The sequence below is a fragment of the Manacus candei genome, unplaced genomic scaffold, assembly GCF_025592945.1.
Source record: "Manacus candei isolate 608988 ecotype Guabito, Panama unplaced genomic scaffold, ASM2559294v1 h1tg000005l, whole genome shotgun sequence".
NCBI lineage: Eukaryota > Metazoa > Chordata > Aves > Passeriformes > Pipridae > Manacus > Manacus candei.
In genome coordinates this window covers 26,286,680-26,410,570 of record NW_026138053.1, presented here as the reverse complement: position 1 = coordinate 26,410,570, position 123,891 = coordinate 26,286,680, and the positions used below count along the sequence as shown (strand labels likewise).

Sequence of the window (123,891 nt, the reverse complement as noted above, 5' to 3'; positions counted from 1 at the left end):
GTAACACTGAAAGCTCAGAGCAGTTTTATGGAGGTTGCATAGTGCTCCATTGAGCTGAAATGGAACTACTGCCTTCCATCCCATAAAAGCCAAAGGCTTTCAATCTGCCCTTTATACTTGGATGAATAATTCATTGCAGGCTTGGCCAGCCCCAACCGCTCCCTCCCCTCCACCCAAGGCAGGGCTGCAGAGTCAACACAAGTTGGTCTCTGTGCCACTAGCAGAGATCATTACTCGGTGCACTGGAGCATGCCACTGTACCACACTGGGTCAGCACCAAGCAGGGAAACCTCCCAGGAAGCACAATTCCTTGAATTTAGCCAGCACAGCTCCCCATCAGGAACGCTGCTCCAGGCCCAGCTGCAGGGCAGGCAGCAAGATTAACCCAGTGCCTTGAAAGATGTGAGAAGGAGCACATGGTGGTGGGAGAAGGTGTAAAAGGACACCACTATTCCTTGGGGTTTGTTTCCAGATACAGGAATGGGGAATGCTAGAAGAAACTCAGCTTTTTGTAATTGGAAAAAAAACCCTACAAAGCAAAGCAAACACCATATTCCACACTGGTCAGGAAAAGGAGTTGAAACCCTGAGGAATATAAAGACTTTTTCTCCACGGAAGTTGAAGACAAACCACGCAAAATGGAGGAATCAGAATTCAGCAAAGTCCTACAAGACACACCAACTACAGCACATTCACTCACAACACTGTATAACCAACTCTGCTGTAGGAGGCACATCGATCCCAAATAAAATACTAATAAAGAGTCTGCATTTAGGAGCCTTTAATTATATTTTCAATGTGTGATTTACTGTATCAGTAAACTCAAATGATGCTTATAGCAGGAGAGTTACTGACAAAACCATCAAGAGGATGCAAGATGAGAAGCACATCATATTTCCAGTGCATTTAAAATAACAGGACTTCTTCAGATTAGATATTTATTTCACAATCTATGAATTTTGAATAGAGTAAATCACTTCCAGTCCTCAGATTTTTTTCTCAGGATGCTTATCAGCTTTAAAATGAAACATTTAAATTAAGTTAGCATTTTAACAATAGAAGTCTTTCCCTCAGCCTAAATCAAACTTTGCAGGTCTCCATGACCTCAGGCAACCAACTACATCCTTCATTTCCAACACTTGCACACAGAAGACAAACAGGGCAGGGATATATCATTTAATCTGACAGTTTATCAGTAACATTTTGTGTAGAGAGTGTTATTTGTCTAGGACAGGCAGTGCCTAATTCTATTAGATCTGGAAACTGAACTCCCTGGTCCTCGAAGGACCAAGGCTTTCAAGGCTATCTGAAAAATCCAGCTGTCAACACTGTGAGCCCTCCTACCTTTGCTAAGCTTGGTTTATGCAAGTCATTCCTACCAGCTCTGAAGCAGCACTCCCGGTATTTGACTGCTTCCTCCCCTTTGGGGAGCCATAACTCTGGAAAGCACTGACAATTGGTGTGCACTAAGGCGTCCTAGTGAGCAGCAAACACATCCCAGCCAATGGACCTACAAATTCCTCCTGCAAGTCTGAATCCCTGCAGAATTCAGAGGTGTACAAACACACGGCTCTCCAAACCTCAGCCAGCTGTGCGGGGCTGAGAGTGGGCCAAGGCAGACAAGCTGCACCGTGTTCCCCAGGTCTCTGCTCGCAGAAGGTTCAGCAATCTTCATTTTGAGAGCAAGCACACACAGCACGAAGCAGATTGCAAGAGACTATTTACATTGGTGGTCTCTTTGCTTCAGAGCCCATAATTTTGTGATTCAGCACGTTCCTGTGCAGCCCTACGCTGCCAGGGCAGGATGATCAGCTTCCATCGAGCTGTTTTACAAGTGGGCAGTGAGCTCAGTAAGCAGAACAGCTTCTGCCTTCAGCAGTTAACTGTCATGCACAAACTGGACACTATGAAATCTCATCACGGGTTAAATACATTGTGCAGGTTATTTTTCTTGTAGGGCACTCGTATTTGTAATTTGCTTAGGTGTCTTGCTGGTAATTTCCACAGCAACTTTACTGTGGCCTTTTAAGGACACACTTCCCAGTGGCAGCAAAGTAGGAATCTTCGTGAGACACCTGGGAAGACAGAGCTTGGCTGACGTGGCTTTGAAGAGGAAAACCACCCTTTATGTCTCTGGAAGACCAAGCCCACAAGAGTGATTGACTCCTATTTGCAAATGTGAGACTGTTTCAGCACATACATAGTAATAAAATCCATCAATACCTAATAAATTATTGTCTTCCCCCTCACCAATAAGCTCTTAGAAAAACACAGAGAAGAATGAAGATGGAAGTCTGATTGCAAGGGACTGATTTGTCACATTCAAACCTACCCAGGCCTTACTGTTAAGCAAGGAAATGCTGCTCATAAATGCTGCCATTTACTGGCTGCTTTTGCTTTTTTGCAGTTCCAGGCCCAGAAACGGGGATAGAATGTTTTCACTTTCCCAAGTGTCTCCAAGGGCTTATTTTCAACATTAAGTGAGGTGTATTCACTTGTACTCATACCTCCTCTACTTCTAGCAGGTAACACCAAAACCCAAGGCACTGCTTTGAACAAAATGCAGATGCACATTCAACAACACAAACACAAGTGCACACAATCTTCCAGCCTGACAACACCCACGGATATTGAGCACATACAGGCTTTTACAGACTCACCTGGCATTACAGCCTGGGATTCAGCTCATTTTAGTGACAGCATGCCCTATGTAGTTGCTCTGTAGCAAAACCTAGTCACAAACTGTACTTTTAATCAATGTGATGCATTCACTCTTTGCCTCCCTAACACACATCCTTCCAGTAAAGGATTCCAGACACTCCGGTGCCAGAGGCAGAGCAAACAGTATCACCACAGAACAAACAAGGTCAGAGGCTCCCAATGAAAAGCTCCAATGACACAGTGAAAGATAGGACATACATGCAGTGGAATATCTGTCATTAAAAGTCAATCAGAACACACTTCTGGCCTTGACCCAATGCCAGGAATGGAAGTTTCCAGCCTAGGGGGAAATGTACTACGTTAAACAAGCACAACGACTCGGCACGTAGGTGGAATTCCTCAAAGATCCCACATCCTAATTTGCTGCCTTCTTTTCCCACTTAAAATCTCGTTTGAGATGAGAACTGCACACTCAGATCACTGAGTGTGATCTGCTTCTGGATGACACCCAGCATTTCATCCTGCAAGACCTCTCAACAGCCTTCCTCTGGTGTGGAGATCACACCATATTTCTCTTGCAAGACCAAGCCCACAAAAGTGATTGAACAATACTTGCAAATATAAGATTTTTTTCGGTACATAGATAGTACTAAACCCCATTTACTCTAGTAAATCATTTTCTTCCCCCTCACCCAACGCACAGCAAAGTGAAGATAGAAGTCTGTTGGCAAGACAGCAAACTGTCACTTCTAAACCCTAAAAGTAAAAAAGCAAAACCATCATTCCTAGAGTGCACACACACATCTACTAAGTGTAATTAATTAGCTACCTACTACTGTGTCAGGCTGCTGCCCAGAGAGCAAGAGGGAACAGCAAAAGCCTGCAAGATCTGTAAAACCAGCCCTGAGCCACCTCCAGAAGAAATTGAAAAATGTACAACCATATTATGCTGCTGAAATAGTCCAGGTCTTCAGAGACATCACAGGGCAGACTGGCAAATACCAGCAAAAGAAAGAAGTCTTTATCAAGGTGTAAATCCCATTATGTGTCTGAGCTGCTCTAAGGGCCAGTTAAAATACACTGTAAAATTACTGAAGTGGAAGTTCTCTAGCCTGCAAATATCTGCAATATCACACATTCAGAGCTGTCTTGAGAATTGCTCTGCCATGTGTAAGGACAGTAAGTCAAAAATAACACACATTAAACTCTAGATAAGTAAGAGGAATTTCCTGTTGAAAGTAGCCTAAGTATAGTTTCAAAACAAAAGCAAACCAAATCACATAAGGTTTATCCACAGACTTGACAATAAAACAAACTTATTCTTAGACAGGTCCAAGTGGATTTCTTTCCTCTTAGGTACTTTTAAGTCCAGCAACTCAAAAAGTATCACTAGATTTCCCAGAGTATAAAATCAGCACAAGAATGTCCAAAACATAAGCTCTGAAGGTCTTTTACTCTAACCTTGTCTCTCAAACACATACTTTGGTATCCATTGTTATCTCCTAGAGCACATGCAGCTCTAAACAATAACAAGTGTTTAGCAGCAGGCCTCAGTTGCTGTGGAAAGCTGACATCCAAGCACCACTTCCAGAGCGGGAGAGGCAGAAACTGATGCAAAGTTGAGATTTCTTTAGTGTTCCAAGCTGCCTGTATGTTTGCAGCACCCAAATTAACTCTGCTCACAGGCTGAGATGTTGCTTTCCTACAACACTCCTTTATTTCCCCCGTCCCTTCCGCTCTTGACAAACCCATCAGCAGCCTGTAAAATACATCTGTGCTTCATTTTATGTCACTGGTAACACGAGACAAGCGCTGACCACATCCTCACCTCTCATGGCTTATCAAGATGTGGGCAGGCACCGGCACCATCACCTGGAGACCCTCCTGCTCTCTTGCACGTGCATGTAAACACACCAGTTGCAGTTCTGCTACTCCAACGGGCTTCACCTCGTGCCAGTTTCTCCCTAGAAAGGTTCGTCAGTGATGAGAAGGACCAGGACACAAAACACAACTTTTAATCATTCAAATATAATATTCAAGTTAACATCTAAGGTTCTGTTTTCCCTCCCTCTCCTCACAGGAAAACTGCCCCGTTCATCTGCCAAATTCCCCTTCTGAGGCAATCCTGTTAAAGAAACCCACAGAGCAGTACCAGCCTGCTGACTCCAGAGCTCCGCTGAGAGATGGTGAACAGGGATCTGTCTGACAAAGCTTCTCTTCCAAAAAGGCAAAAAGAAGATAAAACCACACAGCTTTTGTCATCTGCAGCACTGTAATCCAAATCTGGACTTTATCAGTATCCTGAACTGAGAAAGAACAGGTGCTAAAAACATGATTCATGGTAATACACGGCCCTTCCCTTCTGCTTGAAGGGGTAAGGCTGAAACTTTTGCTGCACAATTACAGAAACCTTGTCTTAAAGCCTATTAAGGTGTTTTCTTCAGAGGTGTAACAATAACAGACACAGCACTTTCTGGCCTGTAAAATCCCTCCCTTCCCTGACCTTGAGAACCACCAGGCTCCAAGCAAAACTGAAATACTTTTATTAGGCTGGCTGGCTGCCTACTCGCAGTCCCTTTTCAATAAAGCCAACTTGGAAGGATCCAGGCAGAAGTTTATGTATCACATAACTCTGTTCCACTCTTAGCAGACACCAGAAGACTACATTGGATTTCACAGACTCATTTAGGCTGGAAAAGCCCTTTAAGATCAAGTCCAGCCTGACACTGCCAGGTCCCCCACTAAATTGCATCCCTAAGCACAACATCTACAGTTTGTTATAAATCACTACATTATTACATAACATTACCACAGTTGTTATAAATTACTGCCACCACACTTGCAAACGATCTCCTGTCCTAGAGGAATCCTTGCCCTTTCCAGAAAACAGACCAGCACACATCAGCCATTTGCTAAATGGTACCCTCAGTGAAACACTATGATTTAGTAACTTCACATTAATTGACAAATGAGGACTCTATGCCCAACTACTGAACCTGTAACTTTACCTTTCTATGTTCCTTTTCCTTCCCCTACTCCTCTTTTGCTTTTTTTTTTTCCATGCTGCCTGTCTTTGCCCTGGAACCCTGCATCTCTAAGTGCTGGATAAGATCTTTGTAAAGTCTCCAGGTAGGCACAGGATAAAAACCTTCAGCAACAGAAGTTTCAGAAAGAGCACCAAGGCCTTCCTAGGAAAGGTCCTGCCAGTGCATAAACAATTAATTTAACAGCTCCTACAGGCAAAGACATTTGTTGAGATGTCCACCCAATCAATTCCATGATTTACCTTCTAGGAGGTCCAGGTACACCAGAAATGCAGCATAGACTTGAGTACTGTCAGATATATCAAGTGACATCATTTCTGTGAACTGAGACCCAAAAAGTAATGTTGGTGAAGGAAAACACAAGCTATATTAAGCATGCACAGACCAAACCCAGAATCTGTACAGCCCTAGGAGCCACTGAAGCCTGAAAACAGTTTTAAGGCAATCAAAAGCAGAACTTGTTTTCTGACAGTATCTTAAAAGATCCTTTTTCCGCATTCCCCGTGTCTTGGCACTTAAAAAAGCAAGCAAAATAAACGAATAAATGAGGAATCACATCTATTCCTGGAACAGCTCTAGCTTTGTGCAATTTTACCTATTTTTGGGTAAATCGTTTTACCTATTTTTGCTATAGCACATCAACATAGAGTGATGGCCAAAATTAAACCCCTCCGTGTTTTTGGTGCGCTAAAAATTAAGATGGAGTTAACATTTAAAGGCATTTACGTTTCCTGACTGCGTTTCCATGATTTACAACCCCCTCCCCTGCTGATCGGGGGCATTCCCCGACCACCCCACGAAGGCCGGAGACTCCCTCGGGACGCCCAATATGTGTTATACTGACATCTCCCCGCGCAGCACACCTCCGGGGGGGGGCCGAGATGTCCCTCAGAGCCATGACGGAGGAATCCTGTCTGGATCCAGGAGGCAAACCGGGCCCCCCGAGTGATCGAGCGCCCCCCGCTCCGGCCTACCGTGGGGTGAGCCGTCATCCAGTTGCCTCCAGCCGCCCCCGCCCAGCCGCCCTGGGTCCGCCCGCCCGCGGAGGTGCCCTGGCCCGGGTCGGTGCCCCCCTGGCCCGGGTCGGTGCCCCCCTGGCCCGGGTCGGTGCCCCCCTCGCCCCCCTGGGCCGGGCAAACGCCGCCCGTGCCCGCCCTGGCCAGGGGCTCCATGCGCTGCCCGGGCTGTGCAACGCGGCTTCGCTCCGGGCGGCGCCGCGCGGCCCAGCGCTCCCCGGAAACGGCGGCGCCGCCCCGATGGTTCCGCCCCAACTTCGTTCCGCGCCCCCTCCTCCTCCCCAGCCAAGGCCAAAGGCGCTGCTTTAAGCCCGATAAATTTTATATATATATATATATATATATATATATATATATATATATAGATGTATATTCCTTATCACAAAGGGTCCTTTCCCGATACCATTTTCTAATGGTTAATTTTTTCTTATTTATTTATTTGTTTATCTATCTCTCTGTTTGTTTGATTATTTTGTGTCCAGGGAATGGAAGTGCTGGCTAAAATAGAGATTTTTTTTAAAAATTTTTTTTTAAACAGGCCAACATCCTCGGAATTGCTTAAGGTCATCTCCAATGTGACTTCCTGCGGTTACAACCCACATACCGATTAATGTATTAAATACATATATGGATTAATTTTCAATGATGCTTTATTATAAGATTATCATCAAGCCTAAGAAGAAGGGTTAAAGGGTTAAAGCAAAGAATATTTAATTAATATACGGTGGCTGAAGCTTTCATAGACTGCTTAAGGGATATAGATTCAAGGTATTGTTATTAAAAGCATCTCATACCGCTTTACTAGAAATATCTCCGACTTCCAACAAGAATCTGCTTTGCCTAATGCAAAGTGTCCCAGGTCTGGTTTACCGGCTCCATCTGCCTTAGTGCCTCTTTGGATGAACTTCAAACAGTGGTTTGAATGAAGTCAGGCCTGTCTCTGTCTCTGAACAGCCTCAAGCTGGTGTCCACGCAAAAAAAAAAGCTGTGTGCTGTTTGTAACATCAGGTGAGAGACTGCAAAGGCATCACTTGTACACTGGGGTTGTACTTGGCCAGGCTACACCAAGAAAAATCTGGCTGAGGTTGGAAAATGTCAACCATCTGCACTGACTCGAGGAAACACCAAGTATGATCTTGAGAAGATCAGTTTGACGCAGGGCCTACTGAAAAGTGAACTGTCCTGTCTTTAACCCTTCTTCTTTATAGGCTTAATGATTATTCTGTAATAAAGGATCAATGAAAATTAATCTATACATATTTAATACATAAATTGGTGTGTGTGGTAACTGCAGAAAATCATATTGGACACAAACTTAAGCAATTCTGAGGAGGTTGGCCTGATTAAAAACCACTATTGTAGCTAGCCCTTCAACTCCCTGGGTACAAAATAAATAAATAATAGACAGGAAAAGTAATCCAGTCTCTGAGACTTTCATGGAAGAGTTGGCAACAGTCATTTACTCAACTGCTGGGAAAATAATTGGATGGATTTGAGTCCTCAGAGACGAAGAAGTAAATGAAAGGAAATAGACTTGTCTATAAATATCAGCAGGATAGATCCTCTGTTTTCCACTGTGTGAGAAACAAGTCTAAATTAGAAGAAAGCTGCCTCAGAGAAAATTTGTCACCTGTCAAACTGAGGGAGTACGCCACTGCCAGAGACAGTTCTCTCAGCTGGAATCTTCGTGTTTGGTGTGGATGTTTAGAGGAGGCTGAAACAAATGGCTTAAATTAATTTCTGTGGGACTTAGGTCTGCAAAAAGCTGCTTCTTCCTCAAAGCTGAAATATTTCACCACACAGTGGCTCATTGTCCTGTCACAGCAGGATTGAGTATGGGCTTTAAAAAAAAAAACAGGATAGAATTTTGGCCACTAATAAAGAGGTCAGAATGTGCACAGATTTCTTTGTATATGCACATAAAGTAACATGCATTTATAGATGTTGGAATGACATGAATTGTCAGGGTAACTGTTTACCTGAACTCTCCAATCTTTCCCCCGTGCTGTGTGGCTGGGAGTGAGAGACTAAGCTGAGTTGACTCCTTTCTCTTATGCATGGAAGAACATCTCATGTTTCAGGCATCTGCTGCTCTCTCTCTTTTGTGTGCCACAGGAGCCAGCAAGCACCATGAGTGGTGTGAGTGAGGGGAATGTCACCCTGAGGAGCAAATTACTGGTTTTAGGACGCTGCTGGAGGCATTGCATTTGCCCTCAGCAAATTGTTATGGCTCTGATGCTGTTCTCAAAAAAGAAAATAAAGGAGAAGTGCGAAGAGAACTAAAAGCACTTTAGATTTCACTGAAGACATTGAGAGCTGCACAGGATAAAAAGCCCAGTCAGCCTTCTGCAAACACTGACTGCAACACCACCAAACTGGATTGCACCTTTACACTTTGCAGGTAGAACAAAGGCTTTGCAGTTGCTTCCTTCCAGATCTTCCTTTCTTTCTGGGGGGAAATAATCTCTGCTTGGCCCTGATCCTGACCCTGCATTCCCTCCCATGAGAAGCGCCTGTGTCGTCATGACACATCCACAGGGGAGGCCTGGCCAAGGGGAGTCACAGGAGATGCATATTTCTCCTGAAGTCTCCTAAAATCGGGATTGTGACCCAGCTTGAATATGCAGTGGATGGAAAATGCCAGGTTACATCCCTCCACATCAAGTATAATTCAGTAGCATTAGTCCCCATCCTCCAAACTGGAGCAGTCCTGTGCGCAACAGCAGAATTCTGTGTGTGTGGATTCAGCTGGCTCCTGTGAAACCCTAATCACTTCACACAGGCTACAAAGCTGCTCCTTCTATTTGGTTAATGAATCCAAGCATAAAAGCAACATGTGGCAAACTAACCATGAAAGAAAAGCCTCATTAATGTATCATTCTAGAAGGACAATTATAAAGGTGTCATGAAGGGCAAACAGGAGGAATATATTTGCAGTAATTGTTCAGGAAGATGCTTACAAATTGAGGGAGTTTCTCAAATTTTAGTGCAGATGATTCCATGACCTTTGGAGATTCTTTATTGAAGTTTTCTAGGATGTTTTTGTGTTAGTTTTTTGGAGAGTCATCTGATCAGGAAACTGAGACTATAATTTGGTGTGGATGATAAATTAAGTTCTATAAACAAAGAATAGCAGATATGAATTCGCTCTCCTTATATTTGAGTTTTGCAAGCACACAGCCAAGAGTGCTGCCTACTTAAAGTGGATCTGTCTGCATTGGAGAAACCACCTACCTACAGTAAAACCCAAATATGCCATGGTGGGGCCCTTAGAGTTAATTAGAGATTTCATCTTGAAAAGGGTTTAGCATGCCCAAATCCTATTAACTTCTAAGAGAGCTGTGATTACTATGCCCCTTTTAAGATCATGACCCAATAATTTTAATTGTTGAAACATGCTTTATTTATTTTTATGGTAAATTGTCGTTGGTCCATTCATACAAATGTTTCCATGGCAGAAAAGTCAATGAAATACAGGGAATATTCTCCTTGTATTCCCTTTCTTTGGAGGAGAGGTGCTGAGATCTGGGGTTGTTTAGCCTGGAGAGGAGAAAGCTCCAGGTAGACCTTAAAGACCCTTCCAGTACTTGAGCAGGGCTTATAAAAAAAGACAGAGTGACTTTTTAAGTGGGCAGATAGTGACAGGACAAGGGAAACATCTTTAAACTGAACCAGGGTAGGTTTAGATGGGATATTGGGAAGCAATTCTTCCCTGTGAGTGTGGGGAGGCCCTGGCACAGGTTGCCCAGAGAAGCTGTGGCTGTCCCATCCCTGGAAGTGCCCAAGGCCAGGTAGGAGCAACCTGGGCTAGTGGAAGGTGTCCCTGCCCATGGCAGGGCGGTGGAACTGCACGAGCTTTAAGGTTCCTTTCAACCCAAGCCATTCTATGACTCCATGATATTAATTTTCCAGCCGCACTCCAGCTGGGACAACAGCACTATGCACATCCCTCCTGCAGTGTGGGATGGGCGTGGGGTGTGCAGTTGCTTCACACAGACATCTCGGGGATGTTTGAGAGAACCTCTTTGATATAAAAGCACAACTAACCTTCATTCTCTACCTGCGTGGGAATGATGAGGGTTAGATCTTCACAGAAGCAGCAAACTAAGGGATGTCTTCGCGTTCGCACCCGCGCTGGGAGGGAACTGCCGAACGCCTCCTTCAAACCCAAAACTCGGGTGAGAAGCGTGGGGGTTGCGACTTTCGCCGGGCCCAAAGGCGAGCGCTGACCGGAGCCTCCCGGGGGACGCGGGGATCCCACCTGCGCTCCCACCTGCGCTCCCACCTGCGCTGGGGCGGCCCCGCGGGGCCGGGGCGGGGCCGGGGGAGGTGCGGAGAGCCGGGCTCGGGGCTCGGGCCGGCCGGGCAGGCGGCGCTGCTCCGCTCCTCCTTCTCCTCCTCAACCTCCTCCCTCTCCCGCCTCCTCCCTTGTCCTGTCTCCCTCCTCCCCGTCCCGCTCCCCCCCGCGGCGCGGCCGCCCCGCACAGCCGGCGCGGCTCCCGCGGCCGCCCCGCGCCCATCATGGCTGCGAGCGCCGGGCGCCCCCCGCTCCTCCTCCTCCTCCTCCTCCTCCTCCCGCCGCTGCTGGGCGGCTGCGGGGCCAGCCCGTCCCCCCCGGAGCCGCCGGAGCCGCCGAGCCCCGAGCCCCCGGCGCTGCCCGAGTCGGCTCTGCAGCAGCCCACGGTGCTGCTCGCCATCCTCGCCCGCAACGCCGCGCACACGCTGCCGCACGTCCTGGGCTGCATCGAGAGGCTCAGCTACCCCAAGAGCCGCATCGCGCTCTGGTAAGGGCCGGGGGGGCGGTGTGCGGGGCCCTCCCCGCGGTCCCACCCCGGCGGGGAGAGGAGGCTGTGCGGGGAGCGCAGGTAGCGGGGCCGGGGCACCTCAGCTCGGAGGGGCAGCCGCAGCTCCCGCCGCGGGAGCCGGGCTTTGGCACCTGAGCAGAGCTCGCCCGCCCGTCCCGGGATCCCCCGGCTCCTGCGGGGCAGCCGGGAGGGCTTCGCCGTGAGCCCGGAGGGAGATGAGTTATCCCAGCAAAGCTGGCCTGGAGCCTGGGAACATTCGCCGCCCGAGCATGTGTCCAAATCCACAGGCAGGGAGAACTCCGTCTGGGAGCGTGGGGCTGGTAAATCCCGGGCTTTGTGGGGGCTGCGTGGGTTGTGCCAGGGCTGGAGAGCAGGCAGGCTGGGTAGGTGCCGGTGGGCATTGAAAGGAGCATTGTTGCCAGGCTGTAGGCTGGAAGATGGATTCAAAGATGTATTCAGAAATCGCAGCATGGGGGCAGCTGTGGTGGTCAAATGGGGGTCGGGAAGGGGGAATTAGAGCAATCTGGGAACTGGTCAATCTGCCTTTGCAAGGGGACAAAGAAAAAAGTAATCTTTTAACCTGAGATAAGTGTTGGGAGGAACGGGAGTTGCTTGGAAGGCCCCAAAACAGGTTTTCTTTTGAAGTGTGGTAATGGTGTAAAATAAGAAATGGTGCTATAGGGCCTGACCCAAAGTTCACTGAAGTCTGTTGGGAGGCTCCTGTTAACTTAAAAAGTCAATAAGATTTAATTTTACTTTGTATAAAGGGGTGTGGGGAGGACTTCCCCCCCCCCCCCCAGTCACTGAAGTGTCATTAAACAGATGCTTCTGTGTGTGCTTCAGGAACGTGGCTGGGATTGTGTTCAGGTACAGGGCTCTGCAGAACATCAGTGCCTGGTATTATCAGTGCACGGCTCTCTTTTACCTTTTTTTTTTTATCCTTTTGGATTGAAGATGCACAAAGAAAACAGTGCTGTCAGCCCAGATTTGGGGTGCCACGCTTGTGAATTACAAGTAGAATTACTGTGGAATTACAAGCTGGTGTAGGGTGGTGGGTAAATTCACACTCAGATGAGTGTAGATCCATGACTCTGCATTCGTTTGTATCAGTAGGAATTTTACCAGTTTGGATTTCATTGTAGCACATGTGTATAAGAACAGATATTACCAGACGCCATGTGGCCTGTGATTCAGCTAAGCCCAGTGTTTATAAAACCTTGTGGGAGTCGTAAGTGCATTCCTGATCACCAAAGCAGAGTGGATTCTGACGTCCCTTTCTCACTGTACAAGTGTAAAATAAGTTTTGGGCTTTTTCTTTTTTAGGTCCTGTAGATAATTGGTTGGCCCTACAACTTTTTTTGTAAATTACTTCATCATTCTTGCTAAACTTAAGGACTCTGCAGTGTTGTGTGAAAGTATTCATGGGAACTTATTTTAAGGTAACTTAAAATATGCTAAGATTCTTATAAGAACATCACTCTCTTTTTAAGGGGATTGCACACAGAAACAAGGCATGGTTAAACTGGAAAATCTGTGGTTGAAAATGTCAGGCTTTATAAAATGAGAATGACTAAAATGCCACAGCCACTGGAAGGGAAGTTCTGAGGATGCTCTGAGTTGCTACAGAGAGTGAGAGGTACCTATAGGGTGGCAGTGATTCCTTGGAGAGGTTTAGTCCAGTTCACTTCAGCTCCCCTATAAGACTTTTCAGAGCCGAAGATGTTGAGGACACAAAGTACCCACCCAGAAGAAGATCACATATGGTATCTGTCAAGTCTCCTGAGAACAAACAAAACCATACAGTCCATTTCTGGAAGCATCTTGTGTTTCAGACAGAGTCCTTTCAACAGATGAATTCCAGGATTTACCTGTGTCCCTGTGTTACTGGGATAGCTTGGTGAGAAGGGCAGGGAAGTGGTGTTTGTCAAGGACTCCCATTTCTCCATTGCCACTTATATGCTACTTCAAAATTCTCTTGAGTTAAGTCAGCATTTTAAAATGCCCAAATGTAGGTCTTAAGAATGAAAATTAAAAGCATGTATCATCTCTCAAGCTCCCATATGCTCTCTTTGCATAGCTTGAGGGCTGAAATTCAACAGTGGATTCCTCAGATGGATTTCCAGAGGGAAGCTTTATGAGTGACAGTAAAGATGGGTTAAGAGATAATGAGTTTGAAGCAGGCATTGAATTTTCTTTGTGCAGTCTGTATCAATTAATCTCAACCTTTGTTATCCTGATACTGAGCAAAATATGTACGCTGGGCAGCCTTGTGCTCCCTTCTTCCCTTTGGTCTTAATTATGACTTAATTCTGAAGACAGTAGCTGTCGTGGTGAGCAACCTCGGAAGAACTTGCTGGCTACTAATGAGTTGAGCAGGACATCTGGCCTGGGGCCAGCTGGCACGTAGTGACCCGTGGCCTTTCAGTTAAACCCTTCCTTCCTTTCTTACTTCCCTCTACAGGAATCAGGAAGTTGCATCTGAACTGCCTCCTAGGCTGGTCCCTGGCGTGTCTTAACCCCAGCTGTCCTTGTCTTGGAGGATTGTAGGTCATTCCAGGTCATCCCAGGATTGTACTGATGACTTAGTGGTGGGAATTTCTGTGCAAAGTGCTCCGGTCTCTGTCCTGGCCCCGCTGAGCTTGTTGGGATGGGCTTGACTGTAGGCATTCTGTGAGCCTTTGGAGCTGCCCATCCAGGTGGGAACAGCAACGGCTCCCAGCTTTAGCCACAGAACCCAGCTTCCCTCTGTGCTCCCCGAGCTGGTTCTGGTGTTGCCATGGAGGAGTAATGCTGGAGGTGACAGTCACCTTTTCTTGTGAAGGAGGAAAGGTCCCAGCTCTCCCCTGGGACTGGTCAGCTCAAAAATACGCAATGCTGTGAGAAACACACTGGTGCCCAGCAATGGGAGAGAACCTTAAGAAGGCATGGCTCTTGGACTCAAGACAATCTAATTTGTAACCAGGGAGGGTTCTTCTAATGGGCTCCTTGTGTGGCTGGGTGTGATCAGCAGGGTGGGCTGAGCCCAGCCCAGCCAAGCTGGGAAACGTGGGCTTGTGGGGAAGGTGGACAGCATTGTTTGTGCTGGGGTTGGAGAGCTGTTAAGGGAGGGAAAATGATCTCTATCTTGGACAAAAATGACCCAGAAGTTACCTAGTCAGCATGTCCCAACCCTCTTGTGGGTGGGTTGAGGTTGGGTTTTTTTGTTCTGTACTTTATCAGTGCTGAGTGTGTTTGAGATCCGTTTGATTATAGGTGCAGAGTATTTGCTTGTTGGACAGGTTCACCTTGGCTGTAGTGGACAACCTAAAAGTCTGTTTGTTCAGCAGTTTATCACATTGCTTTACACTTTCCTTAGTCTTGGATTAAGTGGTGGTATAGCAAAGAAAGTTGTCTGTAATTTCATCTTTAAATACCTGCTATTTCATCATTGTGGGCCATCTGCTCCCATCTTTTACTAACCTGAGGATTGAATGCCTGCATAAATTGAATTGGTGCTTGAGAGCAGTAATTAGGTTCTTTTGTGCTTGAAAAAATCTGTGCTTGCTTTGGGGATCACAGTGTGCTTAGATTTCAGAAATGATAATGTAAAGGATAGTGAGATGGGTGGAAAGCTGGAATAAATCCCTGCTGAGAGATCAGTGGATATACTGTACCACAGCTCCAGGGAGTGAATGGTTTCAACTTAAAAGAGCTGGTTGTAGCTGAAAATAGAAGCTGATGAGATCAGTATAACAATTATACTTCATAATTACATATTATTAGTCTGGCTGATAATACTCTACCTGAGCATTTTCTTATTCTTCAACAGTTTATTTTTCTAATGTGAAAAATTCCACATAGAGGACAAACTTTAATGAGATGCAGGGATCATTTAAATCTTTAATGGCTGCAATTGCTCACAGGGAGGTGTTGGCTTTCAAATGCCCTGTGTTTTCTGTCCTTGTTTCCATTTGAGCAAGGAGGTCACTTTAATCTTCATGGTCACTATTAATCACTTAGGAATGCTGAAGTTCCAGTCTGCTGGCTTTGCCTCTCCTGATTCTGTCCACTGGTGTTTTGCATCTATTTCAGATGTGCTCACCTACGCTGTGACTTCCACATGGCAATATTAAAACATAGGGTTTAGAAATTGAATTGACTTTTCATTTGGCTTGTTGTTTAAACCTGTGGGATTTAGTTTCTCATTAGTATTTGTAGGTATTTTAAATGTATTTATTATATAGTTTTAATAACAGTCATAGACTAAGTTGTGCTAAGAGAGGTTAGACTTGCACAGCCTTGGATTAAGCCTTATGATTAAGGTGATGTTCCCATTGTCCAAGATGTTGCAGAGAGTCTTTCTACCAGAGAACTTACATTTAGATGACTACATCAAAAGAAAGAATGGGAGTAAATACTTCCAATTTCTACCTGGGGAAATTGGGGAAGAAAGGTTAAGTAACCTGTGCAAAATTCTTGAGTTTATCAAGACCAGAGATAGTATTCATAACTCGCATTGCTTGCTGCTTCTTACTTGTTGAGGCCACTTTTGCACTCAAGTGCAGTAAATTTGTGTAAGAAATGGAAAACCAGAGAATGCTAAAGAACTGTTCCCATCCCAACATCCACAATCACAGGGTTTTTTTGTCCTTTGGGTCTCCCTCCCTCTTCTAACTCTTGGCAAACTGAAGCAAGTGATATCATGAAATGGTTCAGTAGAAACATTTGAAGGGAAACCAAAAATTACTGCCATGCCTTGCTGAGGTCTGCGTGGCAAGACATAACCTACACTTCAGCTAAAAACCTTGCAGTTCTGCAGAGAAATGTTAAAAGAGGCATCAGCTCTGTGATGGCAACTGCTGAGTAGCAAGAGCTTCTTTGGTTTTTCCTGCTGTGCTCACACATTGATGCCTTTTTGATGCCATTAAAAAGCATCTTGTTGCATACTTTGTATTAGGGTCTACCAGACATCAAGGTGAATATTGGAATATTTCATGAAATGAATAAAAAGCCCCCCAGAGGTGCAGGGATTATACTGAAAAACTGATGTCTTGAAGTGTTTTTTAACCTGAGATAAGTGTTGAGAGGAACAGGAGTTGCTTAGAAGGCCTGTGAGATTATTGACCCTAATACATTGTGTGTGTTGGATCTATTTTTTTAATATCTGCATCCTGCATGCTCTGTATCTCTGAAAATACAACCATTTATTTGGTCTGGTGTCTTTTGGCAACCACATTTTGAGATAAGTCTGTCTGTCATTGTTTTCCTGGTGCCTTGTAGTGCAGTTGGTGTGTTTGGAGTTTGGAATCCCGTAAAATAATATGTTGCCGCGAAGAAACAGCAGGACAGAGTTTGATAGCAGAATGATATGATAAACTTTTGCATGCTTTCAAAGGTCAAGGAGAACTAGTTTTCAAGATTTTTTGATGTGTACAAAGTAGGGATGAAAAGACCTCAAGGGGTCACCTAGTTTATTCCTGCCCAGGGCAGGATCCCACTTCATCCCCTGTTTGTCTATTGCCTGGATTTGGGATTCCTCATCCAGTTCAGGCTGCAGACTGTCCAGGCTGTGTGCTGGCATGTCCTCTGAAGAATCTTCAGGTGTGGGGGACGTGGAGGCAGCTGTGGGAACGTGTCAAAGGACCAGCTGCAACCAGTATTGGCTGTTAAGCACTGGTGTTAATTTGTCCTTTAAAAAAAAAAAAGGCAATTTCACTTGTATGTTCCTGGCATACAAGCTATTTCAGCTTCTTATTTCTGGAAGCAGGGATCAGTTAGGTCTGATCCAGGGGAAGCAATTCCTGCTGTTGTTCTCTTATTAGAGAGGGAAAAAGAACCTCTCCCCTTCCTCAGTGTTTCTCCAACTGGACTAATGCACGGATCTCCTAAGGACAGTTAACACTGGAAGGCACTTCCAAAGATTATCTGGTCCCTGCTCAAAGCAGGCTCAGGTGAAGGCTGCCCAGAACCATTTCAGTTCAAGTTTTTAATATCTCAGGGATGGAGACTCCACAATCCTTGGGCAGCCTGCTCCAGTGAGACTGTTGCTGTCAAGGAGTGTCTTGGAAATTTGTATTGGCTGAGGGTGGCAGACATTTGGGATGAGCTGTTGTTCCAACAGCTTTTTTCCCCTTCTCTTTTGCATCTTTCTGTTAAATGGAGCATGTCTTCTTTTCAAAAAACTGCCTGATCACAGCTTATCAAATTCCTGAGGAATTCCAGGTGTCTGAGTGCAGCTGGAGAGGGGTCAGTCCCTGGGAGGTGTGGCAGGGGCCTTCCTGAGGAGAGAAGAACAGGGGTTCGCACTGAAACAGAGACCGAAGGGCTTTTTTGATCCTCTGTGTAAATTATCACACACCTGCAGTTATTTATTGGAGTCCCCTGGGACTGAAAGTCTTCACGTACTGGGTCAGAATTCTCTAAAAATGGGTCTGTGATACACGTGGTGTGCAGAACATCACCCACCACCAGCACTCGCTGGCGGTCCTGGGAGACGCCCTGAAAGACCATATGGACTGCAGGACAGAGAGGACTGAGGTGATGTGGGGTGCTGTCTGTGAGAACCTGGAATTTCCTTCCTGTGGGATGATGTCTCAGGCTTGATATTATTTCAGTCTCTTTCTGTGCATCTCATTTCCTTTATTCTAGTGAAGCACAGTGTACACTGATGGTGCTCCTCGCCAGGGATGGATTACAGCTAAATGGGGCCCACATGCACCAAAGTTTCAGGGTAAAGAAAGATAGGAATAAAAAAAATCTTGGTGTTCTCTACAAGGTGGATTTTTGGCCCTCTTCTGCCAAAATGCCCAGCTCCTTCATACAAGCATGTGGCACTGCTGATGGGCTCATCAGTAAAGAAAAAAGGGATTTTTTTTCCTTTTTTTGTGTACAATTTGCTTCACTCAGTGCCTGAATCCACTTTTCGAACATGAAATAATTGGTTTCGGTTATGTGTGCAAGCACGTGCATTTGTCTATATATCTGTATCTGGTGTCCTTGGATCAGAGCACTTTTATTACCATAAAATGACTCCAGTTTTCTTTCTGGAGAATTAACAGGGAACCTAACAACTACATGGTGATTTTAAACCTTTTCCAGCTGACTAGGAATCTGGTATATGCTTTCAAATGGAGTTTAGTCACCAGAGTTTTCTGCAAACTGCTTTGGTTGTGACACTGTTTTGTAATGTAATGTGTTGATCCTCTTCTTCACAGATGTGGCACTGCTGAAAAATGGCCTAATTTTGTACCAGAGACTGAATTCACTACACAAGATTGGAATTATGTTCATACTCCTGCATATCTTTCTTGTTTTTCTTTGGGAGAGGTGATCACTTATTTGAGGTAGCCATAGAACATGCTACAAAATGAAATCTTATTCAGAAGTGAAGCCTGGTGTCTCTTCTGCTTTTATTCTGACCAACTGTTTACATGGTCAATATGTTTTTCCCCCTTACTGGCATGCAACCATCAGGTAAAACAGTGTGAATTTTTTGGATTGGGAATATGTTTTTGCCAAAGTCTGTCCTTGCTCCTTTTCCGGGGACTGTTAAAACATGGGCACTGCTGGGGATCCCTGCATCAGTGTCATCCCTGATGCCTAAGTGGTTGTAATACATGGAATTAATAGGTTTCCAGCTGTTTGCCTTTTGTTCTGTCTGGGTGCACTGATAGGAGTCATACACCTCTTCTAAAGAGAAGCAGATCTTGATCTGGACCAGAACATGGATTAGGTTTGAGCCTGTCATCCCTGGAGCTCATGAGGATCTAAATTCATGCTGAAGCAGAAGATAGTGGGTGGCCATGTAAGCTACAGTGCCATGGTAGGGCTCATTTAAGCTCTTTCACATTAGTGTTGTAAAACTTAAGCTCCAATAGGGAATTGTTTATTTTTACTTTTCTTTTAAGCTTTTTTTTCCTGTAAGGAGGAGAAAAAATATTTTTATTTATGTTTTTTCCCCCCTTTCCCCAGGCAGGGTACAGGCTTCCCTTTTTTTCTAAAAGGATTGTTTGCTTAGTGTTTTGCTCTTTGATCTCTCTGCAGGGGAAAGGTTATGTGTGGCTGCAGCCTGGTTTGAATTTCACCCAGTGGCAAAATGAGGTTGCATTAACTGTGAAGTGTTAGTTTACATCCTGAAGCTGATAGCAGGTGCTTATCTCTTCAGTTAGCAGGTCAGAATCTTGGGTTTGCTACTGCCTCAACAGCGCTCTTAAAGCAGATGCTGCATTGTACCTTTGGGGGTTGAATGAGAATTGAAGGCTGTTTGAGTTATTTCCTCGGTATTTTCAATCGTGCTTGTCCTTACAAGGTACTTGGGAAAATTCAAGGTCAGGTTGGATGGGGTGCTGAGCAACCTGGTCTGGTTGAAGATGTCCCTGCTCATTGCAGGGGTGTTGGACTGGGTGACCTTCAAAGGTCCCTTCTCACCCAAACCATTCTAGGTTTGGAGGAAAAGGCTGTTTTCCAGCAGTCCCACTTTAAACTGCTAATCATGATGTGGAAGTTGAATATTAAACTCTGACAAATGCTTTTTTTTTTTTTCTTTTCCCTTCTGCCTGTTAGCTTGAATCCATGAATTATTCCCCACCAGACTTCAGCCAAGTAAACTTAAGCAAGTTCCTTTAGTAGGACTACTGTGTCATTAGATAATCAAAAGCCTGCTTGTGGCAAATCCTACAAAGATGTTAACTAGGAAGCCTGAGCTTTAGACAGCCAGGAAAAGCTGTGAGAAACCTGTTCTGTTCCTACAGTTTATTTCTAGGAGGCAAAGAGGAACATGACCTATAAAGCTTTGCAGCGAGGCTCTTTCCACCAGTCATCAGCACTTCCCAGTTTATGTGAGGATGCAGGAATGTTATGTTGATATTGTGTCAAAAAAAACCCCAGAGTGTTTAAGAGAGATTAAAACCTCGTTGGAGAGGAGCCAGCGTGGTTTGATGTTTGCTGCAGAGAGGGGAGCAGGTGCACAGCACTGACCTTGGCTGTTCTCCCTTATCCCTGATGTGTGTGCAGTGTGGTCCTTGGCTGCTTCATCCTGCTGCCTGCCAACAGGGAAGGGACGTTTGGGGGTAGTTCTGTCTCCCAGCTGCAGCTCTGTGTGAGAATATAAACAAATGGTGCATCAGTGACCCAGCCCATGGAGAGGAGAGATGGAGGGCAGGCTGGGATGCTGATTTTGTCATGTCCCAGGGTGTTTATTTGCAGTGCTGGCTTAGGTGTGAAATCCCAGGATCCTGAGATTTAGCTGCAGATTTTCTACTCAGTGGAGTCGCAGCACTGGGATACTTATTAATGCTCTGAACTCCCCTTGAAGTTTATTGAGGGTGTGTTTTCACTCTTGAAAATTCTTCTTCTTAAATGAAGTCAACAACTACATTCCTGTAATCTAACCAGAACTTGTAATTAACACCATAACCCGTAAAGACAATGACAAAAGTATTTAGAGCTCAGTGAAAAGCACAGCAGTTACATGCACAAGTCGCTACATTAGACTAGCAAAAATCCTAAAAAAAGGACTCAATGAAAGATGTGTCAACACAGGAACTGTATGATTAGGATAAAGACTTCTGGTTTTATTTTGGAAAACAGCAAAAACCATGCTATTTCTCTTTTCTGCAAACTGAGGGATTAAAGGAGTTCTGGTGTCCTGAGGAACTGCTGGCCTGCATTTTATTTCTCCTTAATTCTTGGCTAGAATTGGCTAGAGTTACCAGTGGGAGGAATAGCTTGGAGGTTAACTTTCGGGCTTTGAAATATGAATGTTCAAGGCCCTGTTTTACTGACAGGCATAAAAAGGTAGGAGAAGGAGTGGTGTGAGTGGGGGGGATCAAGATCGAATAATCCCTTGTATTATGGAAATGATCCCTTGCCTGCACAAGGGATTGAAGTGAAGTTGGGTTTTGGGAATGGTAAGACTTTGACAACTCCAGTTACTTCTGACCTTTGCAGATCCTACAGGTAGAGAAAAGGGGCTGATAATGGTAGAGGGTGTGTATTATGACCTTCTGTTTTTAGTGTGATGCCCCTGCATTAAACTGGTGTTCCTTAGTGGTTTGGGATTAGGAGTAAGATTTGGAAATCTGATTTTGTTGCTGGATTCTACATGGCTGGCAGAGTTGGGAAGAAGTTGATGTTTACTTGGGGGAATGGCATTTTTTTTCTCTGTTAGTGTGCATAGGGAGTTTCTGGTAGTACTTTTACAGAGCACTATACTTTTAGTGCCTGGAACTCTATACTGTCTCTATTTTGGCTTGGTTTCAACCTCCTCAGCGCCTTCAGACGGAGGTGGGGTGTTGGTAGAGTTTAATTCCATCTGTTCTATCTTGCTGTATGGAGCAGCTTAGTTCAGAGTTGGGGTTTGGGAGTTTCAAGCTGCACAGACTCAGAGATGAGATGGTTATTTGGGTCCTGGAGGTTTAGAAAAGCCAGTTGCTGATAGGGACCAAGCACTGCATGTGCTCTGTGCCTTTGGTGTCTGCTTTAACATAACCAGTTCTTGTAAACAAGTGAGGAACAGCAGAGTAGTAGCCCAGCACTGTGCTCATTTTTCCTAGTCTTGTGCCATTAGATTTCCTTGACTCACTCACATAAATCAGTTCCTGGATGCTGCTGGTGTTTGCTCCCAATGATACGTGCTGCTTCAGTAGGAAGCTCTGGATGGAGTTTCCATTTAGTTGTCCCTTAAGATGGGCTCCAGGGTTCTGGAGGAGCCTACCCAACCTCTTCTAAATAGGTTAGCAGAGAATAATAATTGCTTTTGGGTCTTTTGCCTCTTCAAATATTTTCTTCCTCCAGTTCTGGCTGTCAGAGACTTTGGTTAGACTCATTTTTCAAAACACTACTCTGAAATAAGTTCAATGTGTGTGACTGGAATATGAAAATGTCACTGCTGCTAAATACTTTCTCTTAATTTATGATTTATTTTAAAATTTGTTTTTTTCTACTTGAAGCAGGGTTTAAATGCAAATTATCATTGTTAAGTCACTGAGTGGGCTTATGATAACATGTTTTATCACTCCTAACACACACTCACTTCCCCCTTCCCCGCTTTATTTCTCACACAAACAAGTTGTTGCTTCCACAAAAACTCTTGTCAATGAAATATTATTTCAGACTAGTGAGCTCATGCCTGTCTGCTGGCAGAGCTCTGCTCTGACTTCATACAAACGAAGGCTGCTGCCAGGATTTTTTGCCTAATACCTGAGCCTCCAAAGAAGCTCTGTTTCACAGAGCAAGAATCCAGCTGCTATCAGGGGTGCTTCCAGCAGCTTTGCCTACAGCATCACATCTGGCTTTTTGGACAAGTCTCTCTTTATGTAAGTGCTGCAGATATAAGGGGGAGGAATACATGTTCAGGGCTAGGCTGGGGCTAAGCAGGGGTTTCTTTTCTGCTCTGAACAAATCACAGTGCAATGATGTCAGTTGATTCTACCTGTGGAGAGCTTCAATCACCTTCAGGTTTACTCTCTTGCTCTATTGCAAGGTGCACCCTTTGTTGCTGCATGTGGAGCATGTAGAAGATTACACTCGGCATACCACAGAGATTTGCTAAGGAGAAACGTGGTTCAGGTCTCTCAATTATTTTTACCTCTCCAATAGAGTGAGATCTCGAAGGAAAAATAATTGTGTATTACATCTACAAGCAGTAATCTCCTGCCTGACAAACCTGTGACAGTCCAGAGATTAACAGAAACATCTGGTTCTAACAGTTTGGGCACGTAGCTGGACCAAACCTCCAGCCTTTCCTGCTCAGGAGGATGTATTTCTTCCAGGTCTACTGAACCAATAAAGGTATATTTCTTCCAGGTCTCTTGAACCAACAGTGCAGATAGAGCTATAGAGCTGCTGTCATAAAAGTTAAGAATATACTTGGGAAGAACCAAATAAAGAGGCAAACCCTCTAGATTTCAACTCATTAGATCTCTTACTGGGTTACGTGACCTGAAGAGGTTAATGAAACTCCTTAAAACAAAAGTTCTACCCAGCTACATCCACTGAGAAACTGGCAGATGTTTAAGAGCAGAATGATTTCTCAAAGGAGACAGAACTAGTCTCTGAGTTTTCCATGAACTGTCTTTATTTCATGTATTTAAGAAATCCCTCTAGTGGCCTGGTACTTCCATGACATATCAGCTGTTTGCTTGCAGTTGATCTTGCTCATCAGTTGCTGCTGTTGTGTGGATTTCAATGGAGCTCTTGAGGGATTATTTGAAAGGCTGCACGAGAAGAGTCTGAGACAGTTTCAGTTGAAAATCAGAAAAAAAAAAAAAAGAGAGGTAGTGGGGTTTTTGGGTTTATTTATGAGTGGCAAGCAGGTGATGCTAAAAATCTTTGAATTTGATACGGACACATTAAGTGATGCTTTAGATCAGATTAAATGATCTATTGGAATATAACTCCTAAGAAACCTAATATCTTCAGCAAATAAATTAAAATAAGCAATTAGATTTTAATTTGTCTGTGATACATCACATCTCTCTGTAAAACCCAAAGTCTCCAAAGACAACCTGTGTTATGTTATGTGGAGTGGCTGCATATTTTGTAATAATATATAAGCAGTTACTGCAAATTATCTGATATTCCCTGTGTAGTGCTAGGATTGTGGTTAGGCCAACATTTATCCCTGGCAGAGGGAGAGCCTGAGATTGGATTCCTGCACACTCAGCTGAGGGTTCATTGAAACTGGACTGTCACTTTTCTTCTCTGCTCCTTCACCCTTACCCCAGCAATGCCTTGTGGTGAGGTATTCCAAAAATTCAGTTCTGCAGCCTTTGAAATTGCCTTAAAGCCCCAGGGAGCTGAGCTGTCCAGGCGTGGGAATGCTGCTGGACAAGTGCTGTGATGCGTGAGGGCTGTTGGGGTCAGAGCATGTCCCCGAGGGGACAGACAAGTCTAGCACCTGCAGATTTGTTTGGGTTGGAAAGCCCTTTATCTCAGGCACTTCATCCACTGGCAATGGAGATAGCTAAGCTGGGACTCTTTCCCAATGGAAAATTACATAGTTAGGAACCACCAAATAAAGGCACACATGTATTTTGTGGGGCTTCCAATTACCCAATTTACTACTGAAAGACCTTAATGCCTGTTTCCTCTATTTACATCCAGGCAGTGATGGGGAAAAAACTACCTATCCTCAAACTGTGCATTTGTGGTAGGATTAAACTTAAAAGAGTTAAAATAGATTGTGCCTTTGCATTCCTCTCCACACCACACTTGCTGATGCAGCCTTCAGTGCTTGACTCTCCCTGAGATTTGCAACTTCCCAGTGATGCTCCCTGGAGTTTGCACCTCTCCAGTGATGCTCCCTGAGATTTATCCCTCTGCATTGATGCTCCCTGAAACCTGCGCAGACAGGACAGACCAGGAGAAGGGAGGATTGTGGTGATGTGTCCTGCAGTGGAAGCAATTCCATGCTTTGTTTTGTCCCTTCGTTTCCATGATCTCATTTCCGTATTTGGGGATGAGAAATACACAGCATACTTACAGAAGACTGCAGAGCCTTTAGCATACAAGATTAGAGGAATGTTAAGAACTCACTGTTTTTCTTTCTCTTCCCTTTAGAATTAAGTCAGCCATCAGCAGAGCACCAGTTTTCCATGACTTTTGAATCCAGATTCAGTCTTTTCCAAGAGAAAATGTGTTCCAACTCTGGCATTCATAGTATGTCTCGTGTGCACACAGTAGCCATGTGTGCAGCACATGTGTCTATGCCTTCCTTCACAGCAGAAGCCAAGTGTATTCCTGTATCTGTGAGTGAAACATGAGATCACAAATGGGAGAGATTCAGCTCCAGAAGTTTTCGCTAGCCCAAAGTATTTGTAATTTAAAGTAGAAACACTTCGCCTTTAATTTTTTTCCTTCTCTCTAGTACTAGTGCTTCACTGCTTTGAGACCCTAAACACTTGAAATCTATAACCCCATCTCCAAAAACCCAGTGCTTTTTTTTTTAGTGCTGAAGACAAAGTGCTTGGATGGGAAGAGAGACTTCACAAGCCTGTGAGCTTGTGAGAGTTTCTGAATAGCAATACAGAGGAAAAGTTGTTCTTGAGATTGCCACGGCCACAAATTTACCACTAGTCTGACAAATACGCTGTGAATGTGCTAAGTAAACTCATCTACAAAAGCTGAATATCTGTAGTTTATTTCAGTATGTATTTTGGAAGGAGTGTTGACTTGTTTTATCATTCCCAACCCTGACACCCACTCTTTTTTGGGGACTTGTGGAAATCCAATAATCTCTTTGCTTTTGTTTCCCTTTCTGTAAAATGAAGTTATAATGCTGTCTCAGTGCAAGTTGAGACCTTTGCCATTTGGGTTTTGGGGGCCTCTGGCCATGCCCTCTAACCTCTCTGATTCATATCACCTAATTCACAGAGGTACATTGAAGACAAGTACACTTTGCAATTCAAAGCAAGAACACTAAAATCTGGTAGAAATTCAGAAGATGTTAATTCATAAATTGATTATTTCATGCTAGCAAAGTGGTGTTTGTTGTGTTTTCCCCCCCACACTCAGAATCCTCTCAGCATATGAGGTGGTGTCACCTTTTCAACTGTTTCTTCATTGGAAATATGATGGACAAAATTACATCCAGGAAAACTCTCTACTTATATCTCTAAAGGTTGAATTTTTTTTTTCCCTATTTGGCTGCGGTGGTTGTTTTTCTATTCTCTTAATTATGTATAAAACATTTTCAGTCTTTTACCAGCAACTATGACATAATCCATTTATTTTGGGACACTGTACCATTCCATGCAATTCAGAGAACCTCTGTTTTCCAAGGCTACTAGCTACTTGAGGAAAATTGGGCCAAAATTATGAAGTCTCAAGTTCCATGCTGGCTTCAGCAAAATCTACTCTAAAATAACTCACTGATGACTGTAAGATTTAGTGTCAGTAAAAGCAAAGTTTGGCATAAACGCCTTTATGCCAAGTGAAACCTGTGCCAGTGAGAGGGTAATGGAACCTGCTGTGTTTGTGTGCTGTGAATTTGCTGTAGATGAGGAGAAATGCATGGTCTGATGTTGTTAAATGCTGTGTGTTGTAGGTGTATATTGTAGATTCACAGGGATTATGCATTGTTTGGGTTATTAAACTGCATATTCTGAGAGGGAAGGGCTGGTTGTATCTTCAGCATTAACACTTTGGTTTTGCTTTTTTTGTTGCTGATTTCTTCATCCCACAATATGGGAGGTGAAATGACTGAGGAAGAGGTGCTGTGACAGCAGGAGGAAGGCCAGCTTGCCTGCGGGTTTGCTTGTGACCTAGTGCAGTGTCTGGATCCCTTGAGAAGTACGAGATGAAAAGTGTGGCAGCTCTCCTCCTTGTGAGGAATTTGTTACAGGTTGACTTTTCTTGCTGTACCTCCTGGCTGTATTTTAAAAGCAGATTCTATGTTACCACTTTTCATCCCAAAAGTCACTGACTTGGTCATATAGAGGCTGTAGAAGAAGCAGTCAAGAAATTTACTTCTGTTTCTACTCCTCAGTGTCTGTACTAAATGTTATAAACACCTGGGATTTTATCGTTCCTATGCTTGCCCAGTTTTCCCGTAAGCACCCAGTAATTCACAGGCTGCCCAGGAGAGTAGGAGTGTTTATGATGTGCCTGTGCCAGCCTTGACTCTGTTATCTTGCACTGTAAGAGTAAACTGCAGATATTTTTAGTGTCCAAAGTTCTACGGGTTTCTAGGTACACAGATGGCTTATTGTGCTGCCTGCTGAGACTGTGCTGGGGATCCCGCAGTGAGGTTTTAGCTGGGGGTGTTGATTCTGGGGAGGGTGTTGGTACTGACCTTTCGAGCATGAGTGAAAGGGCAATGATGTTCTGTCAGCTGAGCATAAACCCATGTTTTTCCTGTGCTGCATAGCAAACTTTGACTTAGGTATGATAGTGTTGGGTTGTTTTAAGTTACCCTTCACAAGCAAACTCAAAATAACCCACAAACATTTGCTGGTCACAATTTGAAATCTGCTGTTCTCAAGTCACTCTGAAGTTGAATTCCTTTGAAAAAGACTTGCTGACTTTGTCTGCTTCTGTAATCATAAAATCTCAGAATGGTTTGGGATGGAAGGGACCTTAAAAATCGTCTCATTCCACCCCCTGCCATGGGCAGGGACACCTTCCACTAGCCCAGGTTGCTCCAAGTCCCATCCAACCTGGCCTTGGATATTTCCAGGGGTGGGGCAGCCACAGCTTCTCTGGGCAACACTGGTAAGTCTGGTACTGGGTACAACTCACCCATCTACCTGAGGGTGATCTTCTCTAGAAACAGGGATGCCCTTCCTGTCTGGGCTTAGATTTGTCTGTGTTCTGTATCATCCGCTCCTGGTGGGAGCACTGAGGATCATCGGGGTGGTAAGTTTCACATGCATAAGTAATGAGGAAAAACTTAATTAAATTACTGGAACTGCTTTTGCCTGTGCAAGGCAAGCCTGGAGCTCTCTCTCAGGGTCTAAACCTTTAAACTTGGCAAAAGCTCCTGCGTGAACTGTTGGTTTGACAGCGATGCTCTGCGCTTTGACGATGGCGCTGGGATTTCTCCGTGTGTCTGTGATGATCCATTCATCTGGTACATTATCCTGCCACAGCCCTCTCCGTGCCCAGACAGTGAGCCCTTTCACGGAGGATAAGTGCAGAGTCATATTTCTGAGTGCAAATTAGCCGGGGGATTTATTTGTAGTGTGGGCTCGGCCGAGCTAATTTCCCTCAGCAGCTCTGCCGTGAGTGAGCCGCACGGAGCTGGAGCAGGGAAGGTGTGAGGGGACACCCGTGTGTCCCCTGCCAGCAGACAGACGAGCAGAGGGCTGGCCCTCCTCTCCTGGGGGACAGGTTACACAGGGGGCCAAGAATCCTTCAGCCGAGTGCTGAGCGTCTTCCTTTTCTCTGTGGCTTTCATGATTACACACTTCCATAGGGTGGTGCAGCACAAATATAACACTTTGCACCAGGCTCATCATCCTACATGCCTCAGGAGTTTAGGGAAACGTCCCAGCCCTCTGGGAGTTGTTGGGATGCTCCTCAGTGTTGATGGTATTGCACTGGAAGACTCTGTGGTGGGGCTGCTGCAGTTGGGCAGTCCCAAGCTTGGGATGGTGGGCAAGTCCAGACTTTCTGCCTGCCTCTAACTCCCCTTTTCCAAGCCTCTGCGGGCAAGGACAGATTGCTTCTTCTGCTGGAATGAACATCTACCCACAGGGCAAACGTATGTCTGAGCTTTTCTCTAACTCTGTACAGCTCATGAGGGGCAGCACTGATCTCTGCTCTCTGTGACCAGGGACAGGACCCAGGGAAGGGCTGGAGCTGTGTCAGGGCAGGTTTAGGTTGGATCTCAGGAAAAGGTTGCTCCCCCAGAGGGTGGTTGGGCACTGACCAGGCTTCCCAGGGCAGTGGGCACAGCCCCAAGGCTGCCAAAGCTCCAGGAGTGTTTGGATAAGGCTCTCAGGGACAGGGTGGGGTTGCTGGGGTGTCAGTGCAGGGGTTGGATTGGACTCGATGGTCCTGATGAATCCCTTCCAACTCAGCATATTGTATGAGTTTAGGTGTTGATCAAAGGAACCTTCTTGGAGGTGGGCACAGAAAAGCACGAGGTCCTGCAGTCGGTGTACAGGTTTAGTGTGGAACACTGCAACATGCCTGCTGTCCAAAAACCTACAGAGGTGGAATTTTTCAAGCTTTAATTCAGTGAATGTGTACCTGGACCCTCAAAGGTCCAGACCTGCTGAGCTGGAAGATCTCTCCCACCATTGGTGCCACATTTTTACAGAAATCGCCACGCATACACCAAATGTTTTACTACTGGGGTTTTCTTAGTGATGTCTCTGTGCACCTGAGTATGTAGGCAGGTAGCAGCCTGCTGGAGACAGGTCTGGAGGGTTTGCTGCTGTTGACAATCCTATTCAGCCTGCAGCAACAACTAAGGAATTCCTGGTCCATTGGAGAGGTGCAGGGTCTGGATGGAAATCAGCCCTAGATGTAGAGCTGACCTCAAACAGATGTGTTGGGCTGGCAGTCCTGTTGCAGGGTCTGCATAGCGGCTTGTTGAAAGCCTTCTAACAAAAACTGTGAACTGTTGAACAGAATGAAGGGCTTTCCTCAACCACCAGGAGGTTGAACTGTGATCTGAAGGTCTCTGCAAGTGAAAGAAATCTGCATGTTTTGGTCATCTTTGCATCAGGGTGTGTATAAAGATTGGAACTTCCAGGGAGTCTGATGTGAAAATGTGAAATACTCTTGATTTTCAGTGACTATTTAACTTTGTGCATGTCCTGCCCTCTGAACAGATCCGTTTTTCTCTATCCAGAGGCAAAATCTTTCTGGCTAGCCAAGCATCCTTTGCCACTTTGCTTGTAGGAAGAATAGTTTATGGCTTGTTCTTACATTTCTTTTGCAATTCTGTCTTATTTTGAAGCAGAACTCTCCTCCAAATGCTAAATTTGAGTTTCACCTCAGAAAACACTGGTACTGGCACACTCATTGAGTTGTTCTTCTGGCGTATTCTGGTTTGAGATGCAAATTATTTTTGATTTCTGATGACCTCAAAGAAAAACTGGCTGAAAACCTTTGGGAAGAATGGCTTTATTGTTGCATATCAGCAAAGTTTTCACATGAAAGGGTCAATTGTTGTGTAAAACTCACTCTGGGATCACACAAAACTTCCTGCTTGTTTCCAGATCACAGAGCAGATTCTCGATGGGTAAAAAAAAACGTTCTCCTTTGCTCCAGAATTAGCTTGGTGTGTTTCTTACTGCTGCTTGAACTCTTCCACATTAATGACATTAATTAAAATATTCTGGTTTCGTTCTCTAATTTTTTATGTTGTTTCTGTCAGCCAACACTGGACAAGAGATGACAAATCACTTTTATTTGTAGCAATTTAATTATACAGTATTTGGATTCCAACAAGAAGTGTTTCTATGTGTGTTGAAATGACTTTGATTAAGTTTTGTAAGATGTGTTTAGAATGCAAATCAATTCATAATGAAAAGGAAGTCATATTTCATATTTTAAGTCAAGTTCCTAGAAATGTCTTGCCTGGGAGAGTACACTTTGGAAGAATGGAGCATACCAGTCTCAACCACATAACTTGGTTATGTTCAGCTAATCCTGTTCTCTCCAGTTTACTGTAATCTAAAATAAGCATTCCTTTATTTTTTGCCTGCTTCAGAGGAAAAGAAGTCTGTCAACCCTGTAGCAGAACTACAGTTCATCAGCAAAAGACAGGAAAGGAAGTGAGGTTCAGGGGAAAGTGGGGAGGTAAAGAAAGATGTAGAGAGGTATTTGTTTTTCTTTCCTGGTATGTTGCAAAACCTACTTTTACATTCTGAAAATCTCAATATTATGTATGTATAGAAAAGGGAGAATGGCTTCAAACTGACAGAGGGCAGGTTAGATTGGATGTACAGATGAAATTCTTGGCTGTGAGGGTGGGGAGGCCCTGGCACAGGTTGCCCAGAGAAGCTGTGGCTGCCCCTGGATCCCTGGAAGTGTCCAAGGCCAGGTTGGACGGGGCTTGGAGCAACCTGGGCTAGTGGAAGGTGTCCCTGCCCATGGCAGGGGGTGTATGAGATGAGTTTAAGGTCCCTTCCAACCCAAACCTTTCAGTGGTTCTGTCATTTCATGATTCTGTGTAGAACTGGTGAAAGCTCTTGTTGGGTGGTGTGGGGCAGGGAGGCAAGCACTGGATGCTTATTGGTACTTGTAAGGCATAGTTCTAACTTTTTTGGGAAAAAAATAAATCATAAATAAAAAAAGAAAGCTAATGAGTGGAAGGACTGGGTTCTGTCTCGCCCTTCCTACTGGGTGTCTGGTGGATCAATCATCTGAGTCTTCTTCCCAGGTGAAGCAGGCTGTGAAGGCTTGCACTCTTCTTGCTGCAGGTTTGGTACAGAGACTGAGAGCTTTTCAGATATTTCTATTTTGGGGGACCTCTGGTAAGGTGGTGTGGGCCCATATGCAATGTACCCATTCAAAAATCAGTGGTCGTGAGCACCTAAATGTAAGCAGATTCTGCCCTTTAAAACTTATCCATTTTTTGTTACCACAGCCAAGAATATTTCTAAATGCCAGTGTTCCTTCCCAATGGCTTACACACTTCCATTAATCTGGAACAGCTGCATCAGCTGGTGTCTGATTTAGCACTGGTGGGAAGAAGCTAGCCCTTCAGAAATTACAGAACTGTTACAGTTAATTCCTTGTTTGAACAAATGGATTTCAGAGGCTCGTCACAACCCTGATCCTGCACGTATGGGATTTCCTGAGCTTTCCTTGGGGGACTTGTTCCTTTGAACCAAAGTCTGTGTGGAAATACTCACAAGATGCAGATTTCTTTTTTTGTTAAAGCTTTGCAGCAGGGTGACCATGGGGTAAACTAAAACAAGGCAAAAAGAACTTGGGATTGAAGCAGCAGGCACCTCTTTTACGTTGCAAGAGACTTCCCCTTGCACAAATGCCAGAGAAGCTGTTACACAGGTTTTTGACTGTTAGCAGGAGGGAACCATAAGGGTCAATTTAGATTAGATACAAGGAAGAAGTTTTTTACAAGGAGGGTGTTAAAACACTGGTGCAGGTTGCCCAGAGAAACTGTGGCTGCCCCTGGATCCCTGGAAGTGTCCAAGGCCAGGTTGGACGGGGCTTGGAGCAACCTGGGCTAGTGGAAGGTGTCCCTGCCCATGGCAGGGGGTTGGAATAAGATGAGCTTTAAGGTCCCTTCCAACTCAAACCATTGTAGGATTCCATGATTCTGTCTGGGGGAGTGAGGGACGAGAAAGTGAGGGATTTCTTGTGGTGTAGGGAAAGAGCAAAGATCCTGACGTGTACAAAAGTATGTACACACATCTGTGAATCATTCTCTCTCTCTTGGATGTGGAACATCATTGGAAGTTTTAGAATCAGTGCTGCTGCCAGCAAAATCCATTATCCACAGCTGCTGAAGGGTAGGGAGAAGGAGTTAGAGGGGAGCCCTATGTGTTGCATTTCTGTGCTGTGAGATCCTGTTCTTGTACAACTGCCCAGCCCAGAGAGTATCTCTGCTCGTGTTACTGGTTCCATGCTCCCACGCAGCTCCCTGCCACTGGTCTGGGCTCAGATGTCTTGGGGACCCAGTTCAAATAATTAAAAACCAAATGAAGGTACTTCCAAAAGTCTGTCTTTAATTAAGGAAACCCTAGAAAAAAATGCCAAGTCCCTACGAAGCCAAAAAGTCTTATACATATGTTAGGATTTTGGCAACTTGTTTAAATGCTTAAACAGTTCTTTGAACTTGGGCTGAATGTTCAGGCTCTATTAATGAAGTGTGCAAGCAAAATTGTGATATTTTGACATTGTGTGATTTAGAGGCTTTAGGTCTATCCAGAGTCTCTGGACTACATTGTTGGGAGCTGGCTCAGTGGTGTCTCATGACGTGGTATCCCTGATGCTGTTGATACTTGAGAGATTTGAGGTATCAAGTCATGGATTAATAGACACAAGATAGGGCTGGCAGAGCAGGAAAAGAAAATTGTTTATTGGCTGGGTCTCCTCGGTGCTGGATGAGGAAGAGCCATATCTGCCTGTTGGTGGGGAATGCTTGGAAAGATACAGGGAACTCTGCTTGGTTTGCTGCTTTTTTGGAAAGATCCTGAGCAAGAGAATATGAAGTAGTTGACAGCAACAACTCCATTTAGAGTCATATAATAGACTCCTCAAATGGTTTGGGTTGGAAGAGACCTTAAAGATCAACCTGTTCCAACCCCTTGCCATGGGCAGGGACACTGTCCACTAGACCAGGTTGCTCCAAGTCCTGTCCAGCCTGGCCTTGAACACTTCCAGGGACTTCATCACTTGCTCCTCTGTGGTAAAGACAGACGTTTTCACAGCTGAAATGAAATCCCTCTTGCTGGGCTTCAGAAGTGTTTAGCCTCTGTCTTGTTTTAAGTTTTTTCCCTCCCCTTTAGGATCCATCCCTTCTCCTGGCTGCACTGTTTTCTAGTCGAGGTAGTTAGTCTCTGGTTCACAGTGGAAACTGCCACTTCAGTGAGTTTTATATTTTGAATTGGTTTTCTAAGCCTGGCAGCATTCAGACAAAAAAGTCAGGGAGAAATTACTCCCTGTTACTTTATTTACCGCTTGTTTTGGGAAATCTAAATCCAAATTTGTGTTTGACTCATATTAGGACTCCATCACTGGACTCTGCTTTTTCAGTTGTTTTTGGCAGGGCTGAGCTCACACCCAGAATGAGCACAGTCATCGGTCAGGGCAGCCTGGGTGACACACCTCAGCTCTCCTCAGGCCATGGAGCTCTCAGGGCTGCCTGAAGGAACTGGAAGCTGAAGGCTATTGCTGCAGGATCTGAACAATTCTGAGGTTAAAATTCACATCCTGTGCTCCATTCATCAAATGTCATTAGTGCTGTGGTAAAAACCATGCTAGTTATGGTTAGGGCTGCATGAAGTGGTGTGGATTTTCTAATGCTGGGGGGTTTGAAATCCTTGGTGTTTTCCCTGAGCATCAGGGAACCCCCCATTTAGTGCCTGGTTGCTGCTGGCTCAAGGCTGAAAATGGTCAGGAAGATACCGAGTCCTGCTCTGAGGGCTGAACTTTGTTCTTGAATATTTGGGCACCTCTGTTAGCACAAGTTCTGGAACACAGCACACAGAAATGTGCTTCCTCCATCACTGTGTTTTGAGCCTCTCTGTGAATGCTTTATTGTTGCTCAGCTCGGTGGAAAATGGCCAAGGGGACCTACTGGTGCTTTTGTCACCAGTTTCTGTGTTACAGTTGTTAGGAGTGATCTACTAATAGGCTTTCCATTGACTTTGGGCTTTGCTTTGGATGAGACCCTGTGGGTTTAGGGCATGTGGCCAACCTATGGCTCTTGCTTCAATGAAACTCAGTATTGGACTACATCCCATAGCAAACCTTGTGGGTGAATTGGATCCCTGGTTGCAGGCAGAGAGGAACCAAGGGAGACGGCTAAAACGAATATCCCTGGGGTTCCCTGGGACTTGGTTACATGCTCAACTCAGTTCTACAGTATGTGGAAGCAGCAGGAGCCCTGGAAAGCCACAGGCAGCCTCTTCATGTGAGCCATTTTCAATGCAACCCCAACCACCGGCAGCATCCTGAGCATTGTCATCCTTCCTGTGTTCTCAGCGGGGTGATGGGAAGGACCCTCTTGAACCTGGGTGTCTGAGTTCCTCAACACCTTTCTCAAGCCCAGCAGTCTTCAAAACACTGTCAGAAAGGGAAAGGATCCTCCTTAGAGCTTTTGTTTTTGAAAGCTGGCTGCCTCCACTCCTAACTTTGCAGCACACACATCTTGAAGGTGGACTACTGATCCCTGTTTGAAGCTGTCCCTCCCACCCCATTTGCTCAAGAGAAGAGGTGGTAAATGTTGAATTTGGTAGGAAAATTACTGCAGGGCCCTCTGGCTGTGGAGTTTCCCACAATTTGTGTCACAGAATGACCCATATTCTGACAAGCCGGCAGCACACAGGGTGGGTTTTGTCCTCTAGTATTTTTCCTAAACAGAGGTGAAGGTAAAAATTTTCTTCTCTGACCCAGTGCCTGAGGTAAATAAACTGCAAATAGCTTGGGAGAGCAGGCTGGAGTGTGAAGAAGTGAGAAAGGAGCATTGTTACTTTTATTTGTATTTTTAGTTCCTTTTTTGGAGAGGAAAAGAGAACAACCATCAAAGTTTAAATTAGCTCCTCCTTGCAAACATAGGTTGAGGAGACATTATCAAGCTAAAATTAGGAGCAGTTTGTAAAAGGACCTGTTTTCCTCATGTGCTGCTACTCACATTACTTAGTTAAAACAGTAGGTGCTTAATGTCGTGTTTTACTTTTCCTCTATTCGTGATCCGTGAGTTTTTTGGGAGGGGGTGCTTTTGCTGAGTGTGGACAATGAGGGCTTGTGTCCATGATATGACTACTGGTTAAAGCCAAAGTAAATACTGCAGTGGTGATAGTTATGCTGACAAAAGCCCCTATATGAACATTCCCCCTCAAACTTTTCAAAAATTTAACTTGTGTTTATGGTAAATGGGTTTAAATCCAAGTGGAAAAAGCTGCCATGTTATAGGAACAGGAGTGTCCATATGGAGATGTGTTCCGGTTTATTTATTAAACTTTCTTTTCAGAAAAACTTGGCAGGAATTTGAATTTTTTTTTCCTTGTCACTCCATTTTTTCCAGGTTGTATTGCACAGGCTTTAGATTGTAAATCTTGCAGGGGACCTTTTTTCTCTAATTAAATTCTGGATGTTGTTAGTCGGCTCTTGAAAATGAAGTTGCCTCCTTTTTAGTGCAACCATCATGGATGTAATCTGTCTCTTTTGAGAGAAACCAACTGTTTCAGTCTTCTTCCCCAGTCACTGGTTGCAGGCAGAGTGTGTTGGCTTTGAGAGGTGCCTGCAGGGAAACTCTTGTGCTTCAGCACATCTTGCACCTAGGAAGGAAAGAACCTTTGGCAGTGATTCAGGGTATGTTTAATCACATCTGAAACACCACGTCCGGTTCTGAGCCCCCTTGGTGAAGAAGGATGTTAACAAGCATGAGCAAATCCAGCAGAGAGCCATGAAGATGGTGAAACGTTTGGGAATGATGGGAAATACTTGTGCTCCTCCAGCCACCTCACCTCTCCTCTTCCTGTGCCCTTCTCGAAGCTCCTGCTGCTTCTTGTCTGCACAAATGTTTCCAACTGATGCACTCAAAAACCATGATTTGAACCTGATGCCAGGTAGATATCAGTAGTGCTGATAGGCTCTCACTCAAATAATAGTGCTGTGCTCACCAACCTGCTTCCAAAAAATGCACCAAAAAATCTAGGCACTGCCTTAGCCTAAGGGCCATGCTGGTGTCTGAGCTGTGTCTGAGTGAGCTGAGCCGAGCTGGGTTGCAGGGATCCACTCTCCTTTCCCTATCAAGTGCAGATCATGGACCAGTAAGGATCAGAGGATGTAGTAAAAACAGTTTTCCAGGACAGGCAAGAGAGGAGAGGTGATAACATCTCTTACAAATGTACTCTCACCATCAAACTGACTCGCGGGACGTACAGAGGAGACACATTGAGGTCCCACAAAGTGTCTGTTATAGAAGTGTTTATAATGTGGAGTGTCCTGATGTGCCTCTCATGGCTCGAGGAGCTCTGGCTGCCAGTGAGAAGTCCTGCTTGCATTTTTATATGCCTGTTTTTCTTGTGCAGGGGTTGTCATTAAACAAAAAAAGAGGAAAATAAGTATGTGCCTGTTTTTCCATACAGTGCTATTGCAAACACCAAAGGTGCCTGGTTTTTTTCCTGAGAGGAAAGGTGGGCTGGTTCAGATACTACGATAGGAGTCAGTGCTGATTTTGTTTGACCTTAAATTAATTATTCTGGAATTAATAGTGGTAATTGCTTTGGGAATGGCTAGGGTTATTTTTTTGGGTTTGGTTTTTGTTATTTTTTTGGTTGGGTTGGTTTTTGAGGCTTAAAGCTGGGAAAAACAAAGGTTTGCCAAATTGCTAGTCATAGGGCTTGTTTCATCCAGGGCAGAACAAACTTTATTGCCTTTGAGAACTTTTGGGCTTAGAATTGCTGCTGGGTGGATATTACTGGAGAAAGCAGTCTGTCCTTTGTGCCAGAGCCTTGTCTCACCAATGTCTTCGAAAGGTCTGCTGAAATGTGAATTTACCTTCTGTGTATCACCATTGCAGCCTGGGTAGTAAAATCATGGACTCATGGAACAGTTTGGGTTGGAAAATGCCATTTTTCTTCTAGCAGATTCCTTGTGAGTAGATCTGGAGGTTGCTTTAGCCTCCCATTCACGTGTTTCACTTCTGGCTGGAGGACGTTAACTGTTGGGGTCTTCCAGGGGGAATTTTGTCAAGGGCCTGTTGTCTTACCAGGAGCAGGATGGAGAACTCCAGGTGTGATGGGAAGAGCAACCTTCAGTCTCCTTGTTGTGCCTCGGGAAGCAAAGAAGGTCTTGTTGTAACTTTGCCAACCACTTTAAAGCTTCTTCTGCCAGTCAGAGTTTTGGGCTTCATGAAGCAACTCTGAGCGATTGAGGAACTGCCTTCCATCACGTTAATAATTTTCTCTGAGGTTGAATGGCTCAACGTTTTTACATTGTCAAGGAAGTTTGTGTTTCGTTTGTGAGCTCTGGATTTGGATTTCCTGTGCACATCCCTGCAAACAGCTCCCCATCTAATACATTTTGGGCTTGTGTGTGCATAAAGTTGTAGAGGGATCTCCTGGCTGAGATGGGACCAACCAACATAAAACTGGGATTAATTTGACATGAAGGCAGCTGAAGCTTCCCCTTTCCCTCCCCAGACTGTAGCAAATCCCTTCATGTGTCCCCAGTGAGCTTAGAAGGACTGGGATGAGGTTTGCTGAGGGGGAAGAGGCATGTGGACCCGAGTCTATGGGAGCTGTGTGCTTACTTTAAGGTTTTGCAGGATCCTTAAGGTTAGTCTGGACCTGGCAAAGAGTATGTTGTGGGATGAGCTATGATGTTCATCAGGGTGGCCACCATCATCTTTGCTTTGTTTGTGTGCGGCCTAATTGCAGTGTGGTCCTACTGTATAGCAAGACCTTCTTGGTGCCACTGCAGCTCCAGTGATGACCATGAACATAAAGCCATTTTCACAATTCTCTGGTATTTTAGGAATTCTGGAGCTGTTGTTTGCTGACTGTGCAGCTGGAGCGTGGGAGGAGAGCAGAACACCGTGGTGGGTGTGGGAGGCCAAGGAAGTATGTGAAAAGGGGCTCAAGGGGATGAACTTCATCCCGAAAATATATGGAGCAAGTTGGACTTATACCAAGTCAGCACTACGACTAGTTTAGTCCAGTTTGAACATCATTGCAGACTAGATCTACAGTGCAGTCTGACCCAGGGTCTTGATCAAAAGCAATGACTAAGCCCGGCTTTGCTCTGTCACAGGAGAGCAGTTAATGACACAGGAACCAGCCTCTCTTCATTTGCTGAACTCTCATTATTTATTGTTTCAATAGACAGGAATAAATAAATATTCAACAAATAGTCTTCCTGACCTTAAGTGATTATGGTGTTCTGATTATAAATAAACTGAAAATCTGAATTCTTGATTCTTTTTTAATTTAAAGCAGGCTAAACCTCATGGGAATTATATCTTCCAGTGGTTTGAACTAAAAAGGGTTCATGCCCTGGTTTTCATCTATAGGATAATACACTGACTTGGAGTGGAGGTATTTTCCTGATAAGGCTTTGGAATAGCTCTGGGGTTTAGGATGAACTCCCTTTGTCCCTTCCGTGTGCCCTCACCTGACTGTAGGTAGCTCTGGATTGAAGCAGGGTGGAGGATGCTCTTGGAAGTGCCTTTGTGTCTTTGGAGCTGGAGGATGCAACAGGAAATCTATAGCACTTGAGGGGGCTTCCAGCACCCTCCCCTGAGGGATGTCTTCCACACTATCTTTAAAGTCTCTGTGGGATCTCTTAGGAGTATTTATGCTCCCAGAGGAATATGAAGGGATTACAAATTCCCAGTGGAGCCTACTGAGCTGTGCTCTGCTGTGGGGCTGTGCTGTCCTGCCTTCCGCCCAGGAAAAACGAGCAGCCCTTTCACTGATGGGAATTTGTTGTGGAATCTGCCATGGCCGTGTGAGTGACCAGGGGTTGGGTGTGCAAAGCCCTGGTCCCAGGGAAAGGCGTGCTGGGGAGGAGCAGCTGGGATGTGACTTGGCCTGCTCACCCTGGGACCTGAAGCCTTGAGGATCCCAGGCAGAGAGGAGCCTGTGGCTCCTTTGGGAACGTTTCCACGTGGTTGCTGTCAGAGTTGTGGATCTGTGCCTCCTGTTCCAGTCTGTGCAGCTCTGCTGCTCAACCCTGAGGAAAAAACATTCCCTCCTCTATCAGCACGTTTCAGTTATTAACCTGTTCTTATCTCAACCCACAGGTTTTTTGCCTTCCCCGATTCTCCTCCCCATCTCACAGGGCAAGTGGGACTGAGAGCTTAGTTGTCAGCTGGGCTTGAACCACAACATCCTGTCTTGTTTTTTCCAGTGATAAAACAGGGATTTAGGCGAAGGACTTAAGTCTTGTGTTAACATGCTTCCTTTGCCCCTGCTTTCCCAGGGCAGCCACTGACCACAATGTTGACAACACCACAGCAATCCTCAGGGAGTGGCTGAAGAACGTGCAGCACCTCTACCACGATGTGGAGTGGAGACCAATGGAGGAACCCCAGTGAGTACCACAGCGAGGAACTCACCTGGTTTGCTGTTTCCAAAGCAGGAGTTGTACTAGATGTCCAAGCATTAAAATGTGGATTATTTATTTTGTGAGGTCTGTCCCATTAAAATTGTGTTCTTATGAAGAAAAGGTAAGGTAAGGTCTCTGTGAAGAGGTCTCTGACTTCAGTAAAGCAGCTCATGCAAATCTTCGAAGAAAGCATTTTCCATTCAGTTATTTAGCATCTGCAGCTGCTCTCTTTGCGTGGTAAACAAACCACATCAAGAGCTACAGGGAATTTAAACTATCATGCTTTATTTGCAAGGAAGCAGAGAAATCATAGCCTGTTCCTGTAATATGTATGAAAGCTCTGAGACATCAACTATTCAGTAAGTGCTGAGCCAGAGAACTAGATTTAATTCGGTATATTATGCCTTTGCATGATTTGCAGGAGCATTGCTTTGAAATATGATGTGTTGGGGTTTTATTGCTTTAATTTTTATTTATTTTTAAGATCAGCTGTTCCTGGTTTTATTCTGTTTTCTATTTCTTCCATCAAGGAAAATTACATCAGTTTCCCCTTCCTTTAGGCTTGCTTTTATTTTCAAGGTCCTCGGTGCAGTGGTTGGGTATTTGTGGTATAAATCCACAGGGAATACTGGGTTTATTGACATTTTTAATCCTTTCATTGGAATTGAGTTCTCTTCCTGTGAAACTTGGCTTTTTTAATTTCTGCCAAAAGCTTTTGAAATTCTTAGCTCCTTCCCTGGCTTATAGAGGCGCTGTTTCAAAGTCCTGCATTTTTATTCCACGTAGGGATCTATTCCCAAGTTTCCCTACATCTTTGTTACAAAGCCTTTGTTTTTGGACCTGACCCTGGGAACAGAGCCACGCACACAACTGTGGTGATGCGATGGGGCTCCTGGGGCTGGGTGTTGGGTGTTTGGAGACTTGAGAGCTGTTCCTGGGATGTGTTAACAGTTCCTAATAATGCCCAGACCCCGATGGAATCCGGATTGCCTTCCTCTTCACATCTCAGCTTTGTTGACTCTGCAGGGCTGAAGGGAGCTGGATTTGCAGCCCAGAGGGCAGATGAGTTTCTACCAGAGAGTCAGACAGGGTAAATCAGCTGCAGTTCATTTTGGGGGGTACCCTCTGCCGAAGGAGTTTCTGGATTGGATGGTGCTGCTTTGCTGGGTTGTCAGGAAACACTGTGGCACTGCTTGTTCCCTGGTGCCCTCTGTGCTCATGCCAACACAGAACTTGGAATCATTCTCCCTCAAAACCTCTCCTGGGTTGCCTGAGGTGACTCAACGCTGTTTTCCTTTCGGCATGAAGGCATCAAGGGAACTCTCTCTCTCTCTCTCTCTCTCTCTCTCTCTTTTTTTTTTTGACTGGTGTAATAAGGCCCAGACATGTTTTGCAGTCAATTTTTTTTCCTTTTCTAGATCTTACCCAGAAGAAATTGGTCCAAAACATTGGCCAAGCTCCCGATTCACTCACGTGATGAAGCTGCGCCAGGCTGCCCTGCGTGCTGCACGGGAGAAGTGGTCAGACTACATCCTGGTAAATACAGGCTTTGACTTATTAACTGCCTTCAGGCAAAAGCTTTTCAGGTGGTCACTTGGATACTGGGGACTGTCAAAAAGTTTTCTCTGCATCTAAAGACAAGTGGAGATGCTGTGGGTCATTTCTTGATCTGGTGAGCCAGAGACTTTGCAGCTGTGGAGGTGAGTCCTGGGGTAAGCTCAGGGCTTTCTCCATGGGCATCAGAATTGAACATAGTCCTGGTGGTGGGAGGTACCTGCAAGGGTCCCCCAGATTGAAACCCACCTGATGAAATGTAAGGGAATAGTTTTGCAGAGCAACTGTGGGAAGATGCTGCCCTTGGTCTCTGCAGTAGCAGTTAATGGGGATGTTCCCACAGCCCCTGAGCAAGGTGAGGGTGTGAGGCCAGTTTGAGTCGTTCTTGATCCTTTTCACAGAATAAACTTGTCCTGAATTTTCAGCTATGCTGTTTTCCCTTTCAGCTCCCTTGTCCCTGTGCTGGTGTAATGTGTGGAGTCAGGGAAGCTCCACATCTTCTCTCATCTCCGTGCGTGTCCCAGGGGCAGCTGCCCCTGGGCTTGCTGGTACCAGCAGTGTGCCCTATGAAGCCAAACCCACCAGCTCACTGTTAGGGTGGTTTTTTTTGCCAGCTATTGACTCATAGAATCGTATAGGTTGGAAAAGATGTCTAAGGTCATTGAATCCAACCATTAAACCAGCACTGCCAAGGCCACATCCACATGGCTTTTAAATTCCTCCAGGGATGGTGACTCTGCTGTTCCCCTGGGCAGCCTGTGCCAATGCTGGACAACTCTTTATGGGAAGAAATTTTCTCCAGTATCAAACCTAAACCTCCCCTGGTGCAACTTGAGGCTGTTCCCTCTCCTCCCGTCCCTTGTTCCCTGGGAGCAGAGCCTGAATCCCCCCCCGGCTCCCCCCTCCTGTCAGGGGGTTGCAGAGCCAGAAGGTCCCCCTGAGCCTCCTTTTCTCCAGGCTGAGCCCCCCCAGCTCCCTCAGCCACTCCTGCTGCTCCAACCCCTTCCCAGCTCTGTTCCCCTCCCTGCACACACTCCAGCCCCTCAAAGTCTTTCTTGTCATGAGGGGCCCAAAACTGATCTCAGGATTTGAGGTGCCACACCACTGCCCAGCTCAGGGGGTCAGTCACTGCCCTGGACCACACTGTTGCTGATCACGTGCCTCTGGCTGCCTCCTTCCCAAGGAAGTGTCAGGGGAAGCATATCATTTCATCTGTTAACGAATGTCTTCTTCTCTTCCTCCTCTAGTTTGTTGATGCAGATAATTTACTGACCAACCCACAAACCCTGAACCTGTTGATAGCAGAAAACAAGACACTGGTGGCACCAATGCTCGAATCTCGCTCCCTCTACTCCAACTTCTGGTGTGGCATCACCCCCCAGGCAAGTGACCTCATGAAGGGTGTCAGGTGACTGTGTGAGCTGTGTTCTCAAAGGCTTCCTGCCCTGTATCTGTGGAGCAATGGGCATTTTTTTTTTCTGTTCTGTGGACTTTCCCATCTGCTTCTGTAGTGTCCTCCTGATCAGAAGCTACTGCAGCTCTGAGGTGTACAAGGATGGTATTGACATGTGATGCAATCCCACTAACTACACAAAAAATACTGATATGCAGACCAGAATTTTTTTTAAGGTGGTTCCATGTGTTTCTGTAATGGCCTTAAAAACTCTTGGTGCATAATTTTGGGCTAGTTTTCCTGTATAGTGATGCTAATCCGAGAGGAGTTTACTTTTCTTTCCACAGCTCTCTTGTGTATGTTATTTTTCTCACTTATAAACAGATATAGTTTAAAAACACCCTTTACCTTGTTGGGAGTGTGTGTGCTGAGGTGTGTATGTGAAACTGGTACTGGTGCTGAGCCTAAAAAATCAGTTTCATGTTACCTTTTCAAACCACAGAAAGTATCAGACACAAAAATATTGTATGGTAGAAACAGCATTATTTTAAAGCCGGCATGAGGTTGAGCTGTCACTTTACAAGCTGACCTACATCATTGTGGTGTGTACCTGGCTAGTGGGTAAGTCCCCACCCAGTCACTTGCTGGATCCTGCCCAGTGGGATGAAGGAGCAAATTGGAAAGGCAAAAGCAGGAAAAAAACCCAAACGAACCCAAAAGCAACCCTCATGGGTGGAGATAAAGATAATTTAATAAGTAAAGAGAAAAAAAACCCCAAACAAATGATACAAAATCAGCACTATCCAGGCAGCTTTAAAGAAAATCAACTGCATACAACCAAACCCAGTACAGTCACCTTGTCCATAAAAGGGTTTTGCTAAGAGAATCAAATGTATAGAAGGCAGATCTGTTGTCACAGTGTTTCTTTGCCTTTTTTTCCTTTGAAATATTCTTGATAAAGCTCTGGATGGGCTTTACAAAACATTCAGCCTGAAATGGGGACCGTAGTTAATGCCTTTTCTCCCAGGTAAGCCTCAGTAATGAGATCAGCTTTTTGACCTGTTCTCCAGTCTGCTGCTGACCTGTGTATTGTCATCCTTTGAGGAGTCAAGATCCTAAGCTGTGTGTCTTTGGAATAGCAAAAGAGTGTGTATTCTCTTGAAAATTTTTCATGTTTGCCCTGGAAAGCTTAAGGATTTCCTTCTTAATTCCATGCCTTAGTCTTGCTTCCTTATTCATAAAGCTACTGCATAGACAAATGTGTTTAATCCTGAGCTGCATATGCATCCCTGAGCTTCCCTGGGGCAAGTTCCACATTCCTGCCCTTCCCTACCCTCTTGCTTTATTCCAGAGACCTAATCTGACTCTAATTGTTATTATTGCTGGAGTGAAATAAAGAGCAAACTCAATTTTCCCATTTCCTCTATTTATCTGGCACAAAACATCATTATTACTTCCCAGTGTTACCAGGGACACAAGTAGGGATCAGAAGCAGGATGAAAACATAACAACTGTACTGGGTCAGAGGAAAGGTCCATCTGATAGTGACAGTTCCCTGCAGATGCAAAAAAAGTGAGTGATACTTGCCCGAATTACTTCTGTATCCTCTGGCAATCCCCTTCTGTTTTTTTGAGGAATATACTTGTCTTTAAATCTCTCAGAGATTTTTTTCTTCTCCAAAAATCACTCTCTGAATCTATTTTTTGGCACCTACACTATCTTATAGCAGGGAGTTCCACAGTTCAGACTAAGTATTTGAATAAAAATAGCAGAGAAAGGTCCTGAACTATCCAAATCCTTGGGAAGTAAATATGGAGATAAGAAAAGGGGAGTGGGGAGGTGTGTTTCCTTGTTTCAGTTTTTGTTTTAAAAGGAAGATATAAATTTCCTAGCAAAGGTATTGAGTGTCCTTAAGGTTTTTAAGGCTAAGTCCTGGGTCAGCCGTGTTTTCCACTGGTGTAAGTCAGCACTGCTCCACAGGCTGCAGTGGATCTCTACCCGTGTGCACCAGCCTCAGCCCTACCTCCCCAGTGGGGAGTTTCCATCATTAGCTGAGAAAAGTAGAGGGAAAAACCTTGCAGCAAGTGCGTCCTGTAGAATTTGGTGGAGAAAAAAAAGCTGCTTAAGTGAACAGCAAAGTTGCTCTTTTATTTTTCATTTTCTCTCAGTTGCTGCTTTTTGTTTTTGTGCACAGTCCCAGGGCTTCGTGTGCTCAGCCTTGCTCTCCCAGGGGACTCGGGGAGGGAATAACAGCTGGAGCATGCCCTGAAACACAGCCTCCCTCCAGCACTGAGCCACGGCAGGCCAAACCCAGCTCCAGACAGCCTGACGTTGAGCTGTCACGGAGCAAACCTTGGGAGAGAGAGCACGGCAGCAGCACGGATGAGTTGGAGTCTTTCTTGACTACCCCTGATTTATGAGCAGTGAACAGCCCCAACACTCCAGGGCAACTGACTGGAGGAGGCAAGTTTAGTTTCCACAGTCTGTCACCTGTGGGCATTCTTGGATGTCTGGTAAAGGTTGGATGTGTTAACCCTTCCTTTGGCTGCTCAGGTCTCTACCCGCACGCTCCTTTCCATGGCAGTCGGGATTGCTGTGTTTGGGATTTCTGGTCCTCACAGTGTGGTCAGAAGGTGTCTGAAGGGCAGAGGGGAGGGTGACAGATGCATAAACAGGCAGATGCACCACACGTGCTTCTGCACAGCTCAGAGTAGAGTGGTTCTGCCATGATTTGCTCAGCCATTGCCTGGATGCTTATGGAAAATATAATATAAATGGAGCTTTAACTTCTTTTAGTGACTCATCATTTCTGTAAGGCCCGGAATCTGCTCTGGATTCAGCCATCCAGATGTCAAATTGGTGTTTCAGGATTTTCTTTCTGGAGGAATTTAGTGCATTTATTTCCAAATCTGATGGCTTTAGCCATATGAGTTGCAGACTGTGGGTGTTGCACCCCACAGTGCTGGAAGGCTGGCAGAACTCCTGGGTACAGGGAATTACCCATGAGCTGACTGAAGTGCCTCCCCCAGACAGGCTCAGGAGTGAATATTAAACCTACTTGCCCCGGGATGGGGGAAGCAGGGATTCTTACACTGCAGTGACACAAACCATTTTTTTAAGGTCATAGTCAGAATTAGTTTGCAGCTCCTGTTCTGTGAGACATATCTGTGCCTGATAAACGTGGAGGACATCATGGATGCTCAGGCTCAGCAACTTCAAGGATCAGGCTGGAGAGTCTATGAACAAAAAAGAGGTTTTTGGAGAGCCAGGAGAATATAGTCTGAGGTTTGAAGGTCCATTGCAGGGGAATTTTGCAGTGGAAAGTTTTGGGTCTCCAAGAACTGCTAAAAAGGAAAGAGAAGGTCAGTCTTTAACTTTTGGGATAGAGACTGTTTCTAAATACTTGACTGAACCCTTTTCCAATGGGAGATGCTGAAAAAGCTGAGAGTTGAGCCCTGATGCACCTCTGCTGGGAAGAGCTCAGGGTGAGAACTTTTGCAAAGGAGCATCTCTGAAACAGGAATCTCTCAAGCAACTCCCTCTTTGTGATTTCAGGGCTATTACAAAAGGACCTTGGAATATCCCCTGATTCGGGAATGGAAGAGGATGGGCTGTTTTGCTGTCCCCATGATTCATTCCACGTTCCTCATTGACCTGAGGAAGGAGGCCTCCACCAAGCTGATGTTCTACCCCCCCCACCAGGATTACACCTGGAGCTTTGATGATATCATGGTCTTTGCCTTCTCCAGTCGCCAAGCAGGTATGTCTGGAGCTTTGGCTGGGGAGGATTCACTCGTAGAGACACAGAGACCTCTACTGTGAGTTCACAGGCCAAAAGTCCTGTGTTAACTTCACTGGGGGGTTCAGACACTGTTCCCTTTCCTCTTTGGGATCTGGTCAGGGATAACCAGCAGCAAGTGACTGGAAAGGCAGTTTTGGATTACAGCTGGCTTCAGAGGATGTGGGAGCTGTTCTTGGCCTGGGGGCAATATTTCAGAGACAAAATGTGTGGCTTCCACCCATGGTTTGTGTCACAGCAGGGAAACAGAGAAGGTGTTGTGAAGTCTGTAGGTGAAGTATCTAAAGTTGCCACTTCCAGAAGATCCATGAGGAAAGGGGTGAGGGCAAGAGACTCTTCTTAAAGAACAGAGTCACAGAATGTTTTGTGTTGGAAGGGACCTTAAAGCTCATCTTGTTCCAAACCCCTGCCATGGGCAGGGACACCTTCCACTAGCCCAGGTTGCTCCAAGCCCCGTCCAACCTGGATTGGACACTTCCAGGGAGAAGAAATCTTTTGCAGGCAAGAGCCAGTTAGAGCTGGTATGAGAGCAGTAAAATCTCTGTTGTGCTTCATGTTGTGTCAGGGGTACTTTGGGAGAACACAGAGCACTGAGGTCCCTGGGGCACAGCAAGGACACCACTCTGGCCAATACTGGAATCAGGTTCTCCTGGACAGTGGGAGGATTTCAGTTAGCCCTGAAATACAGGGGTCTTTTCAGCCAAGTCACAACCTCCATGTCCTCTTCCTGTGCCTGGAATGGCTGTTGGTGTTTGCAGAGAGCTCCAGGTGTCTCTGAGACATCACTGTCCCTTGAGTGCCTGATGCTGCTGCTGTTCGTCCTTGTGGTGAGGATGTTTAGTCCCATTTATTTTCAGAGAGTGGATCTTTGTCTCCAACAAAGTCCAGGCTGGCAGACACAGTGTTGCAGCTGAAAGGAACTCCCAAGAAGGACATTAATGTGATGGCCAACTGTGTTCTTTGCCTGCTGTGTTGAAAAGGGCACAGTTTGGGGCATTATAAGGAAAAAGTGACTGGTGGAAGCTCAGCGACACCCATAAATGCCTTCTGTTCAGAGATCATGATGGGGTTGCTGACTTTGCTGAGGTGAATTAGCAGGAAAAAGTTGTGTATGAGTCCCCTGAGTGATGTGCAGTTGGTTCTACCTGTCCTCTGTGAAAGAGAAGTTAAGGTAAGCAGGAAAAGCTGCTCTTTGGGGGACAGCCAGGCAGAGAGAAAGCCAAGGGAAGAAGGATTGTTGTTGTTGGCAGTTGTTCTGCAGAGAAGGCGGGCTGTGACTGCCTTCCCACCGTTCCCAGACAGCACAGCAGCCACCAGCTGTCTGTACCTTCCCTTTTAGGGGTGTTTCTGGTTGGAAGGTCTTGACAGCACCAAAAAAGATGGTGTTTTCTTGGCAGACTGAGCAGGGCATTTTTAAAATCAGCTTTGAGAGGATGAGGAGCATCAAATAAGACAAATTATGGAGGAGAGGCAGCAAGAGCTGCAATCGGAGTCCTTGGGAGGCAGAGGTGAGATGTGCAGAGCAATTCTGTGGTCCTGACGTTCGGAGTCAGAACGTCGGTATAAAATCACAGCATCAAGACCTCCCAGATCATCAGGTCCAACCATTCCCTCAGTGCTGCCAAGCCCACCACTAACCCAGGTCCCCAAGTGCCACATCTTGGCTCCAGATGAGAATTGAGGTTTAAGGTTGGATAGCAGAGCAGACTGTCCCCCCACTTCTTCCCTGTGCCAGCTCTCCCAGAAAGGCTTTGCTTCAGCTGCCTGACCCATTGATCTGCTCAGATTGTTGGCTCGTGTCCTGGGCTGAGTTTTGTCACCCAGGATAACAGGATGACAAAATGTTTCAGAAATGTGAAAAATGTGTGGGCTTTGAGGTAAACTTCTCTTTGGAGTAATTTCAGTTCCCTGAAGTCATAAATAATCTTGGCTTTTGTTGATGGCAAGTACTGGGCTTAATGCCTCAGATCAAGCCATTGATTTTCAGCAGGGAATCTACTACTGGAAGCAACTGTTTTGTGATGCTTCAGAGAGATGGTCCCACTTCTGCTGAGAGGATGTGGCCCGTGGTGGAAGTCCTGACTCAGTGAAACTCAGTGTGGGTGTGTTTTTGCCAGCACTGTACTCTGTAGAGCCCCTTGTGCTCACAGGAGTGTTGAGCCAGGCTGATCAGCCTTCCAGTGCCCAAAGGGGCTTCAAGAGAGCTGGAGAAGGATTTTGAACAGGGACCCGGAGTAAGAGGGCAAGGGGGAATGGCTTCCCACTGTCAGAGGGCAGGGTTAGATGGGATATTGGGAAAAAATTCTTGTGTCTGAGGGAGGTGAGGCCCTGGCACAGGTTGCCCAGAGAAGCTGTGGCTGCCCCATCCTTGGAAGTGTCCAAGGCCAGGTTGGACAGGGCTTGGAGCACCCTGGGCTAGTGGGAGGTGTCCCTGCCCATGGCAGGGGGTGGAATGAGGTGAGCTTTAAGGTGCCTTCCAACCCAAACCGTTCTGTGATCTCCTGAGCTGCCTTTCAGCAGCCTGAGGCTCTGAAGCCCTTGAGCAGCCAGCAGGAAGGTCCAGTCACAGGGATGTGGAGGAAATTTAGGTTCCTTAATTATGGGTTTAGGGCATGGCTGCGAATCCTGGGCACTGCTTATAAAATGTAATAATAATAATAATGCAAAAACCTGTCGTTTTTCTGTAGCAATCATCCAATTTTATTATAAAAAGAGAGCTGGAGAGTCCCCCTCCCCATTTTATGGGAACTTTACCTATATGGTAACTTTTATCCCAGAAAGAACAGGAATACTGGCATGAATCTGCACAGATTAAGTGTGTTTAAGCCAGCGGAAGGTAAGAACAGAGATCAGTGAGCCAGATAAGATTAGTTGATTAGATCAGTGCCAAACCCATTAATGTCAGCAGGTAGTATTTTTTTATTCTACCATTTACCTAAATTGCAGCTGACAGCTGAATGTGTTTTGGCAAGTAGCATAGCCAGCAATTTACTCGCAGAACTTAAAATGAGAGAAACACTGGGGTCATTAGTGCCGACAATTCCGCTCTGCTAAAAATACCAGGGATTAGGGAAACTAATAGATGAAAGCATCAGCACACCAGGTAGTGTCTGCTTTTCATTTATTTCCTAGAGGGAGGGGGGTGGTTGTCCTTGTTCCATTAAAAAAAAAAAAATGAAAAGGAAAGGCATTTTTTTTGCCAGTTGTGTGGGTTCTAGCAGCTCTGATTGGGGTTAGATAATAAAGGACCTTACCAGAACTCGATGAGGAACAACAGAAATACTTTCCTTGGCTTCTCTCTCTGTGGCTTTTGAGTGTGTTGCCGGATGTGACATCAGGCCCAGTAGCTGCCACAGTTACAGCCAGTGGTGAGCAAATCCTTGTCATCCCAGAGGGAACAGCCTTTTGCTGATGCTGGGATGCTCCCAGTGAACAGGCAGTGGGTGGGTCTCTTCCTTGCAAAGGAACCTGCTGCTAGGAGAGGCTTTGCAGCTTCCCTTTGTTTCCCCCCTCCAAAAAGCAGTTGCAAAAGCTTTTGAGTAGAAGAATGTTCTGTTATCACCTCTATTTGAAAGCATCTGTTCTTCTTGCTGGAGTCTCTCTCTTGGATTTTCCTCTAACCTTCAGGGCACAGTAAAAAGTAGTCTTGGAGAGGAAAGGACCATGTTTGGTGTAGACTTAGCAGTTCTAAGATGGTTGTCGTACATATTCATCAAAGTCCTTTGCCAGCACAGATGAAAATGTGTTGTCTTTATTTTCTAGCCAAAGCAAAAGGAAGCAGTGATAAAGAATAGAACGGGTTGGGTTGGAAGGGACCTTAAAGCTCATCTCATTCTACCCCCAGCCACAGGCAGGGACACCTTCCACTAGCCCAGGTTGCTCCAAGCCCCGTCCAACCTGGCCTTGGACACTTCCAGGGATCCAGGGGCAGCCACAGCTTCTCTGGGCAACCTATGCCAGGACCTCCCCACCCTCACAGAGAAGTTTCCTCCTAATCCCTAATCTAACCCTGCCCTCTGACAGTGGGAAGCCATTCCTCCTCGCCCAGTCAGTTCATATCTTTGCAGGGTTAGTTAGGGAGCAAGCTGGGATTGGTTTCATGGGAGAGGCTGCTTGCTGCCACCCAGGAGCCAGGTGGAACAGCAAATGGCACTGAAATGGTTTTGAGTTGTTTGCTTAGGAAGCAGAACGTTTTGGGATTGAGGTCCTGGCACAAGTTTGATTGTGGCTACGTAGCCACAGAGCAATGAAATCTGCTGGTAACAGACCTGATTCTAGTTTCTGCTTTTCTGTGATCCTCAGGAATACAGATGTTCATCTGCAACCGTGAACACTACGGGTTCCTTCCCATGCCCCTGAAACCACACCAGTCGCTGCCGGAAGAAGCTGAGAACTTTGTGCACACACTGATCGAGGCCATGAGTAAGTTGCTGTGCCCTTGCCATGATGGATCCCTCCACATCTGCAGAGCTCTCCTGCCACTGGCCCAGCTCTCATTCCCTTGGCGGTCTGCATCCTGATCTGACTGCTCTCATGCTGTTTTGATATGCAGTTTTCCATTTTCCACCTCTTTTCTACATAGGAATGTAAGCTCTTCTTGATCAGGTCAACCCCATACACAAAATCCCTCAACTTCCCCATATCAAATGCATCTTTCATGTGGAAGAGGTGCTGCAGGACCGTGTTGTCTGTCTGGCACATGGCTGCTGGCTCTGGCTTTGCAATGTGGCTGCTCCCTGCTGTACCCATCCTGCACTGACTCCTCATCCCAACTCCCTGGGGTCTGTGATGGAAACGATGCAGGCTGTACATGGGGGTGATGTTTGGGATCTCTGCTCTCTTTCAGTCGATCGCCCTCCCGTCGAACCCTCTCAGTACATCTCTGTTCCTCCGAAGCACCCTGACAAGATGGGATTTGATGAAGTAAGGACCCCGTTTGCTGTTTATTGTCTTGTCTTCCCACTCATCACCTGGAGGACCTGGGTTCTCCCTGTAGCTGAGCTCCCAGCTGTTCCCTTGGAGTATATTATCTTTTTGCATAGTTACCTGTTTACTCATCTTTTGGATTGAAACCTTTTGCAAGGAAAAAATAGCCATCTGTATATGGGAAGAACTGCTGAGCTCAGGGCAGCAGAAGGGGAAGGGCTCAGGGAGTGGTCTGATGTTTGCTGTGGAGAAAGGAGGCTATCTGTGGGCACTTGGTACCTGCTACAAGACCCCTGTTTGGGAGTGCAGATTTGGGTGCAGGGGCAGTGCCCAGTGAACCTTTGGTCTTCCTCTCTTGGTAGTATGGATGTGGGGCTTGGAGCAACCTGGTCTAGTAGAAGATGTTCCTGCCTATGGCAGGGGGTTGGAACTAGATGGTCATCAAGGTCCCTCCCAACCCAAACCATTCTGTGATTCTGTGTTTTAATCCAGCCAGGAGGAGATGGCAGAAGTGAGGCTGAAAAACAGGTTATTTAATTCCCCAGTTCTTGTGCTGTCTCCTCTACATCTGACTCCGCAGAGCAGCTTGGTCGTCCTTCCAGCTGTGACAGAAACTGGTCTTTTGGGAAAGCTCTCCTGCTTTCCAGTGGCAGGAGGGAAGGATTTCTCTCAGCTGAGAGAGACACTGGAGAGCCCGGGGCAGCTGGGGGCTGCAGGCTCACCCTGGGGGCTGCAGGCTCACCCTGGGGGCTGCAGGCTCACCCTGGGGGCTGCAGGCTCACCCTGGGGGCTGCAGGCTCACCCTGGGGGCTGCAGGCTCACCCTGGGTACCCTCAGGAGGGGAGCAAACCATGCAGGGGGAGAAGGGGGGAGAGGGATCTGCCATGCTTTAATGAACTGCTGTCTGTGTTATTCCCAGAGCCAGCAGCCCCTGTGTGTGCAGCTGCCAGGGAGGCCCTGGCTCCGTGGCCGAGGGAACCGTGGGGATCAGGGGAGCCTTTGTCTTCTTGCTGTGTTCTGCTCCATCTGTTTATGTGACTCGTGAAGCCAAACCCGACCCGGCTGTGTGTCTTTGAGCATCTGTGTTTAGGGCACAGCTGGTCCAGGTTTTTTCCATGTTTTCTTTTGTGGCTGCACTTTATTTATCCAATTTATTATTTTTGCATTTGTCCTGAGCTGGAATTTGTTCCGCTTCTTACTGGGATGAGGTTTTGCTCCTCGGGCTACAACACTGCACTTGTACTTGTCTTTCTGGGACTGAAAAGTATCCTTGAGCCTCTGAGGTTTACCTGCAACGAGGGCTTCAGTCCTCAGCCCTCTAGAGTCTTTTTGAGGCTTGGATGGAGCCCTGCCCAGACATCTCTGTTCCCAGCCTTGGCTCTCAGCAGCAGCTTCTCAGTGCCTGAAGTAATTACAAAAATCCTCTCTTTACCGTGACCTCGTACTGGGATGGTGACCCTGCTGATAGTCCTCAATCCAGGCAGTGGCAGCACTGTGGGTCAGTGTTCCTGTGGGACTGAGGCTGCAGGTGGCTCCGTTACTCTGTGTTTAATATAAACCTAAACATCCTGCATCTTTGGAAATTATAGACTTGGCTGTAACTGGTCTTCCCTCCCTTCTATTCACCCTCAAAGAGCAAGTTTCCCCTGTGAACATCCATCAAAAGTAGTTGTTTAGGAAGAGAACGAACCTCTAGGCTTTCAACTCAAAACCAACTCCCAATTTTTTGACAAATTCTAAGCAACCTGCAATGAAAAAACACCTGTTATTTTCACAAGACCTGCTTTTCCAGAGGGGCTGCTGGAGAAGAGTGGATCAAGACTTCTCTTCTCCCTCCCTCCCCAGCAGGGAGGCTGATGTCTTTCTCTTCTTACCCAGATTTTCATGATCAATCTGAAGCGCCGGAAGGACAGGCGGGATCGGATGCTGCGGACTCTCTACGAGCAGGAGATTGCAGTCAAGATAGTGGAGGCTGTGGATGGAAAGTGAGTTTTGATTGGGGTTGATGACATTTTCAATGAGTGGGATGTGCTTAACTGCTTCATAGCATCTCCTTGGATGCCCTGACCTCCTTCTGGTGGGGCAGTGTGGGCTGAGGGGGAGGTGAACACCCCTTTTATCCCCCTGACAGCTGTTTGGGGCAGTTTTGCTCTGTTTCTTTCTTCTTTTGCAATTAGTCAGTCTCTGTGAGAGAACCAGGGCAGTGGGGTTCAGACTAAGGTGAAAATCAGGTTAAAATTGTGCTGATTTCTGTGAATTGTGCAGTTATCTCCTGAGAACATTGTCCATCCCAGGGCTACAGAGCTGCTGTGCTACCACTAGCCCTGACCCAGCCCTTCCCAAGCTTACTCTAAGGTTTGGAGCACAACTCTGCTGAGGAGCAGCTGGAGAGGCTCAGCCTGGAGAAAAGGAGGCTCAGGGGGGACCTTCTGGCTCTGCAACTCCCTGACAGGAGGGGGGAGCTGGAGGGGTCAGGCTCTGCTCCCAGGGAACAAGGGACAGGAGAAGAGGGAATGACCTCAAGTTGTACCAGGGAAGGTTTAGGTTTGATACTGGGAAAAATTTCTTCCCAGAAAGGCTTGTTGAGCCCTGACACAGGCTGCCCAGGACAGTGGTGGAGTCCCCATCCCTGAAGTGTTCAAAAAATCTGTAGATGTGGCAGTTGGGGACATGGTTTATGGTGGGGTTGGCAGTGCTGGGTTAATGGTTGGACTTGATCTTAGAGGGTTTTTCCAACCTAAATGATTCATGATTCTAAGGTATGTTAAGATCATTTTATAATGAAAAATCAAGGTCTGCCAAAATTTTGGGTCTATGAGTTGCAAAAAGGCCTCAGAGAGACAGGAACCCACATGCCATCTAGTGGTCTTGGAGACTTGGGATCCCTTCAAGGATGGGAAAATAATCTTAGCCAAGGAAAATAAACTTAGGCTAAATAATCGAAGGAAAATAATTGAAACCAAGCACCTGACGTGCTGATGGTCCCACAAGAAGTACTTGGTGTAGTTAAGGAAAATTGGTGGTCTCACGAGAAGTCTTTGGCAGAGTTAAGGATATGATTTATCAGCTTGATTTAGAAGTTATTTTCCTCCGTGTTTTTGAGCAAAACAAGTGGAGGAATTTCTTGAGGTGTGGCTTTTTCCTGAACATGAGCAGCATTCCCTGTGTTGTGCCTGTGTCTGGCTTGAATTGGCTTGTGTTTCTGAAATGGTGATAGATACTGTGTCTTTCCCAGAGCACTGAACACGAGTCAGCTCAAAGCTCTCAGCATCGAAATGCTCCCGGGATACCGGGACCCGTATTCCTCCAGGCCGCTGACCAGAGGAGAGATCGGCTGCTTCCTCAGCCACTATTACATCTGGAAGGAGGTATGGAGTTTGGGTGCCTTGGCATTCCTGCAGGAAGGTGCCGTGAGTGCACAGCCAGTCCTGGGGCAGAGCATGAAACCCAGTACAGTTTTCTGGAAGTGTAGGATGGAACTGATTTCCTTGGGTTACAGGGGTTTTCTTCAACACAGCATTCAGCTTTCACATCTCCCTTTTCCCTTTCTGCTACCTAGAGGGGCTCCAAGGGAGCTAGAGAGGGACCTGGAGTGACAGTTCAAGGGGGAATGGCTTCCCACTGCCAGAGAGCAGGGTTAGATGGGATACTGGGAAGGAATTCTTGGCTGTGAGGGTGGTGAGGCCCTGGCACAGGTTGCCCAGAGAAACCGTAGCTGCCCCTGGATCCCTGGAAGTGTCCAAGGCCAGGTTGGACGGGGCTTGGAGCACCCTGGGCTAGTGGAAGGTGTCCATACCAGGTCAGGGTGACCCCGTCAACTTCAGGCTGCCCACGTGGGCCACCGTGCTCATTTGTGAACCCCCCTGTCTCAGGTGGTGAACAGAGGCCTGGAGAAGACACTCGTCATTGAGGATGATGTGCGCTTTGAGCACCAGTTTAAGAGGAAGCTCATGAAGCTGATGGATGACATTGAACAAGCCCAGCTAGACTGGGAGCTTATGTAAGTTCCTGGTCCTCAGCCATCTGGGAGCTCCTGGGCATGTGGGGGGGTTGGCAGCACTGCTGGGTCATGGCAGGGGGGAGCTGCAGGTTGATGCTGGAGTGCAGGGGACAGTGGCAGACACTTCAGTGGCTCTTCCCATCGGGGCAGATCTGCCTTCTGGGGCAGGCTGGTGCTGGATGCCCAGTGGGCACCATCACTGCCCTTTGTGGGCAGCATTGGCTGATCTCAGCAGCGTAGGAGATGCTGCTGTGACAGAGGAACTGGTACAGCTCAGTCCTGAGCCTTGGACCGTGTTGTCTTAGTTCCTTATGGAGCCTTTCACAGCAGTACCACCCATGGGGTTAAGACTTGGATGTCTGGGAGAGGTGCAGGACAGAAATCTGTGAGCCAAGTCAGGGATTGCTTCTTGGATTGACCCTTTGCCCTGCCCTGGCTGACACAGTCTTGTGATCCTGGTTGCTGCGAACTCACTTTGATCACAATCTCTTCAATCTTTTCACCCCTTAAGCTACATTGGCCGGAAAAGGATGCAGGTGCAGGAGCCTGAGAAAGCTGTTCCCAATGTCAGGAACCTGGTGGAAGCTGATTACTCCTACTGGACCCTGGGCTATGCAATCTCTTTCCATGGGGCTCAGAAGCTCATCGGAGCTGAGCCCTTCGGCAAGATGCTGCCCGTGGATGAATTTCTGCCAGTCATGTACAACAAGCACCCTGTGTAAGTCAGACGCCTCCATGGCTCAGGGGGACACGAGCTGGGACCTGCTGGCTGGTCTTGAGCTGGATCATGTTGGTGGCCTACTTAGTGGGGACTCCTTGTGCTTGTTGGTTGCACCCTCCCCACGTAGATCGACGAAGGTGACAGTGACAGTGGGGGGTGTCCCTGCCTGGGGCGGGGGTTATGGGCTGGTTCTGAGGGGCTTGGCTGTCTGTGGGAACAGGGTTTGGTTGTACAGCTGTGTGGTTGTGAGGCATGTGGTTCTGGCTGTAGAGAGCCAGGCTGTACCCCAGCAGCTACCCCCACTCCCTGGGACCCCCTGCTCAGTGGATTGACCTGTCTCCCAAGCCTAGTGCCAGTGAAGATCTACTCTGTTTCTGATGGCATTTCTCCCCTCTGCAGCACTAAGTACATGGAGTACTACGAGTCCAGAGACTTGAAAGCCTTTTCAGCAGAACCCCTGCTTGTTTACCCCACCCACTACACGGGGCAGCCAGGCTACCTCAGCGACACAGAGACCTCCACCATCTGGGACAACGAGACCGTGTCAACGGACTGGGACAGAACACACTCCTGGAAATCCCGGCAGCAGGGCCAGATCCACAGTGATGCCCAGAACAAGGATGCCCTGCCTTCCCAGTCGTCTCTCAACGCGCCGTCATCCCGGGATGAGCTATGACTGCCCGCTTCCCAGGAACTCTGTGACAGCTGAACCTGCCTCACACTTTTGCTTTTCACCCTTGAAAGTTGTAGAGCAGCTCTTCATGTGGTCTCCTTTCCCACTGCTTCCAATGGCCGAGTGCAGCAGTCGGACCAGATGCCTGCCCGGGCCATTGAGGACAGGGTGGAGGATGAAGGAGGAAAAAGAACAAGTGTTCCAGACTGGCAGAGAGCTGAACAAAAGCCCCTGGAAAGCTTTTGCTAAAAAACAAAACAAAATACCAGCCTGGAATGACATCTTTCTTCAGTTCCTCGTGTAGAACACTGTATTTATAAAGATTAATATATAGAGGTGTACAAGTGTTAATGCCTTTTGGGATGGCTGTACCTGGGCTGCTGCCTCACTCCCTGTAGGTCTGTAGGCTTTTACCACCCTCTCTGCTGAGCGTTTGGGGGATTTGGATTTGTTTTCCAAAGGGATTTCTGTCAGAATCGAGGTGTTTCCCAAAAATGTTCAGTGCAGGGGAGCAGCGCTCCTCTGTCGTCCTCCCCCATCACAGTCAGTGCTGGCTTCCCCCAGCTCATTTCTAGTCTTGCTACATCCCATCTAAAAAGGCCTCCCAGTCCAGAAGGGATGTCTTGGCATGTCTAAAATCATGGAGTGCAGGTGGTTGGTTTTATTTGTCTCCCTGAAGGGAACACAGGGGGAGTTAGTCGGTGTCATGTCCTGCTTTACCCCCTGCCTCAGTTTATTCCTTCAGGAAAGCAAATCCCCACAACCTCTTTGCAGGCCTGTTTAATTAGGCCATAAAAGCAAGTGTTGGAGTTTTGGGAACTTAAAACCTAAAAAGATAGGTTACAAACTCTCCTTATTAAACTGAAACAACCTACAGCAATGTTACTGTCTCGACAGCCCAATAGAATTGTGTGTTACAGGACAGAAAGGCAACTTGCCTGGATACTTTTTCATGTGAGGAGCAAACTTGTCTGTTTTTCGGGTGAGTTCTGATGTACTTGCTGTTGGCTCACATGCCAGCAGGGTACGGTGTTTATTTTTTTAAAAAAAAACCTTTCTCAGAGGCCAGGTGATCACGGACTACCCTGCTTAGAGCAGCTGGCACAGACCCCGAGCTGCTGGGCAGTGGGAGGGTTCCCTCCTGGAATTGCCATCTAGGGACTCACCTGCTGGCAGATCTGTGCATTGAGTATGTGTGGCTGGGGTTTTGTTTTTAATTTGTGTTTGTTTTTAATAATTACTGATCAGTGTTGTGCTTTCTGCTAAAGAAGACATGTTATTACCTGTCAGCCGGTCTGATAATACATAGAACCTGGTGCAAGATGAGCAGCTGTGTGTGTTCTTCATTGAGTGAGAGAATCATGGAGTGGTTTGGGATGGAAGGGACCTTTAAGAGTCACCCAGTCCAACCCCTTGCCATGGGCAGGGACACCTTCCACTAGACCAGGTTGCTCAGAGCCTTGTCCAACCTGGCCTTGAGTATTAAATGTTAAGGTTAATTGAAGGCCCTCAAAGGGATTCTAAGCTGTGTCACTCTCCCCTGGAGTCAGTGGGGGTATAAATGTGCCTGTTCTGCAGCTCCCACCTGGAAGCTGTGTTCCTTCTGCTGTCCAGCTGGGAGCAGGTGTCCACAGGACTGGTGAGTATGGAGGTGCCCTGAGGGCCACGTGCACAGCCTGGGTGGGGTTCCTTCTTCACAATCCCTGTTGATTCCTCCGCAGGTCTCACTGTCCCAGCTCAAGTCTGGCCTGTTTCAAGGACACTGGAAACCCCAGAGGTGTTGGCTGGATGCTTGGTGTGGCCTGCAGCAGGATTTCCATGACCAGGTGAGCATCCAGCATGTGGGCAGGTGTTGCTGTGGATACAAGAGCCACCTCTCTTCCACCCTCATGTGCTTGTTGTTCTGTGATAGACCCACCTCTGTGTCTATGAGTGGCCTCCTTCCTTCCTTCCCCCTGCCCTGGGATTTCCCTGTGTCAGCACAAGGTGCTCCCCACTAGGAAACAAAGCATAGATTTTTTTTAAAAATACAAGCAATTGGAGCCCTCTTGTGCGCCCCCCCCTTTTTTTTTAACCTCATTTAAATAATAAAAGATAGAAAAGGTCTGATTTCCTTAAGCAGAGCAGTAGCAGTTTATGAAGAACAACTTTACAACAGGGCTGGTTTTTTTAGCTTGGGTTTTTTGCGGTTTTTTTTCCTTTTAGTTGACTCAGGAAGCGGGTGGTTCAGGGGGTTGATGGTGCTTTCAGGGAAGGGAACAAATGAAGAATACATGAATTAAATGACTATGCCTGTTTCAGAGCAGACAAGACCTCAGTCTTGTTGATCATTCCTTTACCTTGTGTGTTTATACATAGAAAAATTATTTATTGACATATGCAAGGCCTGGGGGATGCCGGTGGTTCTACCCTTGTGACAAGTGCTGTTCCCTGTCTGTGTTTTCAGTTCCTTGGCAGGTGCTGGCCAGGCTTTGCCCTACTCAGAAATAACCGTGTTTTGGAAAAGTAGGAGCCAGTTGAAACACTTGTGGATTGTTCTGGTATTTTTCCAGTTTCCATGTACTTACTTAACTTTGTGGTTTTTTGACTCATCTAAAGGGCTTCAAAGCTGATGAGCAGCACCAGCTTTGAACCAGCCTTCTGGCAGCTTCTTCACATGAAAGGTTGTGGTGACAGGCCCTAAAAATTATTAATTGCAATAAGACTGCTTGGACCCAACAGCTCTGTCTTTGCTTTGGCTTAAGGATGTGTAGTGGGTTGGTTTTTTGGATTTTTTAGGCCTTCCTTAGCAACAGGGTCAGGAATGTAAGGAAGTATTCAATATCATCCCTTTCCATAACAGATAAGAGAGTTTGCTCTTCTCTCTTTCCGTGGCTGAAGGTGACAGGTCTCTGTAGAGGGGCTTTGCTTGTACAGGCCAGGGCCTGCTGCTCAGCCCTGCCCTTATCTCGGGTCCCTCCGGGAGGCCTGGAGGAGTTGGCTGCTGCCTCACACAGTTCTGCTGCCCCCTTCAGGGAACTATTTAATCCGGGTTTTTTTGTACTTATCCGCTAGCTCTCTGTTAACGGGTATATTTGGAGGGTATTTGGTTTTAGTTTTTATCCCTGTTTCCCCTTCCCTTTTCCCTTTTTTGCCCCTCGGGAGCTCCCTATCGTGTGTACAATATATTCAAACTGTATATATAATTGTAAATATATATATATTTTATATAATCTAGTTGATTTTGGTTTCTCTCAGTTTCTATAGTTTTTTTTCCTTTGCCTAAAGGGGGAAGCAGGGGAAAGGCTTTCACTGAGCGTTGGAGATTTTGGCAGGAAGCCAGCTCAAACTTGCTCAGGATGGAAGAGTGCTGTTGTGCTCTCAATGGATTTGGCTTTGCTGTTTAGAAGTTAAAACAGAAAAAGCGAAGAAGCTGAAGAGAATGACAGTGAGGGAAGTGCTATGAGGTGTAAAAGCCCCACAACTGACATGCAATAATATAAAAGAAAATCAAATGACTCCAGGCAAATATTAATGAAAAACAATTTATATACTTATCATATAAAGATTACAGGTAAGCAATTAAAAACCTCTTATATATAAACATTTGGAGAGTATAATTTTAAAATCCAGAACATTCACTTTTCAGCTTAACACAGACATACAACCTCTGAGTGAACAGTACTATATACATTAGGAACTATGCTGTATGTACATGGGAAACTGCTCTGTACAGACACTGACACTGAACCAAAATGCAGAGAAAACTTAACTTCTAGTCTTGCCCTAAATTTGGGCGAAGGTTAAGGCTCAGTAACAACCCCCTCCCTCTACCACCCTCTAAACCAAGATACAACTGGAATTCATAAACTGTTCAGACTAGGACCTACAATAGGTCTCTTGGATGTACAACAGGCCTGTTGGACCTACAATAGATCTGTTTTACCTACTTGTAAACAGAAGTGATAAATCCAAATGTAGTGTAAAACTTATGGAACCTGAGCCCAGTTTTGAAAATTAGTGCGACAGAACTGGGGGGGAAAGGCCCAGGCATGGATAAAACTCTTATTTTAACTAATGATCCTTAACAGTCCTAAGTTATCTATTTGGATAATAACTAACTCCTAAATTTGCACAATGCTATCTACAGAAACAGAAACACTGTATCTATTTAATGTATCTCAAATAAGGGCTGTTTACAATCCAGCTTCTCACTTATGGCTTTTGAAAAAATTTAAAAGTTCTGCTCGTGAAGAGTAATTGCACATGAGGAGGAGGTACATCCATCACACAAGAAAGGCATCAAGTTCTGTTCCCTGGGTTAAAGTCCAAGGCAAACCAGCCTGTCATGGCATTAAGACCCCAGTCCAACACAAGTAGTGTGTGTTTGTCCCGTTCACGAACAATTCATGACGATCATCCAAAGGCAAGTGCAGTTCATTCATTTTAAAGTTCTTTGGAAACCAGATCCAAAACAGGTAATTCTCTGGCGCAGAACAAGTGCAAAAAGCCTTCAGCTGGTTCAGGCAGACGTGCACTCAGAACTTTCTTCAGCTGTGTAAAAATAAATTCAGATGATCTTCTGTGTAATACTGGCACGAAGGAGACTGTTTTCTCACAAAGAGAGTTGGCTCGTGGGGTGTCCCTTAAGACAAAGGTGGCAGCCTCTTGCCCCGGGGCTGCCCAGTCCTCCAATTGCACGTTTTCAACAGGTAATACTGACACATCCACCCCTAACACTGGACGGCAGCGAAGGCGAAGTCTCAGCCAACCAGCTCTGCTTTCTTCCGCAGGATGAAGTCGAAGTTCACGTGGCTGTTCATGCCGTAGAACACGTTGGCATCCCGTGGGAACACCAGCTCTGCAAAACGGGGCCCAGAGCAGCGTCAGCACGAAGGTAAGCTGGGAAAGGACAGGGAGCAGGGAACAACGGAGCGTGGGGGGCTTTCCCTGTTTGGCCAGAGTGGCATTGGGAGCTGCCCCCAGCAGCTCTCCCAAAGGGAAGGGGGAACAGGGCAGGAGATGGAGGCCAAGCCCGGGCTGTGTCAAGGCTGGCGGAGGCCCTGGCAGCCTCTCCCAGAGGAGGCTGTGTGGGAAGCCAGTGATTCAAGGGATCTGCATGCTCTGGTCCCAAGGAGGCAGAACCCCACCACCCAGGCCCCACGCTTGCCCTGCAGCCGCAGTGCCCACGGGAAGGTTGGCCTGGCAGCCCAGGAGCTGGCTCTGCCCGTGGGAAGTGGGATGTACTGACAGGCCATGAGAAGCCATCCCTGAGCATCCAGGGGGTTGTTCTCATTGCCAGCTGGGACCTGTTCATGGCATTTCTAGTGCTTCACATTTTACTCTTTCCTTTGAAATCCAACAGAACTTTTCAGGCAGCAGCAGAGTTTGGCTTCCCTACCTTTGTCCTCAGAGATGACCTGCACAAGTTCGTAATCTTCCACTGCATCAGGCTCCAGGTTGTGCTTCAGCAGGGCTCTCTGAGTGACATCAGGAATTCTGTCTTGGTTAGTTATCTGGAAAGGTAAGAGTTGCAATGAGAGATTCTGCTTACTCACGAGAGTAATGATTTAGGAATTAACAAAAACCTGTTTGGTTTTGGAAAAGATGTCACAGAACTGAAAAAACCATAATGGGTCAGTAACAGAGTGATAGGTGCTGACAGATATTAAAATCTGGTGTTTATGACACTGGGAAGTGGTGGCTTTTTAGCTCAAGATGACAGATACAGCACTAGATGAGACAGCAGTAAATCAGAGTGTCTGCTCTCCTGAGCAAAGCTTGGAGAGGTGGGACATCATTCTCACAAGCTACAAAAGCCCACGGAAACAGCTGCCCCATCTGCTGTTTGCAGACTCCTGTGCTAAGCACTCCCATTGACATCCTGCAGAGATTTTTGGCCTGGTGGTGGGTTTGCTGTCTGCTGTGGAAGTGCTGTGCATCCGGAGCAGACACAGGGCTCCCTCCAGAGCCTTCTGCCGTCTCACCAGAAGCCAAATTTGTCAGGCCCTCAGGAAACAGCTTGTAACATTTGGGGAGGTCCCACCATTAAAATCAGAAGGTAGCTAAAGGTGCTAAGCACTACCCTGCTGTGTGTGTGTGTTCTCCCAGGCAGGCCCTGAGGGTGTTCACAGCCCAGTACTGGCCTGACACTGCCAGGATCCCTCCATGGAACCAGCAGAGAGGGAAATGAATGCTGGGGCTGCTGCTCTGGCAACCACCACCACACAGAGAGGCTGCAGAATTAAAGGGTTGTCAGCTTTCTCCCCTACAGCTCCCTGTTGCCAGAAACCAGCCCTTTGGGAAAGCTCCTCCAGGGAAAACTTGGCATGTGGCATCTTATGTCAAAATCTGCACACCAATTTTGAGCTGGAGGAAAAGCAGCTGGTGCAGCAGGAGGGCAGAAGCAGCAAGGCTTGCACATGATCACAGTGCTTCCCTTGGAGCCTTTGGATAAAACACAAACTTTGATTTCCAGACTGGCTGCTGTTTTTTTTCAAACCTCTCATTCCTACCCTGCTCCACATATTCTGAATGGTAACATTTGTCATTTTCCCTTTCCAGCCAGGTTTGATGAGTCGGCTCAGTGAAGTGGTCTCAAAAGAAGGGTGCATTAGATGCTACGTCAGCAAGCAGTTAATGATTTAATGCAGTTTAGAGAGATGTCACTCACTGCTTTTCTACAGTATTCATTTGCAAAACACTTCAGAGTGCAGATATTTTGACTTCGGTCTTTGAGCTCTGCTTTATTCCATGCAGCTCTCCCTGAATTCCTGCTAGTCTCTCGTTTCCCATGTCTAGCTGCATGTCCCTGTTCTCTACCTGCCTCCTGTTTGAATCTTTGTGGTATTCCACCAAATTGGGCCACATCCCATGATGTTTTTTCCTTCTCCAGCATGAAGGAAGATTTCTTCCACTATCAAATGCCTTTTTGCTAACCTGAATTTTCATATTAAAATCCTGCAAGGAATTTTTGCATGTCTATAACAATTTAGACTAATAACAGTCCAGACTTTCTCCTCATTTCCTCTGTTTTGCTTCTGCATTCAGGGAAGTCATTACACAATAGATACTTAATTTATAATCCAGCACTAAAACTGTTCCTTTTCCCGACACCTGGGAAAGGGTTGTTTGTTTCTAATATCTTTTGTCATTAATAACCCTCATGACTGCAGTGATTGTTTCAGTCACCCTGGATGAGAAGGTCAGTCACTGCCAGCTCTGTGCCCCTCACCAGGATGCTCTTGTAGACGCTGTCGTTGATGCCATCCATGCTGACTCGGATGATGCAGGCGCCTCCGTTCTGCCGGTTGTAAACAGGGAGCACTTTGGAAGTGCTGCATGTCATGGAGCCAGAGCTCTTGTCAGAGACAGGGCCACTGTCAGAGCCAGAAGCCTTGTCGAAGATGGAGCACTTGTCAGAGCCTGAGCCCTTGTCAAAGATGGAGCATTTGTTGGAGCCAGAGCCCTTGTCGGAGCCGATGGAGCCCTTGTCGGAGTCATAGCCCTTGTCGGAGCCAACAGAGCTCTTGTCATCACTGGAGGGCAGCAAAGTAGGGAATGAGGGTAAAGGTGACAACCCCGAGGAAGGTGTGCTCGTGGAAGAGTCAGGAGAACAGGAGGATAAGGGGTATCCAGGGATCTACATGACAAAGAAAAGCACTGTCACAAATGAGGTGTTTTGTCTGTCTGCCTGTGTCGTTCTGCAGGAAGAACAGGAGAAAGCAGCAGGCACAGACATAACCTCAGTCACACACATTCTGCCCAGCAGGCTGGCAGTGGGATTCCTTGCCTCCAGAAAAGCTGAACTTGATTGATTCCACCATTTTAATGACAATTTATGTCCCACTGGGCACTGGGCACTGCTCTGGGCTCGCAGTAAGAGCAGCCCAGGAGGTGGCAGCAGATCCAAGGAACAGCATCAGGCTGTGGGCAAGCAGCCAGGAACTGGGACGGAACAGAGGGAGTCACAGGCACCCCTGCTCCAGCTGGGAGCCTTCACACGAGTGGAAATAACACACCCTTCCCTCTTTGCCATTCTTCTTGAAACTGCCCCCTTCCTTCCCCTGCTGCTCAGGGTTTGCCTTTCTCTCCATCTGCTTTGCTCAAAAGCTTCCTGGTAGGATCAAAACCACTGGAAGAGGCAACACAGAAGGGATTGTGCAAGAACCTGACTGGATCACTTCCATTTTTACACATTTATCTCTAGTCTCTCCATTCACGCTGAAAGCAACGCTCTAGTCAAGACCAAGAGCCTTGGGCAAGGGTCTCGGGGCTGCAGCATGCAGAGCCTCTCCCAGCTGCTCATGGTGGCACCGAGGCCCCAGCTGTACCTTTTTCAGAGGGTCCTCAGGACTGGAGATGGGAGTCACGCAGACATCCTCACTTTCAGAGTGATTAAACTCACACGATGAAACACTGGCCGAATCCGTGCTTTCCCCAGAGCTCCCTCCTAGGGGAGAGCTCTTTGGGGGTTGCTCTTTGGGTGGGGTGATCACATCAGTGCCCAGAAAAAGTCTGGTATGGGGGGAAGAAAAAAAAAGGGCATAAAAGCCAGTAAGTGAGAGCAGAAGAGAGCAAAGCTTGTCACTTGCTTCAGAACTCTTACATGTTGTTTTGTTTTCCTATCTGGAGTGGCCTATTGTTTTCATTTCCTCCCTGTTGTTTATACAGTTTGTCCAGAGAGTTTGTTAACACACCAACACAATACCTTCCTGACCCAGTGTGCCCACCAGCTGCAACGCCAAAATTGGAGCTCATGCCCCACTATCATGAGATTCCCCTTTGGTCTGTTAAAATTTTCAGGCTCACCTGCTCGGAAAAATGGCTTCAAAAAGGGCAAATTCACCCTGCTGCCAATTCCTGCCCTCAGTCAAGGTGCCACAGATACCAGTTTCCCTCTTAAGAGGCTGGAGGTGTACACAAGAAAGGGTAAATTAAAGGCTCTCCCTCTCCGAAACTCAGTCCTAAATGCAGGTCAAGTGAATTGAAAGGAGTGTCAAAGAAAACAAACTGCTACAATACACAAAGTGGAGAAGCAGGGTGCATTAGATGCCACGTCAGGATGCAATTAGTGATTTAATACAGTTTAGAGAGGTGTCACTCACTGCTTTTCTACAGTATTCATTTGCAAAGCACAGAGTGCCAATATTTTGAGCTCTGCTTTATTCCTGTTAGTCTCTTGTTTCCTGTCTGCTTACCTTCATGTCCCTGTTCTCTACCCACCTCCTGTTTAAATCTTTGTGGTATTCCATCAAATTGGACCACATCCCCATGATTTTTTCCTTCTCCAGCATCAAGGCAGATTGTTTCTACTATCAAATGCCTTTTTGCTAACCTGAATTTTCATATTAAAATCCTGCAAGGAATCTTTGCATGTCTATAGCAATTTAGACTAATAATAGTCCAGACTTTATCCTCATTTCCTCTGTTTTGCTGCTGCATTCAGGGAAGTTATTACACAATAGGTACTGGATTTAATCCAGCACTGAAACTGTTCCTTTTCCCGACACCTTAGGAAGGGTTCTTTGTTTCTAAACTCTTTTATCATTAATAACCCCCATGGCTGCTTCTAACAGCAGAAAGGGACAGCTTCAGACACAAGGATGCATTTCTCCTTAAAGCAACACAGGGATCTGGATCCACAGGCAGGTTCTGCAGCTGATGAAATGAGCACCGCTTGTTTTGAGTTATTAGGGTCCATATTCCCACCCCAAACCTCCTCTGCCCCATCGTACTCACGTGCTGATCCTCTTCACCATGCTTTTCTGGGATTTTGGAGATAAGATGTTAGTATCAGCAGCTGCTTCCACCTCCCGTGACAGTTTGTAACTGCAGGACAGAGGCCACTGGGTTAATTTTTTACAGACAATACTATGAGTTATACATCTCAAAGTAGCAATAGGCAAGAAATTCAGAAACCCTTCACAGAATGTTGCAGCCCCACAAAGAGGAATGTTGCTCTGCCTACATTTTACCAGGGTGAAAGGGATATTTCACCGCTGTATAATAGTTTTTAAAACCAGTGCTCTTTAGTACGTGTGAGTTCCTGTTAAGAGGAGAGCTGAGGGCTGCAATAACCTGCCTGTAGGTGTGTGTGAGGTAAGAACATCTGCTTTGCCAGCTGGAATGAGAACCTACCTCTCCTCCTCGGTTAAATGCCGCTGGCTCCTGAACCACTGGATGAATTTTTGGTCTGGTATCAAGCAATAGCTGTTGCATGAAGATTGTAAGAGCTTAATTTGGGCAATGACTTCAAATTCCTAAGAAAAGAAATAATCAAATAAAAATTTAGAATTAGAAAACAAGATAAAACCAAACAAACTCATTCATACACTAAACATATGCAACAACAGATCCAGGACAGAGTTTGACCTGAAGTTCAGTTTCAGTTGAGTGACTATTTCAAGAACCAGTTTTTCCAAATAACAGAGGTGGGTTTTTTCCTCAGCATCCATAATGTGCACTCACACTTGTTCGAGAGGAACATAAAATGCTACCCTTAATATGCGTGACCAGAGCGTGCTGCTCTTCTGTAACTCCACTTGTATACACACTTTGCCAAAATAACTCCTAATTGTTTAGAGCAGGTTATAGAGCAGGTTAGGGCAGGAAATGGCTCCATCACAGCCAAATCCAAGTCTGCTTTCAGGCCCCAGGATTTGGCACAACTTCATTTAGACCCAAGTAACCTTTACTCCTACAGAGCATTACTTATCTCTGACCAACAAGGATCTGGCTGAATGGAAAGAGTGACAGCATTTATTTCTCAGTCCTGTGGTTTGTGCTCTGCAGCCTTTTACCTACAAATAGTTTATTGCAGCAGAAGGAAGATGTTTACTATCTTCTGGAAAGCAAAGGTCTCCTGCCCCCAGGTCATAGGACAGACGAAGTCAGGCGAAGGCTCAGAGCATGAGCATTGCAGGGATCTGTTCTTCCCTCATGGACTTGCATTAAAATTGCTCAGGCACATAAAACAGCTGCTAAAGACAAATGGCCTTGCCAAGAGAATGCTCTAAAAGAGGGTATCAATAAACCAAAAATCACAGAGCATTCCACTTACCCTTCGTCTCTTCTCAAAGTTGATCAGGCCACCCTGTTGGAAGGAAAGAGAAGGGATCAGAGAAGAGCTAAGCCTGTCCCTTGAGACAACTGCATTCAAAGTCACACAGGATTCTTGTTAGTAACATTGCATATTGCTTCCTTTTTGATTTGAAAACAGATTTGTAAGAGCTGCACAAGAACCCAGCAGAAGATACCAAAATAGATACAGTGCTGGGAAGGCAGGCAGGATATTTAGGATTCAAAGAAAGTGCCCCAAATTACCTCGACATAGTCCTGAAGGGCTGTGTCAAGCATGATGAGATCAGTGAGGAAGGTGCCAAGGTAAGGGACTGTGCCTTGCATCACTCCCTGCAAGTGATCAGAGCAATGTTGGATTAATTAACTGACAAAATGATAATAATTAGAATTCTAGAACACCCCTGTGTAAAAAAATGAAATAAAAGTAATCTGCATAACCAAACAGCACTCTTGTAATTATGTTTTCTTTCATTACATCATTCTCATTATCTAATCTAGAATTTAAATCAAATTCCATTGAGAGCAGGATTCTCTCACAGATATTGCCAGGTGGGTTTGTATTGCAGTATTGCTACCATTGATTTCCAGCAGTGGGTCCCCAGGAAACCCTGCTTGTGGAAGAAGCACTGAGGACCAGGGACAGAGTCCCTCAGTCACCTACTCCAAGAGGAAGAGCTGGGGAATGGTCCTGGCCAGCCTGTGTGAGCCATTTCTGCTTCATTCCGGTAGGTTTTTAATTCATGTGTTACACTATGTAACAGTCAAGTCAAGGCACAGACTTTTCCCTCTAAGAAGTGAACATCTTCCCCAGCCATCCACTGCACTTTAATGGTAATTATTCACATTTTAAACTTCTAGACTGCCAGCACTTGTAGAGTTCAGGCTGGCTCTACACTTGTGAAGGAAACACTTGTTTCTACCATCCAGAAGGAGCTGTATTTTTTCCAGTCAAACAAACAGATAGACAAAAATCATATTCAGCACTTTGGCCTCCCTATCCCAGATTTCTCTCCCCCTGTCCTTTTAAATCTTTGCCAACTTTGAGACAAAAGCCATTTTCACCAGCAGACTGGAACCCAGACACATTTTACAAAGCAATCTCTGTAAAAGCCCCGTGCAATTTTCAAGCTGGTATGTCAGAAGTTTCATGACCTTGTTTAGAAGTAAATGAGTCTTCTGCTCTGGCCAGAGCTAATTTTCCTTATCACAAGTACTACAGCATTTACAGCATGTGTTTTACTACATGGAAATTGTATGGCTTTCCCATGTTTCTCTCTAAAGTAGTAGATAATGGAATTCTTTCTTGTAGGACACATACAAGACTGCTGAAAATGACTGACACAAGTTCGTGTCCATCAATCACCTGCACACTCACTCTGGTAAAGACCTTTTTAGCTTTTGCTTCTTACAGAATTAAGAATTAATTACACCAGTTAGGGTTAATCATGTTACCAAAAAGGGGAGGAAAAACCCCAAACACACCTTATTTTTTTGAAGTTGCAGTCGCTTCTGTGACTTTTTCTGATTTTCTTTCTCGCTGCTGTCCAGATTTGCAAATTTGGATGTTGCTTCCTGTGAAGTAAAAAGGGATTAAAGGCAATTAATGGAGGATCCAAGTGGTAAGCTGGAAACTACACCTGTGTAAAATAACTGCAGATATGTTTAACCAGACAAGCTGGGCTAGCAAAATTATTTGCTTTTCAGGTACATATGTGTAAAATCATGTTGATTTTCTGGGACTTGGACACTAATTGGGAATTTTGGATAAAATCCCACAAGAGGACTATATGGGAATTTTTCTGTAAAACAGCTCTACTCTGGTCAAAGCTAAGTGCTGCTGCAAATCTCCTGAGAGTTTAAATCAGAGAAGCTTAGACATACTTCAGGTGTCCAGATGCTTCCCTGAACTCTATCCCAACACTCTTGACCCTCAGGATTTGTGTTTAATTCCCTAATCAGGCCTGCTGCAAGTAAACATCTCCATCTTATGTAATGCTTTGCTGTTTTTCTTCTGCTGGAACACCAACACAGAGAACCAGCGACTGCAGCTTATTGACTAATCCAAAACCGCGCAGGAAATGAAAGGAATAGGTTTCCATCCCCACAGCTCCAGCTTTCCTGTGAATGGATGAGCTATTTCACAATAGATCTTTAACCTTTATTTCCCTGGATGTGCGGGGGATGTTGGAGTCACTGCTGGTTTTCTCCAATGGTTGGATAGATGGGACACGAGTCATTATGAATGTCTGTTCAGAAGGAGAGAACACTGCTCCCTCTCTGTGCCAGCCAACCTGCTTCCTTTTGTCTGCTCTACACTTGGATTCGCAGGCTGGATAGGCAAGGTCAAACACAGCTTCCCTAGAGAGGCTATTTATAGTGAAATAAAACGAAGACTTTGAGGATTCAGTGGATAATAATCCTCCAAACGGCCCAAAATGAAAAGCAGGGGAGAGGTTCTAGCTATTCTGTGGAATTTTTCTCTCACTGCTTTCAAAATGTTTTGCAAATCTACTTAGGGAAGCTGGAGATAGTGATTTGCTGGGAGCCAGAGGTCTGGGCTCAGATTGAGTTGTTTTGTCTTCTAATATTTAGTTAAATAGGTTGTTTTGAACACACATTTTCCCCTTTATGCTTATTATTGTCTCACCTGCTTTAAAAACTACCTACAGATATTGATAAATGGATGATAAACAAAACAGACTGACAGGTTTGAAGGTGTTCACCCACCATTCCTGAGCAAAACACAGTGTTCCAGATCCCAAGGCAAGAGGGGTGAGGGAGAAATGCCAGACTGACTGGACAGAACTGTCAAGGAGTAAACTGGTTACCCAGTTTATAGGAACTTTTTTTATGTAAACAGAAAAAACCCTGCCACAAACATTCCTTAGTTCCTGCAGAATATAACCTTTCCCTGCTTTCTTCCTCACCCCTTTCAGGCTCTTGAGTTTGTTGGGGTTCGCCCAGGGGAGTGCACAAGTCAAACTCTTCCAGACAGAGCCTGCTTTGTTGTCCATCTGGCCACACACAGAGCAGGAAGCCTGTTCCTTCAGAATTCCCAGCCCTGTCCTTCTAGTTCTAAGAAAGGTATGGGATAGTCAGATAAACATCTAGGATTAATTCCTCAGCTGAAGCTGAGTGGAATTGTTCCCATGAACTCAAAAGCACTACAGTGGTGCAACCCAGTGGGCTGAAGGCCTGCAAGACCTGCTGTCCCCTCGGATCCATGCTGCTGCAGCCTGCTCTTTGTGGGCATCCAAGTGCCACGGGCTAATACTAGAGCAAGTTCTTCCAGGAACACAGAAATCAGCTCTCAGCCCAGCAAAAAGCCCGGGTTTTACCTCCCTGAAGCACCACATTTGGTCACTGAGGGAGACATGAGCTTTGGCAGCTGGTTACAAAAAGGGTTAACCTCGGATTTAATTGAGATCACAAGCCCCAGACTAATTCTCACCTTCATTAGCAGCTCTCTACTTGTCAGATAATTGTCATGGTCTGAGAAGATCTCAGACAGCTCTTCATACATCAGCAGGATGTCCCTGAACAGGAAAAGATTAAATCATTTAGGTCATTAGTAAGCACTCAAAATCAGATCAGGTTTCCATTGTTTTCTCATGAATCATTAACAGTTGGGCTTATAAAAGGTGATGCCATCAGAATGCATCCAGTGAGATGCTGCACATCTACTGGGAGCCTTCCTGGGATCTTCTGCTGCTCCCAGTCAAGTCAGGCCACACAGAGCAGGGTTTTCAACTAAACTGCAAAGTGTGAGACTGGTGTAAGAACAGGTTAAAGGGATAAAAAGGAACAGAGGAATTGCTGAGAGGTGACCCAAGTACTTAATTTTTGCCCTGTTCCATGCTCTCTGGAAAGCTGGAAGCATTTAAGTGTGGGAAGAGTTTTCTCTTGCCCAATACTAGATGGTATGGGGAAGCAGAAGGCACATCCCACCTCTATGTAGGGAAAATACAGAAGGATACTGCCTGGTAGAACGATCTTTAAATTTATCAAAGGCAAAGAGATCTGTTTTTCCCAAACTGAATGAGCAGAACACCATCTTTTCTACACAGAGACTTCTGGTGTCTGTGAGGTAATCAGTAAATATGCCAGGTAAAGAATTATTAATACAAAAAGGTGTTCCCCTGGAAGAAATATTATCTTCAATACTAGATTTTGTAGTTTGAGGATATATTTTATGGAAATATCAGGACTAGATTAGTGAGGGCCTGTAGCAAGCTGGACCTCCTCAAACTTCATGGGAAACAGGACAACATGGAAAGATCATGGTGACCTGGGAATGGTGTGCACGAGCTGGGGGAGTAGCCAGTGCCACAGTTTTTCAGAAGAGGTTGTGGAAGATCCAGTATGCTAAAAAGGACAGAATCCAGTAGGGATTGCCCTTGGGGATGAAAGAGGAGCTCACAGCAGGGGTCTGAGCCTCCCAGGAACGGGAGGTTCTTCCAACAGGAGTGATGTCCCTGAAGAAGCAGAACAGCAAGAGGATGAGAAGAAGGAGCACTGAGCTTTGCACCCTCAGGAGCTGAGGGGGAGCCTTACTTTGAAACACACATCCAGGTCGTCTTCAGCCGATAGATGGAGTTGGACTGCAGTGCTGAAATGATGGCCCTCAAGGAGGAAAAGTTCTTCAGGATCCTACATTCCTGTGAAAGGAGCAGTTAGAGACACAGGAGCATTAAAGGGCAGCATTACAGAGACCTTAGAGCTCTTCTCTGACCAGTGTCATGCCTGTGACAGGTTCTCACTGCTGAGCAGGCAGCTGTGCAAATACTGAGCATCAAAAATATCACTCCTCTCTCTACCTACCAAACACTTTATAAGCTTTGGCATTTATATCTTATTTTCCTCACTGCCCTGTATTTGTGCTTTCAGCTTCCAGTTCTCCCAGTGAAAACAAAAGTGGAACCAAGTCCATAAAGCCAAAAAGGCTAAAAGGCACAAAGGTTGCACTTCTTAAAAAGCTCTTTATAAGTACCAATCCCTTTTACCCTTTAGGGGAAAAACAAGGCTTTGCCTCTTTGTATATGGTATTTAAAATATAAACCCTCAATCATCTAAGTGTCAATTAAAGACATGCAAAGGAATAACCTGTTATTCAAGTGTGTCTACACTCTTTAAAGAGAAAAACCTTCCCAGCTTTTCCACAATTGGGATCACAAACATTTCTTATCCAGCTTCTCTGTAGTAAAAGCTTTGATGGAAAAGGATAAGGAAAAACTTAATTCTCAAAAAGAGTAGCACAGATTCCTGTTAAAGCAGATAGAAGCCAGAAGGAGGGGGCAAGTCTGGTCTGTGACTCTTCAAGAAACTTCCTGGAAATCTGTTGGTGGTTCATGAACAAAAGCACGGGCACCACAAACTTCAGAACAGGTGTCTGTACATGCAAATTCAGCAGACAAAACACCTGCCAATTTGACTGCAGCACGGAGATGAGAATGTATTCAAACTCCAATTCTGCTTCTGAACATTTTTATGGGGCTGATTATTACCCTAGTAATGCTGATTACCTAAAGGATCCTTACAGTGAAAAACAGACATGGATTTATTTCCTTTGTAGGACCGAACAAATGTAAAGCAACCTCAGCATAAGCAGAAGTCAGACCTTAATAAAGCAGCAACTCTGTTCAGGAGTTGCATTAAAAATGATTTAACAACTAAGGCAAGTACATACTCACCCAGTTATTTAGCTAAAAAAAAAAAGGTCTTTGTGTGAATTAGGAGGCTACATTTAAGCAGACAGGCTGGGCAGACAGCACCTGAAGCAGGTGGACAGTTATGTAAGACAAAGACCAAGTTCAAGATCAGGTGGTAGGACATGCCAGACCTGAAAGCTATTTTTGCATGGTCTGGGGCCAAAAAAAGCCACATAACAGCTCTTCTTCAGGGACTGGCACGTTTAAGAATGAGACCTTTCTTTATGTTCAACTTGAAATTCAGGTTGGGCAGAAAACAAATTCAGAGGCACAAATTATCAGCTTTTCCTTTTTTTTCCCCAGTACCACAGGAGTTTGGACTGGAAGATCCAATTTGGAACCATCTTGACTTAACTGCATATTATATAATTTAAAGGACATTAGGAATTCAATACTGGATTTAGTGTTCTCAGTGATTTAACTGACTGCAGACTAAACTTGAGCAAGCTTTCATTTGTATGTAAGAAGAATTTTTAAGACTGGTTTGAATAACTTTGTTTCATGCTGTGTCCTTCACAGGGAGAAAACCAGAAAGAATCCTGTGCAGAAACAGCGTTGATTTAAAAAATGTAAGCATAACAGGATATTAGTGATTTAATTTTTAGTTCTTATTTTTAAAGAAAATATTGTTTGAGTGAAATTGGCTGCGCCTGCTCAGGAACCTCAGACCGAGGTGGAGCAGAGAGGACTGGCAGTTGGAAAAAGCATTCACTTTATCTTTTAAACCAAGAAAATGGATCCAAAAGTCACAGAGATAACAAACATGGAACTCCATGCTGCTATATTACAGGCTTAGTTGTCAGTGAATAACTGCACTTTAATGAGTGGATTATTTTCTAATTCAGGCACCTAACTATTCAAAACACTCATTTGCATGCACAAAGCAAGCAACTTTCCTCAGAAGTGGGCAACTAAGTATATATGCACCCAGCTGCTGTACATGTGCAATTATTTTGTAGAGCGTGCACATGCATTTTTCTGATGTTTAGCTACGACTGGAGCATTTAATTATGTGTAGGAACTAAGTACAGGGAGAAGCACTGGATCAACAGAGGTGGAGAACAAAGTTCTCCATCCACAGAGCAGGTCTGATGAGAGCAGTGCCTGTCCTGGCTTCCCTTCTGCCTTGTGACGATGAGGGAGCTCTTCATCCTTGCCAGCCCAGGCTGCCCCACGAAGGCCCTTTGAGCTGGTGCCCTCTGCAACCTAAAGATCTGCATGTAGAAAATAAGGAATCAAACTTCCCAATGCCTTCACACGGGCTATAAAGCATCCATTAGATGATAACAAAAGCAAGCAGACGTCAGTGCCACAGGAGAGGTGAAAGACCTTCCCCATACCAGTTTCCTGAACCATGCAGTTGCCAGAGCTCAGGTCCCAGGACTAAATGCTGCTTCTGGAAGCACAGAAGTGCATTGTCAAGGCTCTGTCTTGAGGTTTTCCTGACTGCTTGTTATGTACAGCTCAGAAAGAATCCATGTGATTCTTAGAAGTCAACACACATCCCTATGGAAGTGCTTGAAATGTTCTCTTACAAGAGAGAGACCTTGGTTACTGCCAGCTGCCCAGCGCTCTGAGGGGAGTTAAAAAGGTGACAGTAAAATATTAAAGACAAAAATCTAAGAAACTATCAAACTAGAGTTATGTAAAGAAGGCATGGAAAAAACCCTTTCCTGCAAAGATTAAGAAACATGGAATCTGCTATAAGAACCACCTAGAAGCTCTGCTGAGGCACATGGAGAACAGGAACGTGATTCCAGACATCCAGCATGGCTTCACCAAGGGCAAGTCCTGCCTGACCAATCTAGTGGCCTTCCAGGATGGAGCAATTCCATCAGTGGACAAGGGAAGAGCTACAGATATTGTCTGTCTGGACTTCTCTAAACCCTTGACATGGCCAAGTAGCAATTCCATTTCCATGGTGGGGAAGAACTAAGGAGAGGAAGGGCAATATTCCTTTGGTATCACAAAGCAAATCAGGTTAAAATAGAAAGAACTAGAGCTAAGATGGCCTGGGACCAATGTGTACAACCCCCTTCTCCCCTCCCAACTCCCTCACTCCAAGGCACCTGCCCAAAAAAAACATTAAACAGAAGAAATGCTTTACATGTGCAATATGAATCCACTTCTCAATGATCTTGGCTCTCTGCTGGATTTTGAGCTCCTTGGTCCCCAGGATAGTGCTGACAACACATTTGGTAACTGTGTTGAACTGAGTAATGGTGGCTCTGACAGTAGGAGCCAGGTTCTTGTTTTCTTTCTTATCCCTTTGAGACCAGATGGATCCCAAACAGTGGTAGGGCACAACTTTCTTGAAGAGCATCTAGAGGGAAACAGAGGTGTGGTAAGCCAGCAGGATTCTCCTAAATCTCTTTTATCCATGAGGAGAAATGCAGGTTTACAGTACAAACTGGATTTAAATCTAATACAGTATTCAAAGATAAATATTTGGGTTTTTTTAATTTAAAATATACATTTTGGCATAATCTTTACAGGCTTGGTGCCCTAAAAGAACTGTCAGTTAAACAAGACTGGGAAAAAAAGGGACACCTTTATATTAGTAGCATAACCAAGGTGAAATTTTTTTATATAATGATATTTTGAAGGAGATTGATACAGACAAAGCAAATTAGAGCACTACAGTTCAGAGAACCTAGACATCTTCAGGCCAGGTAGCAATATAGTCAAAACATGCTATTTCTCAGGTGTCAAGTCTTAAATTTTGCAAAAAAGGCGACGAATATATATTCCCACTTTTTTTTAAAAACGAAATAAAACACACCTTCAGTATGACTGAAGGCAAAAGCCCAGTGACTGAAGCAGTTGGAATAATGACAGAGCTGTGTTCTGTGTCCCAACAGCAGACCTGTTCTAGAACACTATACTTATATTACTATAACTTTAAATAATATATACTATATATTATATAATGTTATATAGACACTTATATATAATTATATGTAATACTCTACATACCACATCCATGTATGTCAACTGTTCTGCCACAATATGGTCTTGAAAAGAGGAGAATTCTTCTGGATTGCTGATCTCCAGTTCCTCTCCATCAACCAGGTCACTGGAGGAAGTGCTACAGAACCCATCTGGACAGGATGGAAACCAACACTCAGTAAACTTACACAGCAAACAATGAATCAAAGCAGGTGCTTGTTTATTTTGAAACATCCCTGTATTACAGTAGAACACCCCAAGGGTCCTGCCTGATGTAATGGCCCCACTGTGCTGCATACGTGACAAAAATGACCAGAAGATTAAATTGGCAAAGAAAAGGTGGAAGAAAAAGGAATAGAGAGAACTGAGATGTTCAGGTTCTCTTAGCAGAGAAGTGGCTTAACCCATTTGCTATTTTTTTCTGAAAGAAAAAACATCACCATCACTCCAGCAAAGATTCCTTGTTAACATTGCAGAATTTTGTTAATTTACTTTCCAGTGTTTATAGTTTTAAAAAAATTATCAAACTACAAAGGGATGAGGCTGCAGTAATATCCCCAAAATATTGCATGAGGAGTGCTCTTATATCCAGAAATAAAAGGAGAAATGATGTTTCTCAGCACCATTTATGGCTACACGGACTATATTGAGGAGGGTTGATTCCACCATTCTTCACCTTTCCCTTTCAGGGAATTTTTCCCAGGAAAGGGAATAGAGTGAGCACCTACAGCATTCTGCTGAATGCTTCTAAATTTGCACTGGGCAGCAGAGAAAAGGTGAGAGAGCAGAGCTTTCCCCTCCGAGGAACCCGACACAGTGTAGCAGGGAAAAGGTTTCACAGCCATGTCACCTTTTGGCTCCCAGAAGTTGGGAATAAAAAATTAAACACCAAGAAATATGCCCTTGTTTCCCAAACAGAAAACCCCTCAAAATAAATCTTAATCCTTTTCACTGTAAGGCAACAGTAACTCCATAAGGAGGGAGGAAAAATTATGGACTTGTTGAAGACTAACAATGAAAGTACTGAGTTTACTACTAGTGAGATTTCATTAACAAAAACAAAGTATGTTATGCAAGACTTCATACCCAGTTAAAGCAGAACATTCAAGCAACAACAGCAGATAAAGTGATACAGAATCATTGTTTTTCAAAATACTTCATTTTCCCTTCCTTCATTCATTACCAAACGATCATCACTGTAAATTGCTATGGTTTTGATGTAACAAATTATATCTACAGGCTGATTTCCATCTGTACATTCGAATTGCACAATTTACTGACAGAGCTCAATGTGATAAATGGAGATCTCTGTTCCAGAGTTACTTTCCTGTGGCTGTTTTATAACAATATGCATAACTAAATGGACTTCGACTGAACTATTACAAGAATCTCTCTCTTTTTGACTTTGTAACTCCTCCTTTCCCTTTCGGCTCTTGAAATTCAACTCAAAATCCTCATCACTGAGTTGCAGCCCTACCCAAAACCTCACAGCTCCCTTAAAGCTGCGTCCTGGAATGCAATGCAAGTTTTCCTTTTCTTTTTCCATGCCTTTTTTTCTCCTTCATAAATGTGTAACCAGTGTTTTCCCTGCTCTACAACAAGCTGGAATCCTCTTGTACTCAAGTATCTCATCATCTCCAAAGCCCTCTGATCCATTCAGCCCTCTCAAAGCCTGACTGCTCTCTTGACTGCACTGAGAACAACCACGTGCCCCTTCTGAATTTGCAATCTCTGCCTGTCCTTGCCTTGATTTGCTCAAGCTGCAGGAACTGGGGCCAGGAACAGCTTTTATCTACCTGTCTGGCACTGCAATCTAATCTACTGGCATGGCTGATGGAAGCACGGGGCAGAGGTTTGAATACCCAAGTCAAGTGGCAGCACTGGGATGCAAATTTGTAAATTCAGAGCACAATGAATGCTTGGGAACAATAATTATCATCAAGGATTGCAGACAACATACTAAGAATTTTGAAAGAAATCTCTGAAATGTACAAAGATGGAGCTCTGATCAAGTTAGGCAATCCTAAATCTCTTCTCTGAAGACTCCACAGATTAATTTTGTTATCCTACTCTTATGATACCCTAATTACCAGGCTCTATTCTGCCACAATTTGGGAAATGTTATCATTCAAATTGACTCATCTGTATGATTCAAAAAAAAATATTTTCAGCTGTTACTTGAGGAAACAAATGCAGAACAGAAGCAGGCTGCTGGAATCTTCTGTTCACTCTGAAGAACAAAGGACCCAAATAGAGCTCTCTATAGCTTTCTTTGTTTGACCTGGGGGAACCCAACCCAGGAAAGGTCATCAATGGGCACATATTAGCCATCCTGTACCTGTGTTCAATAAGGAAGAGGACTGGGCTCTGTGCATTACTCCTTTTTATGTTAGTGACTGAGTTCATTTGGCATTTCACAGTATTATGCACTGACATGGTATTTCTGGAACATCCGGCAGACATGATTTTTATGGGATGAAAGGGTTTTTTTCTGCCATTTCCTTTATGACATGAATTATTCCCTCTCATCCCTCTACCAAAGCTGGAAGTTGATTCCAGTTCTCATTCACATACTACGTGAGCTCCTATGACTTTCCAGCTCATGCCACAGGAAGCTTTCTGAGCAGGATAAGGGGATGTGTCATGCTTGATGGTGCACACAGATTTGTGTTACTACAGTTCACTATTGTTCCAGTGGACTGTGACCCCCAATAACGTAAGTTTTTCCTCTGTCCTTGGATTCCAGCAGCCAGCCACTCCAATAGGAAAAAACAGTCACAGACACTTCCTTTGACAAGATGGTAACTAGGAAGAAAAGCTGCAGGACAACAAACCTGTGACTCAAGCTGTATTTTGTCACAGCTCTGTTTTTTGTTGGTCAGGGGTTTCCTTGTGTGTGTGGGGGGGGAATTTGAAGTGAGGAGCCCAGCTAGAGAGCAGCTGTGTTTTAATCAATGGCATGGGAAGTGTGCTGACAATTAACCACTTGGCTGCTGCAGCAATCTCAAAGCTTTGGCTAAATATTAGAGAAGTGCTGGATTTCCCAATCCACCCCAGAACAGACAGATATGGGCACCTATACTGAAAGAGTATTTCCTCCCTCACAGAGCCCCACACAGAGATTTAAAAAAAAAAAAAAAAGAAATGAGAAACAAGCCACTGGTGAGCCTCACATTATTATTGATAAGCATGAGAGGTGTTGAAACATGGTCCACACAAATCCCTTACAGTCTGAGAACAGAAAGACAGAAGCGAAAGGTAACTCACCAACAGTTTCCGCTTCTTGGTTCTGGAACTGCTTCAAGAGGTTCTGCACCTTACTCTCCATGTCAGAATTGGGCATATTGTTCTTCAGGTAATCCAGCAACTTCAGCAAACATGTGTGGTCAGGTGGCTCTCTGAAATCCTCAGAGCACTGATCGAGCCAGGCCCGTAAGACTGATGCTATTTCACTGGAAGCAAACACAGAGAGAACACAAGGTTTGCATACAGCATGTGCTGATGGAATTGGAATTGTATGTACCTACAACTGATGTACCTGTATCTAACAGAACAAAAAACACACCCAGCTGAAGTATCTTTGCTGAGCTGTGCCATGGCCACTTTGAATAACTACCACACATTACAAACATAATCAACAGCAGAATGTAATTTCTTCATTCCCTCCTGTGCCAGTGGGAAAAGCTCAGTGTTTGTTCCATGGCATATTGTGGGAAAATAGCAGAGAGGAAACAAGGTATTCATGGCTCCTTCCAGTGGAAGTGCTAAATCAAACACTTCCTGTGGGGCCTTTCACCAGTCACTGCTGCAGTCTGGGGACCAAGCTGAAGCTGCATATCCACACCATATGACTTGTTGTCTGCAGTCTTTGTACTAAGCTTCCCTGTCCATGAAATCTTGGGTTTCATGGAGGAAAAAGGTGTCTAATCCTGAAACTAACCCCCAGGAGCACACACAGTTGGTGGGATTGCCTCATTTGTGAGGATAAAACCCTCACTGGCACATGTGCAGCATGACGCTGTCCATGCCAAGGATCAAACTTGAAGCACCAAGAGAACTGAACCCAGATGACACACTGTTCCCTAACCCTAACCCTGCTAATCTTGGGGTGAAATGTTTAGCTAAAATATATCAGCAGAACCTTGGTTTCATTTTTAGCCCAGATACAAGGAGGGGCTGTCAAATTACACTGTGCAAAAAAGCATCTCGCTCATGCTAGCAGTGCAGGAAAAGGATGCTTAGGGAGTTACAGGACCATTGGATTTTGTTCAGGAAACTTACCCCAGACTTTCTTACATGCATGCAGCTAAAAGGACACTAACTGCCCATGGACAATCCTACAGACTGGGGGGGATGAGGGGAAACAAAGCTGATGAATCAGCGTGGTTTCCACCTGTCCTGAACGGAGGGAAGTGATCTGTTGATCTGCTTTTCCTGATTTATGTAGGTTTTCATCCACACCCACTTATGCAGATACTGCACAAACGTATGCTTGTGGGAGTGCCCTTAAATCCTGCATTTGCAAGGAATTTTCATCATTTCAACTTGATTTTGATAAATAAGACCAAGCTATGTTTTCCAGGAATAACTTAGACAGTTGTTGACAAATTTCAACTAAGTGTGGAAAAACCAGAAGACAACTAGAAAATAACCAAATATCTTAATGTTTTAAGCTCCTTTTTTTCAGAATAAAAGGTACAATAAACATCTAAACTTCCTGAGAAAAGGGTCCTGAAGATTTCTTCTGTGTCACTGAAACCATCAAATTTCTTCCAGCCTGGAGAGCTCTCCTATCAGAGCTGTGTACAAATACTGGCACATTGCTGCTGCTGCAAGTTGGGAAACCACAGCAGTCTCTGGTTAATTCAGCTGCTCACTGGCATCCACAATAAACCAACAGTTAAATAAGAGTAAAGAGAATTTCTCCCACTCTCCGTATCTCATCTGAACTGTATTGGTTTTTCCTCAAAACTCAATTAACCTTTAATCCCATATAGATTTCATTTTACAAGTCCCATTCCATTTAAGTCTGTTGTTTCTTCTGTTTCTTGCCCTGATATTGTGGCAACTTTGAATTTTCAATTAGAGTATTTGGATATCTGTCAGTAATATTGTTTGGTTAGGCTTGCTGACAGGAGAAATGCTGGAATTACAATTTCAGAGCAACAAAAAAGTATTTACAACCAAAAATTAACATGCAAACACGTTCTGGATTTCAGGTTTCACTGCAAACATGAAACACACTGTGCAGTTTGGAAGACTCTACATTTCAAAACCATTTGGACGGAATTTTCATGAGTCAGCTCAGGCAAACTACCACCATACGTGCAACAAGTACAGCCTTCATGGCTTAGGCCAGTGGTGGCCAAACTTTTTATCTGGAGCTTCAGGACTGTTTTATTCCCTCAGAACAGGTATCACATAACAGCCAGTGCTCCATGACCACCATGGCAAAGCCAACAGTGCCAGCCCAGCTCCACATCCCAGTGCCAGGAAAGGCCACAACAGACAGATGTGCCTTGCTCCATGACCAAATTGTGCATTTCCTCCTCCTCCTCTGTGCTCCTTTTCCCCACCCACATCACAAACTCAGCATCATCCCCACTGGTTCCACCATCAAAACTAGGTTGGGTATCCTATTCTTACGAGCATTTATCAGCTTAGCAATGATCTGGAAGGAGGAGCCTCTCCACAGAGCAAGTTCTTGTACTAACTAATATTGTTCACACACCCTTTACACTAAGCACAGTTTCCAGAGGCTTGGTTGGTGGCCACTTTCATAAGCTGAAGAATAAACAGAGTTTAAGACAGACACAGTCTTCCAGAGCAGGGTGAAGAGTTCACTGCTGTTACAGACACTGATTTTTGCCAGCAAAATCATTTCAGTCAAGAGGGGAAATAGGAAAGAGAGAAGAGGTACACTGTGCCCTACTGACCTCCTATTGCCCAATTGCTTCACTGGTGTGTCAGGGAATGCAGCTTTCCAACAACGGGCTGGAGACTTGCCCATATCTTGCAGTAGCTTTACATTTACTGCCCTTGTGAAGAAACTCCGTGTACTCGACAGCCCCAGATAGGAATGGGAGCCTTCCGAGAGCTCAGGCAGGAAAGAAACATCACAGACTACATTTTTCATGGGTTGATTATAAGCTATAAATTTTTCCTTTCTTGCCTATAAGAAAAAAAAAAAAACCTCAATGTTTAACTCCTGTCCTGCCAACCACAGGCTCCAGGTTCTGCTCAGCAACGCTTCCAAGTTTCACACTTATCAAAAAACCTTCTGAATTCCACATGTGCTTTGCTTGAAGCCCATCTCTGAAGGTTCCAGTCTCCAAAACCTACCTAGTGTTAGGTGGAAGAAGTGTATCTGAGTCTGTCATTCACAAACTGGGAACAAAAACTACTCACCCACTCCCCTTTGCCCAGGAGCTACCACAAAAGCTGGGTGGTGGGGCAGCTCCAAGTCTGGCAGCTCTGTTAGCTTAGAGGGCACAGAGAAGGTGGAAAATGAGACCTTCCCACCCCATGGCCACATGGGAATTCTGTATGCTCTTGTCTCAAAAGTGAAGACAGCTATAACAGTCCTGAAGAGATCTGACAGGAATTAGAGATCATTTCTTCCTGACAAAAAAGGCAAAAGCAGCATTTTCTTCCCGCCACAATTACTTCTAAAGAACGGGTAGAAGGGAATCTCAACAATTAAGGAGAACCTCAGTTGCAAAAGGAAAATAATGATTGATTTCTTATGAAATTATACAGCAATGTGCATAAAATTATCTGTAATTTGCCAAATGCATACTTAAGGCATCAACCTCTTTATAGAGGGCTATTCTCTGTCTTCCACTGTCCATGCAATAATGCTCAGGCTTGCTCACACAGACTAAATTAAGACAGCTGCCTTTTCTCAGTTTTCCTTGTTAAACCAGGGATAAAATCAGGGGTAAAACGGATGTAAACCGCAAGCAAAGGTTGCTGCAAGGGTGGCTTCTCACACCCAGTCTGTTTATAAATACTGTCCTGATGACTTCCAGCAAATGTCTGCTCCTTCTGATTTGGGAAAAACTCATTGAATAACATATAGGAGGCTTCTGCTGGGACACGAAAGCCACTAAAGGAAGAGCTCTGCTAGCTGTTCTTTGTTTTAATTGAGATGCCAATCACTATTTTTCTTTCTAATTATTCTTGTCTGCTTGGTTCTGGTTGTTTTCATAACTCTCCCACTCTTCCACTGCTTACCCTGCCCCAAGTTTGACTCTGCTTCTCATGTAACCACACTGGTTTCTGCTGTTGTTTTAGCTTAATTGGCTTTACTGGAATGAATGCTGATTGTTGCTCTCCCAAATGCATCTTAACTGCTCCCCACCATGGATTTCCCAAGCATCAGAAGCTTCCAACTAATTTTCTTCCATTTGTCTCACATTCCTTTGGTGTCTGTTGTCCTGGAATACAATGTTTCAGGACCGGTTTTATTTCTACAGTGCTGTAACTATGCACATTGTTTTCCAGTGGGACTGTTTGGTTCAGGAGGAATTAAAAGACAAGTTTTTGGTCAGGAAGGTCTAAATGCAAAAAAAGCCATGGGAGAATGTTTGTTTTTCACTGTGAGAAACTCCAAATGCTGTGGTATTACACTGAAGGTTTTGGTATTTACTATTTTAGTGCAAAAGAGGAGAGGTAAACATGCAAGACATGCCATGTGGTTAAGTGATTAATTCCCTAATTTTCTCTATTTGAACTGTTTCCCCCAGTTGCTATGGTATGAAACAAGGAGAATTCAGTTTAGCTTCGAGTTGCTTTGTCTATGGTTTTCATTGTGCCACATTCCAAGTTTTAATAACAAATAAATCCCACACTTTGATAATAAAGAAGATGCAACTATGAGCTGACATTCAAGACAAGCAAAGAAGCCCCAAGTATTTTGATTCATTTCTGTGGCCTGTCATTCATCTGAGGGAGAGAACCACCAATGCACTCCAAACCAGCAAACCAAAGCCAGTAGCAGAAGGAAACCACAACCTCATAGTCCAAGAGGAGGCTTGAAAGGACTTTTGCTGTGACTCAGAGATTCAAAAGCCTCAGGACTCAGCCATGGCAGTGCTAATGTTAGACCTCTGGAAAGCAAACAAACAAAAAATCATGGTCCAAGTCCACAAACCAACACGGCAACATTGTCTGCCCCTTGAAAAACCCTTCCTGTGGGTAATCTCAGGTTCCTACTACTGTTTTTTTGAGCAAGGTCTTCAAGTAACTCAATTCAGGTAACGCTGACCTCAGCTTCCCCGAATGCAAACATTGCAGGCCAGCCTGGACTGCCAGCCCGGCCTTTTCTCTGTGTGTCTGGGCAGGAATGAATCACTTCTGGGAACTCCACCGACAGAAATCTTTAAACCTGATGGTAGCAAACTCAGCACCTTTTGTGGATGCAGCATGATGTGCTGCCTCAGCTCTCCAGGCACAGCAAGTCACCTCAATGCCACGTGCTCAGCACGGTTTGGGACCCTCACCTTACTCAGAGGCACCTCAGCATCCAGGGAAGCCATGACTTCCAAGAGGTACAAGCAGATATGCATGATATTCTAGACTTTGAGGGCTTTATGGTTCTTTCTCTGTCCTCAGCCAGGTCCTCAATGCCCACCTTCTGGGAAAGCAGTGTCTGCAGGTTTAATAAATCACCTCTTTAAATTCACAGAGCCTGTGGGTTTGGGTGTAGTTGTCTGCCAGCAATGGATTGGTTACCTAGAGATCAAAATTAACCCCATCTTTCGCTAGGGGAGGGAAATAGGGCACAGATCATCCTGCATACAAGCCCCAACCTTTTAACAGCGAGTTAAAAGCTCATTGAGGAACTCTCCTCCTCTGAAGAGAGATCAGGGTGATCAGGTCCTATCACCAGAAGCATTGTTTCTAACTATCTTGTGGGCAATACACAAGCATTTTGGGAGGACTGAAGGTCCCAAACAGCACTAGTTGTTTGGCTTGCTGATCCCCTTCCCAGAACCCGTAAAGGTGCTTAAGATCTCCAGGAAGTGACTGTCTCATTCAAGCTTCCCATGACTCCTGGCTAGTAAGGTGCAAAGAGTCTTTACATTAGATATGAGCAAGAGAAAGAACTACTTTTTGCTCTAATTTCTTTCCTCATTTGCTTTTTGTCAGATGCTGTGTACCAAACAACACATTTGAACTGTATAACCTCATTTAAAAAAAACCCTAAAACAATAGCTGAATTATAGTACAAATTCTATGGGCCTCTCTCTAATTCTTAATGCTACTTGTCATACTGATAATTTTTGTTTGTGTTTAATGTATATATGGTTGTATTCTGAATTGTCACATATTGTGGTGTTATTTCTAGTCTCTTCTTTTTTAAAGTCAACAGAAGTCCTACGTTAAAAAACATGCAGTGAACAGAGAACTCCAAAGACAACAACAACCCAAGATGAGGAGGGGACTCTGTCACACCTTGACACAAAAACATGCAGAACTCAGACAGAGCACCAGGCAATCTTGTTTATACGATGCAAGGAAGAGCAAAAAAAATTGCTTATAGGAGGTAGAGGGTCAAGTAAGTTACTCCTTACAACTCTTATCAGACAACTAAGAGAGACATATTTCTGAAATACAGGCTGAAGTCCATCTTATTCAGACATTTGACTGGAATATATGACCTTTGCTGGACTTAATTCTTCTGTTACTTGTGACCCTGAACCTTCTGACTGACTGAAAATAACATGAAATGTGGAAAGCAAGCTAGTGAATGTGAAAAGGTAAGGTGGGTCCTGATAGGAAAAAAAAGGCAGGTTGTTTCAAGCTTACAAAACTTTTGATGGTGTTCATAGTCTATTCATAACTGTAAGATCCAAGGCATTTTGAAAGTTACAGCACCTTTGTTTAAACTATATATTAGATGAAATTTAGATCTAACAGGGATCTAACAGATCCCTGTTGAAAAATACAAATTTTTGACCACTCCAGCAGCCCAAAAATGATAGGAATGTTGTTTAAGTGAACAGGAGAAAATCCCCTTGGCACAAGGGATCCTTAGAAGGCATGTTTCTGAACATAGCTGAAGTGACCTTGGGTCAGTAACAACTATATGTCACTGCAGCAAGTGTGAAAAGTGTGTGCTGGCTCAGCCCCAGAATTTGGAAACACAAGGGCAGGTTTATAGCTCCCAAAAGCTTCTCAAGCAAGGCTGTGCCACAAGTGTGCTCAAGACCTAGTGCAGACCTGAAGGTTCTGCACTATATGAACATTGGGTAGAATACTGACATAATTTAAAAAAAGAAAAAAAATCAGATAATTTACACACATCAGACATTCTCCTCAAAATACATCACAGCTCTATACTACAAGTGCAAAAGCACAGAGAACTTCAGTGTAGAAATCGGTAAGCTGTGAGCTCACAGTTCTTCCCACAGGTACCCCTAAGATTTTGCAAAACTTCACCCTTTCTTTAAAGCTCCATGAGGTATTTAAACAGCCATACATTCATCTGCAGTTGCTTTTAACTTCTGCTGCAGTTTTTTATGTCAAACCACTGGAAATGCTTTAAATTGCATCCCTATTTCTAATGCCCTAACTGGATTTTTAAAGCCTCTGAACTGTCACAACAGGAGTCTGACAAATCCAGAAGGTCTCTAGCCACAGACCACAGGCTTCCCCATGAGATATTTTTCCTCTGAGAAATACAGAGTTAATGGCAAGAAATAACATGGCTCTACTGCTTCTTCCTCCTATTTCTCCAAGTCATAAAAAACCAAGAACACAATTATATCATGTTTCTGTTCTATGAGAAAAGAGGGTAAATGCAATTACATTGGAATTATCCCAGACAAGAGAAAACCTGAACTACTAGAACTACATGTTTCACAACAGGACTACAAAGCCAACCACTTTTCCAGATACCATTTATCATACCTAAGAGACAAGTAGCCAGAGCAGCTGAGAGCCATGGAAACTTTTAAAGGAGGAAAGTGAACTAACATTTATATGGGATCTGCTAAAACACGTACACCTGACAAATTTCTTTGTTGACAACTTCATTGTTGAGCTTTCTACAGACATGTAGTTGGGTAAAGGTATCAAACTCACACATAACAGGTATCTTATGAAGGCCAAAGGAGCAAAATCAGCTGTGCTGACTATACTAATGAAAATTCTGTCAGAAAAACTCATCAGAAGTTGAGCTACCACAGGGACAGGACACAGGCTCCATCTGTTTGTCAGTCCCTGGCTGAGCAAAGGGGTTACATGATGATCCCATGCCAAGAGGGAGGAAACCATTGATGCAGCAGGAAGCAACTTGACAGGGTTGGTAAACTTTGCATATGTCAGTAGGAAAACAATTTCAGTTAAAACCAAACCAAAACAAACATGTTTCTCCTAAATGTAATTCCCCTTGCACGCTCACCTCCAGGCATAACAAAAACTTGATGCAGTTTGCCCAAAGCCTTGGTGACACAAGTAGCATCAACATTATTTTCACCCCTTTTCTCTCTCCACTTCATGGACTGCTCTGGGTCCATAAAAAGGCAGTTGGGGGATCCATCCCAACATGATTTATACCGGTGAAATGATCTTCCACATCCCCAATATAAATCCCTAAAGTATTTTGCAAGAGGGTACTGCTTTAGCTCATGTTTTATGACTGAGATAGGGCGAGGTTCAAATGGTTTGCCCAACATTGGAAGGGACCCTAGAGCTCAGTTTGGATGGAAGAGAACCACTGGCTGTGTATTATTGCCTCTACTCACTCCATAATGCTGCTTTCTTGGTGCTTGTGACCAAATTTTAACTACCAGCTGTTCTTTGATAAGTTCTCATGGCAAATTAGGAGGAAAATATTACAGCAGCCAGGAAAGAATTGGAAAGTCGAGCTCCTATGTCCGAGTCTCATGGGGCAAGGGGAACAGAAAACCAGTAACACTGACAAAAATCAAGCATCTTCACACTGTAATCAAATATAATGACACATGCCACAGTGCGTGCAAACCACAGACATCAGAGTACAAATGCTGATGACCTAAGGCACATTTTACACCCAATGTCTAAAGATAAAATGCTAGGAGGATAGCCAAACCACCTTTTTCTCATTTAAAATGCAGTTCAAAACAGCTTTGCTATTTCTCTTGCAAATTAGGATGACCTCAGAATTTAAATTTCACTCTAAAAGCAGCACTGTAAATCACAGGGGCACTAATGGAAAAGATACATGCACACACACGTTGTCTGGAACACGCTCAGCTTTGGTGTGCAGGCACTGCTGTAATGCGCAATAAAATCAGTCATAGGCAATAACCACTTACTGCCATAGATAAGGCAGAGGAAACAAACACTCCTCGTTTTTTTAATCAACAAAATGTTGGCTCAGATGTGTTCATCTCATGTTTAATTCCGGGACAATTTCCCTGCAAAAGATCCCTGGATTATATTATTGTATATGTTACAAGTCAACTGTTATTTGGCCTTTCCACAAGCTTGTTTAAGCATGCAAACAGTGCTGTGAATTTTCAATGGAAACAACAGCTCTGCTGCCCACATCCTTCTCCAGTACCAAAATCCTGCCTTGGTCTTGCTCTGCAGTGCAAATCCATACTTACGCCCTGAGTGCGACCTCAGATTCGAAGGAATTCAGGTTTGCCACTTCTCCATGGCTCAAGGTTTCCAGGTTTCCAAACCTGAAAAAGCAGAGGGGTGTTTAGAAGAAACTCTACCAAATAAAAGCAATATCCCAAATAGCATCACTCATATACAATTATCATACACAACTACCAAGTGCTTCTAGCTCAAACTACAAATATGGAATCTAACAGGTGAGCAAAATTAAGGAGCTTGAAGATTATTTCATCTAGGAGGGAAAAAAAATCCCAAAGAAGCAGCCAGGATCTTCCAAGGTAATTTATTAATTTATATGAAGCAGCCTTCACACAGGAGGGATCAACCAAAACAGCTCCACAACCCTCTGCCTGCTTCCACTCCATCCTTTCCCAGAGCAATACTGCAGTGTGCAAGGAGACTGTAACACAACCCCTTTCTCCAATTCAGCTTCTGTTTCTCTAGCACCTGACATTCCTTTGGAGTGTTATTCCACACCAAGTTTTCTAGGGGGCAAATGCTCACTTTGTGCCAAAACTCCCACACATTTGTCACGGGTGGGAATGGCCCATGACGACGCTGTGAAACCACCACTGGGAAAGAGGAAACCATGGGAACAACTCCAACAGCAGCAAAGGAAAATCTCCTACCTACAAGGCTGTGCCTTGCAGGCAGCATTATGCACTTCATTTTCAATGGGAGTGCCCATTGTTTCAGATATACAGCTCCATAATTATCCAGAAAGAATTCCATGGCTCCTTACAGGCAGCTTTAATGAAGGCAGACGATTGCTCACTGTTCAGAATAAGACAAGGTGATTTTACACAGTCAGGTTTATACACCTGAAATTAGGCTGAAGGGTTAGAACTAGAGCATTCTTAAATGTTTGTGATACAACAACCTAGTGTCAGATAGAGAAACACAGTGGGTTGTTGTGTCAGAGTTGTCACAAACTATTCAAAAAATGTGTCAAAAAATGATAGTAGTGGTAGTGTTAAGCTCCTCTAAAGTATCGTTTTAAGGCTTCATGTGTAAGAATCCCAGATCTGTTGCTAAAGGGAGAGGATTTCACTCTCCACTGCCATCCACTCTGTAAGATGCCTAAAATACATCTCAGCCAGTAGACAAAAGACACTCTTCCCCCAGGTGGGAGAAATTTTTTGATTAAAAATTCAATTTTTATATTCAGTTTTCAAAACTTGCCATTAACTCTTTGAGCAAAATTTATTGAGATGATTCCCAACGTCATTGTCCTACTATTGCAAGAAATATTAAATACGTCTTTGCAGAACATTAGGTACTTATGTTCAAATCCCATTGGAGACACATGCTGATTTTTATAAGATAAATCCATAAGACAGCAATAAAGAGCAGGCAGTTTTCTATGCAGAACTGGAGAAGAATATAACACTTTGTTATGTTGCCAGATGTAAACCTCTGTCCATCTCTCATCTCTACCTGAACAACAGTCATTAAATATGGGTTAGGAGGAGTTAATGAGACAGCTGATGTAAAGAACAGCCTTTCTGCAGCCTTCCAGGGCTCTGTTCTCACCAGCTCCTGCACAAAGAGCCATTCACTGCCCAGCCTTGTATGAATGCTTTGCATACAAAAAGAGACACAAGAAACAAAAGGATCCTGTAGCCCACAGAACTTTTCAGCCTTGCTTGGCATTTGGAAAGTTACAGACTCCACTCAAAAGGGACTGACTAAGCAAATGAGACTAGAATGTGATGGGTAGGACTGAATGTTTAAATACTGAAAAACAGAGTGGAAAATGCACCCCTGGGTCTCTGTTAAGAAGAGGGAGGAAAATACTCTGAATAAATCAGAACTAATAAAGGAAAGGTGGTTCTCTGCAACAGCCCCAAACAAAGCCCTAAATAAGTTTGTGAGCATTGAAGCAAGCAATTTGGAAGCCCAGACTCTCAGCAAGAATAAGGTGGTGTGAATCCTACACATAAGGAATCATGGGAATGAAGTCACTTCTCCAGCTGAGTAGGCAAACCACTTGGTATAGAGGGGAAAGAGAGGGAATAATAGATGCTATAGGGCCAGCAGTGAGCCAAACACCACATAAAGCTGCTGCCCCAAAACATGTGGCTCTGCTACCACGGGACACATCCCTTCAGCATCTCCCCCTCTGCCTTCCTTGTCCTCTCTATTGACCCTCTAGCAGACCATCCTCCAGCAAAAGGAATGAACAGAAAACATAAAACTAACTTGTTCTTTGCTGTCATTACCCAGTTCCAGGTCTCCCATAGTTTCCTCCTCTGCACACTCCTCCAGATAGAGACTGGTTGCTACTTTATCTGTGCCCGAGCCAAGCACAGCACGGCCCTGCTTTTAAGGAGCATGATTATCAGGGAAAAATAAAATATGTAAGAGAGGAATCTGGCCTGCTTCAACCCTCATCTGGACAGCTAGCTAAACACCTTTGGCTTCCATCACACTTGTGAGAATACCACTCTGGAATATCCCACTGGGGATACCAAAGCACCCCCACACCCCAGGACCAGAGGAGCCGCTCTCCTTTCCTTCCCTCCAGAAACTTGCCTCGAGTGCTTTCACATAAAAATACAAACAAGATCTTTTTCTTTTAACTCTCCCTAGCCACTCGTATCAAAGAACTAGAAAATATCAGCACATACAGTGTTAAAAGCTTGGCAGGTTTTCAAAGCTGCCTGCTGCACTCAGTTGCCAAACTTCCATGAATACTAAAGGGATTCGGATGTCCAATTACTCTTAAATAGCTTTGAAAACACAAGTCATCCCCCTCACTTCTCAACATACCAGCTAATGCTCAAAATATTGCTCAGTGACTTCTATCTGTGGTTAAAAGAAAACCTTTATAGACTGAATCTGGCCAAAAAAATTTAACAGGGCTCCGGTCTGAAATTTAATCAAAAGCAAAAGCCTAGTGTGAAGTCCTGGAGTGATAATAATAATAATAGGTTTCTAAAACTGAAGTTTCTCTTCAGTACAGCATCTGCTTTTTTTATTTGCCTCTGACACACAGGGAAGAGCACTCCACCTGCTTTTGGACAAATTCAGTGAATATTGCACTGCTTGGACAAGATACTCTGCAGACAGCATCGAATGACCAGCAAATATCCCCACGCACTTAGGGTACAGCATATCCAGATTTCCCAGGACACTATTTTAACAGTTCCAGGACTCTGCTTAACCTGGATTTCTGTATGTCTAATTCATACATCAGAAACGGATAACAAATGCCAAAATTGTACTTTTTTTTTTAAAGAGATTGCCCTTTTCATTACTTCACTGGAACACAAAACAAAATGTATGTACTTATAAAACACAGATTATTTGACACTTTGACACCCACTTTAGTCTCTGTGCTGTGATTATTAATAAGTATCATTAAAAAGAAACTTGGAAAAATACAGACTCTTTGCTACTTATCCTGAACCAAGGCAGAGATGAAAACCAAGCTGCTTAAAATCAATTACCATCCATCTTTTTTTTATAATTTTTCTTTGTAACATCTGCTTTTCTTCACTGGTCCATATATCTCAGCTGCATGTAAATCATTCCAACTTTTATAGCTTAAGTTTAATCTATATTTTGTCCCAAGCCATAAAATTCTAGATTATCCATGATATTCAAAAAGCCAAGAGAAACATCCACGGATTCTTAACCACTACACTCCTAAGATTTGTGAGAGGGGAAGGAAGCGGTGACCTCCTAGGATTTCCTGTGGATTCTATCATTTATTATAAAAGGCTGGGCATAATGTTGACAAGGTCAGGCACCCCATTCCTCTGAAGGGGATGTTGTAGCTTGCTCAGAGCACAAAAGGCAGTAAGATCAGAACTGGGCTCAGAAAAGAAAGTTCTGTTCCATGGACACTTTTCTCCTGGGCCTCCTTGCCCCCTCCTGACATTTTAAAGCAGCATCAGAGGAGGAGGGCAGGGTCAACTTCCTTGGAGCCTCAACATTTTTATATTCTTTTATATATCCACCATCAATTTTTAGCATTCCCCACGTTCTGTGTCAGAATTGGGATGAGCTGAGAGGTAAAGCTCAGAGTAGTAAATCCTAAGTTTGCACTCCAGGATGGCTGCTCTTTTCTCAGCAGGCTTCTTACCTGACTGTCAAGTTATTATTGTTAATATCATACTAATTAAGCCACAATATTCCTACAAAGCAACTAGTATTATCCTTTTCAGATACAAAAGAAAAGCAGAGGTAATTTATCCATGCCTTGTTCCTTATCTACCTAGTGGGACAGTCAAAATTAAATCCTAGGAGTTCTTATGCCACTTCTACGTCCTAATCACTAATTCTATGTTCTAATTACTATCTGCCAAAGTAGCCACTTCTGTACATCATTTGATTTTGAAAATGCAGTAAATACGACACTCCGAAAATAAGACCACCTCTGACCCAGCTGTGTCTCAGTTAGAATTTAGGGTGAGAAAGCAATGCTGCATGTTCCAAGCATTTATACAGACACAGCAGCCATGATTTAACAGTCTTGCCATAAATGCTATTCTTATAACATTTAGCAGCTCTTGTGCTGTCTGCAAAAATTTAAGGCTGCATATTCATGTGAAGTAATAGAAGGGGGAGGCAAATTCTTTGTTGTGTTTGTACAATCCCCGTTTCAAATCTCCCCAAATAGGAGAGTTAGGTCTGAAAATATCAGCATCCAGCAAAACATTGGAATCTATGCTAGGTATGACTTTGCAGCCCCAGCATTCTGTTGAGGTTTTTTTGGGGGGAAAGTTGTATTAATTTTCCTGTGTTGGCCCAGTTTGGGTCTTTAGCAGCCAGACATGGCACACTTTCCCTACTTGGTGACTTTAATAAGAGTTGGGATGTAGGCAGCAATGCATTTATACACTGGATGTTTATGCTGAAGTTCTGGATTTTGCAGCATTCTTGACATGAGTTATTAAATCCATGTCCACTAAAAGCAATGGAAAAAACTCCTGATAACATCCTACTGTCATGTAAATGATGGCTCCATTTCCATTAAATACTGGCTCTTACCTGTCCAGGAGAAGTTCCAGCACTGCCTTGGTAGAAGCAAAGGCCCTGTATGTTGAGAGGAAGATGCTGATGTAGGAAAAATCTGCATCCCCAAAAGCTGTGAGAAGGTTCTCCACCAGTTTCTCCAAAGTTCCAGCTTTTATAGCCCTGATCTTGGATGTTTCATATTGTCTGACAGTATGCTCTGGAGGTAACTGGTCTCCTTCACCCTACAAAGGGAAACAAAAACAAAGCACAAAAATCAGACAGGACTCAGATGCCTGACACAGCTTTCAATGGATTACATTCCATCTTATCACCAGAACTGCCCATCATCAGTTCCAAACGATTTTGTCAGTTTTGGCTCTCTAAGCCAAAGATCAAGTGCTGTATCAAATAATGGAGTTTTTAAGTAACTTTAAGATATTTCTCAGACGTGTTCCTCAAAATATTTTAGAGTGTGACCACTATCAAGTTAACTCATGATTCTATCACATATTATCTAAAAGAAAATCCATTATCCCACAAAGAATAATATTTCTGAAGGGGAAAAAAGTGATAATTCAGTGTTTCACTGAACTTCTGAATAAACATGAAAACTGACCACAACTTTAGCACTGGCCCTTGTGATTCCCTTGCTGAAAATACCAGCTTTGGGGTGCCACACAAAAACAAAGGTCAGGAACGCATTTGGATGCAAAACATTTCATGACACTTTTGCAAGAGGGTGTCGAAGTCATCTTGCAAACATTCCATTATAGCATTTCAATTTTCTCCTACAGTTTCCATTTGGCACAATATTTGTCCACAAATCAAGGGTTTGGGGTTGGGTGTGTTTTTTAAACAGCATTTGTTTTTAATGCTTACAGCCTGATTAAAGTCTGAAAGAACTAGAAACATTCCCTTAAATTCTGTCATTATTTAGAGGACAGTTCAGAAAAGTATTTTTGCGACTGGTTTAAATCTTATTTTGTAAAGTATGTGGGATAAAAAGCCTTAAAAATGGGATTATAAATATAAAATATCCAACTGAGGGCATGAAGGCAGCATGTTAATGACTTGTAGTCACTACCAATCCTGGCTTGGTATACTGAAAAAAGCAATCTATTAATAAAATAATTAGGAACAGATATCCAACCCACTTCCTATTTACATTGCTACCTGCCACTGCTTTGGAATTGCTTCTAATAGATATCCCCCTTTGTTTTAAACAGTATGTATGTCTTTAACATTATTCTAAAGCCTATCTTTAACACTATTATAAAATTCTACCTTTAGCATTATTGCAAAGCTCTGCTATCTCATTTCCCAGCTTGCTGGGAATTAAAACACAACATGCTGTCTCCACTACAAAAAAACCCAAAAAACCCCACAAAAAAACCCAAAACCAAAACTGACTAAACAGGGAAAAATTTTGCAAACTTTTGTTCCGTGGATCTTATGGTTTTTTTAAAGGTGTATCATGTGTAATATATCTGATTTAAAGGCAGATCTGGAAATACATATTAATGATATACTTGAATTAAAAGTGTATCTGGAATTACATGGGCTACTGTCACTACAGAAACCCTAACAGGATATGTTGTTACCACTATATGTCTCTTACATTCAAATTTTCCCTAACCAAAACTTGGTTGGAAAAAAAAAATTTCCAATTTTCTTGCTGACTTTTCATCTTACAATTAAAATGTACTTTTGAAAATAACTAGTTACAGAATGCAACCACTTTCAAACTTGGAAGAAAGTCTGCACCACTGCATTTAACTCAATTTTCTATCCAGCAAGATTGCCCCACTCACAGTATAATGGTTTATGATCATATTTACTCAGTGCATGCAAAAAACCTCTTGTTCACTGATGTGGCTGTGTTCAAGAGGAGGTCAGAATCTGCTTCCAAGGCTGATACATGCACAAAATTTTCCATTAATTGCAACACTGCAACTTCCCCAAGACATCATGTTGTGAGAATGTTAAAAAGAAACAACCCCCCCACCAAAAAAAAAAACCACCAAAGCAAAAAAAGAACAATCCCAAACTCTGAAAAATATAAAACTGAATTTGTCAGCAAAACACTAAACTGTTAGAAATCATTGTGAGAGTTTGGGGATTGCTTGTATTTGTATTATTTTAGCAATTCGGCCTGTAAGTTTAAAAGGAAAAGGGACTTGGCAGACGAGCTCAATAACAGGCTTGGAGAATAAGACCTTGTGGGCTGAGTTTCATGCTAACAGGAAACTGCTCAGTCTGGATTTAATCAAGAGGCCATCTCTTCACTGACACAACCAGGCTACCCAAAGGCAAAGGAGTTTTTATGGGGTTTTGTGCTCTCTGCTCAGAGGAACAATTTATCTACTGCCATTAAAAGATGCTCCTGGAGTTCTTTGCAGTTTTTGACAGTGGCACACGGTGACCACTGTTAGTCATACCAATAAATGCCACCAGCTTGGCATTGTTTTGTGTATCAAAACAACAAAAAAAGGCTCTCCAGCTCCTATTTGTCTCCTTCAGCACCGTGTCCAGCAGTCTAACAGAGATGCTGAACCCCGCATCTCAGGGCTTCAGCAACATTTCCTTGGTCCTTTACCATAAACAGATATGGCATTTTATAGTCTGATTTACACTTTTTAACAGCTCACTTTGATTTTTCAGGCAACAGATCAGAGCTTTGATAATCTGCAAGTGTAAGTGATGAGCAAGTAGCTTCCTACAAGACTGACAGTCTTTCAGAAGCAAATGTAAAAAGATTGAATGGAGGGATATCCCTGCACATCCTTATTTTTTGCTGTTGTGCATGTACTGATCTAGTGTAATTCCAACATCTTTACTAACCCTTGGCAATGCTGCACCTTCAGAGGGGCCCACTCTCTTTTAAGGTGATCATCTTACAGCTATACAGCACAAAACATTACCTACATACACAGTTCTTGTTGAAACAGGAGAGCTCCACGCAGACTGAAACACATCCAGGCTGAAAAAACTTCCTGCAAACACTACCTGTTAACCTTCAATGGGATTATAAATTAATTATAAACTCCATCATCTCCTAAAATAATGTTACGCCCTAGTAAGAGGGATTAGAGACTCAAGGTAAAAAGGAAAGTTAAAACTCCGACCAGCACAAAAACAGAGACTGCCCAAATAAAGACATACAGAACTGTAGTCATTATTTCAGAAATGTCACTGGAAACAATCATTTTTACCCAGAAAACCACTGCTCTGTAAGTTTTCTCCAGTGCAAATATTATCTGTTGAGATTCTGAAAATGTGAACCATGGAATGAAATCAAGGTAATTGTTTTTTATTAGGCAGACTGGAAAAAAAATACTAAAACAACTGGGGTGAACAATAAATGAGATATCACATCTTCTTCATACTCAGTCATTTGAAACATTACCACTCGACCAAAGACTTGTTTTATTCAGATATTCTGCAGTTATTTTCAAGAAAACCTAGCTAACTCTTAAACTCCATTTTTACTGATTTTGACAGACTTTAAATGCTTTTCACTTTCCTTGAAACTTACAGCTTTTCCAGATGGAGAGTTTTCCACTCGGGTTTTAGTAACTTACTGGACAGGCACCCCATGCTGGAATAAAAGTGCCTAAAGTACACTTTACCTTTTAAGTTAACTCAAAATAAGGCACTCTAATCAAGAATTTAACTCTTTGTCTAAATGTGATTCTGCGTTAACCTTCTGAAAGTAGAAATAAGATACTCTTATTTTTTCATGTTGCTTCCTCACACACAGGTTCACCAACAAATACCCTTAATATCTATACACTCATCCTTGGGGGAAGTAAAAAAAAAAAAAAAAAAAAAAAGGAAAAAGAAATCAAATCATGGAATGACTGAGCTTGAAATATTAACAACTTATTTGAGATAGTGTTTCCTTCCAACAAAGCCCTTAATGAACTTTATAACTGAGCCTGCTCCCTTTTAAGGGGAAGAAAGCAGGATTGTCCCGTAGGTGTATTGACAGATAAAACCCACAGCAGCTGACAATCATGCTGGACTGACTCAAACTCACACCACGTGACCACTAAATAAAAAAAAACAAACTGTGAAAAGTGGTAATTTTGCCCTAACAATTCCACACAGCAGTGACCAGACTAATCTTATCAAACAGTCACAAGAATTTCAAGTGGTTTTGGGGCAGGCCACGGCTGTACACACCCCTCCTGCCACCAGTTCTGCAATCCTGGATGTATTTAAGAGCCCTGCATCCCACCACTGTCCTCTCTGTCCTTGTCCCCTGCTCTACTGAACTTCTAGCCTAGAAAACAGCTTGTATGAGATAAGACTGACTTTGAAGCAGAATTTCCAGCCTTGGGAAGTGTGGCTCGCAGTGCAGGGCCTGCAGTGCAGACCTGCCTTCCCAAGGGCAGCTGCTTTTATCCTGCAGTGCACTTGGAATTAAAATGAAATAAAATTACTCCAGAACTCTCTCCATTTCACTAACTCCCATTTCCCCATTTTGGATACTGATGAAACAAAGAAAAATCAGAATTCTGCATGTTGACTGCACCAAACTCAGAAGCCAAAATAACATCATGAGCTCTTTCCTATGCTCCAACAACAAGGGGTATTCCCGGATTTCCAAAGCTCCACCCTTTTCCTTTCCTTCCTTACCACATAAATAACCATTCTTGGCAGCAACCCAGAGTTTCCAGGACCAATTAATTCCATGATCATCACACAAAAGGCATTCTCATTTTCTCCTCAGAGCTCACAGCCTGGCTGGTATCTGTCTGAAGCGCTGGCAAACAGTAATAAAAGCTGGGGGGCAGATTTAGGGGAAAAAAGGAAAAGGAAAAAGAAAAAAGCCTCTTATAGAAATGCTGTTGCTCAGTTAGAACCCTTTCACTCCGGCACATTGCAGCTCCTTGAAGCCACTCTGAGGAAAATAGGAAACATTCCATAGTGCTGAGCTATGCATTCTCACACCTTCTGAAGGGATGCAAATTTAGACTCATTTGGGTATCAGTGAATTATGTGGGACTAGTTCTAAATGAGTCAAAGCAAAAGTAAAGAAGCCTAATTTACACATCGCCTCTCCCTGCATGCATCTAAAGGAGTTTGAGCAAGTGCACTAAGAAATTGAATCTTCAAAGAGATCTAGGTTAAAATGGCATTGTGCAGCTCTTACAAATGGTGGAGCTTATCCAGCCATGGGAACACAGAAATTCCTGCTCTGAATTTACCCACTTAGAAGCATCTGTGCAGGAAAGGAATGTAGCCGTATTATTCAGTGAGAATTCAAGTCCTCCAAGAGGTTCACTGTGCAGCACACAAGTTTTTTAGAGACCAAAAATCCCCCCAACAGCTCCAAATCCCCACCTCTACCTCATATGATTTATGCACTTACCTTCTCCTTGCTTCCTACCTACAGAAAGCTCCTTCTCATCCTGACTCTCACCCCTCTTCCACAAGGCTTTTAACAAAACCAAGACAACCCCTCCAACCCTCTCCCCTTTTTTAAGTGTCCTCAGTGAGTTAACTGAACCTGAAAAATCAGATTACTGAAACCCTTTTCATTTTTGTTTGTTGTGTCTCACAGCTCTACAGTTTACCACAACCCTTAAGCATGCCAGAGCTGTATTATTTTCATTGCATGTCAGTATTACGAAATATTGCTTGTCCTGGTTTTGATTGGACATTGAAGCTTAGCAAGTTCCTAAAACAAAAGCAAGAAGAAGAAACCAGTAAGTCAGGTAATACTCTTAATCATGTGCATCTTATGCCGTTGGGGGAAGATCAGCCATCAAATGACTAGAAATACTCTTCTAGTCCAGCAAATGAAATGTGTCCCATATTAAGTATCTTCCCAAAGCCCTTTCGTATTAGAGCAAAATCTTTTGTAAAACTCCTCTCTTCAGTGGACAGGAACACCAAAATATCCGATCACCAAACGGAGCAGTAAATAAATACACAAAATAATAAACAGCTAAGGGAGAAGGGCACCAGGATGAAGGCAAGGAAATAGGTTTTAGTGCCCACTTCGGCAGTAAATTCAGTTCATTTTATAATATATTTTGACTGCTACACAGTGTCTCCATGAGGGAAGAGCTCTACAAAGTCTCTTTGGACTTGCATAAAACAGTCTGTGATTAACTGTCAAAACTAATAAAAGCTTTTACAGGTATGGATGACAGAGGGTCCCTAAGGAGGGCAACAGGCAGCTGGGGCAGCTCCCCTGTGCCCCAGAAACAGTAAATAGTAATTACTGTTTCTGCTAACAGCCCTATCTTAACTCCTCTTCCTCCTTCTCCACACTCTCACTGCTTCCAGTCTGTCCTGGAAATTCATAGGTGCCAAAGCACCTAGGAACCATAAGGGAAAAAGGAAGGGGTGCCGAGCAGGGAAAAACAGAGTATAAAAGGTGGCAGACAGCTCGAACATTCCACTGGACTCTAAAACAGCTTTTAATGATTACAGGGATGGGTACAGTGCACCTTCCATCTGAGGAATACTGAGAGGTTCAAGTTCACAGCATAGCAAATTCTGTATTTATATACAATATTTCTAAGCTGCCTAGATGCTAAAAATTATAACTCTATGCCTACCCTAAGAAATACCAGAGGAAAGCTATTATGGAAATTTTGTTTGTGAAACACTGCTCTGTAAACCATTTGCCATGTTTCTTTCATGAAAAATGCTAAAATATGCTGTCATTTTTTTAATAAACACCAAGTGGGGCAAAGAGAAGGGATGATTGATATTACCACTAACATAGACAGATTTCATATGGTATCATGACTTTTGACTACCAATAGAATATTCGCCCTGTGAAAAGTAACACTATTTTTTCCTCCTTCCAGAAATGCAATTTAAATTAATTGTGAAGCTCATCATCAGCTTCTGCTCAGTCAGTAGAAACAAAGAAGGTCCTGTATGAGACAGCAAGCAACAGTGCTAAACTCAAAATGGATTAAAGGGTGCCACAAGTAATAATTCTGTTGCATAATGGTAGCATGAATGCATATTACATAACCCAAAATGCTTTTATTCATCCTGATTATATTGTTGGCTCTCCTTTCACACTGTAAAGCTTGCTCAAGCAGTACACAGAAATCAAATGTATACGAGTCAGGAAATCAGTGTAAACTGCTACTGCACTCAGTGAAAACACTAAGGGCAGGAGTGATAGATTTTTAACAGTATGAAGAGCTGGAAATTAAAACTGTAGGTATAGGGAAATTAAATGCATCCAGACAGAGAAAACAGCAGGAGACTGATTCGGATTTTAAAATAAACTGAACCGGAAACAAGGCATTTTTGTGGAGCAACAAATATCTAAGAAATGCTGTTATATGTTTCATAATAATTACTGTGAGCAATCTCTAATGGCAAGCTTTTTAAGTATTTTATAAAAGAAAGAGGTTAGCAGCAAGTAACCACTTTCATGACCACAGCATGAATATGTACCTAAACTGAGTTATAAACTTCATTTCCATGGTTGTGCTTTTTACTACCCTTTGTTTCAAAACTGAGAGACCTCTAAAGGTTGGGACTGAGTAGAAAAAGCAGTAATAGTAAGCTAATGTTTCCTAATATTAAGTGTTACCAGCTTATTTACGTGCTGAAAGAGTCCAAAAATATTAAGGCAATTTTTAGTCCAGGCCAAACTGCATTTTTACTGTACTATCTAGACATCCCAGGGAATCTCTTCGGGTTCTTCTCTTGTACACACACCCCTACAGAGACAGGGAGTGACTCTGTGTGACTACACGTGTGTGTGTGTGTATGTACCACACCTGAATGGCAGCATCCTTGACCAAATTCTACAGGTATTTTCTCTATGATAAATTCTGTATGACAAACAAACAGCTAAACACACTGCATGCCTCCACAAATTACTGGATTCTTCTAACCATAGCATCAGCCCTTACCCCTTCTCTTTTGACATAGCAGAAACAGCATGAGCTGGCCCTGAACCCACTGTAGAGATCTGTATTTTGGCTTAAAAATGCTGCACTTGGACTTAAATCCCTAGGCAATGGACACAAATCAAAACACATAATTATGTGGAAGTATTGAGTCAGAATGCAAATAAGTATAGCTTACAAGTAAAGGGGAAAGAAAGAATGAAAAAAAAAGATAAAACAGAAATTGTCCATGTTTGCTGTCTGTTCTTTTGATTTTTCTTCTTTTCTGGGGGGTTGTTGTTTAATTACCCATCAGGAGTTAACAGCATACTTCTGCTCTTCTCAGTCCTAACTTTATGACCACCTGATGTTTTCCTGAACAAAGCGCCTGTTTTTGCAGGAAGAATGCAAGCCTCGTGCTTTAAGTAAGTGTGCAAGAGTTCATTCACATTTTGTCTGCTACAGGGAGCCAGCAGCCCGGAGCACAGCCAGAATCAATCCCAAGCACTCCAGGGGAGGAATGCAAAGGCCTAAGATCTGCCTTCCAAATGAAACACGTTGGTGTTACTTATTGGACATTTCCAACAGCAGCACAATGGCATCTCCAAACAGAAGACACTGTCCCTGCCCTAAAGGATTTCTACTCTAAAAATACAAAATGCACCACAGGTAGAGACAGTTTACTACAAACCAAACAAACAGAAGTATAAGGATATCTTCATAATAATTTTCTTATTTGCATGGAATATTTCAACCAGGTTCCAAACGCACCTCAGGAGCATTTGGTTAATTCATCTCTTTTGCACTGAACAGAACAGTTAACCATAAGGGGGGACTGACCTGTTTGCATCCCAACACCAACAAAGCTTTGAAATGTTATGAACCTCATTTGACAAGTTGAGAAACACTCTGAACAACTGAAGGACATTCTGCGCTTGATTCAAGTCAAAACAAAAGCTCAATATATTCAGTGTATGAAAGCTTATGTGGGGCATCAACTATATGTAGGAAGGAATAAAACCTGAGATAGCTCTAATGTGAGGGTTTGTTTCTGCTTTAGGATATATAGACACAAGTTTAGATCACTGATTTTTAAGAGTCAGAAAGAGCCACTGAGATCTGGAAATCTGACGAGTCTCCAGTTTGAAGCCCAAGAGCTCTGAACACATCTCAAAGCTTTCAGTCACTCCATATTGTTCAATCATTCTGAGACCTTTCAATACAAAATGCTAATCTGTAATAAAAACATGTTGTTTTACTCACACAAAGAGCCCATGGAGTGCCCAAAAAGGAAGAAACAGCCACTGACTGGGAGAAAGGTTGAGCCTTGGTAAGGAGAAAGGCAACTGTACCAAGCAGCTGAGGGGGGTGGGAAAGGAGAAGAAAATAACCCCTTAAACTCCTTTCAGACCAAAAAGGTGGGAAGAATATAAGAGAAAAATAGATGAAATAATAGAATGTAATAACAGGATCACTCCACAAAAGCATTTCAAATGCCTACACCTCATTAGTGCCACCCACCATGGCCCAGCAGCAGCATTGGTGGCTGTTGCCCACAGCCATGTGTGGGAGATCCACGCAGGTGGCAGAGAGGAACAAGTCACAGCTCCATCAGGCTGTAACCCAGTAACCTGCAGAGCAAAAGCTTCATGAGTACTGCTACCACGTGAAGCGGCACAAAGCTTCACACTTCAGGTGGAGGCTGCCAAAATCTCCTTTTGATTGACAAAGCTGCTAAAGGGGAGATACATTGGGCAACAGATGGCCGATGCAACAAAATGTAGGTAAATGTAAAAAGCCAGCACAAAACGTCTGTTGAATGTCCCACCCTCAAAGGTCACACACTGGCACACAGATCAGAGAAAAGACCTGAAGGGTTGGAATAGGCAGAACATTAAATCTTTCAGCACAATGCTTGGAAGTGGTAACAAAAAGCAAACAATTCTGCAAAGCATAAATAAAGGGTACCAAAGCAAGTCAAAGGACATTATTCTTCCACTGCATGATGAGACCACATGTAGAGTATCATGCTCTGCTCGAGTTGCCTTATTTTTAAAGTAGCTATTTCAAAGCTGAATGGAGTAAAGCAAAGGGCAACCCACACAACTCCTATATTTGCAGAGCCTAAAACAGCAAGGATGCAAAGTTTTGCTTTACACACACCAAAAAAAAGGATCTGAGCACCCAGAGTTCTCCCTGACCAGGAGGAGGTTGCTGGGCTGCTGGAAAACTAGCCCCCACCAAACTCCTGTAGGGTGTCACAATATGGCCCTGACATCTCCTCGCCATTAAAGTTCTTGTGATTCTTTTGGTAAGTGACTGTGTTCAACCTTATTCTGCCTCATTAAATCTTTGCTGCAAACAAATTGTAACCTGAACTTTAGAAACAGCCACACACAATAACTGGGGGGTTTTCCCCCCTCTGACAATGGCCAGATGCTATGGAGGAAGATGAAGGAATAACACCTGTAACATTCAGAACAACCAACCCAGAGGAAAAGACTCTTCTCAGCTGCAGGACATGTTTGTTTTGTAGCTAAATCACAAAAATTAATGTCTTGTGTTTTCAATCTCATATAGTATTCATGCATTTGTTCTCATTATTTATATAAATGTCCAGTCCTTTCTGTATCCTCTTAGACTCGGCTGGACTCAGCTACTTTTCCAGTGGCATGTCCCTTCAGGTTCATTTCATGCAAAGCAAAATCACTAATTTCTTTCACCCCCTTGCTTTCAAAACCACCAAACAGTCTCCAGAGGTAAAGTGTCCCTTCTCCACTCGCTGTTTTAAATGTTTTTAGTATATCCTCCTATTCACTGCCAGAATAGAGCCTCAATCCTGTGAGGATTTAATGTTAAACCAGCCCATCAACTCTACTTGCAACAAGACACAGATTAAACAGTCCTCACCTTTTCAGCGTCACAAAATCCTTTCCCATCTGTGGACTCCTTTTGCTAGGTCTCTGATCTTTGAGATGAGGAAACAAGCACCAGGAATGAGTGATGTGCTACTGTCATCCCCTTTTCTCAGCTTCACTTCATCCCCCCCTTCCCTGACACAGCTTCATATTCGAGCTTGCTTTCACAACAGCATCATGGTGGGCAAATGCTTCCACAGAACTCTGGACTGTCAGAAGTCCAGGTCTTCTTCCCAGGTGGTTTTAATTAATTCACTTCTGGTCCTAAATTGTTTCCATGTGCTGCTGTGCCTTGTTAAGCAGCTGCTCCTTGCAGCATATATGTCACATGTGGGGAAGATATCCATGTGATAACATTATGAAGCCACTAAGTAAATATTACCAGGCAGCTCTGACAGCTAATCCATCTCCTCCTGACTTTTATTTAATGTTTCCAGCCCTTCAGCAGCCTGAAAAAAAAATAGCCTTTTTAAAGTTGCATCATCCCAGGAAAACTTTTTCCTCCTCTCTTTCCCCCTCCCCCCCCCCAAATAAAGGGGAATCTACCAAACCCAAGGTACAGCACTGCAGCTGAATTTTAATCCCCACCCAAATCATACTTCTGTGCTGTGTTACATGACAACACACTTCACATAGTCTGCTGAAAATTTGCGGCCGTGCTTTGGAAGTTATTTGGATGAAAGATGCTTTAAGAATGCAAGACCATTATCATTTCACTTGGATATGTTTTTACTTTCCTTCCAGTCCCTAAATTGTCACCTCTGGGTGACATGGTGCTGCACCGAACCACAGCGCAGCTGGATTCAGGTGTTAGCACGAGTTCAGTTTGGTCCAAGGTAGCAGGATTTCCAGGAACAGTAAAAGGATTTCCATATCCAAACCACAGAATTCCTCACTACAGCTTTAAAACTTGATATTTAAAAAAATCAAAATTAAAAAGAAACCCACATCCTCACACATCTCAATAAAATTCTTATTCCAGAAGGTGTAAATACCTAACATAGACTTTATAGTTGCACCCCATGTGCTAATGTACCACCCATGAAGAACTACGAGTCACTTCTGGCCACTGAACAGGAAAATAGAGCATTTAGGGGGTGAAACAAGGGCAAAAGTAGTTCTGGAAGACTGCAAGAGCAAACCATGACAACTTCCTGGAGACAACTCCTGGTCAGCTGCTCAACTCTTTAGGAACGAGATCCCAATTCCCTTTAGGAATAATGTTTTACAGTCTCTGATACCATGTTGCTGAGGTGAGAACACTAAGACATCACACACATTTTGCCTCTGCTTTACAAGACACAAGGCTTGGCTACACAAAGACAAGCAAGAGCAGGATTCAACACCGAGTTGGCATTTATTTACACCTTTCACACAAAATAACCTCATTTTTTCAAGGGGCTAAGTCACCACTTTGTGCTCATTTCTTCACACAGCTGTACCCCCTTACAGTGCTGGCTAAAGGAAGTTATATACTTAGCAAACAGATTCCTAGAGCAGGAGTAAAAGATGGAAGTTCAAAGTGTGCATTTACACATAGATTTTTAATTAGCTTTACTAAGGTTAAATTTAAATCCAAGTGTGACTAACATGCTTGCAATGCTTCAGCCTGTTCCTTAAATGAAAACATCAAAACCTAAACTGTAAAACTAATGGTTTCTCCAGGGCTATTCTCTGTACAGCATCTCAGTCCAGTTCTTATGCTGCTGCTCCCAAGCTTTCCAATGACACATAGCCACATTCCTTGCCAGCTCTTCTTTAACCCAACAAGTGACCTACATCTAGCATTCAGAAAGAAAATACCAGGTTTTTTTGCAGTGAGCTGATTTTTGGGTTATTCCTTTGACTTTCTACTTCTTGACAAAGTAATTCAGTGATGTCAGCAGCAAGACATTTAAGGTGCAGAATTCAGGGAGAACCTCTACCATCCAAGCAGCACAGTTTAAAAAGACACTCATCCTGGCTGTCGGAGGAATTCCCAAGAGAGAGCAATTATAGCAGAGGATGTCATTATATTCCTACATGTCACAGGTAAACTGAAAGTATGCCAAGGGCAAGTTTTTGTCCATAAGCAGGCTGGCTGTGAGCTTTCCAAAATGCACATACACACCAGTGCAACAGCAGAGCAGTCTCCAACAACTTTTGCTCAAGAGGCTCCCTTGGCTTTTGTCATTCCACTTCATCTAAAGATCATTAGCAAGAGATTCCTCTGCGCAGCCCTTAGGAAGGGAGGCTGCCTGTGTCCCTCTCCCTGGTTCCATGTGGCCATGCTGGAGTATCCCTTAACTCTGTTAATAACACCACAAGATTAAAGCACTGCCACCCTGTCACACTTTGACAGCTTGGAATGGGAGGTTTTAAACCCAACTGAGAGCATGACACTGTGCTGCAAAGCCAGTTACCCCTCTAATTATGCACTTTGGATTTGCAACTGGGAAAGTAATGGACAGTAATCTTTCAGGCTTCCATTTTAAAACTCTTAATAGGCTCAGTTTCTATTTTTGAGTGTGTGTTGCACACACAGCCTCTATTACCCAGCTGATGACTGTATCCAAGAGTGCTCCTTAGGATATCCCTGGAGCAGAGATCTGTGCCTGAACCAGGAAGTAAGGAGAAAAATATTCCATGAGGAGTCATTAATAAGGGCTATGATACTATGGTACTATTATGCCCAAAACTGAAGGAAGGACAGGAGGAAAGAGCCTACTCCAAACCAAAAGACAAGCTGAATGAGATGCCAAAGCTTCCTTCTGGATAACTGTGTACCTGTCAATGGGTAAAACCATTCAGTTCCCTCTGCATACACCTACTTTGTGGGTCTCCAGCCCTTGACAGCACTTCCCCCATGCAATACCAATGTGAGCACACCCCATCTTTCTTCCTTCTCCAAGACAGTTTCCCAAAGGATCTGGAGTGGACAACAGCACAACTCAGTTTCCATAGGGAGCCTGTCAGCTCCTTGGGAACCGCCTTTCTGCTTCTGCCAAACATACGGCCAGAACTACACCCTGGCCTTGGTCTACGTGGTCAGGACAGGCTGGAGGAACCTGATTGAAGAGTCTGATTTAGCCAAAAGGGACCAACACATGCTCCAAATCAAGAGACAAAACAGCAAGCTGCAGCAAGGACAATGATCAGCCAAGCCCTGGCCTGCTGCTTCCACAGGAAACTACACTCAACCAGAACATCTGGGATCTAAGAGTAAGATAAAAAAGAAATCACGTAGGAGGGCAGGAGCAGGCTCAAAGAAAATTTGAGGTTTGCTTGTTCCTAAAATGTTGATGATTCCAAGCACCATTTAAATCTCAACCCATATTTAGGAGGTCTGTGTTGGAAAGAAATAAATCCAAACTAAAGCTTCTTTTCTGACAGTTCAACTCTCGAGAGGATCGTGTCCTAGGTCCTAACTGGGATACAGCCTAGTTAGACACAAGTTTTTGCAATGTTTTTCTGACTGAACTCTCTAACACAAGCATCCTGCCAGTGTATGTGACTGTAGAAGTGTTTAGAAGCCAAACCTGTGGTCACATGCAGTTTTCAGTGCAAGACAAGCACTCAAAATTTATTTTCAAAACACCACAAAATTCCCAGGAAAAGTAATTATCAAACAATATCAGTGTTAAGAAAACACACAAATATTTAATGATAGACTTGGTACTTTTCAGTTTTTTCCCCTTTCAGCATTTTAAGGTATTGAAAAGCACCTTTCTACAGCAGTTCATTTTTAATTTTGGAAGAACATGTTCTGCTATACAGCCAATGTTATAGTATTAAAGACACCTTGAGACAAGTAATATTTTGAATCCATCTCTGCCTGAACAAACTCCAGAGCCAGAAGTTCAGCTGTGGCAGAGAAAGCAGAAAGAAAAAACCAAGTCTCTCAAATCTGCTCTAGACGTGCATACAACAGCTAAAGAAGCCAGGCAGGCTGGCCATGAGGGAGCAGAGTATTCCTATGTTATCTGGATATTTAAGACTCGGAGTCTGCATCATCTATCAGCAAAGCACAAAACTTGATGTGTGAGGATGGGCTCTGAAAGCTCAGCAGTCATTTAAGATGTGGAAATACCGCACAGAGGCTCGGGAGAACTGCCGTTCCTGGCAGCAATTCCTCTGACCTGCCCCACGAAATACTCCAGAGGCAGATTGTAAGTCTCTTCCTCACTCTTCCCGGATACAGGACTCCGATAGGAAAAATATCTGCAGGCTTTAGGGAGCCCCTCCTGTCTCAGAGGCTCATTCCTCACTGCTTCCCTCAGACTCCAAGGGGCTAGACAGCAGCCACCCACCCCCATCTAATTTCTGGAAAGGTGAGATAAAGCAGTACAGCGGTGAACACGGAGCTCTACAAAAGTCATTTCACAGCTCTTTAAAACCTCGTTAGCTTTTTTTTTTAGTAACCCTCTTGTCCATCTGCCCACACCACATCCATGCCTCTGTTCTTCCTACACCACTCTTCCCCACCTCTCTTCAATTCCATCTCTTCGCTTCTCTACCCACTGCTTTTTCCATTTGCTTTCAACTGTTTACTTCTCAGTTTACTGTTTACAATAAATCACTGAGTGCAGTTCACCACTCCAACACCATTCATGCTCTGTCAGCATATTGCTCCTGGCCACAGAAATTCAGGTATTTAGTGGCTGATCTACTTTTACAGCCACTGCTTTGCTGTTCTTATCTCTTTCAAGCTATCGTATGACTCAGCTTGTCTTTGTTTCATTTCACGGGTACCTGGCTGACAGTTCAAGATTAAAAACCCCCACAGAACTCTAAATTTTTCACCTGTCTCTTCTGTTTTGTTGCCTTTCCTTCATGGACAATAGCACCATCCTGTTGGGACATGCAGGGTGCCAGCTCTCTGTGGGCTGTGTTTACATCCTCAGAGGGAAGTTGGAGCCAATTTTTCAGGTTTTTGCTCTGTCATAGCTTTAAAATACAACACTCTCTTTCTAGCCACATCATTCAAATCCCTTGCTGCACTTTCAAACCTTCTATTCCAGTTACTGATACAGCTTTTTCTCTAGCCTGACATAATGCCACCCAAAATCCTGCTGCAGAAAGCATCCTCCTCACCTGCTCTTTGGAGCGTGCCATCCATCTGTACAAATCTCTACTTCTCCATCCTCTTCTCTCATAAAGAAGTCAGGCCATGTACCTCAGCTTCCATGGCTTTTGTGGCTTGTTCCTCTCTCTCAGGACCCTGGAGATCTCTCAAGGTATATCCTGGAGACACCAAAACCCACTTTGTTTTCAAAAAAAAAAGTCTTTTCATGTTTTCTGTGGTTGAACCTATCATGTTTGGGAGGGATTCCCTCTCACTATCTCCAGAAGGTACACTTGACTTCTGAAGCTTTGATACCAATCATCAGCTGAGACAACAAGTGTGTACAGACAAGCCTCTTCAGATATCACATCTGTAAGTTCTTTTTAGCCAAAATAGTGCTTTTGTGTAGCATCTCACAATGCTGAGCTCCTACCAGGGCTATTAATACTCCCTAATACCGTAATGCTTAAAGTCCTAAGCTTCACTAAATATTTAGTATTAAGTATTTGGTGACAAAAGCAGTGGCTATTATTGGCAGCCTTTGATGTCTAATATTAAATTTAAAGCTAAGAAATTTGGTGATTATCCAAAAGCTTCACACTTCTGAAAGTTATAGAACTGCTGATGCCTGCCTAAGTCACAGCCTGTTTTTCTTTTATTAACTGTAGAAGTTTGAAACACAAGACAGACATTTCTGTATTTAAATAGGCAAGTGTTTACGGTGCTTAAACTGGAATTTTATGATTGGCCTTTAAACAGACCATTCTCTCATCACAGGGCCAACCACTCAGTGGATGGGTTCTCAGGATGCAGAACTTTAAGAAAGGTTTATTAGACTTGACCTACACCAACAAACCAAAAGCTCAGTGCCTCAGAGAATGTCAGACTGCTAAAGTAGTCCTTTACAGGTCACAAACTGACTTTGCAAAGTAATTTTTGAAAAAGTAAATCCAGGCATGCATATAATCAATAAGAGAGTTACTATGTTTGCGACTCAGTACTTGCTGATGTACAAACGGTTGTTCCCACTCTTCAGCTGACCTTGAGTCTTCAACCTAAGCCTGACTTAGAGCACCATCAAAAAAATTAAGTCCAACACTGATAAATCCAATGTCTTGTTAATTTAGTGCTATGAGTTTCAAAGCATAGGACAAAAAAAACCATCATAAACCCCTATAAGCTCCAGATTAAAAAAAAAAAAAAACGTCACCTGATGATGATTTTAAAAGAGACTTTTCAAGGCCAGACTGCTGGGGGCAGGGATGACTATTCATAAATAATGCTCTGGGTTAGAGGCTATTTATTGATTTTAGGACCACAAAAAAGCCATTAATAAAACAAGATCACAAAAAGGGCTTAAAATATTTTATGTTCTGAAGAGCTTAAGGGAAACAAACAGCCCATATGTTTCAAAATACGTTCAGATAATATGAAAGAGATTTTTTTTGTTGTTTTGGTGGGGGTTTTTTTGTTTGTTTGTTTGTTTGTTTCTGGAAGAGGCTGGCCTGGAAGCTGAAGTCACCGATTTATGCCCAGAACAGGTGTGGATTTCTGACACACTGCCTCCTTCCCCACAAACAGGGCTTGATTTTGACCTCAGAAAACTAACACTAGCCACAGAAAGCTAAGAGTCACTGCTCTGACCTTGCAGTCCCTTGTACTCCTGGTAAGATGGGCACCATCAGCTGTGGTGATGACCTCAGGAACACACATGCTCCCTTCCTTTGAGAACACGACCTGGCAAACTCCTACGTAAAAGGAACAACACAGCCCAAACAGGACAAAATTCTACTTTTCTAAACTATGTTTATGGGCCACAGACACATGCAAAATGAGCTCCACCTCTTACACAAAACCACCATCTGGGAAAGTTACAGGAGCTCAAATATACTTTGTAATATTTTTCCTGGTAAAAACAGGAGGCAGAGATGGGAAATCTGCCACTCAAAGGAAGCAGATTTGAAATTATCTGTTCTGATTAGAACCCTGTGTACTTCTTGGAAACAAGGGAAGGGATGATTCTAAGCACTATCTGTATGCAGGACAGAATTTGCTTATTTTTCTTGACTGTGGTTTCAGCACTGCTGTATTGCTTCATGTCACAGAAAAATGACTGGACATAAATCTCAGGGCAGTTTTAAAAGCCTTTAAAATACATATCTTAATACTACATCAAACCAACTTCTTATATTATTTCCTTTGATCCCAAAGAAAATATATAAACATAACAAAATACTACGAAAGTTATAGGTACCTCTTGAAGATTTGGCTCAAACTGCCACAGCTGCACTGATTCCAGTGAAGTGAGGATATTTCATATCAACTGGGGACTTGGTCTGAGAAAGGTGAAGGCACTCACCAGCATGTCAAATCGAGTGCATGTGCATTTAAGCTCATTTTACCTACCACAGAAAGCCTTTATGCTTTGAAGACATCTTTGAAAAATAAGACAGAGCTGTAATTCTTGCAGAAATGCAATTAATTTCTCATCTGGCTGAGAAAGCAATAGAAAAATAAGACCCAAGCTATATTTCCTTAAGTTCTGAGGAAGTTCAGCTGAGTTTTGAGAGCTTCATCAGTCAAAATGCCATGACTATTTGTTTGGCAGACCTGAGATGGGTTCCCAACAGCAGAAATGAGCCACAGTCCAGTCTGAAATAAATGTTCAGCTTGTCATGCCATAAGCTAAGACCCTTATTTCTGCACCAAGAATCACCTGATCCATGGCCACAACTGGCCAAGTTGTTTTTACAGGTCAAGAAAAGAGGAAGAGTCAACACAAGGAGAGTGTTATTTCAGATGACCCAAGCAGAATATTTCAGTGTTTTGGTTTGACTTTTTTTTTTTTTAATGAGAGCAGTCAGTGCTAGAAGTTAATATTGTAACAATTCATGTGGAATTCAGCTCCCTGGAGAAGGCTCCAAAGTCCATGAGCAGCCTTCCCAAATGCCACTGCGCCAGCTTCACTTACCCCCAGCCACCTTGCTCCTTTGTTGGCAGCCTGCTGAATCTGCACTTTTTTAAGGGTGACATTGTAGACGGCTCCCTCTTCTACCTCTTCACCCCCATCCTGAAATGTGGTCTGCCAGGAAAAGGAGAAAGAAACAAAAAACAAACAAAAAAAAAAAAAGATAAAAAGAAACATTTTTCCCCTTCTGCAGACCACAATCTATACCAGGTGCTCTGCTGCTTCTCCCAGAGCCGAGAAGATGGGCAGCACAAAGTAAACACAACAATCAAAGCAATACAGAATACCTTTAGGTTGAGGGAACACTGGAGATATTCTTGGCAAGCTGTCCTTTCCTGTGGTATCAAGATACCCGATTTTCCATTTAACTGTTTTTCCTAGGCTAGCACATATTTTAAATAGTTGCATAGAGTCTTTTCTAAGTAAAGAGTTTGGTTTTGATTAGCAGTCTTCTCTCCCCTCTCCCCCCCCCCTCCTTTTCTGCAGCAATTAATCTCTTTGGCTTTCTAGTTAAGGACGAGTCGCACTTTTAAAACTGCTGAATTACTTCGGCGGCCAGCCTTGAAACATTGAAGCTAACAAGCACTTAAAACAGAGCAACATTTTAATTGTCTTGACAAGGAGGGATCTGAAGCGCTTTGTGGTTTGCTTTTCCAAAACCTATTATTGCAAGAACAACAAGGAAAAAAAACCAAACAAGGGTGGCAGAGAGCAGGGTTTAAAACTCGCAAATAATGGAAAGCGGAGGAAAATAAAGCGGAGCGCAACGTCTTCCAAACTTCCAGCTAACAGAGACTCTGCTCGGCACGGGGAACAGCCTCGGCACGGGGAACAGCCTCGGCACGGGGAACAGCCTCGGCACGGGGAACAGCCTCGGCACCGGGCACCAGCATCGGCACCGGGCACCAGCATCGGCACCGGGCACCAGCATCGGCACGGGAACAGCATCGGCACCGGGCACCAGCATCGGCACCGGGCACCAGCATCGGCACCGGGCACAGCATCGCCCGGCACCGCCCGGCAGCGGGCACGGCCCCGCCGGCATCGGGCACGGCAGAGGGATCCGCGAGTAGAGGAAGGATAGGGAGAGGGACGGGACGCCCGGTTACCATTTTGGCTCTCCACAGCAGTTTCATCCTCGGTGCCTTTCCCGGGCGCCTGGACGGGACACGCCGCGCTGCCCCCGCCGCTCCGCCCCGAGCGCGGCGGCCGCGGGCCGGGCCGGGCCGAGCCGAGCCGAGCGGCCCCTCGGCTGCGCGGGAGGGAGCGGGGGAGGCGGCCCGGCCCTGGCCCCGCCTCGGCCCGGCCCCCCGAGAGCCTTCCTGTTTACTGCGGGCAGCCCCGGCGGGAGCGGGGCTGTCTGCCCGGGTGTCCCCTCACAGGGACGGGCGCGGCGCGTCCTGCCCGGCTGCCGGCGAAAGCGCCTCTCTGCTCCTTCCTTCGCTCTCCCTCCCTCGCCCGGTGCCCGGGCAGGGCTGAGGGGAGCGGGGGCGGTGGGGGGCCAGGGTGTTAATGCCGCCGTAAGGAAGGAATTTTAAGGCAAGCTTAACTTTAAAAACTTCTACGAGTTGGAAAGTAAGGAAATTAAAGGTTATAGTGAGCCCTAGCCCTGTCCAGCAGTCTCCCACAGTATCACAGAAACACAGAATATGCTGAGTTGGAAGGGACCCATAAGGATCATCCAGTCCAACCCCTGGCCCTGCACAGACACCCCAACAATCCCCCCCTGTCCCTCAGAGCGTTGTCCAAACGCTCCTGGAGCTCTGGCAGCCTTGGGGCTGTGCCCACTGCCCTGGGGAGCCTGGGCAGTGCCAACCACCCTCTGGGGGAAGAACCTTTTCCTGAGATCCAATCTGCCCCTGCCCACATGGCTCCAGCCAATTCCCTGGGTGCTGTCCCTGCTCACACAGAGCAGAGATCAGTGCCTGTCCCTCCACTGCCCCTCGGGAGGAGCTGCAGGCCCCCATGAGCTCTGACCTCAGTCTTCGAGCTGAACAGACCAAGTGCCCTCAGCCGCTCCTCATATGACTTCCACTCCAGACCCTTCACCATCCTCAAGGCCCTCCTTTGGATGCTCTCTAGTAACTTAATATCCTTATTTTTTTCCATATTGCTCACAGATGAGCCCCTATGAGCCATGACCATCTCTGTAGAAGCTCCAGCTGCAGGCACTTGTGTGCTGATACGAGAATCTCAAAACACCCTAAAAAAACCACTTAGTTATCTGCTGAGCTGTCTTTAATTACCTGCTTTTTGGGGCTTACAAATTAAAATAGAGGTGATTCAAGTGTGCAAATTCCTGTGCAAGGCAATGAAAACGCTAAGAATTGACCCAGAGAGCTGAGATCTCCCAAAGCCCAACAGTCATCTCCAGCATATTAATGTTTTTATGTACACAAGTGTTAGTGCTGATGACCTGAGCAGCAGTGCAGGTTCACAGGCTGTTAGCACAAGCAGCTGTTAAGATGAGGCACCATATGAAAGCAAGGAACATTATTTTAAGCTACGAAACCACGACCGAGCTGTGTGGTCACGGGTGACCTGATCTGCTCACTTGCAGGCTGTGCATTTAGTTTACTTGTGTGATCCTGAAGTGACCCTGAATACGCTGAGGCACACACAGGCTTTAATAACCTGACTCAAACATATTGTACCATACAAATCAAAGTCTAGATTTCCCAAAGTCCCTTGGCTTCTCCTGTAAAACTGCACAGAGCATTCTGAATGCTTTACATTTTGCTAACCGCTTTTCCACGTCATAATTTTAAGGTGCAGAAACCAGAGCGTGAGTTGAATCCCTTGTAGCCAGCCCTGCAGGTGTGTGAGCAGCTTCTGAACAAGTTGCTATTGAACAGGACCAACGTATCAGTACATGAAAAGGGATATCTGGCTACAAGGACTACAACACCAAAGCCAAATAATTATTCTGAAATAAAGGTTTTTTCACAGTACCATGTTCTGGTGCTACAGTATGTGCACTAGCATCACTTTGGGTGGCAATCACCAAACAATGGCTGTTACTTCTATTTCTTTAATAAAAAGAAAACAGCAGTGAGTTAATGCAGTAGGAAGGAGCTCATGTATTGATTCAATTTGGCAATCATGGCAGTCATCTGAAACAATCAAGTTTCAGACTGAATCCTTAGGGAACACCTTATGGAGAGACAAGCTCGGGACTTGCCATTCAAGGCAGGGCACAGCACTCTCAGGGATGATGTTCCTGAATCCTTTTGGCCACCGACAAGTGACAGAGAGAAGCTCTGTCAGGAAGGAGCACCAGATGACCTCATCCAGTTTAGCAAGGAGCAAGAAACTACTCTTTTTATTCATTAGATTTGCCATTAGTCCTGCACAGAGTTAGAGTCTTTTCCAAAATATTTTTCCTGAGATACAGTGCCCAGACTTCAGAATTATTGAATTGTTTAGGTTAGAAACAGCCTCTAAGATCACCGAGTCCAACCATGTCACAGTGAAAGGTTACAGGAGGGACAGTAATCAGGCATTCTATTGATAACTGTCTCCCTTGGGAAAAGGATATTTCAAGGCCCCTAAAAATCTGCCTTATATCCAAACACTGATTATTTGACATTGAAAAGGGGGGGAAAGCATATGTAACATTTAACTTCCATTTCGTTGCATTCTGATTCCATTATACAGTGTTCAACCACTTATTTGAGACCAAGAGACAGGGTTAGAAAGCACAGGAAAACACGAAGACAAAGCAGGCTCTGATTCATCTAAAAGATGTTCTCTTAAGGTTTCAAGGACAGAAGGAAGTATGAAACTAATAAGACAAGTCTGCAGCTCAATTTAGCAGAACTGCTGGGTTGCTCTCTTAGCAGACTTTAATCACAAAACCAATCTACACCAATGAAGCACACGGTCAACGCTGTGTTAAGCATTGGTTCTTTCCAAATCATGTTCACATGCAATAACTACATTCCAGCCATAATCAAGCTCTGTGCCTGCCCTTTCTACTGAATCAGAATTGTTCCTCTAACACATCTGAGCATTCCTTCCCCCTCGCAACAAGAGAGAAACACAAATCCACTTGTGAATGCAACCTTACACTTCTCACAGTGAAATGTTATATAAGAAAATACTTTGAGGTCTGGAAAGTTCTCAAACTGCAGATCATTGACCACTTACAGCCCAACAAGAACGGGCCGACTGTCCACAGAGAAATAAGTCAGTTGCAGAGTGATGATTTTTCCTTGTTTTCAGCTGTTGCTACAGCTGGCACACAGATGCTTTCATGAGGAGACAAAGCAAAAGACCTATAAAGCAGCTGGAAGTAAAGAAAAGCTCATCTGACTGCCTCTGCTTGGGGCCTGGCAGGAGGGGAGAAGGAAGCACAAGTCAGAGATACCCAAATATGGAAAATACTTGGGAGAGCAAAAGAAAAGGACAAAGCAACCAGGTGATGTAAGAATGGTCCCAAGCTTCTCCAGGAGAGGAAGAGGTCGTGCAGCCTGAAAGAAAAGAAGCCGTGTACCTGAGGGCTGCACGCAAGGTACCTTCACTGGCAAGGGATGCTCCCTGGGAGATGGGAAAGAAAAACACACCACTCTCTCCTTTTTTAAAAAAAATTTTATTGAAAAAGAAAAAAATAGGAAAAACACAAAAAGCTGTAAGTTCAGCCATGGTTTCAATGGTCCTTTCAATGGCAGTGCCAGCTCAAGCCATTTCCACTCCTTGGTGCTTGATTAGGCCAGGAGCCAGAACTGTTTGTGTGTTGGTTATGTGAGACATTTCCTAGTAACCGTGCCTTTGCAGTCAACATTTTTACAGTATTACCTTTCTTTCTGAAGCAATGCCACCTCAAGGGCACTACCTAAATGTTAATCAAGAAAAAAAGTTCCATTGTTCATCCCATAGGAAATATAAGAATCTATCATTTAGAATAAAGCCTGTCCAAAGAGACACACCTGCAATGGATGATACATTACAAGTGCACTGCTACAAAAGGAAATAAATACTGTTTCTATTAAGACTGTCTCATTAGTAGTTATTCATCTGTTTTCTATAAACCACATTTAGTTCTTGCTTTTCTTTATGCCACATGCCCTCAATTTGATAATTAACAGGTGCTGTGGGCTACAGTTCTGGAGAAAACTGACAAAAAATCATATGCAGATGAACCACAAAAGCTACAGAATGCAGACACTATAGAAACCCAAACACAAATCAGTTTTATATTGTGTTTGGCAGCAGACTCTGAACTGTAGCTTGGCTGCAGAGAGCTCTATACAAGACTGCAGAGACTATACAAGGTTCACCTGGGCCTGTTCCTTTCCGTTGTGAACACCTGAGTTCCAGCTTCTCACTCAATTACACAGTTAGTTTGTCAGGGAGTGCTTTAGAGCTGCTTAACATTCAGTGCACTGCTATCTCACCTGCGCTGAAGGTCCTTTATGGCACATACCTCCTGCAGGCATTTTCCTCCGCACGGGCAGTCTTTGCACATGCTGCTGTAGAGGGTAACAGAGGTGAGCCAGGTCCTCCATCTGCCTCATCTGGAGATAAAATAACGTGGATATTTATATTCTTTAAATGACTGAGGTGCAGTATCATTACATCTCAGCCAGTAAGAAAAGTTCTTGTAATCAAACATTCAATGTCAATTACAAACCACTAACTAATCAGAGAAAAAAAACCTGTTACGTTATACACTATATCTGGGCTTCCACTGCCTGCAAACTTTGCAATCCTTACTCCTGTGCAAAAGGGAAAACACTACTCTCCACTCACTCTGAACACTGTTGAAAGATGTGGCAATGCAGCAACAGCTCAGTAAAGAACCAGACACACAAGTTCATCATAATCTGTCTTTGTTGACACCAGAACTAAACAGAAGCCTCCAAGTAATTGCAAATATTAACCAGATTCATTGTAAAATGCCAGAGGAAATGCACCAGAGCTCCCATACATAAAACTAAATTAATGATTCATAAGGCTGCATAATTAACAATGCTAAGTCAAAAAATTATGTAGTTAAAGAAGTACATCCAGCCTTCCCTGGCCCTCTCATTTCACATGTGATTGCAATTAGATAGGCATGCACTGTTTCACAGGCTGTGCTGTCCAGAGGGACATAATCTCAATCTGAGAGGCATATCTCCTCCAGGAACAGCGAGTCCCTGGACTCCCGTTGGGAAAGCCTTCAAAACAGCACTGCACAGGCACACAGCTGGGAAACTGCACCACCTGCTACAACATGTGGAGAAACAACAGGGTATGGTACTCCCCAAGCCTTTGACTCAAGAGGGGTTTAAGCAGTGCCAGTGTGCCTCAGAATCTGCTCTTATCCCTATCCCTACTCACACCTTATCCCTGCTCACTCTGCAGAAGCCTCTCTTGGCTCTTTGGAAATGACCTGTAGGAGCAGAGACTGCAGGTCGTAGAACTTGAGTTTCAGTTGCACATATCACAAAACACCCAGAAACTTTTCCTAGGCCATAAGTGCTTTGCGAGGTCTCCTGTTCTCTTTCCAGCCCCACGTGTCCCTGCAGTTTCAGAGCAATGTCTTTCTCCAATTTCATGCTGCAGAGCTCCTCAGTTGCTCACAGCAAATCCTCTCCATTGCACCCTTCAGCAGCTTTGAAGGAAGAAAAAACACCCTGGAGTACATGCTGAGAACACGGTTTTCTAAGGCTCATAACTCAGTCAAATCAAAGCCAAAACTAAGACACTTCATAGTTATGGCTATCTCAATGCCAAATTTTAGCCCACAGGCCTTGGCTACTCATGCCGCAGAGCTGTTCGAAAGAAGGCAGCAAAAAGTCTTTATGGAGGGGAAAAATAGTTTTCCACTCTGCTCATACTCACACATGGATGAAATGTTTTCACTCAAACTTTCCAAAAAATTCACCTTTGAGCGGGGGCCAAGAGCCTCATTTGAACAATTTTTAAGCTTTCTGCAAAGAATAAATACTTTAATAGTATAAAAAGGCATTGCTCAGTTACAAATGTGACTGTGGCTAGTTCTCCTGACATCAATTCCATTGTCATGGGATCAAAACCAACCTCGGTGCCTACGCAGAACTAATAAAAATTATTACTTCCTTCTCCAACAAAAAGTTGTGAAAGAGTGAAGAGAGAAGGCTAATATATCCAGCAAGCTTTATATCCCTGCAAGAACAGCGACACAAACAACAGCACCATAAGGGAACAGACCAATTTCATCTTCATACCAAAATCTTCATGTCACATATAAATCAAATGGCTCTCATATTCAAGTGTCACTCAAAAGATTGCCTTCACTGTGATTTAGATCTCTGTTTTTGCACCTAAGTAAGGTTTAATAATTAAATTGATCGTGCCACAAACACGTATTGGGTTGATTCAGCACAAAAAATTCTGGTTTTCCCTAATTGCTCTCTTGTCTCCATAAACACGTTGATTCTCCATAAGAAGCTTCTTACTTTCAGTACATTGACAGACTTGTTACTTATATCATTGGCTAGTTGGTACTCAATCCTCCCCCTCATTCCCAAATTGCTTGCCATGGTTCCTGTTCTTTTCCAGCAAGCTTCAGGTTTCCAGAACAAGAAATTTAACTATTTGATTAAATGAGCTCTCAAAACTTCCCATTTACAAACACTGCTTTTTCCCTTCTGCCTTGTTTCATTTTGCCTTTGTTACAGATACACTGCACTTTTATGGCCCTGTTACAGTATGCTTAAACAGGATAAATCTCTGTTGGCTGTGAGGATTTTCATCTCCTTAACTCTGGCACTAGAGTATTTTTCATTTTTCCTCTTAAAAAAAGAAATATCTCCTCCCCAGAAGCCTGTATCACTCTGGTATCCTTTAATCCAAGCACTCCCCAGAGGACTCTGGGCTTAATAATTGTATTGGAGTCTCTGTTATTTAGGATACTGGGAGTACTCCCCACTCTATCTGGGCCTCCCATTCCTCTGAGCAGACCTTTGCCAGTGAGCTCTGTATTTATATCTAACTAGTTCAAAGCCCAAGGACTTTGTCCCTCCCACTCCTTGGGTTATAATAAGATGGCATGTCTTAAGTTTGACTCATTCCCTTCATGCATACTTAGTTTCCAGAAAGAATAAATGAAGAGTTTGAATTTAAATGCTGTTCCTAGAACAAATCCCAGTACTCAAATTTTCTGGACCTCTAAGATCAAAGTAACAGGTATAAATTGATCACAAATCCTTGTATTACCATAATAATTTATCTTATTTGGATTTTTTATTATAAATGATCCATTTTAAACTTTAAAACTATGTTCCCTCTTTCTTGTGGGACATATTTCAAGATACTCAGAAGTTCCTAGATGCTGTTTTAAGAAAGCCTACTGAATGTCAGTCATATAAGAGAGATCTTCTGGAGGTTGAAGATGGTTGCACACCACAAATAGACTTCTCAGACAGTTCTAAAACAAATTCCTGGAAGCTTTCTGCTAACCCTACCTTTTTTCCAGCACTCAAGCAACAGTAAAAACAGAGTTATCATGGTTTTTTCCTCCTCTTCCTTGGGTTAAAAGGGAAATATTTGAAGAGAAGCAACAATTCAGCTTATCTACAGGTCTCTTGTTTCCTTTAATGCTACATTCATCCTATCTGATTTCACCAAATCCTACAAAGATTTTATAGCCCTGCTACAGAACTCTTTTTTTGAGCTTTCTTTTGAACACTGTTTAGATTTGCAGGGAGGAGCCACGAACAAGAGAATTGTAAACAAAGATGTAACAATTAACTTTAGCAACAGATATACTGGTCCCTCTGCAACCACGTAATGTTTTTTTTGTTGTACATACACCTCAAACAATTAAAATTTCAGGGCTTTACTAACTACGACAGCCTTGAACACAGGAATCTCTAAATTAGAAAGGATATCTTTTGAGTGCAGTGCAATGAAATCCAGGTTTGGGGAGGCTGGGGCTTGGGGGGTTTGAGTTATTTTTCTGTTTGACTGGTTTTACCTCTTCCATCTCTAAAATATTCTGTAGTCACATACAACAATCTGTACACCAGCAACTTGCCATCTTCAGCTTCCTTGAATCTTCCTCAGGGGAGTTGCTCTTTCATTATCTAAAAACTCTCCAGCAAGATCCACCCTTGGAGAAGAAAATCCATAACTGTTTAAAAACAAGGCAAAGGCAGTTTTGAAATGCAGACAGCAGTACATTTACTTTTAATGTCCACTATGTTTCTCTCTCTCTTGTGAAACACAGTTTAATAAGATGATCACGACACAGATAAGGAAGATGCTCAGTCATGTTCCTCAGATGCAGCACCAGCCACTCATAACCCAGGGCATTGTTACATCCACTCTGGATCAATAAAAGGAGTGCTAAACATGTTCTGGAAGGGACCTATTTTGGTAGGGGAGGTGAAATGCTTTTACCAGCATAAGTAAGCTCTAACATTTTCCCTTATGATATCATGACTCTTGTCTTCCTGTTGCAGACTGATGTTTCCAAAGCCCATATCCCCATCCTCCAAATCAGTCAAAATGCAGCACTGAGACTTTCTCATTCGGAGCAGCACAGTGCTTTCTCTTTCTTCCCCAGTCGTCACCATGTGGTGACCATGGTGATAACTATTTTTCTCTGGCTCTGATCTCTTTTTTCTTCTTTGAGGTAAACGTAAATGACGATGACAATGATGTTCATGTTGCCGTTGCCGCCGCCGCTGATGAGGTGGACGATGACAACAATGACAACAATGACCACCGCAACACCAAAGCAGTGAGGCTTTCCCCCCCCCGGACACAGGCAGGCACCATGCTTTTGTACTAATGAAAAATTGATCTCTTACTACAGGGAAACATTTGTGCAAGAGATACTGAAAAGAATGGAGTTTCTGGACAATAAAATCTGCAAGTATTCAACTTAAAATGCCCCCCGCAGAAGTCACTGGTCTGACTTCTATGGGCTGCTCACCTCAGCCAGGAGTGTCCAGTCCTAGTATGAATGAATCATAGAATCAGCAGGGTTGGAAAAGACCTCCGAGATCATCAAGTCCAACCCTAATGCCTTGGACCGTGATGTAATTTACATTTTATACTGGTAAAGACCACCTGGGTGACCCCCAGTCGATGGAAAGACCGGAGCAGGGGCCACCGGGCTGTGCAGAGCAGGGGACTCCCCGAGGTCTCCAGGGCTCGCAGAGTCCAGCTGTGCTCCGGAGAGAAGAAATGCAGAGTTGGGAGAGGCTCCAGCAAGCAGAATTGCCGATTTTTAATTCCCAGCCTCGGACCCCGGGCGGTGCTGAGGTGCACTGGTACCCCCAGCTCCAGCGAGCCTTAGCCCTGCCCCGATGTCCCAGGACGCGCCCGGGCTCTGTGCCGGCCGGGGGGGCAGCGGGGCCCCTCTGGCAGGGGGGAAGGAATGTGAAACTGCCCCGGTGGGACCGGGGGCTCCCTTCCCGACCCGCCGCCTGCAGCGCCTCTGGATGAGCAGGGAGCCGGGACAGGGGTGCGGGGCAGGGCCGGCGCTCGCTCCCCGGGGAAGGGGAACGGGAACGGGCAGGGAGCGGAGAGCGGGAACACTGGAGCTCATCTCTAGCGGAGAGAATGAGCCCTTTGCATGGAAAGGGAGGCGATCAGGGGTGGACAGGTAAGGAAGAGAGTGCAGAGAGCAGGAAAAGACACATAATTACACCGTTTATCCTGCCCCACGGTTTGCAAGGGGCCCGTGGACACTATTGTCTTCCAATCTTGAGAGCTCCAAGGAAAATAACTATAGTTGCACTGAAAATGCCACTTTCCTGACACTCCTGCCCCAGGGCCACCGCCCAGCAGGTTTCTGTGGGAACCTGAACTATCTGTGCAGTTCAGAAAGTGGACATCCCTAAAGCGTCGTCCCCTGGGAAGATGAAGCTCCCCAGATGCCTTTTCTGCTCCTCTCCAAGTTGTACTTCCAGCACACTCAGAGACAGTTTCAGTCAGAGCGAGGTGACTTGGGGGCAGCACAGCGTTAGATCAGAGACATCAGGACACTGACCAGGCAGTTCTGTTGCTCGACTCTATTTCCAGGACTCCCATCAGGA

The 123,891-nt window shown here is 44.3% G+C and overlaps 2 protein-coding genes across 3 annotated transcripts; one reads left to right on the top strand and one right to left on the bottom strand.

Moving 5' to 3' along the window:
* The first annotated feature begins 2,342 nt into the window (after positions 1-2,342).
* Positions 2,343-58,097, top strand: COLGALT2 (collagen beta(1-O)galactosyltransferase 2). The gene is made up of 14 exons (XM_051798845.1): positions 2,343-2,450; positions 8,837-8,864; positions 10,908-11,505; positions 39,580-39,690; positions 41,124-41,241; positions 42,507-42,641; positions 46,208-46,412; positions 50,754-50,873; positions 51,298-51,374; positions 53,256-53,362; positions 54,613-54,745; positions 55,250-55,377; positions 55,889-56,095; positions 56,498-58,097. Exons 1-14 carry the CDS (start codon positions 2,358-2,360, stop codon positions 56,772-56,774), a joined length of 2,337 nt encoding a protein of 778 aa, XP_051654805.1. The 5' UTR covers positions 2,343-2,357; the 3' UTR covers positions 56,775-58,097.
* Positions 58,098-60,279: 2,182 nt separating this feature from the next.
* RGL1 (ral guanine nucleotide dissociation stimulator like 1) lies at positions 60,280-114,107 on the bottom strand. Of its 2 annotated transcripts, XM_051794062.1 has the most exons (18): positions 113,986-114,107; positions 112,880-112,990; positions 94,103-94,311; positions 89,089-89,166; positions 79,757-79,941; positions 76,517-76,641; positions 75,648-75,863; positions 72,387-72,490; positions 71,284-71,368; positions 69,315-69,404; positions 68,076-68,162; positions 67,813-67,845; positions 66,891-67,012; positions 66,492-66,581; positions 65,084-65,267; positions 63,985-64,392; positions 62,152-62,266; positions 60,280-61,611 (listed from the first exon to the last, which is right to left on the bottom strand). In XM_051794062.1, exons 1-18 carry the CDS (start codon positions 114,010-114,012, stop codon positions 61,514-61,516), a joined length of 2,367 nt encoding a protein of 788 aa, XP_051650022.1. In that variant the 5' UTR covers positions 114,013-114,107; the 3' UTR covers positions 60,280-61,513. The 2 variants fall into 2 exon arrangements, with proteins under 2 accessions (XP_051650022.1, XP_051650034.1); XM_051794074.1 differs by lacking the exons at positions 112,880-112,990; positions 113,986-114,107 and adding an exon at positions 109,938-111,027.
* Positions 114,108-123,891: the final 9,784 nt, after the last annotated feature.

Bases quoted from the DNA above. Each gene is read 5' to 3' on its own strand.
- RGL1 (XM_051794062.1), bottom strand. From the start codon at position 114,012: ATGAAACTGCTGTGGAGAGCCAAAATG. The intron at 79,942-89,088 runs GTAAGTATGGAT...GTTTGCTTCCAG, and splicing joins TCTGAGGTCGCACTCAGGGC to TGAAATAGCATCAGTCTTAC. The intron at 64,393-65,083 runs GTACAGCTGGGG...TTTGTCATGTAG, and splicing joins CTGAGGACCCTCTGAAAAAG to ATCCCTGGATACCCCTTATC.
- COLGALT2 (XM_051798845.1), top strand. From the start codon at position 2,358: ATGCTGCTCATAAATGCTGCCATTTACTGGCTGCTTTTGCTTTTTTGC. The intron at 8,865-10,907 runs GTGAGGGGAATG...TCGGGTGAGAAG, and splicing joins AAGCACCATGAGTGGTGTGA to CGTGGGGGTTGCGACTTTCG. The intron at 46,413-50,753 runs GTATGTCTGGAG...TGTGATCCTCAG, and splicing joins CTTCTCCAGTCGCCAAGCAG to GAATACAGATGTTCATCTGC.